The sequence below is a fragment of the Podarcis melisellensis genome (assembly GCF_964234715.1).
Source record: "Podarcis melisellensis genome assembly, chromosome: 2".
Lineage (NCBI taxonomy): Eukaryota > Metazoa > Chordata > Lepidosauria > Squamata > Lacertidae > Podarcis > Podarcis melisellensis.
In genome coordinates this window covers 50,076,558-50,188,036 of record NC_138529.1, presented here as the reverse complement: position 1 = coordinate 50,188,036, position 111,479 = coordinate 50,076,558, and the positions used below count along the sequence as shown (strand labels likewise).

Sequence of the window (111,479 nt, the reverse complement as noted above, 5' to 3'; positions counted from 1 at the left end):
CCTGTTGTTAAGGTGACTTGTTAAAAGTTGGGGTGAAAATGAGAACAAATCAAAAGATCAATGGATCCAGGCCAGCATTCAGATGACCATGCCTCATGACTTTTGCCTGTTCATGTGAGCTGTGGTTAAACCAGGAAGCCACAAATGAAACAGTTTGCCATTTTTGTCCAAACTGGAACAATATGGTTACCTGCTTTAGACCAACCCAGCATGTGGGTTGAAGCTGATTTGAGATCCTTGATGTTTTGGAGACTTCCTAGTTTAACCACAGCTTGCACAAAGGGACACACAGTAGCCTGCTAATAAACTGACTACTGGGAAATGTACACAGGGTGATAAGCAAAATGTTGGCTAGTGTTCAATATCTGAAATTTGTGAAGCAACCCATACTGCTTAGTGTCGCCAATGCAGAGTAAACCACCTTTTCACTCTACTCTCACGCACAAAGGTGTTATGTGCAAAGCCAGTATGGAAAATTAACAGGAGTTCGCCCCAAAAGGGGATCCAACATATCCTCCAAACTCTATGTTTATTTACCATGTCAACTACGAGAGCTGAAAAGACTATTCTGGTTCCACCACTGCAAAGTACACTAACAAGAGTGACTTTACCACTTGTATCACTACACTCTGCTCCTGCACAAGAGTCCTAACTCCTCTACATATGACACAGACAGTGGGGCCACAGACACTAACAATATCAGAATGCAAGACAGCTACTGTAAATGGATAGTTCAGGGGTTTCCAAGACAGCTTGCCTTTTTTTTTAAAAAAAAAAAGAGAAGCTATCAATTCAGCATCTTTCAACTCTAAAAGGAGTCATGGTCCCTTGCCTACCTGTAGCTGTCGGCAAATCCTCCCAGGCTTACGTTAAGCTAGGTTGTCACATCATTTTCCATTTCACTGTAGATAATTTGACAGATTCTAATGCTTGTGACATGGAAGGATGGCAAGAGGCCCTGGAAGGTTACAAAAAGCATACAGTAGAGACAACTCCCAAACCATTTTTGCTTGACATTCAGTCACTTCAATAACTGGGCACTAGCATATTTCTTGCAAAGAGTGAAAATACCAAGACTTAACTGTAACATCTTAGGCTAACTAATTACCTGAAGGTGCAAAAGGTTTTTAATTGATATTGCTTTTCTGTCCCTCAGTTAATAAGTAATATTTATTTATTTAATAAAATTATATACCACTTGGTTGTAATAAAACCACTAGGCAGTTTCCAAGAAATATTAAAGTTATCAATAAAAAGCATTTTAAAACAACTGAAAAGTCAGCAGACAAAAAACATGTCAACATTTAAGCAACCCTATCAGGACACGTAAACAATCAGGCCCTGAAAGCAGGATACCATCTTAGATGCTAATATCAGAGGAGATTGCTCATAAGAATGTAACACGAGTTCTGTTTACACTTTTGCTACCTTATATCCCATTAACTGAAGCATAGAATTGCTACTCACATGGTCACCTCTGCCAAAATGAATTTTCACAAATTCGCCATGCTGTCTATTATGGGGTTTATACACTTTTCAGACATTAAGATAATCATGGAAGGCTTCCATTTTAAGAGCAGTTATGTGTGGAAACAAGTGAGACGTGCGACTTGGACTTCCTGTACATATTTCAACAACTCTTGGGAGCAAATAAAAGACCAATGATGGGCAAGCAACCAGAAAAAGTGTGTCTCTGTCACAATTAATGTAATTGAGAACATGGCTTGAAAAGCACAATACTTCCATCATTTCCATCCCACTGTGCTGTTGCTCATTTAGGTGGCCCTTCCAGGTCTTAGTTTCTCAGAGAGAGAAACAAACAAACAATGGAAGTAAATAATCTAAAACCACTTCTAATGCAACCTGCTTGGTTATTTGGACACAAGCATGGCAGTTAATGCTGTCTGGAATGGAAATGGTGAATGCATTTGAATTTCAGTTTAATCATTATAACAGGTAAAAGTCTCAAGCTGCTGCCAACAACCTTCTCTTTATCAGGGCTCCAGGGAATTCTGGGTGTGGTGCAATCTGCTCCCTGTGCCTCTCCATTAGGAAGGAAGCCAGTGTTGAGACGATGGGTTTTTGGGTTATTAACACCGTAAGGTTGGCTGCCACCCACAGTGCAGCTTGGACTACGGTGAACAGAACACAATGGCTCCCCATCAGTCAATTCAAGCCCAAGATACTTCCTTGCCATGTGCTTTGCTGTCTGTCAAGCCCAAGCACAATTTAGGAACAAGGCAAAAGTGAGAGGCATTCAACCAAGTAAAATTTGCAACTGGAGTGCTAGGACAACTGAAGGTGGGGGTTGGTATGGGAAGCCATCCTGCAGTCAGTTGATAATACTAGCCCTCTGGTCTTCACCGTGACTTTCACCTCATATACTACAATAAGCCGCCTTTAGCTCCTACAATATAACATGGGTCTGGGCTGCTAAATGCCAAGTAGCACTGCCATTCCTTTGGCTCCTAACAGCACAAGGGCAGGATTGTTGAGAGCCAGGCACCCCATACGTAATTATAACCAAGCCTTAAGGCACATGCAAAACTACTCAGCTTCCTGCATTTCCATTTCTGCTACGTTGCTTCTGAGTAATTTATCAGGGACTAACTGAAGAGATCAAAGGCAGCAGCTGAAGACCAGAAATTCACTTCCACCGCTGCCTCTAGCTAACAGGTGCTACTCGACAGTTACAAGGCTTAATGCAATGGGGGAAACAAGATTTGGGTAATTGCATTAATAGCACCACATAGTGGTCATTTGAAGCTCAGAACTGCACTAAAGAAGGCTAGAAGCAGGTCATATCATAAGCACAAAAGGGGCTCCTTATCTTTCCCTCCTGGAACTCAAAACAGTTGCTCCTTTCTTACTGTTGGTAAGTCCAGAACGTTAGGTCCTGGAGTGATGTGCAAAACAAAATGATCCCCACTGAATGACTTAACTTCTCTTGGAAGACGCACAAGCTTTTGATCTGTGCACAAATTTCTAAAGTATATGAGAGACTTCATTTTTTTCCAAACAAGCATGTAATTTAATTGCTCAGCAGCAGGGGGACTACTCCATGGGATGGCAAATTTAACAAGCAATATAGCCTAGGAGGATGACTCTGAGGAGCTGGGTGAATAGGCTTAGTACTTACCCCTGAATTCATCTCCCTGTTCTTGAGGTTGGCCTGGAGCAAAGATACTGGATGCCACTGTTGCAGGAACATCTAGACTCCAGCTATAGGCCTTATGACAACCCTCCCTACTGCTTGCCTTCCTGCAAAATGATATTAAGTGGCACAACATTCTTTTTCTGTTCTATACTGCATTGTTTATTGGGCAAATAAACTGGAAAATCTATCTACATACATACACAGCTGTAAGTGAGAAATGCAGCAAAGTGTTGCAGTGTAGAGTGAAGATGCTCCATTCTCTTTTTCTCCCTGCCCATAGCAGCACATCAACACTCCATGCCCAGTTAGATGCCCCGTCTTCATTGGGTGATTCTGAGTTCTACCCCCTCCCACACACAATGGATGGGATTCGCCTAATAAGTACTGTCAGCACAAGTCTTGCATGAGGGCTTCCATTGGCACACACTGGCTCAGAAGGGACATTTGCCATAGCATGACATTGAATTCTACCCTATAGCAATCCCCTTCCCGAAAGGGGTGGGGTATTTTGGCAAACCTTCATATGATCACAGCACTGGCACAATAGATTGACTTGCCATCCCCACCTAGCTGTAGAACCATCCTTGCCCTCACTGCTGTGCTCTGAGGAAGGGGCCCAGAGTGAGACCTTGAAGCTGAGATAGCCACAGAAATGGCCTCCACCAACACTGCTTTGACCATGACAATGCCTCACGCTAAGGAAGGACCCTTGCCTCAGAATAAGGAGTGGTGCGCCCATAGTGGCGTATGGAAGGCCACTGATGCTCCAATAAACTGATGAAGCACCACCTGCTGCTTCCCTGCAGCAGCTGCACTCCATGCCTGGGTGTGGGGGAGCAGCCCAGGATAAGCTGGGAACAGCAGCAGGAGCAAGGGACCATTGCAGCTGAGCAGCAGCTGCAGACAGGCCAGCAGCTGCCCAGCCACTATACGCATGGCAGGCAGAGGTGGATGGTGCGGTTTGCTACCCCTGATGCTGTACACTGACCCCACATTCTCACTGAACTTCCCAGCAGTGTCACCACCCATGGATAATCCCATCCACGTGTACTACGAAGTTAGGAATGTTGTTGCATACTCACCCAGTTTGGACAAACACTTTTGGAGCTCTTTGCAGTCCAGTTGGGATCCTTTGACGCCATGTGACCGCTTCACAATTCCTCGCTGCAGGTAATTTATGAACAAAGAGGACCTTATGGGACACCACAGCTTACTACCTTTCATTGTGAAAACTTCTGGTGAAGGACTTTTTATTTTCGAGCAAGCTTTATAGAACGTTTAACAAACCACTTGTATCCCCATTGCTGCTTGAGCATTCAAACTACTCCAAAATGTTAAAAGGTTACTGCAACAGGTCTAGCCTTGGCAGAAGCCCCCCCCCCCCACTCTGTGTGTGTTTAATAAATTAACGCTTTAAATAATGCATTATTCCCATTTCTCTAGCAGGTATGGCAGAGAAGGAAACAGTACAACCTTGGTAAAAACTTAGCTCCGGCAAGATTACACCAAGAGCAAGCAATACTCTTGCTTCTTTTGAGAGTCAGATAGAGGCCACTTTCTAGGACTGTGAGTGGGGGGCCTTGCAGCCCCCTAAGTGAGGCATTTGTTCTGTTAAAACAGCATTTGACACGTCGGATAGACAGAAGGAAAAAAGCAAAAGTGTTGTAACAATTCTGCTTGAAACCAGTCAAGCTCATTTTTTTATTTCTTTTCCTAAAAAAAAAACCCAACAGCCACCACCCTTTAATGTTGGAAGTATACATGATATTTTACACAGGCTACATCTATCATCCTCAGAAACCCTCCCTCCCCCACCCCAAATCCCACCCACGGTAAAGTACAGATTGATACAAGTTTACATAATACGAGACATTAAAACAGGCTTCTAATGTTTGCACAGGAAGGCAAGGCCATTTAGGCAGCCTCCCTCTGCCTCCAACATCCCAGTCAGAGGGCTGCAAAGCTGGCTTTGGTAAGCAAAAGGCTGAATATCCTTTATCCCCATAGTAAAGTTAGTTACCCTGGGATGTGATTTAGTGAGCCTGGTGGAAGGAAAACACAGTATGTGACTGTGGGCAAGTTTCACCTAGGTGTCACAGGCAATAATTAGAATGATCCCCCCCCCCAATTCAGCATAGGACAGCTTTCCGCAGCCTGTGCCATTCCAGATGTTGTTGGATTACAACTCTCAACTTCCCTGACCACTGACCTTGTTTGCTGGGTCTAATGGGAATTGAAGTCCAACCACTTCCGGAGAGCACTGGTTGTGGGAGGCTGGCCTAGGACAAAGTACTGAGGGAAGGGCTAGCTCACCAATGCTTCTCATGCCCAGCAAGTTAGGTCAGTATTATTGTCTGCATCCTGTGCAATAATAAAAAATGAGGCACAGAGGTGTGTGTGTCAAGGGCTGCTTTCAGACACAGCACTATCAGTCCAGGGCCCCTTCTATGAAGGTTTTGCCAAGGATAGAGAGGTGTGTGGAAGGAGAGCACTGGGACTCGTGAGGAAGCACCTCAAGATCTAGCAAAATGGGAACAAGAAAGGCCCTTGGAACTGAGACTGGGGTGGGTGGGGGAATGAGTCAAGTTGCTTCTCTTCATAGTCATTTTTTTGGTATAAAGCAATCTATTTTGGCATCATGTTGTAGTGTTTACTACCACACACATATAATCGAACAGAGAAGAGAGAGAAAGCAAATTCTTTACCTATCTGATGACATCACTAGAGCAGTTATCATAGGTTCAGAGCTGGGAGATGCAAGCACAAAAAGTGAATAATCAAATTTCATCTCCCATATGGCACAAAGGATACCTTGCTTACTGACCATGCAAAGATGAGTGAGACCTATCTAACATAGAGATAACAAACGTGGTATCTTCCAGACGTTGTCAGACTACAACTCCCATCAACCCTGATCATTGGTTTAGCCGATTTATTAATTAATTTTGGAATATTGATAACTGCTAAATGTTACAAAATACCATAACAGTATACAACAACAACAACAAAACAACAACAACAAAAAAAGTAAAAATACAGTTTAAAAGAATAAAATACTGCAGTGAACATACAGGTACATAGAGGATAAGGTGATGTCTCAGATAGCCTGGTACCAAGTTGTTTAGGGCTTTATACTCTTAACAGTAAAATCTTAAATTTGGTCCTGTAAAGCATTTTGCCATCCAGTGCAGTTCTCTCCAGAAGGCAACCTGGCCATAAGCTGTGACTCCACATTCTGCATTCGTTGCAGCTTCCCAACCAAACACAAGCTCTACACAGAGCACACTGCAGCAATTCCATTGCAAGGGGACCACTGCATGGGCCACTGGAGCTAAGCTATCCCTGTCCGGAAACAGCCATAGCTGGCACACCAGCCAAAACTACCAAGCATTCCAAGGTACTGGAGCCCCCCGTGACAACAATGGATCAAGCAGCACTCTCAGACTACATACCTGTCCCTTCAGAGGAAGTGCAACCCCACCCACAGCAGGTAACTGACCTCTATCCTGGACAGTAGGTGCACACACACACACAGGGCCCTGAGTCTTACCAGGATTCAGCTCCAGTTTATCAACCCACCACTGAGTCCAGACACTGGCTCTGGGCTTGCGCATCATACCTGACTCAAATGCCAAAGAGAAAGAGTTGGGTGACATCAGTTTATCAATGGCAGTTAGCTCCAAATATTCTAATGGCCTCACCCAAAGGCTTCATATAGGCATTAAACAGAACTGGGGACAAGATGGGACCTCTTAACATAACTGCTGGGAAGCCAACAGGCAATCTTCCAGTGCTAGTCTTTGAAACAGGCTCTGAAGGTAGGAACGGACCACTGAAGAACATGCCCCCAGGTTCCATCTCTAAGAGCCAGTCCAAGAACACCATAGCGGATGGTATCAAAAGTCACAGAGATCAAGAAAGAGTAACATAGTCACACACTCCCCCTATCCTTCTCTAGACAATGGTAATTTATCAGGGCAACCAAGGCTGATCTGTCTCCAAACCAAGCCAGAATCCAGACTAGAATGGATCTAGATAATCTGCATCCTCAAAGGATGCTTGAAGCTGGTGATGGGAGTTGTAGCCCAACAACATTTAGGGTACCATGTTGGCTACCGCTGATCTAAGGGATGGACAGAAGAAACACTACAGCACTAAAAGGACAGTACCTGTATCTAAGCTGGGACCAAAGCAACATGTCTTTAGGGAAAATGACATGATGTGAACTTCAAGTGCTGAGTTTCAGAAAGCAAAATAAGGAGATGGACTCCTAAATCCTCCATTTTTTAAAAAATAACCATTATATAGGAAGATTTATGACAGTATGCAGATTTAATTTAAGCCAGCCTTCCTTGAACTGGTATCCTCCAGGTGTCGAGTTGCATGTTCTCACCACCCCATCTGGAAGGCACTAGATTGGGGAAGGTTGGCTTAAATTAAATCTGTATACTACCTGATTAAAGCAGGTAAGTGATGTTCAGCCCATGGGAGACCGAACTAGGCAGACTCACACCAATAATACAAACATGGGAAATCATTGACCCTCTCTTAGTCAATGCAAACATGGTTTGTTTGTTTTTACTGTTAGATCAGCAGTGAATCTATCCAGGTTTATATTTCTGAAAATAAAACCACTGATCCATTGCAGCAATGGTAAGATTGAGAGCAGGAGGCATTGCTCACTTGGCTTTTTCACACCCTGGAGATGAATACACATACACATGTATTAAATGAAAGGGGGGCAACGTATGTGAAGACATATATATTTCTAAACGCACATTTGATATTTCTTTCTCTGATACCTCATGACCACTGCTCCAAAATATACATATGTTGTATTAAGCACATTGTGCTCTGAACCCAGCCCTCCTCTCACGAGAGCCATTTCTATGGCATCACAGAAAATTGCCATGGTCCATAGTTAAAGAGGCCAGAATCAGACACATGCCTTCCCACTTAGATAAGTTAGAACAGCCCCAAGAACTATTGTTTTAGCCTCGCTGCATAACATCCACATTCTCCCCTCTCCACCCTACAAATCAACCTATGGGTGAGAAACATGCTTTTTGGAAAGGGTAAGGAATAGAAATAGGTAAGGAATAGATAAAGTGGGGAGGGGTACAGCAAAACCCCCATCCCTTGTGAAATCTAGATGCTACTTCCAGGTTGGGAAGCCTTGCAGTATAAATTATTAGCACCTACTGGAGGGCTACCATCCTGGCAGCTGTCATCTACCAGACCTGAGGAATCATGATAGGACAGCACTAGAGATCTACTTGCGTACAGGCATGAATGCAGCTGTGCAATCTGTCCCTGAAGAGGCAGCACTTTGTTCTGCTAGCAATCCTCCTGCCAGGAGGTCTTGGGAGTTATTTGAAACCTTACAGCGGAACAGTATGGATAACCTAATATAATATCTGCTTTATTTACTAAAAGGAGACTATAATACTGGGAGGGGAGCCTATACAAAGAGGTCAGCGCAACAGACATCAAAAGAGGCATTAATGTGGGACCTACAGTGGCAGAAGGATTGCTCAAATATGGGGCAAAAGATACTTATACAAGGCTAGAAAGAATCTCTTAGCAGCTACTTGGACAGGCCTTTCCACCTAGGCATATCCTAGAACATCAAATTACTTATTCAGAGGCATATTAGCATCTGAATAACAGCAAAATGTGGCACGTGGTATTTAACAAGGGAACTCAGCACAAACAGTGGCTTTTCAATTTCTCATTTCCATTCATTGGTTAGCGGGACTCACTTCCATTTCCTCACCAAGCTGAAAACAAATTATCTCCCAGGTTTTTACATTCTAACGTGTGTGCGGGCCTTTTGTTTGCTACTGTGTGTTCCAGAACTTGAGAGACAATTTTAAAGAACACTTTTTTTAATCAGCCAGCCCTGTGAGAGGCAGGTGGACCTAAACCACATGGAGGGTGGGGAAGGGATTAATTGTGTGTGTCTCTGTGAATTAACCTATTAAAAAGCATTTAGGGAATGAGCTGCCAAGAGTAGCAACAGTAGCAAAGCTACACTAATAGGAAGGCCTGTTTCCCTTGCTATTCTTTCTTGGAAACGACACAAGTTGGAATGTATGGTATCCCAGATACTTAAAAAAATAATAATAGAGCCAGCCTTATGAAAAACTATAAATAAACTAATTAAATATTTTGATACTAAAATGGGGAATGTTGAGCTGCTGCTTAATCTGAAGACAAATGGAGGGGCTTATGGCTTTTTTCTGAGATAATTGGAAGGAATCCAGCCTTCCCAACATGGCGCTCCAGCAAGGACCTTGCAGAACCACCAGCCGCTGCTGTTCTTCTCTCGGACTTCAAACAAGGTCCCTTCTTTAAAGCTGCTGGTTTCTTCATCGCCATCAAAATCTGCCACAGCCACATAGAGGGCTTCTCTGGAGACGTCTGAACTGGTGATGGGGACGGATCCTCTCTCCCTCTCCACAGGCTTGGGGATTCCTTTTGGGCCTAGGCCGCTTTTCGCTTTGGCATCATCTTGGCACGGAGCTGGCAGGAAACCTTTGGCTTTTGGTGGAACCAGCATCGGCCTGCCAGGCACAGAGGCAGCTCTCAGTTCAGGCACTTCCCTCTGTGGAGCTTTATTTTCTGGAGAGGGGGCAAACAAAGATGCAGGCGATGGTGTGGAGGCTTTCTTGGGAGGCGGCGGCCTCCTGGGTGGTACCACAGGCCGCTGAGGTGGTTCCCTGGAAGCTGGAAAGCTACCCTTGGAATCGGCCTCACTCAGCTTTGCGGAGCCAAAAGGAACTTTGGATGAAGCAGCCTCCTTGAAGACTTGGCTGTCTGGTCTGGATGGAGGCCTCATCTCCACAGCTGGCCTTTCCTGAGACCGGACAGAAGATTCCACAGGAAGTGCGTTGTTACTGAAGGCATTCTCGCCAGCCGTGGGGTCCTGATCAGAAGGCTTCTCTTGCGCTTTGGCAGGCCTGAGTTTGCTCCTCAGGTTGCAAATGTCTAGTTTGTCATCTCCCTGAGGGGGATCTGTCCTAGGGGCTGCTGCTGGCTTGGGTCTGACCTGAGGCTTTGATTTCAGGAAAGGGTTCGGGGTCCCGAGCTCAGGCTTGTCCTCCGGGGGCTCAACTTTTGGCTTGGCAGGCTTAACAGTGGGCCGAAGGTTCGGCTTCTTCACCTCTTTGGGAGACACCTTGTGCCCACACTCTAGCCCCATTTCGTTTTTCAGCTGGAACAGTTTCCCCTTCTCTGTTTTGAGCTCTGGCTTCCTGTTGTCCCTTGGAGGGACAGCCTGCTTGGGGGGAATCGCAGGCAAAATCATGCCAGGAGGCTTCGGAGGTGGCCTCTGTTCCAACCGCTGCCTTTCTATCAACTCCTCTTCGGATTTAATTATGGATTCCTTCCTCGGAGGGAGGCTCGGCTTCTCTTCGGCGTCCCGATCACAAATCTCCTCGTACCCCACGGAGAGAGATGCATCGCTGCTCTCTGGCAGGGCACCCTTGGAAACCTCCTTCGCTTTCCATTTCCCTGCACTGTCTATGTCGTTGGGTGGTGCTTCAGGCAGAGGCCTGGATGGCCCAAAGGCTTCTCCATTAGAGCTGCTCTCTGCCACACTGTCACCAAGCCGGAGCTGCGCCATTTCATTCGGCAGCGGTGCCAAGAAGTTAGGTCTAGATGCATTGCTAGTTTTCTTGTACTTGTCAATGAAAGTAGCTGGTGCCCAGCCTTCCTTCTCCTCTATCTGGATGTACCACCAACCACTCAGGTTCTTCTCAATGACCTGCGGAAGGAAAGAGAAACACCATGCCTTAGGTCTCTTGCCACACCAGTAGCTTCAACTGCTCACATCAAAGCTGAGGGGGTTACTTAAAAACAGAGGTGGCTAACCTCCAGCCCAAGGGTGAAGCCAGGCCCCAGCAATTTCTTTTCTGCCTCCCTCCCAATTCTAGGAGCAAAGGTGGTGGTGGAGATTAAGGAAGAGCTTCCACTTTCAAAACCATTTTTTAAAATTGCCATGGAGTCTCATTTCAGCCTTGAATCTTTTGGCATTTCCTCTCATAGTTAAGGAACTGCAGAAAGCTGTAGCTTCCTTATATTGCTCTTTAGACTTCTTATATTGTCCTAACCTTGGCCCTTCACTCTGCTTAACAGAATCTTCTGTTATTGAATTTATCTAACTGTCTGAAGGCGAGAATCATTTCACAAAGGACATTTCGTAGGTGTACAAGTTATTTTGTGTTTGTGCACACCTAGAAGAAGAAGAGTTTGGATTTGATATCCCGCCTTTCACTCCCTTTAAGGAGTCTCAAAGCGGCTAACATTCTCCTTTCCCTTCCTCTCCCACAACAAACACTCTGTGAGGTGAGTGGGGCTGAGAGACTTCACAGAAGTGTGACTAGCCCAGGGTCACCCAGCAGCTGCATGTGGAGGAGCGGGGAATCGAACCCGGTTCACCAGATTACGAGACTACTGTTCTTAACCACTACACCACACCTACAAATGTAATATGTGGATGCCATGCATGCATCTGTTGCAAGAGGAGTCATAGATTGGCTGCAACTCCTTGTTGCGTTAACACTCAGTAACACAACTGGGCTTGTCTCTGTGTCATGTATGAAGTGGCTGAGGCCCTTGTGCAATACAAAATATAATCATGTACTTCTAGCTAGTTTGCACTATTAAATGGGAACCACTCTCTTGTACCGGTGCATCCACCCATGCATATGTATTCAGAGCATCAAAAGTAGCAGACCACCTTTCACGTCAGCTCTCTTCTCCAAGCAAACGTGGACACACACAGCACAAGAATCCAATTGGCCAAGAAAACTACTTGGCCACTAGGTGTCAGCAATGAGCCATAGATGAGGTACCGCCAGCAGGATACTAAACTCCAAATTTTTAAAGGCTGATACAGCTAATTAACATCCCCATTTCTAAATGTGCGCGCGCGCGCTCTCTCTCTCACACACACACACAGAGTGTAGTTGTGTGTGTGTTTTTATGGAGCGAATCACTTCAAGAATCTTTTTTCTTGTTGTATCAATAAAAATATTTTTTAAAAAAGATTCTTGAATATAGTGGTCGCATATATAAAATAAATAAAAATATTTTTAAAATGCAATTTTAATTGGGGATAGGGAAAGAAAAAGTGGGAGAGAAATGCAATATATAAATAAATAGTAAGCAGTATGCAAATATTTTAAGCTGATAAGGCAAAAATCTGACGAAGGAAAAAGTGAAAGTTCAGGGTGAGCAGGCGGCTGGAGGAGATCAGTGCCTGCATTACCAGAAGTTGAAAGATGGTTGCAGTTTCAGCACATATTCCATTCATGGTGGAGAAGCAGAGAATACCTCCTTTTTATACTTCTACCTTCTCCCAGTGAAAGGGGCTGCTGTGCATGTGTGGAGGGAAGATGGAAAGGTGAGCTGTTCCACACACCTTTTAAAACGGAATACGAACATACCAGTCAGACTAGAACACAGCACACCAGGGAGGATTATCCTTCCCTACTCACCGATATAAGGACAGAAATTTGACCCTCATCCCCAGTGCTTTTTTCTGGGGCGGATGCATACCCCTAAACATTTTGTGAATCTTTGTACCTTGTCCACTTACTGTATTTATTTTCCCCGTTTTGAACTATAAAATGGTGATTTTCTTGAGTCAAAATGAGAGTACTCCTAAACTTTGTTTTTTTTTGGGGGGGGGGGAATAGCACTGCTCATCCCTGTCAATCATCAGCATAACTACAGCAAACACAAAGGATTTAGCATGCGGACCCATGGAAAGCCCCAAAGGGCATGGAGAAGAGCAGGGCAGGATGCAGCCTCACCTCCACTTTCATTCCTGCTTGGAAGCTGATGCCGTCTGGGATAGTAGTCTGGAAGTCAGCAATAGTGTAATACTCCTCTTCCACTTGCGGAGGCACAGGAGGCTTAGGCAGGTTGAGGCCACGGGGCTGTTGCAGAAACAACACACATCAGCCTACTTCTGTCCAAAGACGACAAGGGACAATATACCCCACTGCCCTCCAGGTTAGCCCACAAGGAAGGTAGCATTTGGCTGGCAGGTTCATGTGGCTTCACTGATTTTACAGTTACTGCTGACAAGCTCATCTTTCAAGAGAGGCCACACAGGATTAAAGATGCTGGAGATGTTTAGCAGGTCTGGGCCTGGAAACGAACTTCCAGACGTCATACTGCTTGCCTGGAAGGGGAGGAGAGCCTTAGAAGCTCATGAATTCTTGTGCAGCTCAGATTAAAATTCAGCTCTGCAGAGAAGTATTCCCAGCTTCAGCCCTGCTTTGAATGGCTGCTCTTGGGAAAACTATCGCTGAAGAAGCAAAACGCCCTCACTTTTCCCCAAGGGATCTTCTTACCCTAAGAGTTCCCTCTGTGGGGTTTTATTTTCAACTCTCTGTAGACTCTTTTATCAGTGAATATAGTCGCTTTCTAATACTATGTTATAAAAGGAATGACTTGGAAAATGGGCCAAGTTTGCTTTAAAAAACAATCTATTTCAGGAACATCTATACAGACATATCTCAACTGCTGACCCTGCTAGCTGTGTGTGCTCCAGGGCCTCATGGGGAAGGCAACGTTTCCTCGGTCAATCCCTGAACTTGAGGGGAAAGTTGTATGCATAGAGAAACAAATGCATAAAGCTTATAAGCAAAGCTTTCCTTAGTCCATGCTCCCATGACGGATTAAGAATATGTACTCTATATGCATGCAGTGTACAGTAGTACCTTGGGTTACATATGCTTCAGGTTACAGACTCCGTTAAGCCAGAAATATTACCTCGGGTTAAGAACTTTGCTTCAGGATGAGAACAGAAATTGTGCTCTGGTGGCACGGCAGCAAAGGGAGGCCCCATTAGCTAAAGCAGTGCTTCAGGTTAAGAACAGTTTCAGGTTAAGAACAGACCTCCGAAATGAGTTAAGTACTTAACCTGAGGTAACACTGTACATTGTCACATATGGTAGGTAAGTAGGCTTATTTCCAGAGCACCTGTGCTATGGAAACTGCCACAACTGAAGTATATTTTGTGGGTCGCTGCTGGCCATAAACACAACAGAAAAGGCCTGTGCAGCTACTTCAAAACAGAATGGTATATACTCATTCGTAAGGGAAGAGTCCCTTGACAGACAGAAGCAGATCTGGGGGGATGGGGTTAAGCCTCACTCCTGCACCAGCTATATAAGGTAGAACCACTGTACATGTGGATCACAAGGAGGAATATTAGGGAAGCTTCTCATGCAATGAATTTTGTGCATGGGTTCAGTTGCACAGGGCATGCATGTAGAAAGCACTATTTGCCCCTTTATATATTGCGGCAATGGCCTGATCCTTGCCAGAGCATTATTTTATCACTTCCATATTCATCCATTCATTAAGAAGCAGGTTACATATACGGACATGTTTGCACATGGGAATCTATGCCAAAATGCAAAATGTGGCAAGACAAGCTGTGTCCCTTTCTACCACCACTGCTCTAGCTTATTTTTGTTCTGTGTATTTAATAATGCACCAGAACTCCCCAGCTTAAAGCAACTGGGGGCAATACTTACTATTGTGAGATCTCGACGAGGAGGGGGTCTCTGTCTCATCTTTGGTGATTCTGCCAAGAAAATATTTCATTGTGATTGAAGGATATCAAAACATGCTTCAAAAAGTGATACTTAAGAAGAACTAACAAGATCCCACCAGTCTAGTCTGAAGAAAAAAAGAGCAAGAGGGAAAGAGAGACTGAGTACATATATTATAGAGATGGGGTGGGGGGTGGGTAGGTTCTTCACAAACAAACTTACACTAAAATCCTGAACAGCATTTCCCCCCTAGATGCATAACGTCCAAACAACTGCCACCAAGTCTGAGATATGCTTCATTGGAATAGCAGCAGAAGTAGATTGTAATACAAACATACACTAGAAAGGATTCCAAAATTTACCGTCAGCTTTGCTGAACTGACCTAAATAACCCCAGTTCTTCCAATTATAATTCTCAAGAAGCCACAAAACTCAAGAGCCATGAAGACCTTCCTGCACCACACCAGGCTAGCATGTCCTACAAAGAACCCAAAACTATTGTTCATTCTTCCCAACTTACTTCGCCTAAGGTCCACATTTGGCAATGGGCGACCATCAAACCTTCCATCTCTTTGGTTGTTCGGCCCATCCTTGTCTCGGCCCGCCGAGTTCTGCTGCCGGGAGATTCCATCCAGGTCTAGTGCATAGGAGTGGGCGGAAGTGGCAGATCCCAGTTTTGGAGCAAGCATGTCACCACTCCCCTTTTTCAGGTACGACGCTGGGGCCCAGCCCTCCTGACCCTGATACCTGCAGCAATATGAACAGTCAAATTATTTAGACTTCTGTCTCGTTCTTATCACGGCTACAGCCAGCCTGATTCATAGCAGTTCTTGAGAGGCACAAAAAGGGTTCTGAATCAACAGTCTGAGAAATCAGACTGATCAATCCAGATTCCCCCCCCCCCCATTTCATTCTTCCGTTATCTGAGAGATACACTCTTGATTATCTTTCAAGACCACATAGCTTCACAATTATGAATGTTTGCTTATTGTTGATTAAACTAATTTATCTCCCATTTTTCCATAGATGCCCAAGGTGGCTGTACTGTACCTCATTGGGGGGGAAAGGCTATATACTGGCAGTATGCTGTGATGTAATAACCAGTCTCCAGATGTGGAATGGATTATGGCATACAGGGACAGCAAGACTAATCTGGAACACAGGAGTCTCCAACCCATTATGGGTGCATCACTGGCACAGAGAAAGACCCTCTGATCATTTGTTACCTGAAATGCACTGGTCTACTCTAATGTAGTGAGTCCAGAATGATTTCTGCTTATTTTGAAGCAGCATGACAAATGTCACAGTCTAGTGGGCCTGACTAAGGGCCACATCGCATATTGCAAAATTGACAGGTACATGTTTGTAGACCATACGTATCAGCTGTGTCCTTCAAATGCAAGGATGAGGGAACCTGTGGTCCTCCAGGTGTTGCTAGCCTACAGTTCCCATAATCCTTGACTACTGGCCATGAAGCTGGTCAGAGATGGATGTTAAGAGCATCTGGAGGGGCCAAAGACTGCCCCACCTCTGCTATATTGTGTAGAGGCAAACTGTGTACTCTCACCATGTGGACACCTGGGGGTGGGCGGAATTTTTCAGCCTACACCCCCTTCTGGGAAACCACAGAGCAGCAAATGCGAAATTTGCTGTTTGTACACTAGATTAGTTTTTACACATTCACACATCCCTCTCCATCCAGGCACATTCTAGCCAGGCAAAAAACACACTCAAGGAGGGCGCAAAGCAGGACTGGTGAGGGCTGTGTGACCTTGGAAAAACCCTGAGGGCCTCATTTGGCCCCTGGACCTGAGGTTCCCCATCCCTAATGCATACACTGCATATACATAGAGATCTAGGGCCAATCACATTTCTCTGTGGCACATAAACACAATGTAAAAAAGAAGGTATAACAGGAAACAACACTGAGACAGGTGCATCTACTTTTCTGTCACATGCAAAGCAGTCTAACTCTTGGTGTTTCCAGTTCTTATACAAAGGTCGCCACTTTTCCAGTGTGCCGTATGTCTTCTTTTCTTACATCAAAACCATTAAAAGAAGAGAAACCCGAAACAAAACAATAGCCCTAAACCTTTACCGTGACTCAGAAACCACATCCACCAAGGACATCTGCCAGAGAGGAGGGACTGGTGCCAGCCACAGGAAAATGCCACCTTAGTGGCCAGAGGCAAAGATGCTAGGATCAGATGACGCCAGCTGCTGCGCCTTTAATAGACTCGAGATTCTTTGAAGCAAATTTCCTCAGTTTAAAATGTCAACACACATTCTTTTTTCCTGGTGTAGTGGTTGCCAATGCTGCAGGTTCATTGGAAGGTTATGGGAATCAAAGCCTGCTTTCTGCTTTACCTCGACACACACTTTGTCAGCGTCAGCCCAGTGTCAAGACTTACAACTAATGTAGCCAGAAGAGACCTCTAGTTGACCAACCAAGGGTTAGAGCATAGTCATCAAGACATTCTTTTTTTGTGCTTAGTTTGCCCATTATTTCTGCTTGAGTTCTGTTATGGCCCTGATCAATATGGCTGTAGTTGCCTTGTAAATAGGGTGTTGTATTTTTGCCCCATCTGATTAACACATACATTTTCAACCATTTTCTATTGCAAATGTGAACCATATTTTAGCTGTCCCGTTACAAGGCTGGTGGATACAGCTGATTCTCAAGTGGTGAACAAAGCTGTACTAAACACTTCAAAAATCTATAGCCAGAATCTTTTTTTATTAAAGAAAAACAAACCAAAACCAAACAGCAGCCTCTTTAGGCAACACAGATGCAAAAATCTGATAGATGGATGGCTTGTTCAACAGCAAACAGAGTGGACAATTGAGAGAGATGCTTTGATTGAGGAGCAAGAAATATACCAGGCAAAAAGAACAGAAAGATGGGAGACCTCCCCCCTTAATTTAAGGAGGCTGGAGGATTTCACTCATCAGTCTGCAGTTTCATTATGTTGGAGTCAGAAGTGTAGAAATGGGTCTCTTACGAAAAGTAGGTACTAAAATAACACACTTTTTTTGCATCTAATGAACCAACCTGTGCACAATCCAGCACTTCCAGCTGCAGTCATTGTGACAGTGCTGTGTGTGTTGGTTTGGTTTAAAGCAGAGACTGTGTGATAAACACATTTTACCACTAAAAGGAAGTAAGTGCCCTTAACTGCAAAGACAACTGCAGCAGCATGCAGTTTGAGCCAAAAAAGGAGCATGGTTCAGGGCATTCTCTACAACCTCTTCCCCCAACTCAACCATTCGAGTACCTTTTCCCCCTATGCATTACAGCATCTTTAAAGGTTTTTTTTTTTAATAGCCGAAGGACGCACCTCTTTGCACCCACCGTTTTGTGATATGAAAATGTAGCTTCAGTGGCACATCATGCCTTGTTACCTTTTGGATAGTTTCCTTCACATGTTTCCGAACCCCACAAATATGTTGGCGAGACCACCTTATATACCAGAATGTGCCAATGAGATTTTCAGGGCATCTCATTGCCATCTGTTCATAATGCAAGAAGCAATTCCTTTCAACATTAAAGTATTGCCTCTGTGTGTCCACTCCTCTTCCTCCAAGAGCTTGTGTTGTCTAGTTTTTATCTCCTAGAAACAGAGCAGAATGCCACAAAATGCATTCCTCTACATCAGTCATTGTTGGAGCTTTGTGTGTCTTAACCTGATCTTTCCTTCTGTCCCTTCCTGGATGGAAGCTACCATCTCCTAAGGGTGCTTTGCAAGAGACAGAGATAAACATCATTGGGTTTTAGTACACAAGACTGCAGTAATAAAAAAATAAAAGTAGCTTGTCCCTTATACTCGGGCATGCCTGCCTCCCATTGATTCTTCTTCATTAACCCCAAATGAAAGGTACCTGATCTTCCACCATCCTTCCAGGTTTTTCTGGATCACCTCCACAACAGCCCCTTTGTCCAGGTTCATTTCATCTTGGTCCCGAGCAGTGTAGGGGTAAATGACCATATACTTCTCCTCTGTTGGGAGCAAAATAGAAGAGAAGAAAACAAAGCTTGTCCCTGTTTTGAAAACTCTTCAAACTTTATTTAAGTCTAGCACTCTGAACTGGATTACACGGCATGGGAAGGTTGGCAATCGGGTGCATCACACACCGGGGTTGAGAGCCTATCCACCTGACACAAGCTTCCAAAAATCTAGTCACATAACTTGTAATACCCTCCTGCAAGTCTAATACACCCTATCAGCCCCTGCCTGGTGCGTGACAACCTCTCTGTTTTTCCAATTGAAGACAGGCAGCTGTAATAGGTGGTCAGTGGAAATGAGGTGGACTGCGTACGCCGGGCTTGTCAGGGGTGGGGTGTTGCACAGGCCTGTTCTAAAAAGAATCTGCTTTTCCATTAGCCCTAAGTGTCCAATACTAAACACCTTAAGCATCAGTTCCAATGTTGTTTCAGCAGCTTTATCTGGGTGCACAAGTGTTCATTTGAGTGCTCCACTCACATGAGCGCTGTAACACCAGAGACTCACAGATAGCTTCTCCTGCGCAATTAAAGAGACCATGCTCCTTCCAAGTTATAGCACTCAAGGAACCACACCACTCCAATAAGCAGCTATTTCACAGCTCCTGCAATAACTCCAGGTTAGCTGCCACTGCCTTCCATCCTCCCTAGTACCAGACTGTGGGTAAAGTTCTGGGGGAATGCGCATTATGCCAACACCAGAGCCATAAGGCTTGTAACCAATTTCCAGTGACGATCCAGAGGAAAAGGAAGTAACGGCTAGCTAAGACTAGGCGGAAGAACTTGGTATCACTAAAAACATAATCACGACAACTCTACAGAAAGAGAAGCAAGAAATCCAAGCACACACACACCACCTGCATTACTGACAAATAACAAATAATGCTTTTGTGGCCTGCTTTCCCTATGCACAGCTGCCAAAGTGATGCCAGCTAGTCTGCCTCAGCAAGACTGCCATTGGCATTCAATACTCATCTGCAGTCCCCATTTCTAGAAATGCCTCGTGCAGAGCCAGGAATCAGTTTCACAGCTAGTTTAATGATAGTTTAATGATATCTCTGGCAGGAAGAGCTGAAACAACATGCACAGTCCTTTCCACTCACAGAACTGCAGTATATGAGCTCATCCACACTTCAGTTTGAGTTGCCACATTCTCCAGGAAAAGCCACTCTTTACTGCTGATTCGGAGCAGGTTTTTCGTGGACTTATATTTCCTTCCATTCAGTGCAGGTTTTCCCGGGGAAGTGGTGGGGCAAGCAGAAAACCACTCAGGGACAAGCAAAGTGTGGACAAGCACTTGGTTAGACTAACATAACCTTGAACTGCCAACTTCACGATGAGGTACTTCAGTGGATGTATGTGTCCACCTGAAATGTTTAGCCATAAAATGTGTTCCAAGTGCCTGAGCACACAACCAACATGCTCCACGCTGTACTTCCTGACAAATCAGAAGCACATCAGCAGAGCATCAAACAGATGTCATGGCATCAGGATGCAACAGGAATTATAAGGAACACAGCCAAAGCACGAAAACTCTGAGATGTGGCCGATTACATCCAGCAGGTCTGTGCCAGTCTTTGTTTTCCTTCTAGATTTAAGATAAGCTAGAAACACTGTGCAAGAAGCAAATATCTGAGTCAACTAAGGGCAACCAGACAAGACATTAAATGTATCTTCATATTTAACATGCTAGTGTGTGCTTATTAATTGCATCAGCCGGACGTGTGTGCGTGTGTGTGTGTGTGTGTGTGTGATAATTTATAGGCTCACAGCAGTTATGGAGGGAGAATTTAAACTTTGCATGCACATATCCTTGGAGTCTTGAGGAAATTCCTCTTTTGAAAGGTGGTATTTGCTTTGGAGGAGAAATGTCTCCTAGAACAAATACTGGCTTCTGAGATTTTCCTTAAGACCATAACAGGGGAAACAAAGAGAAAAATTCTCTCACCATGCCAGCTGTAGCCCAGTAATTATCAGCCCACTCAATGCAATTTGCATTTTTTAGCACTTGCAAGTTGAATGTAAAGGAGCACTTAACATCCTCTCTAGTCTGGCACAGAAGACCAGAACTCCTAAATCATGAGGCATTGACACAGTAAGTACCAGAAGCAGGAGAAAGAGGGGTGGGTGGGGGTTTAACATATATGACCAGCAATGCACACAAGGAAATACAAAGGGTGGATTCCCAGTGAATGAGTAATATATTACATGCAACAACGCATGCAAACACCACAATGGGCAGCACATGCAGAAACGGGAAGTAGACAAATGTCCAAAGCACAAATGGAGGTCAATAAAAGCAATCTCCACGGCATCCACCTTGACCCCATCCACTGGTGTACAAGTCCCCAAGAGTCCGACGGCGGCCCACGTGCCTGGGAAGAGACCAGTATCTCCATGGGACTGGGAGGAGCATGTTGGGGAAGCAGGAGAGGGACAAAACAGGGTGTAAGGAGGCAGCTCTTCACTCCTTGGAAGTATCAGCCTTGTTTAATAGAGCAGACAATTCCACAACCAGACAATGCACCTTGATCCCTCCACAGCTCATATGAAAGACTTGGATGCTTTGCTTAACAAAGGCGTCATATTAGAAATGAGAAGTATCTGCACCTTCTAAAAAAGGAAGGAACGAAGAAATCACAACAAACTCAAGAAGTTCCTCAAAAAGCGTTGTGCACTTTTGACACTTTAGACCTGTTTTGTTGATGTCTGTCTCTGCATTTCTCATTCCATCACAAGAAGCCACCATGGGGAGGACCTAGCAAATGTCACAGGAGCACCTGCTGTTGCCGCATTGTTGAAAATAAGTGCATGTGAACTTGAGCAGAAAGGGGAAGAGAAACCACCGTGGAGTCCATGTAAACCACTTGGGACTTTCCAGTGTGGACAGCTGTATCAAATATTATTCAGGTGCAATGCAATAGGATAACAGCAGCTGTCATAAAAAAAATAAATTACCCAACAAAGCACCCATTCAGATGTCTTAATTCAGAATATGTGCTCTTCATATCAAAGGCTGGTGTGGCTTGTGGCTCAAAGATGGAGGAAAAGTTGGATACTGAAGGCTGGGAAAGGCTCAAGCAAGCTCATTAGCACCACCTTCTCTGTCAGTGATATCCAGTTCAGCCTTCATGGGAGCTTGCTAGAGAGGAGAGATGTTAGGACTTTTTAAAATGCAAACCAAACTGGAGTTTTTGCTCCCTGGACAACAGCCTGAAAAATTTAGCTGGACTAGAGCAGTTCAAATAATAAACCCAGGAATTATTGGGGAGCTTCTCTTAAGCCATTTTCTCACCTTCTTCAGGTTGCATTGAAAATTCATCCTGGGCTCCATCCTGAACTTCTAAGCATGTAGCTGGGACCCATCCTTGTTCATCTGATGTGCTCACAAACCACCAGCCTAAAGGGAAAGGGAAATAGCATTAGCTGAAAAGCCACATTAAGTTCTCACTTTGGAACTGAACCCATTCCATCCATTCCAGCTGTGGAGAAACAGCTGGGTGGGACAAGAGAAGGAGAACACTTTCTCAGTGGCTGGACCAAGATAATGTATTACCTTACACTGTGAAGTGCAATTGTCTCCCTCCTTCATGGCTTTCCACTCGTTACTGAATATCTTTTTAATCTGTCAATGTTCTATTTCACGAAGCAATGATTTTTTTTTAAAAAAAGAACTTACTATTTTGGAAATGTTTTCATAAAATTGTACTTTCATCTGTTGTAAGATCCTGGAATTCTGTGTTTACACTAAAATACATGTTCTAACCCACAAATAAATAAAACCAACCTCCAAGGAATTGGCTCTTCTTTTATTTTAGGCTATGGGAGAAAACGTTCTCAGAGTTATCACATCTCAGCTGCTCCCACACTACTACAGACACTAAATCTTTAGAAGGTCACACAATGTTTGAATATTTTTTTATTAAAATGATCACATATTTTAAAATCATTGACATAATCATAGCTATACCCTATACTGCTTCCCAATCGCAAACGTTACATCAAATTGGCAGGATGTCCTTAAACGCTAAATCACTTGGTCTATATAAAAAGAGCTCAGTTCTTCTGGAAAGTCTCCAATAAGCTTATAAAGTTTTATGTCACCTGCTAGAAAGTAGATCAGCACTGGAAGAGCCTTCAGAAAGGGGAGAAGGGATATTATTTAGCCTGTCAGGAGCAGGGGAGATTGGCATTATTTTGCCTCCTCCACAATATTGTCTTCAGGTAGTAGTTTTTGTTATATGAAAATGGAAGCCATTTCAGGGGTGAAGAGACACCAGCTAAACCTGCTGCTGATTCTGGAGAGTAAAACAGTCAACAACCCTCTCAACTAGGTCCTAGACAGCAGCCCATAATGTTCCACAGAACCCAATGGAAGCTGCAGAGAAACAAGCAAGACTGTGTTTGCATAGCTCTGCCTTAAGACTTTCTTAGTCGCACTAAGCATAACACAATGTTTGGGGAGAATGACAGAACGTTGGGAGTTGACTTTTACACATAGATAATTTTATTTCTTTATCATTCTCTTTATGTTGTTGAGCTCGGACAATAAACCCAGCTTAATTAATACAGTAATTCAATTTATTGTGCACTTGTCTTTTTATGTGAATTCAGAATTCATAAAAAAACCCTATTCTGAATGGTAACACAAGGTATTCAGGGAATAACTATGAAATGGTTTGACCTCTATATGACATCGAAGCAAATCAAGATGGTAATTTATAGAAAGCTATTCAATAAGAGAATAGTGTGAAGTTTAAAATTATCCATAAAAATTCAGCACAGTGTGCTTTGAAACAGCAACAACGTTGGTGTCACTGCTTCACAATGGATGGCTGGTGGATAGAAATTGAGCAGTAAGTAATTTGCTTCATTGTGCTGAAAAAAACAAATCGCCTACTATTATAATCCTATAGTAGAAGTTTCTCTGTTGTCAAAATGCAAGTCCAAAGCTATTTTTCAAGGCGACTTCTTATTTTACTTAAATAAGGAAGGCAAAAGTATTGTATATATTATTTCCTTGGGTGGGGAAAGAAAGACATTAATTTAATTCTAAGCATAGCTCCTTCTACAATGGGTCATGTTACTAAATAAACTAAGATAATTGTAAGAAGGTGAGCACATTACTTTCCCATCAAAAAAGCTGGACTGGCAACTAAGAATGGCATGGTCCTTTTATTAATGTAATATGTTGACTCTGAAATGGGAGCTTTGTGCCTGTGTAACTTGTTGCCAAGGACAATACCACCTAAAGCATATAGCTGAGTGATTTGTGTATCAGAGGCTGCAATAGAAGCCCTTAAACCTTGGCATTTATTGCATGTAGATGTTAGTCATCACAAGCTGATAGATGCATGACCCTCCTATATAGATAGATGCTAGCCTGCTTAAATGTCTCATCCACCTCCACAAAACAGGCACTGGGCTTCAGATCTCATTTGAAGCCTACAAGGAACAGGAGATCCCGTTTACAAGCTCTTTTCATAGAATCACAGAATTGTAGATTTGGGACCCCGAGGGTCATCTAGTTCAACCCCTTGCAAAGCAGGAATCTCAGCTAGATTGTATATGACGGGTAAAGGTAAAAGAAAGGATGCGGGTGGTGATGTGGTCTAAACCACTGAGCCTCTTGGGCTTGCTGATCAGAAGGTCAGCAGTTCAAATCTGCACGACGGGGTGAGCTTCTGTTGCTCTCTCCCAGCTTCTGCGAACTTAGCAGTTCGAAATCACACCAGTGTAAGTAGATAAATAGGTACCGCTGCAGCGGGAAGGTAAACAGCGTTTCCATGCACTCTGGCTTCCATCACGGTGTCTGTTGTGCCAGAAGTGGTTTAGTCATGCTGGCCATATGACCCGGAAAGCTGTGGACAAATGCTGGCTCCCTCGGCCTGAAAGCGGAGATGAGTGCCACACCCCATAGTCGCCTTTGACTGGTCTTAACCACCTTGGGGTCCTTTACATTTTTAGCTTTACATGACAGATGGCCATCCAACCTCTGCTTAAAAATCTCCAATGAAGGAGAGTCCTCCACCTCCCGAGGAGTCAGTGAACCAGCTACAAATCCACCTAACAATTATCTTGTCCAGTACACATTTTACCAGTTTCTCTGCAAGTCTATAAAGGGGGCTTTGTCAAAAGCCTTATTGAAATCTCAAGGCATATATCTAATTTAAAGCTTCCATTGCACTCTCCTTACCAGATTCATTCTTCTCAATTATGTCCACCACTTGGCCAGCACACAAGCTAATCTCAGAGCTCTCTTGCTTCTGGTAATCTGCCACCACCACATACTGCTCCAGGAACATGGGATCTGCAGATGCCAAATCTCCACCTGTGTCATAGGGAACAAGACAAACATTAGGTCTCCACATGTGCTACAGACTATAATGTGCTTTTCTCGTGATCATGACAACATCTTAAGAGCCCAATGTGAGCTTTAAGAGGCAAGGTGATGGAGAGATGGAAACAGGTGACAATTGAGATTGGTGCAGATAGGTCCTTCTTGATACTTACTTGATACCATTGTCGCATGCTCTGAGCTAGAGAAGCAATTACGATACCACACACCACACCCTATGAATGTCTAATAAACTTAAAATGTGATGGCGCCAGGCATGCCCTCTGGGGAAAGCATTCCATAAACAGGGAGCTGCCACTGAGAAGACTCATTCTCATGCCACCACCCTCCACATCCTCCCTCAGGGGAGAGCATAGAGATGGGTATCAGATGCCCATGTTGATTCATGTGAAAAGTGGTCCTTGCGATATTTGGGTACAAACAGCACAATACTTTATAGACCAAAACCAGCACTTTGAATTGGAAACTAATTGGTAGCCAGTGTAGTCACATCAGGGCATGCAAGGAAAGTGACTGGGTATTGTAGTCAAAATAAGATGTAGGAAGAATTACTTTCAGAGCAGAGTCCTGAGCAAAGTCTTCGGCAAAAATTCCACTAACTCAAAACTTTGCAGGATTAGGCTACAGTATACGGTTGTTGGGGCAAAAATCTGATTACGCTAATAAACTTGCAAGACCTCACTCTTAACTTGGTTGTTTAAAAATGATGAAATGTTTAAGAAGGAGGATGGTAATTCAAAAGCCTTTTTTCAAATCTATGTTGCAATTAGGATATTTCCAATTAAGCACAGCTAGCCTATCTAGAGAGCTTAATTTCAACTGGTGGTGGGGAAATCTACATTAATTGCAAGGGAGAGTAACTCTCCCCTTACATTAGGGTATTGCATGGCTTTTTGCCAAAGATGACTATCTGGAGTCATTTCCTGTGGTCATTCCATCTGGCCCAGCAAGAACTCAAGCTTTGTACTTCCGGAGGATGTGGTTTTGGGCTACAAGGACCACAGACCTCAAGAATTCAGCTGCTCTTTGCAGTTTAACACATGGCTCTTCCTTTGTATTCCAGATCATCATCCTGGCTGCTGTTTGTAGGGCAGATGCAGAGGAGATAAAGGAAAGGAAAAGAAACGAAAAAGGAAAACCTGTAAGGCCCAGAAAATGTTTTCAGCTTATCCATGCAAAGAAAGAAGCTAGGGGAAAATAAACTCTTTAAGAAATCTGTGGTTTGCTTAAAAATAAAACAAATAAATTCAGAGCCACTAAGGGGCAGCAGTGTTTACTCACAAAGATAAATGTATCCGAAACCGAATGTTAAGAGGGAGGAGAGAGAGAGAGAGAGAGAGAGAGAGAGAGAGAGAGAGAGAGAGGTGCAACAAAACATGCTCCCTTAGAGGACCATTTCTTATGGCCATCAAACCCTTCTGTTTCTGTGCAATGTCACATGCACCAAGGAGGAACTTTAATCCCATACACTCTAAGTAACAGCCCAATTTTATGCATGTTTCCTTAGAAGTAAATCCCACTGAGTTCAAGGGGACTTGCTCTCTCATAAAAGTACCCGACTGCAGTCTCAAGGGCAATGCTATTCTTGGCTGCAAATACCATAAGTCACTTTTGCTTTTAACATGTTCCTGCGCCGTTCCTTTCACCTATGAAATGTTTCTGTTCAGAAGACACGAAGTAAACTGATCACACACTGATTCTTGTTCTTATGTGTTTTATTTTACACCACATTTACTATCTGGTTAACCTACATGCACGCAAATTCTTTTTTAAGTTTGACCCCCCATCTTAACAGCAAAGGAAAGGGGGGAAACATTTAATTAGATGGTGCTTGATGGTGGGAGAGTTAGAAATCACCTTTTCTTCTAAACCTTTGATCTCTTTTCATAGTTTGGGTGCATTTCCTATATAACTTGTCCACCTCTTAACAAATAAAGTTTTGCTGGGTTAAGGGGAGCTGCAAAAGTTTCTTCCCTCCTCTATACTTTAGGCTAGTGATGGCCAAACTTGGCCCTCCAGCTGTTTGGGGACTACAACTCCCATCATCCCTAGCTAACAGGACCAGTGGTCAGGGATGGTGGGAATTGTAGTCCCAAAACAGGTGGAGGGCCAACTTTCGCCATTACTGCTCTAGGCAAAAGAAAGGTGTGATCAGTACCAGAACCAAGCTCACATGTCCTTTAACACAAAAATCCATTCCTGACCCCACCTTTTTTTAAGCGACTTAATCTAGGTGAAAGTTTCTCAGTTGTTGCTACTGTAAAGCAACTGGGAGTGTGCAACCTTGCAGTTCTACAGTAAGTCACTCAGAGACCTGCATGCAAATCCCAATCAAGCTCTGGACTTATGACCCAGAACCCTGATACTTTTCTTTGGCTTGTAGACTATCTAAAGATTTAAAGGCAACACTTAAAAGGTATCATTTAGAAAGCCAAGACTTCCATAATTAGTTCCCACTTGCACCTTCAGCACAGAGGAAATTTGAGGTGAGTATTTAAAAACCCATGTTGATTGAAGCAGAGCTTTCCCATGAAACACTATTTCTTGGTTCTCTGGGCTCCTGAAGATAGCAAAGCACTCTCATGTAATAAAAGCCAGAGAGCCCAAAGCCCTCAGAAGTTTCTGAAATGACCTAAAGGGGGCCTCAAACATTTCAAGGGTTAAAGAAAACTGAGCAACAGGGATCCTGGAGGGCAGTGAAAATAGTCAATGCTCAAATGAGGGCAACAAAGCTAGTTTTATCAAAATGGACTGGTTTGACTGGAGAAAACAGACGGGAAACTCCACAATGAAAACTGCAGCAGAGAAAGAGATGGCAGCCTTGCAGAAAGAACAGCACCGTGTGGCACAGCCAAAGGATCAAAGGATTTTGGCAAGGTTGTAGCAGCTTTTAGTTTATTGGATTCTAAGCTTGCCGAACAATTCAATTTCTAGGAAAGTCAGTTTTACATGAGACTTGAAAAAAGAACTGTAAGGAATAAAAGGAATGTCCACTGTAAGGAATAAAAGGGCATTTTCTACTATGTTAGATCCAAACCAACTTCCCTCAGCATTCCAGGTGAGCAATGCAAAGCCCTACTTACTACTAATTAAAGCTCCCAATACAGTGAAGTGTATTGGAATATGTTGCCAGGAAGAAACAAATATAACTTTGAGAAAATAATGCGCTGTAGGACTGTAGGTCCCACCTCCTGTCTGAGGCCAACTACCACACTGACTAGACCCAAGCACAGAATGACTTGACCATAATAGGAAAACAACCACAGGATGAAGAGAAAGGAACCCTTTTCCGGACCCCAACCCCCCCTATATAATTACTCATAGTGTTCTTGGGCTATTTGCAGCTTCAACAAGCAACTCTGGCACCTCCAAACTACCTATTAAAACAGCAACACAATGCAGTAAACAGCACTGAGCGGAAAAGGTGAGGATTATTTTCAGCTGATTCCCTCTCAGGACAATTATTCTCAACCACTAAGCTGTGAGGCTGAGTTAACAAGAAAAGTGGCCTTCTTTGGGACAAACATGAGCTCTTAAAAGTAGCACTGCTTTTTTTAGCCTCCTGAGAGAAGGTAACAGGAGCCAGGATTGCCGTTTGATCACAATTCACAACAGATGGGACTTTCATATCACCCAACAACCTCAGTGATGACAGATCACACTTATGGTTGGAAATCACCAAAAGATTAGATACCAAGCAATGAACATGCCTGTGTGAAGTAGACTCAACTTGACCAAGAAACAAATGGATTCTATGAACAAATATTGGACTTGAGAATGCTATATAGATCTGTGAATTGGTGACCTGTCACCAGAAGAGACATACATACAACATATTTCGCTCTGCAAGAGCCTCACGACTGAGGCATGTTTACAGTTAGAGAATGGATCTACTTAAAATTGCAAATCTAGGTTTTGACCTTCTCACATTAGTCTTGTTTGTAAGATTGCCTGCTAAGTCATGGATCCAGACCAATTTCTCATCTACTCCAAAGACAACAACAAAGTTATAGGTCACTTAAGATTCTTTAATATGCTCAGTTATTTGATCTCATGCTCTGAAGAAGGCTGACCTGTAGGCTGGGCAAAAATTTATGCCCTCTTTTGACTTCTTAAACTGGCTTTGATCCCCCCCTCACACAAACTCACACATCCTTTCATACCCAAAGAACGAGACAAGTTATGAATGATCATAGAATCCTATGAGGCTTCCACTGCAGCTCACATTTATTGATAAGCTTTGTCAGACTGTGGAGATGTACTTTAATTCCTGTTGATCAATACATAATCACCTGACACGTCCATTTAGGCCAAGTGGGCTGCCAAGAACAATTACCCAGCAGAACAAGATTTTAAAAACAGCCTTCCAATTATTTACAAAGAGCTTTAAAAATAAATTAATTAATAGCCACCCTAGTACATGCATACTAGCTAAATTAAGGACAAGTATATATGCACAATGAGCTAGATGGGTGAGTGTGGCATTGTCACTTAAAATTTAGATGCCAGCACAACCTTTCACAACTAAGCACCTAAACTTTCCCTTCAAAGTGGCAAATCTAGACAGAATTTTGCAAGATTCCAGATTCCATTAAAAAGAGGAAAAAGCGTAGGATTGACACATCTAAGTATCAGTATTTGCATCTAAATGTTGATCAATGGCAATTTGCATATATTTAAATGAACATGCAAATGTGCAAAAGCTGTTCATTTGTGTCAGATGTGGCAGTGCTCCCAATCACTCAACAATTCCAGTTTTCCCCTGCCATTAAAGCCACGGTGTAATTTATTCCCATCTATCACCCAAACCTTGAAACCACCACCAGCAAAGCAGTAGAGTTGCCATGTAACGGGCTGCAAACCATCCTAGTTGGGTTTCATTTGCTTATCCTCAGTGCTATTCAATGGAGATTTTTTAATGAACATCCCCTACCCACCCCAGCACTCCCTACCCAACGGAAAGCAGCAACCTGACAAAGCAGTGGCAAGAGAGAGGAGCCTAGACTGCCCAAGAGGAACAGCACGTGTTGCCCAGCAGGGAGGAAACGTGAAAGCAAGGCCCAAGCAACAAGCTACTGTTACTACCTCTCAGAAGGAAAGAAGCCGTTCTCTGGATAAGTCCTGATGGAGGAACAAAATGGTGGAGAAAGGCAATGAGGACACAAAAAAGAATATAAATATACAGATGCAAAGGTAATGAAAGATTAACAACCGTGTGTTGTCTCCATTTGTCAAGATGAGGCAAGATAATCATAATACTAATAATGAACTCCTACTGCAAGTGCAGATCTTCATGTGGTCAAAAGGCACCACACAGATACAGATACACACACACACACACACACAGAGAGAGAGAGAGCAATCTGGGGAGAACTCGAAGTAAAAACCAAGAACAAACTTGAGCAAGCAGTAATCCTTTGGCAGATCACAGCAACATAGAATATGTGCCCAATCTTCTTGAGCGACATGTAACTACCTGAATAGGATCCAATATCTCTACCTTCCTTTAATGTTGTGTGTGGGTGTATTTATAAACTAGAATATGCTCCATGGGATTAAGTTACTCAGGTTTGCAAAAACAAACTGACCAGTATTTCTGCACTGGGAATAAATAAACTTATTATAAAGTTCATTGTGTTTTCATGCCGGCAAAATTCAAAAGTACATAGTACTCCACTAAGGAAGCTGAAAGAAGCAGGCAGGTGTTTAGTTGCCCTGCAGGGTGGGGTTCCTGGTTTGCTGGTGTTTGGGAGTGCAATCAGCTAGCACTGAGTTTCAGAGCCAATGCAAAAGGATTTGCATGTTCAAGCACAAACTGCTACTGGGCAAGCAGGTATGTGTGTGATTGTTACGCTCCTTTGACTAAAACGGAAGGATGAATCCATTGTAGATTATTGTAGGGAATACTGCCCTTGGAGGTCCTCTGTTTGCCGCAATCAGCTCCAGGCACCAAACAGCAAGCAGAAAAGGAAATTGGTCTTCTTTGACAAATGCAATAACGAATACAAAAGAAAACAGAACGGCTCAGAACAAAGCCTCCTGCTGATGTTTACAACGATGCATGCCCAAGTTTCGGCTCAAAGCATTTTCTGAACTCAAAGGAAGAGCCCTCTAAGAACACGTTTCACACATCTTGCTTCTAAACAGGTTACTATTTTTCCCTTTCTTTCATTTCTACTGTGCAAACTCTGCAGCCTCTCCTATTATTCACTGCCTACCTCAACCATCATTCAGCATACAGGCAAACTATATGTAGTGTAAACTGCAACTAGACTAGGTGTTGCAGTGAAAGATGGCAGACATGCACAGACAGGAGTCATAATCAGCTGTGCTGGGGAACAAGGTGGGAGTGATGCAGCAGCACAGAATATAGCAGCTCCAAATGCCAAGTTAGTAAACAAGACTACTGATCACTCCTACTGACAGCTATTAGCATATAATTGTTCATCACAAGTGCACTACACTTCAAGTGCCATGTTTAACCTGCCTTCATTGACCAAAGCCAACTTCAAAAATGGACAATGACATTTTGGCTAAACTGCAATCCTAGCTATAAACAGAACAGATGGTTACTGTGCCAATCTGCTCTCATACACTGCAACCCTGTAGAACAGGGTGGGGAACCTTTTAGGCTTCCTGGACCAGATCTGTAATGGGATCACCCTCACAGAAGTAGAAACAAAAGAGAGGGTGACAGAAGGACAAAAGTCAAAGAGAAACAGCACTTCTGTGACAGATTCGTCCAATCTCTTCCACCTCATCAAAGAGAAGTAGTATAATACAGGTGGCCTGTGGAACACGTGGTTCAGTCCAGCTGTCAAGTGGTCACTGGCTGTGGTCAATTCCATTAGCTTTATAAAAGATCAAGAAGGGGGATAAAACAAGTAATTGCCTTACCAGATCTCTTCTTTCCAATTGGTTCCCTGAGAAAGAGAAAATAAACTTGATTAACAAGACAACGTAACAAGCCCTGTCTATATGGCTGCACATAAGTTGTTAGCATGAAGAAGAGTCCAAACTTTGGATAGTTCTTGGTCCAGAATCTGCAACTGTATTTATTTTTCTTTTATACCACTTTATATTTTGAGAAATCTATAAGCAGTTTACACATCTCAACAAAAATAATTATATATGATATAAATTTCACATTCAAGTTGCTGCTAATGGTTTATTTATTTTTTATAAATTGTTTCATAAAATATGCACACCACTTGTTTGTAAATAGAAACCTCAAAACAGTTCCTGCAAATACAGTGTCTGTCCCTGAATCACCCCTTTGTTCCAAGAAATGAAAGCTGTGACAAAGATACCAGCCTTTCACCCAGCCAACATGTGCTTTTAATTTGACAAACATGAAGCACTGACCCAATGCAGTGTTTGAAGGCAGACTCACAACACCAGCTAAAATGATAGCTGTCAACTAAGCTTTCCCCTCCTTTTAACATAAACTTCTCAGTAAAAGCCTAACTGCATTCACTTGATAGAGAGGCCTCATATTGATGTGGCCGATCTAACCATGACAGCTATTTCACACAAGCTGCTATGTAGTAGTTGCAATTCCTATACAAAATTCTTGGGACCACAAAAGCTGCTTTAAGAACATGTGGCACACTAAGATCAATCTTTTATTTTGTTACTATAGGGAGATTTACCTCCCGGTAAAAACCACCTGAAAACAAGCCATGTAAGATGGTTTATTATATACCCGGTATCAACAGAACTGTGTCTAATGAAAAGCTTCCTTTCATTAGACTTATTTCATAGACTAGGCACCCCCAGTCTTTGACCCTCCAGATGTTCTGGACTACAACTCCCATCACCCCTGATCACTGGTCCTGTTAGCTAGGGATCATGGGAGTTGTAGGCCAAAACATCTGGAGGGCCGCAGATTGGGGATGCCTGTCATAGACTCATAGAACTGTAGAGGTGGAAGAGACCCAACACATAATCTAGTCCAACCACATGCAATGCAGGAATCACATTTGTGTAGTGCTAAACCAGGTTTAGCATTAAATTTGAACACGGGCAATGCATCTGCACCAAATCACAGAAAACATTTTTCTTATGCAAAATTATGTTAAGAGCACTGAAAACTGTGACCGTTCACAGGATGTGCTGCAGACTGCATTCCTCTTTCCAGGGATGCCAGCAACAGACTCTGGCGAGAAACAGCTGGCGCTCTCATAGCCTTAGAAACCAGACATAGGGGCCAAAGAGCAACTCAATAAAACATATGGATTCAAGTAAATTTCCTGGGTCTGAGGATTCTCCAATACAGACAGCAGCTCAGAAAAGATGTAATAATGCTCAACCACAGCTTGATCAGCAAACATGATAGGAAAGGCAGAAGCCTAAAGGATAAATAGCCAATCATATGGAATCCACAGTATTACATACACAAGCAGGCATGAGCCTGGTTCCTAAGCATGTGAGCAAACTAAGGTTTACACAGTTTGTCATTTCGCCAGAATCTGGCCATGTACGTTTGCTGAGAACCAGAAAAGTAAGGGTGGTGGTGGTATGGGGTGTGGACGTCAGAGGCTCAGGCTTGCTTGTACACATAACACCAAATCAGTTTGACATTACATCTAAACCCCATCAGAATCTCATGAAACAGACAATCAGCAGAGGGGCAATAATAATCAAGACAGTATCAGCCTTAAGCATTTTCTTTACTTGTTGGGCACCAGGGGAGACAGAGATTCCAATGGGGACCCAACTGAGTTCTTCCTGTCTAGCATAAAACTGCAGTACCTTGAAAACTGTTGCTTTTTATTCTTGTCTGCTAAATGTATTAAGTGTAACACATCACTTTCCATCACTTTTCTGCTATCCTTTCTGTCTGGATGAGGAGGGGGAAGGGAGCCTGCACTTTTATTTTCTTGCCAGGACCTTCTCGGGTTGACCAGATACACCTCTGAGAGCAGTAACTCAAGACAAGACAGGAAACTGCAGTCAGCTTGCAGCAACCTGCAGCTTCCTCCCCTCTGCCTATCACCCCACTCTGAAACAGGAGAAAGCAATGTGGCATTGGCCCATAAAAATACCTCTTAGAATGGCTAGCAAGTGAAAGAACATGGGGGTGTTACATGTTTTAGGTCACAGTTCTGTTTTCCCAGTGGCGGAGGGGGATACTAATCAATCGGCCCTAAAATAATTACAGAACCCAGTCATTACCAAAAATGCGGACAATCTTGAAACAAAACCAGTGTTTGTCTTTGCATCTCATTCTAAGAAAAACAAGATCAACAAAGTGAATGCTCAAAACAGAAGGCAAGTCTTCATTTTTTCTCACCAAGCATGAGTACTAATGGGAGACTTTCAACACTTGCTCTGTACAGAAATCCTGGTACCATCTTTGGGCCTCTAGGAACAAACCCTAGGATGTTTAGAGAACAATTCTCAATAAAAAGTTGATGTCTTCCATAACAGGACACAAAACATCTGCAATCAAACTGAGCACTCAGAAACAATCTCTAGCACAATCTGTCTCATGAAGTTATTTTTGTGCAAAATATATACAGCCTGAGAAATAGGCTTAAATTTTTAATATAAAATATAAATTGTAGTCCATATTGTACGACTTCCAAAATGACGGAAGGTATTTGATATTGCTCGTCACCAGCTTCAAATGTAACACATTGGTCAACTTAAATTTGATGGATAAAGATAACACAGAGGGCACTTAAAAACGGGTGCTTCACATTTCTGGAGTAGTATTTAGAAGCCTCTTATCCTGTGCCAAGATGGTAGCTATGGTGCCCTGAAGAGAGGCTGCAGATACATGGGTGAGTGTGCGGTCATAATCTTTTACAGTTACACAAAGCACCGTTAAAGAGAAAAATGAGTTTTGGCAACTTTCACATCAGCACCATCACATTTAAAACTGACCCTGAGTAAAATCCTGTTAATTGCAATTGATGCAAAAAATAGAGTTTGACCAGAAAGCTCACATCAGCTGAACTCTTTTTCTGACCCATCTTTCCTCCTGGCTCCCTCGCTTTGATTTACTGGCAGTGCTGCAGGATGGCTGCAGGAAGCAATCAGTTACTACAAATACCGTTTCAGCCTTCACCTAGCTACGTGTCTCTAAGTATGCTATACAATAGCAAATTCATTCTATGAAATATGGCTCTTTTTATAGCCAAAATGACACCATTTGTGCACAAGAGGAAGGCATTAGACTCAGCAGACTTTTCTTTGGGGAAGGAGGGAGCTTACAAAAAATCTGAAGGGGGGACCCTGCAAAACAGCCACCAATAAGGACTGGGCCTGGCTCAGCAGGCAAATAAGGTCAGCTGACTCTGTGTATGTGTTTGTGTGTTTATTATTTATTTTAAAAATCTATAGTCCCACTTTTCACCATCTAGGGCTCAAAATGTCTTATAATTATAAAAATAAAGAAGCACAGATGTAAACATTGGTATTCCACAGAATCAGGGAAGGCAAGCACAAAAGCCACGCTGGAGTGGTTCAAACATACACATAGAGGCAGCCTTGAAGAAAGATGTCAGAAAGAGGATTTTAAAACTGTATTGCTGACCTTCAAGGAATAGCCCAAAGGATTAGGCTAAAAGAATCTGAGAGTTTTAGACTGCTACCTTAATCAAAGTGTGGCTACTACTACATCCAGTTTTTCTAGGGCAGAAACTAAATAAAGATTAGGTCAAGGAAGGTGGTTAAAGAACAAGCTAAGGCTTAAATCAGGTATGAAGGAGAATCACTCAATCCTCTGAAGAGAGTTCAAGAAAGATGTTGGCTTAGTGTGAAGCAGCTGTGAAAAAGGCGAATTCCATGTTGGAACACTGTGTCCCGTTCTGGTCGCCTCGCCTCAAAAAGGATATTGTACAGCTGGAGAGGTTGAGAAAGGGGCAACCAAAAATGTTCAAGGAGATGGAGCAACTCCCCTATGTGAAAACACTATAGAATTTGAGGCTTTTTAGTTTAGAGAAAAGGTGAGTAAAAGGAAACATGACAGAAGTGTACACAACTATGTACGGTGTGAAGAAAATGGATAGGGAGAAGTTTTGCTCCCTCTTTTGTAATATTAGAATGCAAGGCCATCCAACGCAGCTGAATGCTGGAAGAATCAGGACATACGAAAGAAGGCACTTCTTCACACAGTGCAGAGTTAACTATGGAATTCACTCTTCCCACGAGACTTAGTGATGGCCACCAGCTTGGATAGCTTTAACAAAGGGACGAGACAAATTAATTCACTGTGTGTCTTTTGAGTTTAAATTCTGTGGATGTTTGAAATTCTGAACATCCATTCCAGAGGTAAGGCTCTGGTGCTGTATAATCAAAGCGCAGGCTTTACACACAATCCCCAGAGGCCTCCTATTCAGTGATCCTGCAGATCTATAGATAAGGCACCAAAAATTAGATAAGCCACTAGAAATGTTTGTCAAGCACATTCCACCACAGATCTGTAGCTGCAGACAAAAACCTCGCATCTCCTTCTCCCTGCCATGGTGTAACTCACAGTGTATTATATTTATTGTGTTCCTTTTAAGAGGAATGGCTCTGCCCTCGTTAACATTACTGGGACACAGATGACAAGGATGTACACAGGTCTCTAAGACAAGTTACTGGAAAGAACAAGAAGCTAGCAAAGAGCGTAATCTGTCCTGTCTGTTGCTTCTCTCTGGTAGAGTACAGCAGATTGTTCTTAATAGCCACTTAGGAGTCTGTGCATGGAAAGCTCAAGGCTCTCAGCATGAGAACTGTTAGCAGCTAAATCCCTTGACTCAGCAATGGCTTTTTTGTCGCACACATCAGACTTTCACAGCTTCATTGCTGCGCTCCTTTATGCCACTAGTGGGGGAAAGGGGAAGGCTATTTCAACTTGAGAAATGGAAAGAATACAAAGAGGCTTTCAGTTCCTGCATGTCCTGGGACTTTCACAGATCCATCCAAGCAGCCTTACTGCATTCCTAAACCAGTAAGTTTCAACGGTGGTTACTAGATGCCCAGTCTTGCCTTCCCACTTTGTCCATGCAACCTTGGGCCCAATTAGATGAGACCAGTCCTAAGCAACATGGCTAATGGCAAAGGATGATGAGAGCTGGAGTCCATCATCATCAGGAGTCCCGTGGGTTCCCCATCCATGCTCTATCCCACAAAGGCTTACACAACTATAAATATGTTTGCCTAAAGCACTAACTGGAGCCTTCTTTTACTTTTCTTTTTTTGAACAACAGTCTTTGACTAGGTTCACAGGTTATACCAAGCCAAACCATGGTTTGGCACTAATGCACAAGCATATAAGTTCTTGGAGAGAAGAGGTCTGTTCTTGATTTACAGCTCATGGTTTGTCTAGCGGAGACAAACCATGGTTTAGCTCCAAGCAGGACAGCAGCAGCACACACAGTGCAGAACTGCAGGGCCAGCTGTGATCTTCTGTCCTGGAACATGTGCATTCCTGCTAAGCAATGGTTTTGACTTAGTGATATGTGAACACTGAGCCTGTACATGTAATCCTCTGGAACTAATGTAATTGGAAACTTTAATGAAATCAGGCTACAATCCTGAATGCATAAATGAAGCAGGAAGAATAATCTGTTAGGTGGAGGAGTTTTTAATATGAACAAACCATTATCAGAAAGATTGCTATATTTGGCTTTCAACATGATAATGTGTGCTTCACCTCACCACATATTTGCTACTTTATGATAAGGCATCTTCCTTTTACTGCAAGACCTGGCTCCAATTCAAGGTCCCAAAGAAAGTGTTTATCTCGCCCATGAGTTATGACATCCGACCAAGCCCCAGATGCAGCACTACAATTCACCTAATTGTGGGTTTCATCGTGTGATTGGTAGGTTTGCAGCATATCAAGTGGTGCAGCACTGGGAGAACTGTTCATACCAGTCCCTCCAGAGGAGAGAGTCAAGGACTTTTATTAATTAACATTTTGAATTGTAGCTAATAAATATCCATCGAGTATTCCAGCTGGGCCATGAAACACAACAGAGATGTCCTTGAGACACAACAGCAGCTTGCTGCTGGCAGCTGAGAGGAATCTATTAAGCCACTCAGAATGGCAAGTCCTTTCTTTCTTATTATCCTTCTAGCAAAAGGCCAAAGGAAACAGCAAAGGGCTCACTTCATTCAGAGAATCACTACACAAGGATGCATAAATTAAGCCTCACTCTAATGTAATTATCAGGCGCAAGAACACTAATATTGTTGTTTATTATATTTCTCCATCCTAGCTGCTCAGATGTATAAAAGATTTATCTGTGAATGTGTGACAAGGTTTCTGTGAGTACCAATTAGCTTATCTTAAATTTAAGATTATTATTACAGCAAGAGGATAAGAAGACAAAGGAGGAGGTATAATTACCTCTCCCCCCCCAAAAAAAAAATTGTGCCTAACTTTGTAATTCAGGCAACATTTTCCATTCCATCTATAAAGGTGAACACCTTTGTCCCAAATAAGCAAAAAGGACATTTTATTTTAAAAATCAACTCATTCAAACCACCACAAGCCCCCCTCCCATTTTGCAAAAGAACTATTCAATTTCAACTTCATTGTAGTTCAGCTTCCTGGTCAATTTCAGAAAAAAATCAACATAGGAGACATTGAATGGCTTTTGAAGTGTTTCAATAAGGAGGAACTATTTGGAGGGTTTTCTGTTGAAGGGAGAGGTGGTCTTGGTTTCGCCCACACAAGGACATTCCGAGTTGCAGCAGCACCTCTGAATATTGGAGTTGTAGATTTTTTGCATATTGTTAGTATTACAATGGAATGAATAAAACAGCATATAGTAAGGCAGGTCATATGGAATCAAAGAGAAGGTTAATTCACGAAGGTTCAAGGATCCAGTCCCCAAATATGAGTAGGTAGACGGATGTCAGGAAACTGTAAAGGAAGGAACAACTTGGGCTAGTGCAAGTATTTATCTGCATGTGGGATCTAAAAGAAATTCCACATACAGTAGAGAGAAATCTAGCACATACAAACTCTATGGTCAGGAGCAAGACTGCATATACTCAAGACTTGGTCTTGTTCGTGCAGTGAAAATGAGGTCTGGGCAGGCTCTGAACAAATGCCTCTTCATAATCTAACCCCTCCTGTCTACAGTACAGAGCACTGAGGTTCTATAAAGGTCTTAACAAAAGCCCCCAGCATACACCCACTTCCAGAATGATGAAGAAGCTATGCATGATGCAGGCCTGTCTTCAGCATATGTCTTTCATTGCATTAGTTGATGAATTAGCAAAGGGACACAGGGTTAATGGGCAAAAACATCTTAAATGCAGGATGGATGGAAACACAGGCTGACAGCATGTTATTAGTTAATGGGTACTAAGCCCTTGTACCAATCTAATCAACTAACTGGCAGTCATAAAAGAAACTATGACAAGCCAAGACGTCAAGAGAAATCAAAGAGGAGAAGCAATAACAATATGCGCCCAAAGGCAAATGGAAACATAAAGCCTGCCTGTATTGAAAGAGAACAACCCTTTGCGGCCAGCTTGGGTGTTGAAAGACTCCATGTTCAACACAAATAATGGCAGAACTCTCTCTTCTCATTCCTCTGAAATACACATTTTTCCATGTGAACTTGCACAATCTATATCTTTGCATAATTATGTGCTCTAGTGTCATACACAGAAAGAAATGAGATAGTGGTTGGTGTCTTATGCTCTGAATCCTCAACAAAAGAGCTTCTGGCCTCAAGCAGCTCATAGTCACAAGACCGTGTTGCGTCATGCAAGGAAAAAAGAGAGAGATTGCTGATGTTCCTTGTTTTGGGTGGAAAACAAACATGTGGTTACTGTTTGTCAGAATAAATTGCTCAAGAAACTGGCAACAGGAAAACAGATTTTGCTTGGGGTTGCTCCTAAATTTTAGAAAACCACTACAGGCTGTTAGGCAACCTCCATTGCTCTGGGTGGAGAAAGGCATCTCTGACAGCTTACTGTGCATTTCTGTAAAGTTATATGGTTGTGTGTAATTAAGTCCTATCAGGTGAAATAAGTCACATCAGCCATATGGCTCTACTCTGAGTATGACTCAGATGGATATATCCTATGATGTTTACTATCCAACTATGAAAGTTCAAAGGCCGGTGATACTGAACAGAACAGATACGGATAATCCTTTGTATGCCTGTAAAAATCAGTTTTCTTTATTCTTAGCAGCTAAAATTATCTAGTGTATGATGTATGATGTATTCTATTCTGTATTTTATTTTGTTGTAAACCAGTTGAATCTAGGATTATAGGTGATTCACAAATATTTTACATAAATACTAAATAATTAGGATGATGAAACTGACACACATGATTACGGTGAGGGAAGGTAGGCAGCAAGATAATCACTTACTGAATAAGGGAGTCTGCCCTTTATTGGGCTGTAGTACAGGACTCAATTAAATGCATTTTGGTACGGGGGAATATAGAAGGAATGCATCTTGGCTCACACAACTTTGTTAATAGTTATAACAGAATTTGGTTTCTAGCACATAGCAGTTTCACTATCATATTATGTGTCAAAAGTTTCCAGTTACACTTAGAAAATTTCTAGGCAAGCTCTTAAAAGTTCCAGCTATGCTTTAAATTGTATTTAATCATGATAGTTACAATCCATATATATTGGTTGTATGCACATAACCACATCTTATGATTTTGTATTTATGTTTCATAGTAAAAGTTCAATTTTAAAAAATGTGGGCAAGTAAATGAAGGGAGCGAAACCAGCGGGGATCAGCGGTGGGGAACTGGATCTCGCCAGCAGGTCAGATTTTTACCTCCCCCACCTCTCACAGGCCAAGTATGACAGGGGGCTGGAGCTACATGTCAATCACCTGATCTCACCATTATGCCAGGTGGCACTTTTTGCTTGCATGGATCTTGTGGATCACTTCTCAATGGGATCATACTCAATGGGCTCAGCAGGACTGGCAATCAGCTGACCATTGGGTCCTGCAAAGCCTTACGCACAGTGTTTTGCATACAGCTTTGCAAGTGACCCTGATTGGCAGATGGCCAGTACCAATAAACCCCTGCTCAGCTCAGCCAGGTCTTAACCTGCCCTATACATGACATCATATATTATGTAAGGTGTACTTCAGGTTTCCATGGCTTGGCTGAAATGGCCTGGAAGGCCAAATGGGGAGTCCTGGCAAGTCTAGGCTCACATGTTGGAGGTTCCCCACCCCTGAATTTGGTTAGAGTTGGATGCTGATGCCAAGGTTGCAAGTTTGATACCCATATGGAACAGCTGCATATTCCTGTATTGCAGGGGCTGGACTAGATGAACCTCAAGGTCCCTTCCAACTCAGTATGCAACATAGGCTGCATGTTTCTTTGACCTTCTAGTTTTCCCATTTTTTTTCACTATTAACTTATCTTCGAGCTGCTTCATTCATTCTTTAATAGTGTTTTTTTAAAATCTGATATCCGTACTATATGTTCACTGATGTCATGTGACCGCATACCTGATGTGTGAGGTTTCTGTACTCTGGAAAATATGAAACACAAATGCTGCTGTCTTTTTTTCATTGGCTGCATCTCTCTCTCTCTCTCTCTCTCTCTCTCAACATTTCTGAAATGCAGCTGTGTAAGCTACTTATAACAAACTTACTCTTTGGGGGGATTTAAGTCTTCTGGTCTTGTCTCAAAGAACTGAAGAACTTCATCGCACTGAGAGATATATGGTGGCAGCTGAATCAGAGCCTGAAAAACAAAACAAGACACGCATTTGGAAAATGAAGAGCTGGTTTGCCAATTGTTAAGTGTGTGAACATGAGACAATTTGTGCCTAGCCCAGCTAGAAAATCCAGGCACATTCTCTATCCACTGTGATACTCCATTGCAAAAGTTTTCCTGGAACTTTAATTTCCAAGTACAGATTCTGATTTTATTATTATTATTAAATAAGTAAATCAGTACAATCCCTGCTTAGAGCCATTCAACAGATGTAAAAAAAGAAAAGAAAAGAAAAGCCAGCAGCAGTGTCCTAGCACTTTTTGCAACTAAAGCACTGGATTTTATGCATAATGTTTTTAGCACAATAAATCTACGTTAATTTCTCATGCATTGCTTAGAGCCTGCACTTCTATTTCTATGGAGACACTGCATTTTCCAAGTAAAGTTCTTTGTGATCACAATTACTATTGCACATACTGTGAAGAGCCTTGTGATGTAAGTTTTATGGACCACTGCTGGATATTTTTGTGATGGGATGAAGGAGAACTGGCATAACTCTAATATTTCCCATTCCTGAACAATGAAAAATTATTTAGAGATTGCATGCTTTTTAATACCGCAACTGATACTCAGCAATTGTACGGGGCTTAAGAATGTTTAGAGCATTTTGCAGCCACGATCTTGTAGCCATCCTTACTGACCTGCTTTATGGGATTCTTGTGTTGTGTCCCTGTTTCTGAGGTGAGGGGCAGGGGGAGAGGATGGCCCACCTAAGCCCCCAGCAGAGGCGAAATTCAAACTTTCTGAGTTTGATCCAGAGCTCAGTCAATTCCTGAACTAAGCTGCTTAATTTATTTTAACACTGTTTGGAGATTGTGGCCTTTCTACCATCCCACTGTTCTCGAGTGCAAAGCCAACCAGTTAGATGGGGAACTGATCACACTGTTGTTTACCCTACCTTAAACACCACCACCTATCACTTGGCGTCTGAGGGCACGAAGAGACCTTGAGTGGTCCATAATGTTGGTTTCTGTGCTATAGCAACTGATCCGTTTCTATCAGCCTTCGCACATCTGGTGCCCTCCAGATGCTGTTGGACTGCAAGCTCCATCCTCCTTGACCACTAGCCATGCTGGTTGGGACTGATAGGAGTTGGGGGCCCCACCATTTCTGGAGGGCTACAGGTTGCAGAAGGCTGGTTTATATTATCTGCAATGCCATTAACTGCTTGCTAAAAATCAGAAGACCATTTACAGAGCATCTCTCAAACAAACAAACAAAACATCAAACAGTATATCAGTGCCTCAAAATTAATTCCAATGCTTTGGAAGGAAGCTAGTGTTTCATCTTAATGTTCTTAAATATCCCAAGGGTCCACCACCAAGCCACTGTCACATCCAACTGAAATCCGGACCTCTTCAGAACTTCCATAAACAGCATGTCAATCCTGCTAAATGACATTAGCCTCTCACTCTCTGCCATTTCCCCACTTTCCAAAAAGTAGGTCTGGTTTTCAAAACTGGATGTTAGCAGCATAGTTCCAGGGTTTATATGGTCACTTTCAACAATTCTTTTTCCTAACCAAATTTTGGAAATATAGGTAGGGGGAGTAGCTTTAATAAAACACACTATGAGAATATGATTCTTGTTAGAGACACATGCAAGTCACAGCAGAAGTGGCCCTGTTCATTTACTACTCAGGACAGCATATTGCTTCCATAACAGAAGAGGGGCTTCATATTCAGAAAAACCTTTCCCAATTTTTGTGTGGCGTAAGACACACTTTGGAAAGCCGTTGTTACCTAGATGCACCTTGTATTTTCCCCTACACTCAGAAAAGGCTCCTGCAGCCTAATGGATTCTGGAGGTGAGATTTCGGCTAACAGGCAATAACTTAATTGTCTCTGCAGGAACTTGAGGGGACAGTACTTGGAATATCAGTGTTTCTTTTGGACCAGAGCCCAGAACACTTACTTTCCCCTTCTGTCTACAGGTGTTGGATAAATCAGGGAAATGATGCAGAGCAAGATCTGCAAAATGTTTAAGTATTCAACCTAAGAGTTTGCAGACTGAAATTAGAGAACTGAAGGTTTTACTATAGACAACATGATCTCTGATTTATTTTTATTTTTGTCAAAATGAAGTCCCTCAGCATTTCACCATTCTTCATCAACAGCAGGTGACCAAATGATCCTCTGCTTATTATTCACCACAAGTTGTTATTTCTGCTTTGACACAAATTATTCCCATGTCTGGTGGTCTATCAACAAACTGATCCATTTTTTGTGCCTTGATATACTATCCTCCTCAATACTTCATCTCTCATTCCTCAATCTATGCTCCCCAAGAAAAAGTGACCTACTAAGTACCAAGGGTTCGTAAGAATCCTGACAAACAGCAACTACTTTTTATATTGTGATCATTTGGGCTGCACAGTATTTTCATATTCACATAATATTGTATTCTCTTCCTCTTAACGGCTCAAGGGAGGAGTCAGAGACTTGCCTGATATTCACATTTAAAGTGGTTCACATTTAACATGCTTACATAACCACGCTGCAAACCATTGTTAAAATTACTTTTTACAAATCCAACCTGCCTCTCTTATCAATAAATGTGATATGAAGCCGTGAGTAAGATAATTTAGAATAAAACATTTTGCTTAATCTTCACCAGGCTACACAAATACCTGTGATTTTAAAACTCTGAAATCAGTTCTTTGATCTCAAGAAATACCTGCTCTCCCAAATTTATCAACAACTCCTCATGTAAGGAGGTGTTCAGTTCATGTAAAACTTTGGGAAATATGAAATGGCTGCTCTCTTCTTGCTTTGCAAAGTTATAGAGCAAGAGTCCAATCCAAAATGGTTACCTCATAAGGAGCAGGCTAATTAAACATCTTCCCAAAGTCGTGATGTATCTAAAACTGCTGTGGCCTTTTGGGGGTGGTATACACCCCTCCTTGGGCTTCAACATTTACCACGTAAGAAATACTGATGAAACTGGGGGCAGTTTGTAAAAATATCCATAATTTATTGTTTGGGCAGAACTCCAAAACCACAGTACCTAATGTGATCAATATTATAGCAGTTTTATTTTGTCAGTTTGTAGCAGCTTCTGTTCACTGCAGAATGTAATGAACAGTTTGCATTCATATCATAGCTACTATGACTATTTGTACTCTTTTGTTAGCTTTAACCAAAAGGTTAGCATGGATCAGTACCCCTTGGTTATGGAGCTGACAACTTTAGGCAGGGCTATTATGGTGTCTATTTCCTTTTCTCCTATGAGATCATACAATATCTGGCAAAGTAAAGGAAGGGGCATACAATGCTGGGAAAGATGAAGGACAGACAGGTGTTGGGATACATATCTATTCCTCTACTAAGTTTAATGAAAGCGTTCCGAGGCATGAATTTTGTACAATGAACAGAAAAGACGGTAGACGTTCATGTTACTGATGTGGGAGTTAGGCTGCCGCTCCCTAAATTCCTCGGCACCTGCTCAGAAGATTGATGGTTTGGGAAGTGCCACAACCTTTGTGATGTGTGTGGTAAGATAGCCAAATGTTTTGTTCCTTATGAGGTAATTACCTAAGCAAAGAATCCTGGACTATGATCCTGTGGCCCAAATGGAAGAGAGTCTTTTACTTGTCTTCCTGCCCCACACTTGCCTTTTTAAGGATTTTATTGGGTTGGTGTATATCACCAACATTTTATCTGTATGCTGCTATACTGTAGTTAAAACCATGCTCCTGGCAGCTTGCAATATTAAAAGGTTTACAAAATTTATTTATTGTCATGAATAAATAAAACACATCAAAAGGTACAGAACCAAACTGAACAACTGCCACATAAATCATGAATAATAATAAGATCTAAAAATGAAGATACAAAATAACAACAACGACAATAGCAACAAAATCCCACCAGCAAAAACTGTTAACAATACAGTGGTACACCAGGTTAATAACTTAATTCGTTCTGGAGGTCCATTCTTAACCTGAAACTTTTCTTAGCCTGAGGTACCATTTTAGCTAATGGGGCCTCCCGCTGCTGCTGCCGCTCGATTTCCGTTCTCATCCTGAAGCAAATTTCTTAACCCGAGGTACTATTTCTGGGTTAGCGGAGTCTGTAACCCAAGGTACCACTGTATGCAGCTGCATTAGTTTTAGTCACCGGATTTCATTCTTACTGGGACGAATGTTGTTTGCAGTTAGCGATACTGCTAGTTCTCTTTGTTTAAAGGTAAAGGTACCCCTGCCCGTACGGGCCAGTCGTTTCAGACTCTAGGGTTGTGTGCTCATCTTGCTTAAGAGGCCGGGAGCCGGCGCTGTCCGAAGACACTTCCAGGTCACGTGGCCAGTGTGACGAAGCTGCTCTGGCGAGCCAGCACCAGCACCGCACACGGAAACGCTGTTTACCTTCCCACTAGAAAGCGGTACCTATTTATCTACTTGCAATTAGGGGTGCTTTCGAACTGCTAGGTGGGCAGCAGCTGGGACCGAACGACGGGAGCTCACCCCACCACGGGGATTCGAACCGCCGACCTTACGATCAGCAAGTCCTAGGCATTGAGGTTTTACCCACAGCGCCACCCGCGTCCCTTCTCTTTGTTTAGTGAAGTTATTTTTGTGTGTTTTATGGTTTTCAATTTAGTACTCATTATATACTGTGGATCCACATGTTAGAAGCCATCTTGAGGGGGCTGACCTTAAAACGTAGCCTACAAATATTTCAGATAGATCAATAATTGTAGCAGCTGGCCACAGAGGAGGGAAATCTTCCTCACAGCCAGCATGGAAATGCAGTGGACTAGTGTCTTAACAGGTGGGAATTGCTTTCTGTCAAATAGGCTGGTATAGCAGGAAAAGGACTGAGGAGTGAGCTTCCCTTTTTCTGCAGCCAGCATGCAAAACAAACAGGCTGGTGGAGGAGAAAGAAAGAAAGAACCATACAGTCTCAACCAGCGCACTCACACATACCTCCATAGAACTCCTGGTAACAGCTGACCTGTGTAAGAGGTGTGTGCCACCCATATATATGAGAGTGATTTTGTGCGTATTAAAAAACCAAAGCAAGTGCCCTGATCACCTGAACCCACCCATGTTTTCTCCTGCTCCGGAGGCTAGGACACAAACCAATGGATTCAAGTTACAAGAAAGGAGATTCCAACTAAACATCAGGAATAACTTTTTGACAATAAGAGTTGTTCAACTGACTCCCAAGAGAGCTGCTGAACTCTTCTCCTTTCGAGGTTTGTAAGCAGAGGTTGAATGACTATCTGTCATGTATAATCTAACTGAGATTCCTGCACTGCAGGGGCTGGACTAGATGACCCTCAGGGTCCAGCGCAACTCTACATTTCTATGATTCTGAAAGATTGTACTGGGAAATGATGCTTTCCCCTCCTTTCCCAAGCAAGCAAAGAAGAGAAGTGGAGGGATTGTTGCTTATGCAGCTTCTGAAAAGGATGTGGTCGCAATTAATTCTTGTAACGCTCAGCATTTGCTGTATATCCACAAACCACAGTCATCTCTGTGATTTATTTATCTGTGCTCAGTTGGAATACAATTTTCCTCCCCGTGGTGGTTTCCCTTACGAAAAGCATGGAAAAACAGCAGCAGATAAGTTGTACTGCTAGAGTGGTGTCCATATCATGGCAAGCCAGGCTTCCTTGTGTGAACCTACTCCACACCCTTCCTTCCCTGTTAGCAAATACAGAGTTAAATGTCAGCTGTTGGAAGGCCAAGAGTGCAGTCTTGGTTACCTGGTTATCATTAACTAAAAGAAAGAAATACTAAGGCGGTTAGATCACATCTACAACATTATAGATGATAGAAAGTCAAACGGATTTGTTAAATTTAATGTCATCAATAGCATTGTTTTGTAGGAGCCAGCGGCTGCCTCATCACCTATGGATTTCCTTCCTCTTTAAAAGCAAATGTGTGTGTACACAGGTGTGCCTATTTGGGCATATTTTAACCTATTCCGTGACAAGAGGAACAAGCATATCAGAAGCTGAATGAATGAAAATTGTATATACACATACATGTATTTCACACACATTTTACTACAGATTATAAGAGCAACCCCAACACAAAAAACAGACATATTATAAAACAAAACAAGCACACACACAATTTCAAAGAGACTTCCCCAGATTGTAGGAAGATAATGATATCGTAATTATTTAATGCATTTCTAACTTCAAAAGGTCAAAAACCTAGAGAATTCAATATAAAAAACAGTTGCAATATAATTTTGATTAGTGATATCATATAAATTGAATGACCACTGGGGTATCTTCCCCAGAAATATGGGGCAATGCACACTGTGCTTTTTTCTGGCTTAAGCATCCCTATGACCAATACCACCACTCCCCTTCTGCCGAGTCCAATGCAGACTTTTGACTTTTCCATCCCATCAGCCCCTAGTATCAAAAACAAATTGCTTTTTATACATGGCAAGTCCTACCAATTCCATCCCTGCAGAACTGTGCCATTTCTTTATGTTTTTAATTGAAAATATTTATATGTGTTCCTGCACTAGCATGCACATATGTACACCCCTGTTCCATAGGTCCTTCTTACTTCCTTCCATACTAAGCATCTCTTTTCTAATGACTAGTACACGGGTAGGCAAACTAAGGCCTGGGGGTCGGATCCGGCCCAATCGCCTTCTAAATTCAGCCCAAGGATGGTCCAGGAACCAGCGTGCTTTTACCTGAGTAGAAACTGTCCTTTTATTTAAAATGCATGTCTGGGTTATTTATGGGGCATAAGAGGGAATTCGTTCGTTCGTTCATTCTTTCCCCCCCCCCTTCAAAATACAGTCCGGCCCCCCACAAGGTCTGAGGGACAGTGGACTGGCCCCCTGCTGAAAAAAGTTTGCTGACCCCTGGACTAGTATAATGGGACTGAAGGAGGCAGTCTGAATAATATTCAAGTGAGATTCCATTTGAACTAAGCTATTTCAAAAGGGGAGTAGGATAACCTAACACACTTTGAAACCATTAAAGGCAGTTGCTTTCATCTGACCAACAAAGCCATCATCTTCAAGCTACAATGAGAGCAGTTGTCACTTGGCATGAAAAGGAATTTTTCCAAATAAGAAACAACAGCAACATTTATTATTTATCTTAGTGAGAGCTGCTTTTTTCTGATGGGACTCAATGGTACACTGGAAGGCAGGACACTGGGTGGATGTGAAGAGTAGACAGGGCAAGGTGGGGGGAGAGACTGAAGAAGTGAGAGGGGGGCACAAAGTGGGGCTTCAATTAATTGAGGGGGGACAGGAGAGAGAAAGGGGGGTCATGGTGAGTACCAGCACCTTCTTTTCCTAGACAAAAGCACTGTTATTAAGCATTTATGTAGTGCATTGTAAATGTCCAAAGTGCTTCCTTATGTCAGCAAAACTACTCTGTGGGTAAGTCTGCAGAGTAAGAAACATTCAAGGTCATCCCTGATGAGTTCTTACTCAAGTGAAAATGCATTAACACAAACTATGGTAGCATATAATAAGACAAGACAGAAAAGGTGACTTACTGTGTATCCTGGTGCCCTCCGGATGTTTGGGACTACAGCACCCCAACAGCCCCAGCCATCATGACCACGAGTATGATGGGAATTGTAGTCCAAAACACCTGGAGGTTACTAGAGCAGTGAAGGCTGCTGTACTGGAACCAGCTGCAAACAATGTATCTCAACAATCAGCACAAAACTTGGAAGAAAACGCCACTCACCTTGCAGTACTCATCAATGGGTATAAGACGCTTGATAGCAACATCGCGAATGTGGCTTCGGCGGAAGAGGATCTTGCCTATGGAAGGAGAGACAAGAACAATGCAAGTCACTGCTTGTTTGGGTAATCCTCTGGTTCATTAGAACCTCACTTCTCAAAGAACTCCTTGATTGCTATCTTTATTCAGCGGCTCAAGCACAGACATATCCCATAAGGGCATTCAGACACACGGCAAAGCAAATGTTACACCGGAAGAAGCAAATCACATTAACATAATCCCATGAAAATAATTTCATTCATGGCTGTGATTTTAGATTGCTGGCCATTCATTCCATCAGGGACTGTGGAAACTCTAAAAATATAAATTAGTTCTTTTTTCAAGTTCACAGTGTTATTTGTTGAATGCTTCTTCCCTGTTGGAACATTGCCCAGTTGATTTCAACAGAAATTAGTTATGACTAAGGATAGTGGAACAGGGTGTGTGTGTGTGCATTATCAGACAGGATAGAAATGCAAACCGATGAATTTTTATTTATTTATTTAAAAAAACCTTTTCAACTACACCTTTTTTAAAAATAATACTATTAATGTTGCTCAAAAACTAGCAATTTTTTTAAAAAACCCCCAATAAGAAATAAAACAGCAGTTAGCAGCAATCAAGATAAACAAACAAAAGAGAGAGAAGGGAAGGAAGCCTAATCTGTTGACTCATACTACAGAGCAAACCTGTTTGCAGCAGGTACACCAGAGTTATATTGGAGTTTCCTGCAGCAAACCCAAGGTGAAAACCACAGCTATGTATTCCTTAAAATACCCCTGTAGATATGTGTGGAAGCCTTGATTGTATGTGTATCAGTGATTTACAGTTTTTGCCACAGATATACCAAGATGCTCCCTGCAGCAAGTGCACCTGTCCCTTATAACAAGTGAAACTGCTTTGTCTGGAAGTTCCTGCTGGAACAAAAAGGCAATGGTGATTCCAGTCCATAAAAGCTTGCTCCATTTTCTTTTCTGCCTTTTTGGATAGGTGACCACAAAACTGTCATGCTTGTAAGGTGAGAATGTACATACTTTGAGATGGAAGTAAAATGGGAGCTGTTCCTCCAGTGTGAGTGGCATTGAACTAAGAAAGCCAACACTCCTTTTCATGTACACATGCACTGTATGTACTCCAAGAGAGAGGACCAACGGAAACATTCAAAGATGCTTACTATAGACAGGTCTGGCCCTAAGTGAGACAGCTGCCTTAGGAGGACAGCTACACTAGCCTGCTACACTAGCCTGCTGTCTTCAGCTGCAGTAGAAGAAACTGCCCTTTCATCAGTATTGGAATTCCACCAGTCCAGCTGGCTTCTGTATGTGCCTTGGGGAAGGGTGCCATATTGTCCTTCACCTCAGGCAGCAAAGTATCTTCAGCCAGCCCTGGCTGGAATAACTCAGTCCTTATCCATTTGAGCTCATGTTTATGTCAATCTCTTGACTAGTAAGAGTTTTCACAGGTGAAGGGGCAGACAGCTAGCCTAGAATCTATTTGCCCAACAAGCTAGTTTTGCAAATTCAAAGAAGAAATTAGGATAGTCAAGTGTTTTCAAATTAATGACTGTCTGTTTGCCTTCTGAAGTTGCATGGCACCATGCAGGACTGTACCCCAATTGGATTTGATGACTCCTGAATGTTTGAACCACCCCAGGGAGGGAAGAGTCTGTGTACAGAGCATGAATGACAACTGCACAGGAGTTCAGCAAAGGAGTAACTCTTCAAAAAATATGATGTAGTAGAAAAGGCGTTCACAACTTTTTCTTCCAAGTTCAACAGCCCATATGAAGTTTCCCACCATCGTAGCTGCAGTTCTGAAGCAAGGAACATGGAAATTTGAATCAATCTGTCAGCAAGTCAAGCAAGATTGTGAAGAAGTCCTTCATGGAAAAGTTTAAGATGCTGGCTCCTTTCTTATATCCACAATGGAACAAATTTCATTATCTTGGGGGTGGGGCCCTTGTTTTATTGACAAGAATTTTGGTCCAAATTCTCTGTGGCCACAAATTATAAAATGTAATGTGCCACTACATCAACTAAAATCACATGGAATTTTCATTATATTTTTCCAGTTGGTAGAAACTGGATATTCCAGTAACTAGGGTCAGCAGTGCTTCTTTCTATATTTAGAACTCAGACAGCAATTGGGTTGGCGTCTCTCCAAGATTCACTCAGTCACCAGAGTTGAAAGAAAATTTATAACTCACATTTTCTTATTGATGTGCACATAAAACATGCAAGCAATCAGAGTAAATGGCCAGTTAATCTCTCTAGCCATTTGCACAAGCAATCACAGTAATGCATGTTCATTTCTTCAACACATCCATGAACATTATGGCTTTTCTATTTGATCCAGAGATATTGCATTCTTTTAAACTTTTGTGGGGTTTTTTAAGGCAGCAGACAATAGAGTAGGAAAAGCACAAGTGCTCTATGAGGACTCACAGAAAGCAGAACACAGCTCTCACATTTTCAGCTGGTGAAAGACACACGGCTATGCTTCCTGTACCAATTAATCTGGTCTGATACAGTTTAAACAACATTAGTGCCACATTTTTATTACTGTATGTGGGGCTAATTAATGAGAATGGATCCTGACAAGACAAACGTCTTGTGGTTGAGTGGTCCCCAGGTACAGGACCTGGGCTATTTATCTGTTCTGGATGGAGTTCCACTCTCTCTGGAGAACAAGACATGCACTTTGAGTGTGCTCCTGGAACCATCTCAGCCATTAAGAGGCCCAGGTGATGATATCTGCGGCTCATAATGCCTACTACCAACTTCGGCTGGCACAACAAATATTCCCTTTCCTGTACAGTACCAGGTGCACAACCTGCGGCCCTCCAGATGTTTCTGGACTACAACTTCCATCAGCCCCAGCCAGCATAGCCAGTGATCAGGGATGGTGGGAGGTGTGGTCCAACAACATCTGGAGGGCCACAGGTTGTGCACCCCTGCTGTACAGGAATAGTTTGCCTATTCTGGCCTACGCATTGGCAACCTCGCAATTAGGCTACGGCAATGCATTATATGTGGGACGATCCTTGCACCTGCTCCAGAGGTTGCAGCACATACAAAATTCAGCACTAGAGTGCCGAATGAGGCAACTTACTGTACACATGTGTAATTTGCGTTAAAGAAAGAGAAAAGCACCAGCTGCCAGTTAGTCATTTTCAAGGTTTCGTTATTGACTTTTAAAGCCAAAACAATTTAGGACCACCTTCCCTTGTACAGACCCAGACAAACTGTACAGCCTTTAGAGAAGGCTCTGATGGCCAGACCATTATAGAGTGTCACAATGTGATAGAACAAAAGTAGGTTCAAATAGAACACTATTTGGGAAGTTTCCACTGTGGTAGGCTTTAAATGCCTACGAAAAACATGCTCATTTCTTCAGGCTTTCTGTGTCTCTATTTTCTGATCACATGGCTGGAACATTTCTTAGTAATTTTTCACGAAATATTTTACCGGGTTACTAATGCATTTTGATATTATGTATTTATTTTTTGCTCGTGATACCATACTTTATGCAAACAGTTTAGAGATTTTGTTGTATTAAGTGGCAAACAAGTCAAACAAACAAGGGATTTCCAGTAACGTCAAGATTTGTTTATAGTCTAGTTATAAGCAAGCCTTTAATATAGCCTTGCAAATATGAATATTACTAACTTCCTAGAAATATTTAAAAACATTCTAATCAATTTATGTATATAGAGAGCAGTTGTGTGTTTTAACCTGATAAATTAAATAAAGGTATATAGCTGAGTTAGTAAGAAGCCAGCTAGTCATAAATATACACAAAATTTCTCCTCTCCTTGACTGCTAGGGGACGTGACAGATACAGGAACTCTGCCAGCACCTTAAGATGTAGAAATGCTACTGCTCCTTCTCCCTCCCCTCCAAGGAGCAGACATTTTATTTATATACAATGCCCTGCCCTATTCTGAAGTCTCAGGGTTGTTACACTTTAAAAAAATCACCACAGTAGCCTTCTCCCCTTTGCAGCGGTTTCCTTTGCAAAGGCAACCATTAATGTCCCACACACAAAACCTTCCAAGAGACATAAATATTAAAGGAGCAATCTTGAAAGAGGCAGGCACCCTCCAATTATTCAGGCCACATTTTTATAACATGAACTGACCCCATACTTTTTTTAAAAAAAGAATGTATTTCTGCACAATTTAGCCATTTACTTTCAGCACAACTCTGCAAGAAAGAAAACCATGAAACAGAAACATCAGCACTGTGTTTAGGAAAGAGTTTGAAGCCAAGTCCTTTAAAAGATACTCATACAAATATGCTTCCTTATTCCTAATGACATTTGACTTGTTCTCAATTTTACATTCGACATCTGCAAGTATAATAGCTTCAGGTATAAAATGTTGTCTTTATTTCTAAAGTGGGCAATGCCAATGTGTGGAAATGTTGCTATTTAGGTTTGTGCTGTTCTGAAAATGGATTATAAGCACTTGCATTCCCACAACAGAGGATTTCCAAGGCAGCAATCCTGGTCAGTTGAAAAGAGCTGGACTAAGCATCCAAGCTTTGAACTAGGAGTGAAGGAGATCACAGCAATGGCGAGGTTTGTAAATCTACCACAAATTGCATCATATGCCATATGTGAAGAACTTCTACATTAGAACAAACAACTTTAGGTTCTAGAGACAGACAAGGCAGACTGCAATCGCAACTCCTTTAATCATTTAGCCATTTATATTCCCTTCCTTGGACAATTCCATGTATCAAAATGCCTGCTCAAGAGGCTTCTTATCTGAGCATTCAAAGGGCAGGGATAGAAAAGGTCTGTTTATTTGCTTTTTAAAACCTCTCTCTCAATCACAAAATAATGGATAGCTGTTTTAAAAGCCCCTTCCTTACAAACTCAACTATTAAATAATTTCAAGTTTGTCACCTTAAGAAACTGCAAGTTAGCCGCTTCCCAAAAGGCAATCATTTCAATTAGCTAAGTTGATTCGGTAGCCAATATGGCAAGCCCCAAATGTTGTTGAACCGGTGGCCCTCCATGCCACTGGAATACAGCTTCCATCATCCCTAATCACTGCTCATGTTGTCTAATGGGACTAATGGGAGATAGAATCAAACAATATCTGCAAGGTCCCCCATCAGTACCGTGATTTAAAGGGTAGCCGAAGTACCACCACTCACATTTTTTTTAATATTTAAAGCTCAAAGTATACACGGGTCGGAATGCAAACCATTTCCGGCGACTATAACAAAAATATCTGGGGTCATTTTAGACATTAGATAAATAGGTTGCATGCTACATAAAGGAAACCAGTAAAGCTATGTATGGGTACAATCCCCAATGAAGAGCTAAGGCTTCACATCCCAAGCGGGGAATGTCAAAGACACCAGAAAAATCTGCACATGAATATCCAATTACGTTAACTTCCTCAATCTCCTTGCTTACATCAATTCATTTGGTTATTGCTTTTTCAACATCTGAGAGTATTAGGGAAAATCCTACGTGGCAACAATATAAGGCTAAACTCTAGAAGCAGAGAAAGAAGTTCAGCTGAAAAGAGTCAAGGCAGACTTTCTGCTAGGTAATTATCGAGCTGTTTTCAAACTAAAACTAAATCAGTTCTTGTCCCATCACAAAGGAGTGAAGGCTGCTAACATACTAACATACATGAAGAGCTATGTGCATAAAATATATATTCTCCTTAGAGATAGTTGCCTGAAAAAGTTTAACTGCAACTCTGATTTTGTATTTAACAAGCATTGTACTAAGTCATATTGGGTAGCCTGAAAATTTTATTTTGCCGTATTATTAGGTTATCAAGCAATTTTATTAAACAACTCATTTTTAAGGATAAAGGGAAAACTTTCCACCCTACATCACTAGGGTTTCTGTCAGATGTTGGATGGTGAGTCCCATCCCTCTTTGTACCTGTACAGCACTCAGGGTGGGCAGTGATTCAGTTGGCTACACCTTTTTTTAGGAAGCAAGGTTATCTTTTGGCAGAAGATGCATTCTATGCAGAAAGTGCACCCGCCATACCTTTGAATGTAATTACGTACTGTGACTGTATTTCCTCACCATTCTCTTCCCATCCCACTTTTACTCTTTTGAAAGAAATACACTTTTCATCACCTCTCAAATTACACCCTGCCTGGTTTGGCCTCCAGTTCACTTTTAAACATATGGACATCATCTCTTTCCAGGAGGAAAAATTAGATGCCTGGAATAGGCAGATATGCAATGCGGCTACAGCTTCAAAGAGTGATCGCCACAAGAGTGGCACAGCAGCCTACTGTCAACATCAAATTAAATGGCCTTGTGAGCGCTGGTTACAGGGACACATCCTTCCAAGAGAATGCAATACAATTTTAAATGTATGTCAGGGGCTGCATGGTTGTGACACAGCATAAGGTGGATTGGCAAACAAAATCAAAGTTAATTGGGTCCAGACAGTCCAGGCAGCAAACGAAAGGCTGTACTAATAATCCTACTCACTATTCTATTATGCTGAGGTGATGTACTGCAGTGGCTAAGAGACAGCACTATGAACCAAGAAGTCCAAAGATTGAAACTTATCATGTCATGGACATGAGAGTTAAGTGCCTCACTCTGACAGTAATGGTTCAGATTCAACTTTTCACTGGTCTTGGGGAGGGGGGTGCATCTGAACTCTACTTGAAGCTTTGCCTAAGCAAAATAAGAACACAAGTACATGCCCCCCCCCAAGTTGCCATGATTCTACAGGGAGTGTTCAAGAAATCTGATGGGAAAAAGGCTAACAGGATCTCAAGCAGCGCAGCATGGGAGGGAGGCAGAAAGCAGATAACAATCTAACTTCAACATTTTTATCCTGTTAAATCTTCTCCTTTGGAAGTCCGCCATGGTCTTCAGCTTAAGCTTCCACAAAAGCAATTTCACAGCCAAAGTTAAAAACTTTGGCTTTGGGCAAAGTTTTGTTTCCATACAGTTCTATCCAGCCCCTTCAAGGAAACACTGGTGGGAACAGCCTCTAGATCACCATGGATATAGGGAGTTTGGAAAACTTAGTTCTGCTTATAAAAGCTGCTTCCTGAAAGATTTGGCAGACACTACACATAGCTAATCTAGAGGAGCTCATTTGTTGTTTCAGCTCTCTTTCTTTCTTGGGGTCTCCCTCTTTCAATTTCCCCGCCAACCCACCTTTCATCTGTAGAGCATTCTGCACAGTTGCTTGGACATTCAGAAGAGGGCATAGCCTCTTATTCCACCACAGCTTGTGAGCAGAGTTCTGTATTTTGCAAGTTCGTGACGTAAAAATAAACTATACATACCTACGACCATTTTAGGCTGAAGTAGGTTTGAGGTCCTGGTTAGGAAACAGATGTTAAACTACAACAGTTGTTTAATTAAACCAGGATGTAAGTACCAAGAATGGGAAGAATCACAGGGAGAGGCGAGGAGGGAGAACATGGTCTCATCACTCATCTCCAGCTACTGAACTAAGGTTCAGAAAGCCAGAAATTGAGCATCTGAATCAGGACAGACGCTATTAAAAATAAATAAATCTACAGCTTGATATAATTTGTCCTTCCTGTGTGGGCACCTTGCAAAGCCCTTTAGGAGCCACTTCACACTGCTCCTTTAAACCTCTGAAATCAGGGCATCTTAGAAAGTCTGCTCACTTTGGTTGCATGTGCCTTCCAGGGCAAGAGGAGAAATAAGCCTTTTTCAAACCCCTGAATGGAGCTTTGCAGAACACCACATAAGGGATTTTGACAAATGCGTGAGACAATCTACCTGTCAATCATGTGATGTCATGAAAGTATCATGAGACTGATGAGGTCAAACCTGATAAAGGTTCCCACCCCTGCCTTACATGATCAATATCCTATCATCATAATTTATTGGTCTGTGAAGTTTCCTGGTACTGTTAGGATGGATGTTAGCTTATTGTGTGACTTCCAGGTCTGCTGGAAATGTCAAATGATACTAAATCATCTCACCATCATTTCAAAAGGCTTGTCTACTATTTATTTGAACTTTGCTTAGCCCTAAAGCAGAGTGTAAATGGAGTGAGAATAATGATGCAAAAAGTTCAGCGTATTTTACCTTGATTCATGTTTCCATGGATTTTTCAAGTAGTTTGCAGTTTTTTATTCTGGGCATCTAAGAGCTCCAAGCAAGAAATGGCATTAGATTGGTCAAAGGCTTGAAATACTACCTTCTGCATTTCCAAACAATGCCAGAGCCATCTGGGTATTAAAAGCAAACAAACAAACAAACACCTGTGGCATTAGAAAACATAACCCTCAACTAAAACCAACACATCAGGACTCTGCAGGTCTGAGCTGTTATGCACATGAACAGTTTTCATGATTCATAGAGAGAATTTTCCAATATTCCTAAAGAACTAAATATTGTTGAATGCCAACTGCGCAAGATACAATATTTCATTCCAAGTATTTCCAACTTTCCTCTAATCAAAGGAGGCTGTCTTGGATCTACAGACTACAGAGCCACCTCTGGAAATAGCTAGAGGAAAACTCTATACAGTGGTACCTGGGTTTACAGACTTAATCCGTTCCAGAAGTCTGTTCTCAAACCGAAACCATTCTTAAACCGAGGCGCGCTTTCCCTAATGAGGTCTCCTGATGCCGGTGCCCTTCCACCGTTCGGATTCCGTTCTTAGACCGAGGTAAAGTTCACAAATCAGGACACTACTTTCGGTTTTGTGGAGTTCATAAACCAAATTGTTTGTAAACATGACTGTTCTTAAACTGAGGTACCACTGAACTCTTGCAACTTCAAGAAGATCTTGTAGCGCACATCTGAACAAGGTCAAACCCACTCTCTGATGAACTTCATTCTTATAGAAATGGTGAAACACCACACAAGAGAAGCCCCTGATTATATCAATGTTTAAGGCACAGACCCCTGCTATACGTTGCTGGCTAAATAATAGTAGTGTCCTCATTCTCATAATGGTTGCTCAGTCTTTTAAAAATGCACATCTATAACATGAGCAGTGAGGAAAGGAACAGGGAATGATTTCCATTACAGAAAGTTTTATGGTAGCATTTAGAGACCTTTTTCAAATCTGAATACCAAAGTCTTTCCTAATGGTTTCAGAGGTAATCTCACACAAAAAACTAAATATTCACTTTTTAAAAAATAGAGGGAGAGAACTGATTGGGTGTTGCTATAATAAACAAAACTAGAACCAATGGCATTTGTTCCTCACAGAAAAATATTTTGCGTGCTGAATCAAAAATGCTTCCTTGGTTCCTATCAAAGGCCTCAAGTCTGAATGTGTTATAGTTTTGTGAAGAATGCTAGAGGCAGCTGGATGGGGAGGATCACTGGAAACATTTTTTTTTCAGGCGACAGAAACCACAATGTATAATGTTACCAATCAGGGCTTCCCAGAAAGCAGCATATTTGAAACAGAAAGCAGGAGCCAAATACCCACACTGGTAATGAAATTCAAGCGCTAGTATGCTATTGTGAGTGGGATGCAGAAAAAGCAAATTATAAGGGTGTGGGCGTGTGTGTGTGTGTGTGTGTGTGTGACCATTTTAAAAAAGGCGGAACACAAATAGGACTAATTTCTCCGTAATATTAACCATTGGGCTACATGCTTAATATGCTACTCCTCTGGGCCAGATGTCTCCCACCCTGTTCCCAAGCTTCTTCTTTGGGGAGAGTTGGAAGGGCATCCAACATAAACATTTCTGCTGTTCTGTTTCTCCCTCCTCTCTTGAATTTCCAAACCATTTGGTCTTGGAAACACAGGAGGGTTGCTCCAATGGCTTGAATAAGGAGAGATTTAGAATGCTGCAGGGTCATGGCCATTGACAGGGGCCTGGATTTTGCTGCACCTCAGGGTTTGCTGCTGCCAGAGGAGCCAGGACAATCTTGGAGAGCTGTGCAGAGTCTGCAAGCCTGAGTTGGGCTTACTGATTTGGTAGGCGCAGATCGGGGAGCTTGATCTTCCCATGCCAAAGGTCCCCCGGCCCCTGGCTGACAAAGGCTGTGCTTGGCCAGGAAAGATCTGCATCCCGGTGGCGCAAAGCATTTGTGAGCCCGGAAAGCTGGTAAAACCTATCCAGCTGGGATTAAAATCCAAGCTAGAGAATGATTCAGGATCTTGTACAGCTTCCATTCCCTTTGGAACAGACTTTTAAAAGCTCCTCTGAGTTCAGCTTCAGATAACTTTGCCATCTTCCCCGCTTTCCAGTGTAAAAATATTTCATAAAAAGAAAGAAACGGAAAGGCATTTAGCAGGCAAAACACACCAGTCAGGACAACCTTTCTGGAAGCGAGCCTTCCTCTGCTTTCCAAAAATAGGTTGCAATGCTTCAGAAACAGAATGAAGCCGAATTGTAATTCCTGTTTTTCCAAGTCTCGGCTGCTGTCAGTTGGGCCTGGTACTATGCTCCCTGCCCCCCACCCCACCCCCCATCCCACTCTGCTGGCATGAAAAATTGCACAGCAAACTTTTTCTTCTTTGCATCCAAGCCAGAGTTAGGCTTGTTTTGCTGATACCACAATTTATGGAACAGCTGGAACCAGAATGCACCTCCTGGAAGAAGCCATGGTGGTTGCTAAATTGCAATTATACCCACATATACAAAAGGCACTCAGGTGCAAAATCAAATCTTTTAAAGGTCTAGTAGACATACGAGCCCAAAAGACTCCCTCCACCTTCAGCAGCAGAAAAATGGTCGAAATTTGTGGTGCTATAATGAAATCATGAAGTAGCAATTTTGGGGTTCCCATTCACTTGCTCTCTCCTAAACCTAAACACCTCACTGTGACCACCTCTTTAAAAGCTTCTGTGTTTTCAGTGCCAGATGTAGCAAAATTTCCTTTGCTGACCTTCTGCTAAATCATCTCCAGTATCAGCAAGGAAGAGGACAAGGGGAATAGGAGGATATAGGTATTGCAAAAAAGGAGTTAGGTACAAGCCTTGGGTGACACTCTAGTGGTTACACACAGATGTTAAAAGCATATGGGGGATAAGATGGTACCTCTGCAGCATCCTAAAGGCCATGAGATGAAAGTCCCACAACACCACCTTCTGAACTGGTCCCTCAAGAAAGAATCAAAGCCACCGTAACACTAAGTCTCCAAGTCTCAAGCAAGAGAGATGGACCAAAATGATATAATGGTCATGAAAGTTGCTGAAAACTCCAGGAAAACCAACAAGGGTTAACTCCCTGTCTCCTATTCCCTGATTCAAGTCACCCACCAGTATGACCAAAGTTGTTTCAACCCCAAGACCACACCAGAGACAAGACTGAAGCAGATGCAAGCAATCAGTATCATCCAAGACTTATAAAGATCTGTAAGGCACAAGCACTGCCCTGGAAAAGAGCTGTTCATCTCCAAAGGGAAAAAGCCAGAATTAGTCTCCTTCTCTCCCCCCCCCCCAGCATACATATTTAAAAAAGCTTGTCAAAGTGATTCCACTGAATGAAATACAGTGGGAAGCCTTTAGCTAAAGGAGTAGCATGGAGGAGCTATTGCTGTTTTTAAAAAATAAAAATGGTATGGACATGAGGAGTGTGTATCTCTCAGAAGTTGAGCCAGTAGCAGGCACTAGGCAAATATGTCCTTCACACACTCACAATTACATTCCAGGCTGAACTTAGAACAGTTGGCTAAATTGGCAGGGGCAGGAGAGGTAAGCAACAGCAAACTGCAATTTGGATTGAGGGGAAAGAAACAGATCCACAACAGAAGTGACATATCGATAAAATATCTGAATCCTCAGCAAAAAGTCCTAATGATACAAAAACCACTGCGTATAACCTACACACAAAATGAAACAAATAAATTGCAGGAGAGGTCCAAAGGCTATCCTTCCAACAGTAAATACCTCGGGTGATTTTAAAACTGCAGCAATCAGCTATTCTAACATATCCTCAGTTCTTTTGCCAGCAATTGGCTATAGCATTTGGCATGCCAGCTCTAGGGCTCCTCTCCGTACTTCTCCAGGCATTTTCAGAGACCACATTAGTGTTCAGATTCCAAAAAGCAGTAGAACAAGGTATTAAAGAAAAGTCCACATGTGTTCCACTATTCCTTTAAGATGATTATGGTGGTGATAATGATGATCATCATCATCATCAACCTCATCCACCCATCTGAGTGGATTGCCCCAGCCACTCTGGGCAGCTTCCAACAAAATATTAAAAACACAATAAAACACCAACCATTAAAAACTTCCCTGAACAACTGTAGGTACTGAACACATAAGTTTATGTTTGAAGTATATTGTTAGTGTCTTGAGGTGTCCTGTTATACAAAGGGGAGAAGGCAGCAAAGAAGAGGCAACATCCCAATGGATAGATCTGTATTGTTCACCTTACAAACCTGGCAGAAAGGGTATGATTCTTTGCTTAGGGTCCTTCTGTCCTCCTTCCATTGGGAATTTGTCCAGCATTTGCATCTTTAAAAAAAAGGGGAGAGAGAAAATTAAAAGAACAGCAAAAGGAACACCTAACAAATGCAAAAAAAATCCCACATTTTTAAAAAAAGAGAGTGAGAGAGAGAAATGAGGGAAAGTACACACAATATAATTTAACATTAACTGTCATTATTTGACAATGACAGCCAAGGAAGAAAGCCAAGCATGAGATTGGGGAGGGAGGAGATTCCACAAGAGGGCAGAATAATGTTGCTGTTTTGGAGTTGATAACAAGCTCCCCCATGATGTTGGTAATGTGGGTTACGTTTCTGTGATTTCACAAAGGGTTCAACAAAAACATTCCTTTGAGTAGCTATAATGACTAGTTAGGTGGCCTCTAGAGAGTAAGACTAGCCCAAGGCTTCCTCATCACAGTAACACTAGAGAGTGGGAGGGATAGTTCTCCTACCCCTGCTTTAAAGATGACCAGAGACCCGTTATTTGTTTAAGCTCTGCACTTGATGGGTGCCAGAAGAGCATCAAAGCAAACCTTCACCTGTCCTCTTCAGCTCCAAGGTGAAGAAAGAAGGCAAATAACTATTTGCCATGCCTGCTGGGTGGCAGCTGTGGGGTTCATGCTGCTCAAGAGGGGGCAGAGGCACAGCAAGGTGGGCATGCCTCTACTTCTGACTGTTTCAGCAATGCTTCAGCTTGTCTCTTGACTTCAAGAGGCAAGTGTTTAATGGGTATGACACAAGGTTTGAGACCCCACCCACTGCGTTGAGGGCATGTCCTCCTGGAGACAACACATTTCTGGCTGGCCACCAAGATTACCCAAAATTTCTCAACCCCTGATCTCACACAACGATAAATTCAAATTTGCAATATTCTTATTTGCACCTTCTGATGCTCATGCCAACGGAATCAAATCCTTCAAAACTTTTCAGAGGAGTTATACATGCCAGGAGATTCAAGTTTTCAACATGAGGGTGGGGTGGGGGGTGGGCATGGCTCAATGGCAAAGCTCATGTTCTGTGTGCAAAAGGTCCCAGGTTCAGTCCCCCAGTATTTCTGCATAGCAGGACTGGGAGAGGCAGAAATGCTGGAGCGTCTGTGTCAGTGGACCACACTTCGCTAGATGGACTGGTGATCAGATTCAATTATTAAGCAAGTTTATTTCCAAACTGTTATGAGATAGCACCACAGTGAATCATCAAGCAAACTTGTAGTACAGTCAATACATCATGTTCTGAGAGGAGTAGAAGCAGAACACTAAACAAACGTAATAAGAATACGGCTTGTCAGGAGTTCACTTTGAACCTTTGGGGGACAGCCAGACACATCCCAAGAACTCTGACCAAGACAAGACTCCTCTCATCTCAGACCCTGTCCTCCAATATTACTTGACATACTTGGCAGGGTCTATGTTTGACAGATGCCAAATTTTCAGGTCTCTGTTCAAAAGCATCATTACTGAAATGTCAACTGCCTATGTATTCATATTGCTCCACAGGATAGGTTTTTAAGCATTTCACAAAAACAACAGAACTTCAATAAAATCATGATGCATCACAGGAAAGGCAAGAATTGGGGGGAACGACACACCTCAAATTAAGAAAGTTTCCAATTTCTGCCAAATCAATGAAACAACTATCACTACTTGCTTTCTAGAGCTCATTAGGGAAGATACTAGGTCAACCTCCCAGGAAGGGAGTCCACAAGAAGTGCATCATCATTGTTCTTTAAGTCCCCGCAATTTTCAGCATAGCACCACTTCGTGAAAAATATGGTGAACATATGTGCGTGAAAAATATGGTGAACAGTAGAACATAGGTATGTTTTGTATGTAATATATGTAATGTAATATTAAGTATATATTGTTTTGTAATGTATTGATATTTATAATAAAATGATTAAAAAAAACAGGTAGCCAAGAAGCTGGATTCCAATGGCCATCAGTCCCAGCCACTATGGGCAATGGTCAGAGATGTTCCAGTTGTGGCCCAGCAATATCTTGGGGGGGGCACCATTTTTACTATCCTTGCACAAGAGCCATCGCTCAGTTGTTTGGGACTATCATACAAATCTGGTCAAGCTCCTTTCCTTCCTCCAGTGCTGGGGCGGTAAACAAATCCTTCAACGGGTTAATCCAAAAACTTTAATTCATTGCAGAACTGTAGCTTTCTTTCATCCACAGTACACTGAAGCAAGCAGTGATTACCTCATTAATATCATTCCCTTCCTGGAAATCACCCAGACTGGTGACTTAACAGATGCTTGCCTCTGTCAATGATAAAATATGAATCACTGGCTGGACACTGAGGGAACTGCTGTCACCAGAAACTGGCAGTGCCACACGTCCACCCTTGCCAGGTCAGGGGGAAAAGCCCCTATTTGCAAAATCTCCCCAAAAACACACAAACCCCCCCCACATATTCATCTAAGGTGTAAACACATTCAACAATTCTACAATTAATACCTTTTGGCAATGGTATCAGGCCAACACAGATCAAAACAAACCAGACTAAAAATGTGTAACAATTTGAAAGCATGAAATGGAGATGCAAACAGAATGGAGACAAGCAATGTCAATGGGTACAATTAATACAGAGCAGAGAAAGGATATGAACCCCAACTCCAAATATTTGCTGACCCTCCCATTCACTGTTACAACAGTATGCACACTTTACAAAAAGCAAATTCCACCAAATCAATTCCCCTTAAAGCCATTCCTACATCTGGTATTCCTCTGCTTCCCCTTCCTAAAGAAAGAAACCCTCTTTCCCAACTCTTTACACTTGGTAAACAACTCAGGCAGGTCAGCTCCTTCTGCCTCTGCCCCTTCAGCCCCCTGTTCTCATTAAAGTTGCCTCGGGATGAATCTAGAAGACTGAGGTTGGGTTTCCAGCAAAGGGAGAAGCTTTGCCTGTTTTAAACTACCATGCTAGTCAAAAGCCTAGGGCTTTTCTGATCGGCTTGCCAATCAGAAGGTCGGCAGTTCCAATCCCCATGACGGGGTGAGCTCCCGTTGTTCGGTCCCAGCTCCTGCCCACCTAGAAGTTTGAAAGCACGTCAGGTGCAAGTAGATAAATAGGTACCACTCCGGCGGGAAGGTAAACGGCGTTTCCGTGCACTGCTCTGGTTCACCAGAAGCGGCTTAGTCATGGTGGCCACATGACCTGGAAGCTGTCTGTGGACAAACGCCAGCTCCCTCGGCCTATAGAGCGAGATGAGCGCTGAAACCCCAGAGTCGTCCGCGACTGGACCTAATGGTCAGGGGTTTACCTTTACTAGTCAAAAGCCAGCTATCCAACAGCACCTCAGAAAATGAGCCAGATTCTCTCACTCATTCGTCCTCCGTGATTCAGGGCAACAGCAAAGTGTAAAGCCCATCTGGTGCTTCAGAAGGAACATGCAGGGAATAAGCCAGCATCTCATAGCCTTAAATTACAGCTGCCATCTTGAGGGCAAAAGTCCAAAAACAGAATCCATACTTATTTTTAGTATGCTTTTCCTCCTGCCCTCAAGATGGCAGTACAACGTGCCATAGAAACTGATGCATCCAACAGGTTACACTGGCCATGCCTGGATTATACTGAAGCACTGCAAAACAGCATGCATGAAATGCTGGATGAGACATTCAATTTTATGTAGAAGACATAAACAAAGACACTGATAGCATAACAAAAGTAGAAGGGCTCTAGTGCATTCTCCACAGGAATATATTTGAAAAAGACATGCAAAGTATTTGTTTGCTTGCTTTTCTGATTAAAGAAGCCACCGCCTAAACATTAAACATGCCATTTTCTAAAGACAATATACTCTCCCTGCTAGCTGTAGTTACTGCACGGGTTTTGATGCTCGTAGCAAGCCCCCGTTGCTCAATTTTCCTGTAGAATTAAAGGATTATGCAACATTATCATCTGCTCACATTAAAATCGTACTGGGCCATTTTATGGAGAAAGGATGTAAATGACTAACACACTTCCTGTATGGGAAGGCCATTAACATTTACAGCAGACATCGGGTAAGTGATGCACTATCACTCATCACCACACTGCTCCTTTGCGTAGGGCAGAAAGGAGAGACATTAACATATCTCTTGAACTGAAGGGGCGACAATGATTTTGGAACTGGAAGTTCATGATTACATAACCACCACCAAGCTTTTCACCATATATGACAATTTTCCTTCTTTCTGAACTGTGTTCCTTGCAACAGAAGATGGATAATAGGCATTGGCTGCTGTGAATGACAGACCATCAACATGTAGCAGCACAGAGCTGGCTTTCTAAATTGGTGGTCCTGACATTTGGTCCTTACAAGGGAACAGGCTAAGGAATGGACTTTGGCCATTTTGATTCATCAGCACTCAGGAATTCCAATGCAGAAGCAATCACATACTTGGTGATGGGTTGCACTGACTCTTTGCCTATGTAGACCATGACCACATGCCCATCACATGAAACAGGTAACTGTTAACAACAAGCAACAGCCATAAAAACAGTGATAAGAGAACTCAGGTTCATATATGCTGAAGAATAAGATCAGGGATCTTAAAAACTGGAGATTTCAATCCCTTTGCTGCAAAACAAAATGCCCCTACATTTCCACAAGAAGCTAAGAAATAATTTTGACTCAAGAGGCGTTTTCCAATTTCTAGTCTACTAACATCTGACCTAGTAACCGAGGGAAAAGCAAAATCCGCTCTTGCCAGCCGTTCATTTAGTTGTTTCTTTTCCCTTAACATAATTTCAAATCCTCCATTCCCGTTTCAGAGCTGCAAGACTGTGTCATCAAGGACAACCAAACAATCTGTGACCAAAAGCCTGGAAACCTCCAGACATCCAGCCTTGTTTCTTTATAACACAAAACACCTGTGGCGGCTATAGACAGCTGAGATACTGTTTTGCTTGGAGTGGATTATTAGCTTTTCTTCAGCCACAAGCTTATGTTTTAAACTGCTGAATGGGAAGAATGCTGCTCTCCCCACCCCCACCCACCTACCCGGTCCTGTGTGATGTGGCAGCCCACTGCCGGGACGCAGGCAGAGTTGACTCCATGTGGTCTGTCTGATTTACTGGCTTGCTCACTCGTTCTTCAAACAGCAGGGGGGAGGTCAGGGACCTTTTAAAGTGCTGATTATTCTTATGTCCTTGGATTACTTAATGCAAATAAGATCATTCACTAAATAGAAGCCCACAAGCTTGTTGTAATGATACCATAAGGTGTAAGGTGATGTACTTGCTATCAAAGTGGCAACGATCACTCCCAAGGTTTTGCAACACGCTGCTCCCTGATTGTGCATTCACATGGCAAAATTTGCCTGAGTTTGAGCACTGAGAGCATGTGTGGACGTAGGAAATTGAAGAAATAATTTTAAAACTAGGGCTTCAGGTGTCAGTTAGCGACAAGCTGCGATAAGCACTGAGGAAGAGTGTGCTGGGATGAGACTGAATTTTATGAAAACCTATTTTCAATGTTCCTCTTCTATCAAAACTTTAGGACAAAGAAAGCTTAGAGCCAGCACTACACAGCTTTAGAAATTTACAGTAGTTCCTTCAGCAGACCAAGTGCAACTGTGGAACCAAGTTCAAAGATAAAAGAAAGTCCTACCCACTGGTCATAACACAACAGGGAATGTGCCAGAGTCATAAATCAGAGTGATCACCATTTGAAAGGGTGCGTGGTCAGGCTTTGTAAGTAGCAGTAAAATGACAGGAAACCCTTTGTACAACAATCTATACCTTTCAGAGAATAAGAAAGCGGAAATGTGGTGTTAAGTATGAGTGTGGGATGCAAGCAAGTTTTCTTCAACCTCTTCCAAAATTTGTTGCTTAGATCCCTCAAAGAAAGAATGATAGGAGTTAGAGATCAACATCAGCTGCAGGGCAAAGTGTTCCCTGTTCCTGCTTTATAAATGCTGGTCACACGCAAACCTGTTTATTGAATTTTCATCCCTGTTTGCTTGCAGGAAGGTTATTTGACATTGAATCAACCAACTGCTAGCCCACACTTTTCTGTGCATTGCCTCATCACTTTCCTAAAAAAAATAAAAATCAAAAAATCCACAAGACTTTTTGCATAAGTCCAATTTATTTCTGGAGGCAAGTGTTGCCCCCAACAGTTCTTTACGCTAGGCGAAGACACAGTATACAAAAGGGAAAGGCACCACAAAACACCAACCCGTAAAAATTATGCAAAATTGATCACCAGCTCTTCCCATTTTGCTGGAAAGACTGTGAAAATAGGGGTAGATGCCACCCCATGTTGTGGGTTTGATCACAAATGCAAACTTTCTGGTTGCTTGTCTTTTAGGAAATACAAAACATGTACACAAGCTAGCCAGCCAGAAATGGTCCATCAGCTGGGAGTTACTGTACATATTTTCTGAAAATAAGATGGATCTGAGTATTACATGATTTATTGGCAGCTTATTAGCATCAGCTCTTTTAACAACTACAAAGTTTTGGAGGAAACGGAAAGGGGTCACAAAGGAATGACAATAGGAAGTTCTGGAGAATTACATGGGTGGATAAGTTAGTGTACAAATCAGAATCACCAGTGAACAAAAGAAGATTGGCAGAGTCTTATCAGATTGGTATGACTATTGCCTGTATTATATACTTTAATCTGGAATTCTTGATTTAAGATCGGGATGATATACAGTCGTACCTCAGCTCCTAAACGCCTTGGAAGTCAAATGTTCCGGATTCCGAACGACTGAAAACCAAAAGTGACTGTTCTAGTTTTTGAACATTCTTTTGGAAGCCAAACATCTGATGGGGCTTTCGCAGCTTCTGATTGGCTGCAGGAGCTTCCTGCAGCCAATCAGAAGTCGCACTTTGGAAGTTGAATGTTTTGAATGGACTTCCGGAACAGATTCTGTTCGACTTCCAAGGTACAACAATATAGGAAAGCCTTTGTAGATCTAAAAGGCAACATAGAGGAAAGGCATAAGAATATACTGGACAGACAATTTTGCAACTAACTACATGCTCCATGTTTTTGAAGTTACATGTCTGTTATATTCTATGTATTTATTTATTTAAGCAAAAAGTACTCAGAATTTTCCAAAACCAGAACCTGAAATCAAATGCTAGCTGCAGTCTTAAAGAATAGAAAATCAATTCACTAGTTCAAATAAAATGTAGGTTTTTTCTCTCCCCAGGTTCATTTTTATACATAAATAATACACATAAAAAGGATTGTTAAAGCCATGCACAAGGATATTGCTAATTGCTTCCGCCACCTAAAAGGCAATTGAAAACCCTATGCACTTACTTGGGAGTATAAGCACTACTTAACCAGTAGGACTTACATTTAAGTAAATATGCATAGGATTGCACTGTTAATGACTAGACTGGTAGGAGCCTATAGGAGAACACGGAGCATCTCATACATCGATGAACAGTAGGTAAGGCAAGTCAAAAATAGAAGCTATAAAGGATGGCAACAGCATGAACACCGTAAGGAATTTCCTATGAAGTCACTGGAAACCTTATACATATAGCTATAAACTGCTCTAACTAGCTTAAGCATAAGAAAAAATGTACAAAGACTGCAGCTGGAAACAGCAAAAAATAAATAGCATAAATGCTGCCCCCAGAAATGCACTGGCAACACATTAAAGCCAACTTCAACTACTATACTGCACTGACCTCAGCTCTGACACCCACCCAATTAAATCTAATGAAAAGAGAAGTAAATCAGCCTGAAGCTGTTACAGTCCACAGTGGGGGTGGATGAGCAGTTGTGGTACAGCTCGGGTGAGGCTGCCTATTCCAACGTGCAGAAAGCAAATGGCTTTGCAATGTCTCCTCTTCAGCACTCTCCTGCTCAAAAAAGGCCTTTCATCTTTTGGCACTGCTTGCCGTTGCCATGGATTCACCAACTGCACGAAGTTGGGGCTCATCTACAACTTTCCCCCGAGCTTTTTAGGCACAGGTCTGTGCTTTAAAGCACCGTGTCCAAGCACTTTTTCTTACTTACTTGCTTTCTGCCCTGGCACTTTCCCCGCAAAAATCCGCTCTTTAGCGCTGAATCGGAACAAAAGGCAATTCTGGTTTTCTGCAAGTTCCCCAACCATGCCACTAGTTGAAACCACACAAAGACAATGAAGCCTGACTGGTGAACAGTGAAGGAGTAGCCACCATTGCAGTCTCAGGAAACTAGTTTGAAAGTATATGTATATAAAATTTATATTGTAAATCCACGCTGCAAAGTTCTAATAGAAATGGAAGAAAATAAGCTGGGAAGAGAGTTTCATCCTAATGAATGAAACCTCTAGTGTGCTGAGAAAACAGTTTCGCTTTCTGTCATCTTTACTATTCTAACAGGTTCTTGGGAATTCATTTGAAACCCAGTTTATAGTCGCTTTGTGCTCTGAATGGGCTTATGATCCTTCTGCAGACTCCTGCCTGTACAATGGGGCATCTTCTCCCTGCACCGTCCCAAATTTATTCTGGGCCCTCCCCAACCCTCCATAGCAGATTGGGGGGGTCATAAGAAGAGGAAGTCCCATTGAGCCAATGGAAGTCCTTGTGCTAATGCAGTGACTTCATTGGTCATATATAGTTTTCACCACTTAGAATTACAATTAAGTGGCGTACAAATCTGTAACATAAAAGGAAAAAGTTACTAAAACTTTTAGAAGTTTTAGAATATTAATTTGTCATTTATTTATCAACAATAGCAAATGTTGGCTTATAAGTATAATTTAAATTTTATCAGTTTTTAAATCAGTGGCTTTGTCACATCAACTGAAATGTAAACTGCAAGAGGAAATTCTGTAGCCCTGTTCAGTACTAGCTTCATACCTGAAAGACTAAAGCTGAAACAGGAAAAAAGTTAGACATGCCCCATCCCCCTCAGCAAATTGAGACTTTTTTCTTTATAGCCAAGAGCAGACATGCAGTTAGCTTCTGTTTTATGGAACTGGAGAGGAGACAGACAGGGGTTTTTTTTTAAACAATTTCTTTAGCAGAATCATCAAAAATGTCTGACTCCTTCAACTATACACCAGTACAGTATATAAAAAACCTGAGATAAAAGAACAGCATTGTACAGACGGCAATTGCCAGAAGTATCCCAGACTTGCCACAAAAGGATATTAGGAACAGTTCAACTGAGGCAGGATGCCATTATTAGCAGACTGAAGTCTTGTAAGAAGGCAGGAATACCTCAAGTTATTTCTCAATGGGGACCCAAACTGCCAGATGCACACAAAGAATCATTGCAACCATTTTTTTGTTGACCAACTAAACTCAAAACATGGATGGGCCAACAAAAAAATGGCAATAACTATTCTTTACAACAAAATGAAAGCTCCCATACCTTTTAGGCAAACATTACATAGCTGATAATGAGCTTTGCCTTTCCCTGTAGCTGGACAATAAGAGACTCAGCTGGGAACCAATTTAATGTAAGTAATAATTATATCTGAAAACACAAAATAACATGCTACTTGTTTCTAATTGGTACCCACCCCAATATAGTACTCTACTTCCTGAACAAAAAAAGCCCCTGAATCCAGGGAGAGAGCACATGGACTGTGTTAGGGTCCAAGCAAATGAAATAAAAAGCCATGTACCTCCAATTATAACTCTTGGTACTCACATCTTATTCTACCTGTTGCAGTTCATAACTCACTCATGTTATCCAACTCTAAGGGCAGGCTCATGAAAAGCAGCTAAAACCGCCAGAAAACACTTCTGCGCAGTTCCTTCTTGTGGAGCTATCTAACATGGTTAGAAGAATTCGTATGTTGGTGCAGTGATCATGGAAGTGACCAGCAAGGTAAGAAGAGCCCTGCTGGATCAGGTCAAAGCCCAGCAGTGACCAGCCAGATGCCTCTGGAAAGCCCACAAGTAGGACATGAAAGCAGATCCAAGGTGGATCTTGTTCCCAGATTGGTCTGCTGACTAGAATAGACCTATGTACCTGAAGCTACCATTCCACAAATACCATTCATTCTACAAATACCCAACTGGCAACTGATGTCATCCAGACAGTATGCATGACAAAGTTTGAAGGGAGTTTAAAGGATATGATGCCATACTAATAATGCCTAAATCAATGATCCCCAAACCTTCCCCCTTCCCACTGGCCACTTGAAGAATGCTAAGGCTAAGGTATTGGTGAATACTTAATGATTTATTTATTTTTTGCAATTGTAATGCACTGTGCTGTGATGTTTTTAAATTGTATTTTTACAGACGTGCCACAGACCACCTGTGAACATGAGTGAACATGGAAAGCCCTTAAAACAACATGTTAAACCAAAAGGAATGTGTATGTAAATATATATTTGTGGCTTTGTCCCAGTATCTCAAGTTGTTACAATTTTTTCTCCAGAAAGAAACATGAATTTCAATTAAAACAAGTGTGAGGATTGGTGGACAAACAAGATCCATGAGGACAGGTCAACACTAAGAGCCTGGATATAGAGCAGGGGTCGGCAAGGTTTACCTCGCCAGGGCTGGTTCACTCCAGCGGAGATCCCTCTGTGGGCCAGAGCGTGTGCGCCCACGATTTCTACATTTGCGCAGACACGATTTCCAGCATCTGCACAGATGCGATTTTCGGAACCGCAGAAGCGAGTCCCCACGCCACGCTGCGCCGGTTAGCGCAGTGCGCAGTGACTCGCCGAGTGAGCGACTCAGTTCCAGGGCGGCTCGTGGGCCGGTTAAACGACCCCCGTGGGCTGCTTGTGGCCCATGGGCCTTAGGTTGCCGACCCCTGATACAGAGATCTGATTTCAGCTGTGCACGACATGTCCCCTTCTATACCTGCAAAAAGTGAAGCTCTTCTATACCTGCAAAAAGTGAAGCTCTTCTAATCAACATGCAGTGTCTGGAACACCTTTCAGCTGCAAATGAGCATGCGAGTTGAACTGTATAGAATGGGTAACAAATGCAAAAACAAATTGGGGCAGTTACCAGGCATTAAAAACATCATACACAGGAAAAATAATCAATATGCCCTTCATAATTAATCAAAGCAGACTACCATGGGTAAATTACTCTCTCTGGAAGAAAAAAATAGTGACAGAACGACAATGAAACAAAGAAGATAAATAGTCTTCCAGTCTCACATGCTTTCCTTTCCGCAATCCTACTATAATCAATGAACCTTTTCTCACAAGGCTGAGCCCTATAGTCACGAATACCTAAACTATAAAATTCTGCACCTCTTCAACTGTGTCCCTGTTCAGTTGAGCAGAACCCAAACGAATGAGATTTCCAGAACTAGTCAACTTCTTAGGCATGTAGACTGTTTTTATCCTGGAAGTTTCTTCCTCAACACTAGTTGCTCCCAATAAATTTTTTTTTGGGGGGGCCGCTTCACACATGCATGTTATATTATGTGATTGTTCAATAACATATGACTCACAGCTGAATTTGTAAACAGACCCCAATATAAAACACTGTGTGACTACTGTGGTATTTGATCTGTGATGTATCTGTGAATGAGCCAAGTTCTCATTGCAGTCCTCAAAGTGATAAAATGTGCATGAGTGAACCAACTTTATATTGTCTCACCACTCCACCTCTGTCAAATTACCATTCCTTCTTCAATTTCTAATTATTACACTGGTTCTTAGAGGCTCAATTACAACAGGGATGGAGGACCTCTGGTCTTCAGATGTTTGACTTCCAACTCCCATCCTCCCCAGCTAGCAATGCCAATTGTCAGAGATTAGGCTAATCTGTTACATCTAGGATTTCCTAATTATCTTATATTACAGTATCTCACTAAATATTCTTTAAATTTCTTCCAGTCTTCTTGTGTTTCCTCCTCTTTCTGGTCGTGAATTCTTCCAGTCAGGTCAGCCAGCTCTGAAAAGTCAATCATCTTCATCTGCCATTCTTCTATTGTCGGTATTTCTTGCAATTTCCATTTTTTGGCTAATAAAAGTCTTGCTGCTGTAGTGGCATACAAAAACAGTCTAACGTCCTTCTTGGGCAATTCCGGTCCTGTTATTCCAAGTAGAAAGGCTTCTGGTTTCTTAATAAATGTATTTTTCAACATTTTTAAAAATTCATTATAATTTTTTCCCCAGAAGTCTTTCACCACATATGAAAAAAGTGCCTTCTTTCTCTTTACATTTCCAACATAAGTTATGATTAGTGTGGTAGATTTTTGCTAGTTTCACTGGGGTTAGGTACCATCTATACACCATTTTCATAATATTTCCTTTTAATACAGTACATGCTGTGAACTTAACCCCTTTCTTCCATAATCTCTCCCAATCTTCCATCATTATATTGTGACCCACATCTCTTGCCCAATCAACCATAACAGATTTAATTTGTTCATCCTTTGTATGCCATTCCAACAATAAATAATACATTTTAGAGAGATTTTTAACATTTGTATCTATCAATTCCGTTTCCAATTTGGATTTTTCAGTTGCAAAACTATTTTTCTTATCAAGTTTATACAATTCATTAATCTGATGATATTGTAGCCATTCCCCCCAGTTTATCTGTAATTTGATCAAATGGTCTCAGTTTTAATCTATCCTCATTTTCCAACAGTAAATTCCCCCATTCTTGGACTGATCAAAACCATCAGGAAGAATCTTGGGTGCCGCTTATTTTCAATATTTTGCTCAATGGGTATTTGAGCTTTGATAGTTAAATTAGTCTTCCAGGAAGAGACAGAAAACATAATCTCTAGAGCAAATTGTTACTTCCCACTCCCCCCCCCCAGCAAAAGATAATAAGTAACACCTTTTTCATCAGTCTAGCACCCACCTGGGTGGGTGGTTAGAACTGTCACAATCTGAACTTTGTTTTGCCGAAAAGGTGGGTTAAGAAAAAAGGAAAGGAAAAAGTGCCTAGCTAAGCAGGCCAACAGTTCAGCCATTCTCTCAGCTTAAACCCCAAAACTCAGCTCTGTCACACATCTTTGGTTCCTCATGGAGGCTCTCTGCCAAAATGCTTAACTAGCCAAGCAGGCAGATGCTGGATTGAAGACTACTCCATGCAGCAGCAAATCTTTTGAACATGCAAGGGTCATGGGAAACAAATCACGGTATGAATCCAAAAATTGTAGGAAAGCTAAAATAAAAGGGATAGTTGAAAAACAGTAAGCTGTCTGTTCTTCCTAACTGATAATGGCCATGGATTCAGCTAACACACTTAATCATGTATTTTTTAAATTTATATCCCGTTCTACCATTTACATGCTCAAGGTGTCCAACAAAATTACACTTATACCACGAAAAGTTATTCTATCATATGAAAAACAAAAACGGATCACATCTTGACATGCGATGTTAACCCAACGTAAAAACTGATCATGGATGTTTGGCTAAGGCCAAAAGTACCATAGCTTTGCCCCTCACGTCCTAGCCCCCATCTTGCAAGCTTTATTTTATCGTCAGGAAACTTAACAACTTTTGAATACAACAGCAAGAAGAATAAGATAAACGTGCTGAAGTTTAGGAACAAACAGGGCAGTCAGTGTCTATATTGTAGTCAGTAGCATCCTTTACATTCATCAGTGCTACCCTCTCATTTCATGGAGCCTAGTGTCCTAAGCAACCTCCACATTTTACCCAGGAATTGGGGTCAGAAGTGGAATTAGATGCTGAACCTGGGCCCTTTAAACCAGTGCTGCCACTGCTTCACTTCAACTAACTCCTGAAGGAGCAGAAGGCACCTGGCAACCCAGTGTTTACTCTGGGACAAAAGAGGACCATTTCTCCCTTTGGCAACTATCTCTCACCATTCCTCTTTAATTATCTTCATTCTACAGTAGTTTAAATAAAGTGGAATGGCAACTACAGGATCAGCAACGTATTTGAAAATGATCCAGAGCAGATACCTATGAAAACATTTCAAAGTGTGTAATAAGCCACAGGAATTCAAACTGAGCCTGTGGAGAGGAACAAAGCTCTGTGTTTTCTCTAATTTCTTTCCCCTTGATCTATGGCCTCAGTAAAAGACAGTTATTACCTTTGGCATCACCAGGTAGCACAAAAAGTATCATGCTCTGTTACTAACGGTAGAATACAAACACTATTAGTTGTCAAATAAGCATCCCATATATCACAGTATTACAGCCACTGCCACTAACTGCTAGTGATGAAAAGGATTTCCAAGTTACAGACTTTTAAAAACGCTGTGCGCATATAAATCTTCTAATTCAAGCCTAGTAAATTAGCAGCATTTAACTTGTACATATTTCAAGCAATTCCAATATGCAGATTATTAATATGCTCTCATGCATCTTCCTAAGAACCACAGCATTCTTGTGCCTGAGAATTAAATTTGTACACTTAAGCAATACTGTAAAAGACTTGATGCAGTTCTAGAAATGGGAAGGGCAGATTGCTGGAACCAATTTGATGGAAACTCATCATGTTTTCCTTTCCCCAACATGTTTATTTAGCTGCCCCCATACTACCAAGTCACTGGAACGCATGAATCAGAAGCATCATGTACAATACGGTGTCCCCATATTTCTTAAAAGATTCTCAGTCAATGCAAGGCTGTATCTCAGAGGCCAAACTTGAATAAACCAAAGAAAAGCAGGCAAGCCCGCAAGGAAGAGATATGATTAAGCATGTGCACGAACCAGATTCTGCAACCTAAGGCTCATCAGTGGTAAGCTCATGAGAAGGATGCAAAAGGAAGGCTACTGGAATAATACACAACTCCCCAGATAAGACAAAATGGGATCTAGTTTCCAGTTTTAAATGGACTGGGTTTCCCTGGAATCAAGGTGAAGACCGAATATTAAAAGTGCTGTTTTAGATTTAGCACAGGCTTAGAAAGCACTGTGCATTACAGTATTGCATGCTACTTGGAAAATGGTGATACAACTATGCATGTGTGTGTTTGTTCATCACATCAAACTTGAAGTACAATTTCAGGTTTGCTGTTCTGCCACAGGATAGAGTGAGAGTGAGAGTGAGTGTGAGTGTGTGTGTGTGTGTGAGAGAGAGAGAGAGAGAGGGGGGGTGTTTCCCCTCTGCATCCCCTTCATGAGCTTAGTGGAGATCAATCTACAACATTATAGGAGCTTGTTAGCAAAAGGTATTCTCTGTTACAGTCTATTTCTTTTAGATTATCCGCTTTGTAAAGGAACTGTATTCAGAAAAAAACCACCTTTCTGTGTAAGGTCTCACAACATCCCCTGGCTCTCAGGCCATAGCAGCTACTCACACTTCACAGAGAAAAGACAGGAGCTTTGTTTTGTTACCCTAGCATTCAGTCAACCACAGGTTCTTTTCACTTGCAAACGTCAGAGTGTACACATGCATGCATGTGCACGAACAAACCCCTTCACAGGGAAGTCTTAGTTTGATTTTACACCTCCAATGGTCTGCCATGCTAAGAAAAAATACAGGGAGAATATTGCTCATCTCAAATATTTTGTAATATTTGTGTAAATATAATAGTATTATCTTCCACTGTGCACATTTCACACATTTCTAGTGATCTTCACGCATTCAGAGTAATTCCCTTAGGTGCACCAAACAGACAACTTTAAACTTTTACCCAAAAAAAGGCCCATTAATTGGTTAAAGATTCCCGTTTGGATATGGTATAACGGATTTCACTAACAGTAAGTCCTTGGCTAACAAAAGCTGTATGTCTTTTTCCTTCTTTCAAGTTCTTGGCACAGCGCTGTACCCACACGACACACCACACAAAACTTCAGTTCTGGCATCAGTGCACAGAATAAATGGGTTGCTAGGATCAGCAAAAAATGAGCACTGCAGAGTGCATAAGGCAATTAATAATTTCCCTGAAAGCCTCACATTTTTCACTCCATATAGATCCAGTCATCAGACATGTCATGGGAGCTACAGAGAGATATTTATACTCCTTTTATTTAGACACTGAATCATAGAATTGTAGAGTTGGAAGGGACCCTGCGGGTCATCTAGTCTAACCCCCTGCAATGTAGTAATCTCAACTACCGTACATTGTACATGACAGATGGCCATCCAACCTCTGCTTAAAAACCTCCAAAAAAGAGGGTTGTTTTTTTTATGAAGCCACACTGATTCTTTAGAGTCCTCCCATACTCTTTCCTGTTGGAACAGTCTGCATTTCGCCTTCAATATGTCACCTTTAAAAAACCTCCCATCTACCTTGGATTCCCTTCTCTTTGAATATTTCTGACCATGTGATCTCACCCAGCACCTCCTTAAGCTTTTTGAAATCAGCCTTCTTAAAGTCCAGAGTGCGTGTCCAACTACACTCAGATTCCCCTTGCCTCTGAATCATTAAACCAAGAAGGACATGATCACTTCCTTCCAAGGTTCCCATGCTTAGTATACCCACTGGGATCATTAAAAAAAGTTTTTTATTGCACATTCCCTTGAAACAACTGTAATAAGTATCTCTGTGCTATTTACTCTCACAGAACAGGTGAGCTAAGAAAATGAAATGCAGCAGCTACTTCTATTGTCCTTCCATCACTGTGCACACAAAGGAATTGAGCTTGCTACAAAAATAGGTGCTGTAGAATAACTCCTATGCGATTTTATTACTTAGATTTAAAGGTACTTGTTTCAACAGGTCACAATTCACACATGTGCACAGGGCCAAAAACAAATCAAACTTTTCATCTGACAGCTGATAAAGATAAGGAATAAAAGAAGAAGAAATTAATTCCCATTAATGTTAATGTTTAATGTAACTCACTGTGTTTTGGAACTGAACAAATTTGACAAATATAAAAGACCATTATATCAAACAAAACAATAAACATGGCTTGTGCTACATTTTTAAAAAGGGTGTGAATAACTTGGCACCTTTTAAAAACTTAAGCAAATCTTTTTAGCTTGCCATTGCTATTTCTGTAATTTGTGTTTAAGATTATTGACCATTTTCTTCTTTGACACGTTATTCTGAAAATATTTGCTTAAGAGAATGCAAAGTTACATATAACAAAAAGTAGTTTCAGTTGTGTGTACTGTTTTGTTTATGTGCTCTGTTATGTTTGATAAGTAGTTTATCTTCCTTGCATTTTGTTTTTGTTTCAGTACCTCTAGCCTGTTTTGTTTACTCTGCTTAGTTTTTGAGAAGGATTGATCTGATTAGTCAATAAAGTCAGCAAAGAATCTCAGATTTATTTTTAAAACCATAGTCCCTTTTGCAAGTGGCATTTAGAATACAACCAGGTAGCCACCCTCAAGCACAAATTGTAGCATAACAGCTTATGGTTCAGCCACAGGTTTTGAACCAGACTGTGGTGAGAAGAGACAGACTCTTTGGAAATTAAGTCAAATAAACCAAGCTACACCTCCAGACCTAGCCAATCCCTGCCCATGGTTAATGGACCTCCAGTAGGTAAGGGGTGATGTGATATTGGTGTCTCTTATCGTGGTCTGAGACAGCAACTATAGAACATGAGACAGGTTTTTGCTGCCAGACGCCACTAGCAGTAGACTAGTTGGACTTCTTTCCGGTAGCTTTTAATTAAGTGGCAGTGGGGTTTTAGAACATTAGCTCACACTTCAGGCTTCTTCAACTTAGAACCAGGGAGGGACAATTAAATATTACTATAGCAGTGTAGATCTGAAGGGCTTCTATATGCAAATATATCATACATCACTCCCCCAGAGAGTGAAGGAGGAGAGGGAATACTATCTCACTCTTGGAAGCCAAAAGCGTTTTTAAAAAGTTGCCCTATCTTCAGGTTCACAGCACGTGTTTCAAAATAAGTATTTTTCCCAGTGTGCACCCACCTTAGATGATGGTGAGCTTCCACCGCATCACTCTCAGAATTGGGAAACAAACAAACAGACAGACACCGCCTTCTCTTGGATATGTTCACAAAAGACTACTTCGTCAATGAAGTCACACAGAGAGAGAGACATTATGCTGCATTTTCTTTTAAAGGACAATTGGGAACCAAAACTACATATTCAGAATTTTCATGAATATGGGCTTCCTGGCACTTGGAAATTGCACCTTTTGACTTCTGTACACATAAAAAAAAAATCTACATACAAAAACAAGGGAGGATCCTTCTAACCTAGACTTCTCCCTGACATGTTAGCATTAAAAAGATGCAGAGACTTGCTTTTGTGTGGGTTTGTCCAAATAGGCAGTCCACACAAGCATTTGGAAGATGCTGCTGCAGATGTTAGGGCTCTGGAGTCCTGCCCACATGTTAAGTATTTTGCTACTGATTTATCTCCAACCAAGGCAATAAACTTGTTCATTTTGAGCCTACCTCTCCAAATGGTTTGGGTTCAAGGTTTGGGAACCCCTAGGGTTCAACTGTCTTTTGCACAAATAATACACACCCATGCCCACTGAACTGCTCTCCCTCTTCCAAACGCTTGCCCTACAAATGCTGGTGCAATTATACAACGACGTGTTCCCGTTTTTTGAATGTACTTTCACACGTAAAAGGTTTTGAAACTTATGTTGTTATGAATGCAAAAAAGGTACCAGTGACTAAGGCTACGGGCTGTAGACATTCAGTGAGCCTACTCTGAGTAAGACTTGGTTGGCAACAACTCTATATTCCCCCCCCCACACACACAAACCATCATGTCCACCACCAGTGCTTTTTTCTGGGAAAATAGGTGCCAGTGCTCACCATTAAATTGATACAGAAGTGTGGCACTTGCTTTAACAACAACAACAAAGAGGTGCCAGTACTGTATACCCTTGAGTACCCCCTGGGGGAAAAAGCACTGCCCACCACACATTTTACGCAAACACACACAATCCATGCCCAGTAATGTGTTGAAAGCTGGATCTCTGCTTCTTTTCAATCTTCAGTTTAGGTAGTAGTAAATTGAGTAGTAGTAATGGAGCTGTTATGATCTTGGATTTAAAAAGAAGTTCCCCAAAGCTATGTACTTTTGATGTGTTTCTCTTATGTGCAAATTGCTTAGTGCTGCTTTAGCAGCCTGGCGCAGTTTTTTTATGGAGGTATTTCTCAAGTAAATTTCCAAAAGTAAGAATCAGATGGGATTCCATTCGCAGCAGATAGTTAGTGTGTCTGTCTGTTTAAGCCAATTCCAAACCTGGCTGGCCTACTTTGGCACCAGAGCATTTGGTAGAATGAGCTCTCTGCTAGCTGCCAATGCAGGAAAGCTATTAATGGATCAAAACCAAGGAGCCAGCTTTCAACTAGAGTGTAATACATCATTATTATTGTCAGGGTTTCTGGGAGAGAGGAGGAGATGACAGAGGAGACGGAGAGCGAGTGGGAGGAGGGGCAGAAGGATGAGGAAGAAGATGATGGAATTCTGAGGGAATCCACGAGTCTGAGCAGCGAGTCAGAGGATTCTCAAAAGGGGGTTACCTTAATCAAGCAAAGGGGAGGAGAAGGGAGAAGCGGAGAGGAGCCCAGTGGAAGACAGAGGAAGCAAGAGACGTCTCAGCCGGAACGGAGTAAAGGGGGTGGAGTCGTCAGTCTCTCGGAGGGAGCAGGATTAGGAGAGAACAGAGAGAGGGGGTTGGAGCAGGGTGTTCAGCCGGAAAGGGTGGAGAGCAGAGCAGGGGGTGGTGTAGCGGTCGAAAGAAAGGTCAGCAGCAACGTACGCGCGCCAAGTTCAAACGTAGAGGCGCGCGGAAGTGGAGAGAGCTCAGGGGAGGAGCCCGGCCCTAAAGCCAGAAAGAGGGGGGAAGAGGCGGCAGAGGATTCAGCCTCAGGCGAGTCACGGAGAGAGGGAACCCAGGGGGGCAGGAAGACCCTGCGGAAAAGAAAGGAGAGGAAGAGGTGGTCTAGAGCCAGGCTATTAAGTTGGTGCGGAAGAGGGGAGGAGTCAGAGGGGACTTCAGCGGTCTAACGTGGCAGACGTACGGCCACAATGCTGAACTGTATGAGAAGCAGAAATCTTCAATAAACTTTTCCTGTAAATAAGCTGCAACGGAGTGAGGTCTCTTGTGAGCTGGGACCAGTCCTGAGTGGCCGTGACAGTAAGTCCCCTCTCAGAAAGCAAAATTTTTTTTTTGCGAAGCTCACGAACGGGAGCAGCCATGAGCGCTGAGGAGCAGCTGGTTGCATTGCGGAATCAGGTTACCGCTCTCACATCGGCAGTCATTGCTTCGCAGAAGAAGAATGACGACTTGGAGAAGACGTGCCAGGATTTGCAGGCAAGGTGGGAGCGCGCGGACAAGGCGGGGGCCCCAGGATCCAGAGCGGAGGGCATTGCGCTTGGACGGAGGGGGGGTGCCCTAGTTCCGCATTTTAATGGCAACTTGCAAGACTATCCCAATTTCAGAGCGGACGTTGTATATGCACTGCACTTACTCCGTCACGATTTTAAAGATGAGGAGGAGAGAGTGGGGTTCATTGTTTCGCACCTGCATGGGGAGGCCAGGGCTTGGCTACGCAATTTGTGGCGCGAAGATGGACCGGCCCGTCGCGATTCAACTGCGTTCATCAAAGCGATGGATTCTTGTTTTCAATCCTCTGTGGATGTGGACATTGCGCGCCGTCAAATGCACGGGCTGAGGCAGGGGAAAGCGACTGTGCGCCAATACCACTCTAAATTTTTTGCATTGCTCACCGCCTTAGATTGGCCAAAGGACAGTAAACCGGTCAGAGATCTTTTTTGGGAGGGATTGAGCCCCCCCATCAAGGATGAGATCGCTAGGGGGGACAGACCCCAGACCCTAGAAGACGTGGTGCAGCGGGCTTTAGCTCTTGGAATTCGACATGAGGGGCGTCCGTGGCACGAGGAGGACGGGCCCCAAGCGCGTGCGCAAGCAAGGACTCTCCCTTTTGTGCACAGGGACTTCAGCCGTGCGCACCCCTCGCCAATGGGGAAGGACAGAGAGGAGCCAATGGAGATTGGTGGTGCTAGGGCTCAGAAGCCATCCCAGAGCCCTGTCCCTGGTGCAGCCAAAGCGAAGCCTCCTAGAGGAACCAGGAAGTGTTACATCTGTGACAGTGCGCACCATATGGCGAAAGAGTGCCCCCAGAGGCTCCAGAAGCACACTGCAGCGCTGGCAACTGTAACAGCAGAGGTGCAACCAGGGGAGCAGCTTCAGGGAAACGACAGTGCCTGGCTGGAAGCAGAGCTACTGGGGCTCAGCCAGGCGGATCTGTAGACAAGCCCCCAGCATCACTGCAGAGCGTGGACCCTTTGCCTCCCAAACCGGCAGTTCTGCTCACAGCAACACTCCAGTTGCCTGATGGGAGACTCCTCGAGGTTCCAATAACGATCGATTCGGGAAGCAACGCCGACTTCATGGGACTGCAGTTCGTTAAGCAGCACAACATGGCGCTCCTGCCTGCAACGACGCCTCTGAACGTGGTCACGGTGGACGGCAGGAAGTTGCTGGGGGGGCAAGTGGTGCAGCAAACCCCTCCCATGATGATGCAGATTGGCAACCATCGAGAGCTTATTAGTTTCAATGTCACCCACTTATCGGACACACCCATCGTGTTAGGCATGAGTTGGCTGGAGAGGCACAGTCCCGCGGTTGCGTGGTACCAGAGGCAGATCAACTTTTGTTCATCGTATTGTGCTCAGCATTGCTTTCAGACCGATCAGGGAGGAGAAGCTGAGCAGCCATTGCATCTGGGTATGGTGCAAACAGTGCCTCACAAGTACCAGGAATTCTTGGAGGTTTTCTGTGAGAAGGAAGCTGACAAGTTGCCGCCTCATAGACCTTACGACTGCGCGATTGATTTAGTGCCAGGGGCGCAATTGCCTGCTGCCAAGCTGTACTCCATGTCGGAGGACGAAATGCAAGAGCTTCGGGAGTTCATAGACCATAACCTCAAGCGAGGTTTCATCCAGGAATCTAAAGCAGCGGGAGGCAGCCCTGTTTTCTTTGTGAAGAAGAAGGACACGCCCCAAAAAAGGCTTATAGTGGATTACAGGTTCATCAACAGCTTGACTAAGCCCAAAGCTTTCCCCATGCCCAAGATTGACGACCTTTTAGCGACCGTCAGGAGGGGCAAGATTTTCACCAAGCTGGACCTACGTGGAGCTTACAATCTCATCCGCATCCGGAAAGGAGATGAGTGGAAGACCGCCATGTTCACCCCTCTGGGCACATACGAATACAGAGTCATGCCTTTCGGCCTCCAAAATGGCAGCCACGTTTTTCAAGCATTTATGCACCACGTGCTAGCAGGTCTCCTCTACAAAAAGTGTGTCTGCTTTCTCGACGATATCCTGATTTTCTCGGAATCGCCGGAGGATCACGATAAGGACGTGAGGGAGGTCCTGCAGAGGCTGAAGGAACACAGGCTGTACGCCAAGTTGGAAAAGTGCCAGTTTGATGTCAGAGAGGTTGATTTCCTTGGCTACAAGTTGTCCGACGAGGGACTGGCCATGGACAGGGCTAAGGTTCAAGCGCTGTTGGACTGGAAAAGCCCTCGAAATCGGAAAGAGGTCCAGAGGTTCATCGGCTTTGCCAATTTTTACCGCAAGTTTATTAAAGGTTTTGCGAACGCGACGGCGGCGATCACTGACACCCTCAGTTCCAAGAAGAAGAAGTTCGTCTGGACCGAACAAGCGGAGCGGTCCTTCCGGACGCTTAAAGGTCTTTTCGCCTCCGAAGAGCAGCTGCTCCACGTGAATCCCGGCAGACCCATGCGGGTAGAGACCGATGCGTCAGATAGAGCGGTTGGGGCCGTTCTTTTGCAAGAGGATTCACAAGGCAACTGGCGACCGGGTGCGTTCTACTCCCGGAAGCTCAGCAAGGCGGAGCGCAATTATACCATATGGGACAGGGAGTTGTTGGCCATTCATGCAGCTTTCAAAGCGTGGCGACACTTCTTAATAGGAGCCAAGCACACGGTGCAGGTCCGCACGGATCACAAGAACTTAGAGTATTGGCGGACGGCTAAGTTGCAGACCCAGCGACACATGCGCTGGGCGGAGTTCTTTGCGGACTTCGACTTCAAAATAGAATACATCCCAGGAGACTCCAATGTTATTGCAGACGCGCTGTCCCGAAAGCCGCAATACTTGGAGGAAGCAGCTCCAATCGCAGCAAAGCACATTTTCGCACCGCAGGCGTGGACGTGCGCTACCATCGCAGTCGACCTGGACGCGGTGCGACGCGCGTTGCAAAGGGATCAGTTTGCACAGTCTAAGATGGAGGAGCTACGCGGAGGGTCGCGACACAACGATGAGTTTCAATTACAAGATGGACTTTTGACTCGTAAGGGTGCCCTTTACGTGCCCACCGACGATCTTCGAGCCAAGGTTCTGCAACAGTTGCATGACGCCCCTAGTGCAGGCCATTTCGGCAAAGAGAAGACGATGGAGTTGGTGGCTAGAGACTTTTGGTGGCCCCAGATGAGAGGAGAGGTGGCGGACTACGTCGCCAGGTGTGATATCTGCCAGAGGTCCAAACCAGTGCACCAGAAGCAGGCGGGATTGCTAGAACCGCTGGAGACACCGCAGCAACCATGGGAGAGGGTAGCGTTGGACTTTGTTACAGACCTGCCCAGCTCCAGAGGTAAGACGGCGGTGTTAGTGGTGGTGGACTTGTTCACCAAGATGGCGCACTTCATCCCTTGTGCCAAGGTGGCGACGGCAGAACAGACCGCAAAGCTCTTCATCGATCACGTCTTCAGAGTGCATGGACTTCCGCAGTCCGTCTTGTCCGACAGGGGGCGCCAGTTTGTTTCCACTTTCTGGCGAAAGCTTCTGGGCATCTTGCACGTCAAAATCAACCTGACATCGGCGAGGCATCCACAAACCAACGGTCAAGCGGAGAGGGTCAACGCGATCATGCAGCAGTACCTGCGGTGCTACGCCAACCAGCGACCTGCGGCGTGGGTGGACTATCTGCCGATGGCTGAATTCGCCTACAACAACACGAAACACGCTTCCACCGGGGTGACGCCTTTCTTCGCGAACAATGGCCGTCATCCCAGAACCTTCCCGAGATTTGCGGCACCAGGAGGGGGGGGGCCTCAAGATGCCGACCAGTTTGCAGCGGAGTTGCAAGAGGTGCACGAGGAGCTGCGGAGACATTTGGAGCTGGCAAAACAGGCGTATAAGGTGCAGGCCGATAAGCACAGGAGGGCGGGAGAGGACATCCAGGTTGGGGACTGGGTGTGGTTAGCAGCCCACGCGATGCCGGCCAGGTCATTGGCCAAGAAGAAGTTAGGACACAGGCAGCTAGGGCCATATCAAGTTGAGGCTAAGATCAATCCGGTGGCTTTTCGTCTAGCCCTTCCGGAAGGTTCCAGGGTGCACCCGGTCTTTCATAGGTCGGTGCTCACTCCCTACAAAACCCCACACAGGTTTCAAGAGTCAGGAGCACCCCCAGAGCCACGTAGGAGGGCGCCTGAGAGGGGGGAATCGCCAAGACCAGGACCTCTTAACGAGGTCACAGAGATACTGGACTCGAGATGGGGGGAGGAGGGAGTTGAATATTTTCTCGCCAGGGAGGGCACACCAGCCGCTGCTAATAGTTGGGTGCCAGGCTACGAGTTAGACGAACCCCTTTTGAAAGAAGAGTTCCATGCACTTTTCCCACATAGACCCATGCCAGCTGAGTACTTTGATGACTGGCTTTTCACACCCACATTGTCAGATAGCACGTTCAGGGGTTTCTCTTCCCCCGAGGACAGAACACCAGAATCAAGCCCGCCCAGGGGATCGTGCTCGGGGGTGGACACGGAAACCCCTTATTGGTGGGAGGAGCAGCCAGAGGAGGAATGGCGTAAGAGGTGGCTGATAGGTCCTTGGCGGGCAGCACCGGAGGAAGTAGCGATGGAAGCAGAGACTGAGAAGCATTTGGGGGAAGAACCCGACTTCGAATACACTTACACAGAACTGCCAGCAGAGAACATTGACGTAGACGACCTGTATCCTGAGCCTACCCCCGAAGAGCCGCAGTTTCCACAACCGGTCCCCGGCGAGCGGGAGGGGGGAAGGGGGGGCTTCGAGGGGGGGATGGATGTCAGGGTTTCTGGGAGAGAGGAGGAGATGACAGAGGAGACGGAGAGCGAGTGGGAGGAGGGGCAGAAGGATGAGGAAGAAGATGATGGAATTCTGAGGGAATCCACGAGTCTGAGCAGCGAGTCAGAGGATTCTCAAAAGGGGGTTACCTTAATCAAGCAAAGGGGAGGAGAAGGGAGAAGCGGAGAGGAGCCCAGTGGAAGACAGAGGAAGCAAGAGACGTCTCAGCCGGAACGGAGTAAAGGGGGTGGAGTCGTCAGTCTCTCGGAGGGAGCAGGATTAGGAGAGAACAGAGAGAGGGGGTTGGAGCAGGGTGTTCAGCCGGAAAGGGTGGAGAGCAGAGCAGGGGGTGGTGTAGCGGTCGAAAGAAAGGTCAGCAGCAACGTACGCGCGCCAAGTTCAAACGTAGAGGCGCGCGGAAGTGGAGAGAGCTCAGGGGAGGAGCCCGGCCCTAAAGCCAGAAAGAGGGGGGAAGAGGCGGCAGAGGATTCAGCCTCAGGCGAGTCACGGAGAGAGGGAACCCAGGGGGGCAGGAAGACCCTGCGGAAAAGAAAGGAGAGGAAGAGGTGGTCTAGAGCCAGGCTATTAAGTTGGTGCGGAAGAGGGGAGGAGTCAGAGGGGACTTCAGCGGTCTAACGTGGCAGACGTACGGCCACAATGCTGAACTGTATGAGAAGCAGAAATCTTCAATAAACTTTTCCTGTAAATAAGCTGCAACGGAGTGAGGTCTCTTGTGAGCTGGGACCAGTCCTGAGTGGCCGTGACAATTATGTATTAGGGAGAATTCGGGGGAAAGATTTCTAAGATACTGCAGCTCCAAAGTGACTGAAATAAGCATATTTATGACTATTCCTCCTGCCCCTTTAAGATTTCTTATTTAAAAGATTACCTGCTTTATAGACCTTGCATTGCTACCATACTGGGAAGTAAATTACTAATATTGGGGTTTACCTACTTCACTACTGCCTTTAAGCATTATGCATCCTCTGAAAATCTGAATAAATAAGTAACAAAACAGCGTTTATAAATGAGGCACGGGTACTGCTAGCAGTACCACAAGATAATATCCCTGCTGCAAAGGGATTTTTTTGTAATGACTTCTTAAATAATTAGTATTACAGACTATCAAGCATTTGAGCTACTGTATCAAAAGGATAACAGTAAACTCTAAGGCTAGAATAGCAAGTGTCGAGTCTACAAGAGATCCAGTGTGAAAGGTTTTTTATTGTTTTGTCGGGAGTGTGTGCTATATGATTTTGTTTATATGCTGAAAACAATGAGGTCACAGAGGCCTCATAGCCAAACTATGGTTACCATAAACAAGCAAGAATGCTGGCTCCCAGAAAGACATTCGTGGCTGTTTTACTGCTCCCCTAGTCCCTCTACTGCTGTGTTGGGAGGTAAGCTTAATGTTTTGACCCCCACATCTGCTCTGGAGGGTTCACCCAACTCTCCAGAGCAGGTTTTTGGTATGTGAGGGCACTGTGGGGGCTGCTGAGAGGATAAAAAGGGGACAGTGTGGGGTAAATCTGTTCCACAAGCAGGCAGACACTGCTGGAAATCATCCCTGACATTTATACTGAGGGGCAGTATAAACAGATGAGAAAAGGGTGAGTTGTGCTCATAAACCTTCCCAATGGGTGGAGGCAGACTTGAGAGTATCCTCCAACCAGAGTCAAATGGGAATTTATACTGAGCAGTGCAGTGTGAAGTAAGAGAGATAAGGATAGGGAGAGACATCTCACTGCATCCCACCCCAGTGTCAATACTATGGTCATTGGAAGGGACGCATGCCTACAGTCAAAGAGAGAAGGATCAATTATGGGGCCTTCCTCTAGTTATTTCAGGTGGTCTACCAACTGCAATGACTGTAGTCAATATTATACAAGTAACATTAAGCTGTTAGAGCATGTCTATACAGTCTCACAAAATATGAATTACTTGTCAGGATGTAACTCAAGGTATGGACAAGAAGGTAAGAGTACGAAACAATCCCACCACCCTAATTCATACAAGTAAGGAAAAGAAAACCCACTATGAATCAGATCAATGTTCCCCACCTTCACTCCCAAATTTAGTAGCAGTTATGGTAGATAGGACATACAGCTGGCAGCTCTAAATGGGGGGCAACTGAGCTCTCTAATCAATTTTTAGCTGCAGGTGAAGAAGAGGGAATTAAATTAAATTTTATACTCTAGACCTACGTCCATTAAGGTTTTCCTTTTCCAAAAAAATTAAAATAAAAACCCCACCCACAACAAAGCAGTGAACTAATTCAACTTGTGGGTGCATGACCAAAGGAAATCTTCAGCATAATGGGAGGCAGCCTCTTGGTGCACATTACAATTTATTCTCATGCCATGTATAAAGTTTCCACCATATCTGCCAAATGGATCAGTGGCCAAAATAACTTTGGCACATTGCATGCCCAACCCCATTTTGATGGCAAAAGCACTTTGCTTCCAGGGTGGTGACACGTACATCGTATCGCCTGGCACAGCACAACATGAGCTAATAGAAAAAAGGTCTGTTCTATGAGAACCATTCCTCCATCTGAAACAACCTAGGAGAGAATAGGAAGTCCAGGATTTACAACACGTTGATCCAGATTTTTTTTCTAAAACAAGAAATTATGGCTCACTAGTATAAGGCAGTATGAAATGGGGGGGGGGGTATGAAGAGGAGAAAGAGGCCAGAAACCAAAAGAGCAAATACAGAGCAAACAGGATTCATGAAAGTACAAGTATCATTAAAAAATGATTATGATTTCCATTGGAATTGGAGTACAATTCAGCAAGTTTGTTCCATTCAGGCCACTGATTACAATCTCAGCTACTTATCAAGTCTTCAGTGACCTCAAAGCAGCATTCATTGCCCCACCCCATTTTGTTTCAACAAGAACAACCATGTGAGGTAAGTTAGGCTGAGAGATAGTGACTAAATCAAAGTCTCTCAGTGAGCATGATAACTGAGATCAGGAATCACAAGACAGAGAAACCAGTAGGAGAACACTTCAGTCTCCCAGGACTTTCTATACAAGATATCAAAGTAGCTGTTTTATTACGAAAGAAGTTCAGAAATTGACTGGAAAGAGAAGTTGCTGAATTGCAACTTACTACCAAACTTAAAACCATGGAGAGACCTGGTCTGAATAGAGACATTGGATTCTTATCTCATTATACATGATAAAGCTATTTTTAGCCATCTCACCCCTTGCTTTTTCCTGTAAGACAATTGCAGTCCTTCACAGTCGTCAACAAGTTTACCACACCTATCAGCCAATCACCCATTCCCATCACCCTTCTGAGTAATACCCCTCCCCACCCTCTCAATATATATAAGGGTCTGGTGACTTCTGTTTCAGTGTATCTGAAGAAGTGTGTATGCACACGAAAGCTCATACCAATAACAAACTTAGTTGGTCTCTAAGATGCTACTGGAAGGAATTTTTTTTGTTTTGTTTTGACTACGGCAGACCAACATGTAACCTACCTGTAACATGATAATTGAGGATTTGAACGTGGTCTCCTGACGCCTAGTCTAACACACTAGCCACTATACCTCTCTAATGCCCATGAGTCAAGTCCTTTGAAACTTAATTGTGTTTAAGTGATCTGAAAGTGCTCTCTGTGATGTAATTGCTGGTGGTCCATTCATATTACAGTACAGCAAACATAATGAAGAAACCACCGATAACAATTGCAGCACTTATCTGTTCTATTATATAAAAGGTACCCCTGCCCGTACGGGCCAGTCGTGTCCGACTCTAGGGTTGTGCACCCATCTCACATAAGAGGCTGGGGGCCAGTGCTGTCCGGAGACACTTCCGGGTCACATGGCCAGCATGACAAAGCTGCATCTGGAGAGCCAGCGCAGCGCACGGAAACGCCGTTTACCTTCCCGCCAGTAAGCGGTCCTTATTTATCTACTTGCACCCGGGGGTGCTTTCGAACTGCTAGGTTGGCAGGCGCTGGGACCAAGCAACGGGAGCGCACCCCACCGCGGGGATTCGAACCGCCAACCTTTTGATCGGCAAGTCCTAGGCACTGAGGCCTTTACCCACAGCACCACCTGCGTCCCTTTGTTCTATTATATAGGTAAACAAAAATAAATGTCTGATGAAGAACCTTCCCAAGCTGAGATCTTGCAAGTACACCTTCTCTCCTTCACCCAGTCTCAAAGGATCTTGAGTCATTCAATAGATTTTTAGCCTCTGAACAGTAGTATTACATCAATTTTGTAAACCACCTTTGCAGACTCCAGGTGAAAAAAAAAGTTGTTGCAAGGCACTTGATCAAGAAACCAGTCCCTAGGTTTGGAACTTGCTATAATGCCAAGATTCAGATCATGAGGCTACGGAAGCAATTGTAACAGGTGCTCACTTTCTGAATTTTCCTCTCGTCTATACAGCCGAGTTTGTGTTCTTGCTCATAAAGCACAGCTAGTGCCCTTGGCTCATCTCCCTTTGGAAAACACACTCTTCATCTGATGTCCAGAACTAGATAGGAATATTCTGTATGGCTTTTGCCACCAACTTTCAGATCAAATCAGACCTTCCATGAGGCCTAGGCGATATATCAATAGATCGTCCAGGACCAGTATGAGGAGCAGACCGCGATGTTGGCTTCACTCAGAGGTATATCACTGGTGAAATCACCACAGCTCCTGAGTCCCTCTGCTAGTGACTTCCCCCAGCAAGCGTTACTAGCAGAGCGACTCAGGAGCAGTGGCGGTTTCACAAGCGATATATCGCTAAGTGAAGCCACCATCCCACTCTGCCCTCATACTGCACAGAGGGACAAAAAAGCTGCATCGGCGAGGCACCAATACAGCTTGTTCCTCCCTCTGCATCTTTAAACTGCTCAGCGGTTGCCATTTCCCTCAGCTGAGCAGTTAAAGGATCCTCCAGCCTGGCACTGGCTCCCACGCAAGCAGGGGGAACACCGGGAATGGCTCAGCTAAGGATCGGGAGCCCTCCCATGCCCCAGCTGAGCCATACAAACAAGCTGTGTTGTCCCAGCCTGCTAGGCACTGGGGTGAAACCGCCTCAGCTCCCGCGGTGAGACCTGTGGCAATTTCACCTGGTGCCTTGCAGGCTGAGGCCAATGCAGCTTGGTTTTTCAACATTGTGGTATATCGCCAGACTGTTGGGCTGGTGATATACCACAATGCTGATATCGGCCAGCCCTACCCTCCATTGTGGTTTTGTCTACCCTTAGCAGCATCCGAACCACCCTCCTCGAAAATTAACTTACTACATATGATAATAACAAAACCACTGGGCAAAAGTAGGAGCAAGAGAGAAAGTTATGCATTAAAATTGGAACTGGGTATCATATTTGTGCTGCAGAAAAACAAGAAAACTCTGTAATATAATGTATTCTCTTTCCAGAAACCTGCAATGCATTATGCTGCCAATAATGCTGTGCAATGAATTAATTCTCTTTCTACATTCCATGGTGTGCATTACTGGCAAAATAATTCATTAAGGTCATTGTTCACGGAGAAACTGGAGAAAGGAGCTGAATGAAGGGGCTTGTATCAAAATAGGAATCCTAACCACTGGATACTAAACCCACCAGACTCACAAAAACTTTGTGACCACCAGTTTACCAGAAACGGATTCCATTCACAATGAGCAGGAGCTAAATGAAATGTCACTTAAAAAGATGGCCCCAAACACACACTCCGCATGTTCCAAGTAACCACATCAGACTACGGCCTGAAACATTTGGTAGTAACAAACACCCTAATTCAGCATGCTAGACATTTAGACACTATTAAGCTAATTTCCAAACTCTGAAGCACCAGAAATAAAGCATCACCAATTCAACACAATTTTGGAAAAAATTAATTCCTCATTCTACAATCATTCAAGGCAGCAAAGCAACATCTGAAGCAGTAGTGGGTATGAAAACTAACACTTTCCAAACAACTGGCTCCCCCCCTTTTTTTTTTTACTGAAAGCTACTTCAAGGCATGTAGGAAAAAGACAAAGGTGCAAAATTCACATATACATTATGAAGACATGAGCATCTTGCAACTTTTAGAAATGTGATTTAAACCGGAGCTTGAAGACAAATGGGGCGAACTTTCAGGTCAAAATCTAACACGCAAGGGATTAAAATAAGATAATTCCTGATAAAATAAACAAGTGAGCCTTTGCCCAACTGTACAGATCCACCACACCTTCACAGCAAATGGTTTGTGTTACTTGCATGACAAGTGGGACAAAGTCTACTAGCCACCTTCTTTGTTTATCAAACACAGCTCCATCCCTGTCTTAACTGTTAGACACAAGTGACTCCACTGGACACAGAAGGCCCATGGAACGCATGAAGGAAAGACTGAGGGAATCCAGACTACATCTAGGTTTCCTTAAGAGCAGGCCAAAATGCATCAGTTGTGACCTTGCACGTGAATCTTATACCCAACCCATGTAACTCAAGTCGAGAAGCACTTGGGCTTAACTTAGGGTTTATATGAAGCTTCAGAGAAAGCAAGTTCTCCTCCACAACGAAGCAGTTGCAGTTTTAAAGGCCACATTCACATGCTGAGCATGGAAGACCCAGAGCAACTCTGGCAAAGTTGTGAAGTAGCTTCTTTGCTGCTGCTTCTCTCATTTATTTCCTACACCTCTAATCTCCTTTTTGGCCAAACTGACTTTCAAAGCAGCTGGCAACATTAAAATCAATCCATAATACCAAGTAAAACCTCCAATAAAGGCAGCAGTCAAAAATAAAACTCAAACACACAAAAAGGAAACAGGAGCAATAAAACATAACCCGGTTCCAGTAAAACTTTGAAGTCAAATATCTGCAGTGAACATCAAACCATGTCTTTAAAAAGCATTTCTGAAGAGGAAGATCTTAACTTTAGTTAACTGGCAGCCTCCTTGCATTTGGGAACACGCCCCTCAACCCCCAAGCTCGCCCTCTTCTGTACAGTGGTACCTCGGGTTAAGTACTTAATTCGTTCCGGAGGTCCGTACTTAACCTGAAGCTGTTCTTAACCTGAAGCACCACTTTAGCTAATGGGGCCTCTTGCCACACCGAGCACAATTTCTGTTCTCATCCTGAAACAAAGTTACCTTAACCTGAAACACTATTTCAGGGTTAGCAGAGTCTGTAACCTGAAGAGTATGTAACCTGAAGCGTATGTAACCCAAAGTACCACTGTACTCGGGAGGTTGTAGACTCTCTTTCCTTGTAGGTTTTTCAGCAGAGGTTGAATAGCCATAATGGATGCTTTAACTGAAATTCCTGAATTGCAGCGGGTTGGACTTGATGACCCTTGGAGTCAACTCTACAATTCTATGATACTATCCTGCCCCAGAATGTCTGGAACCAAGAGGGTGGTTCTCAGAAAGAAGGAAAGGTGTGACACGGATCAACATTAATGCTGGCACTTCCAATAAGCATGCAAAACCATAGGAGACGAACCAGCCGCAGGACTTCACAATCCATTCAAGGCAGCTGTCGTGTAAAAGTGTAAAACTGTCACCTGACCAAAATACTCTGCACCATCCCAAACACAGGTCAGATAATAGATTATAGCCCTCCAGATCAGGAACCCCAGAATACGGCAAAAACACAGCTATAATCTTACCTGCAGGTCAAAGAACTTGCTGTACCGTCGGTAAATTGCTTCAGTCGCGCCATTGGACCAGGTGACTTTAATAATGTATACCTGTGGGGAAGAAGAAAGACACTTTAGGGAACTCGGATCACATCAAAATGCTGTTACGATGCTTCCATAGTCCATTAAAGAGATACTTTAATTAATCCTTAGAAGATGATCATTGTCTGGGCAGCTATTCAGAAAGGGCAGTAGCTGGGGGTGGTTTCTTTGCATCATTTATATGCAAACTTTTTTTGTATTGAAAGGGTCCGTTTTAATGAAAGCCCTTTTTACTCACCTTTCTTGCCCTTTTTAAAGATTTATCTGTAATCCTCATAACTGTGATTTTCAAAATTAACCCATAAGAAGCCCAAGTGAGGTCAGAAAGCATTAACTGTCATTCACGCATTCCTCATATGTAGAGCTGCTGTGTTTTAACTGAGGACCAGGACCACACTTTTAACCCTGCTTCCTAAAACAACCATGCGTTGTCTACAATAGTCTGTAAGTGAAAACTCAATGCATGAGCTGCTTCACGCATGAAGCTGCTCTGCACAATCAGGCCACCCAGCTGTGCAGGTGTCCCAGCTGCATGGAGCCCCTCTAAAAGCAAGCAGAACCTTGCAGCTTTCTTGTTTCTTTCCAGGCAACCGCACACAATGCAATTTTGTTCCAGGAAAACAGATGTGCTCTCAGGGACACAGCTAAAAGGCACAGCCCCACTTTACAGTCAATGCACAGTTGGCGCACAATTGTGTGAACAGGGCTTCCAGTTTGACTGCATAATGATGCAACAGAACAAATAAGAGCCAGCTATGTGATAACATCTGTAACAGCTAGGGGAACACTTCCTGGCTTCACTGTGGACTGAGTTTTTAAAAAATTGGTGCTCAGCAGCAACTGCAGGGAGTAATGTACAATCACTGCTATAGGGTGTGGTGGGGCGAACGCTTCATCCACGCTCCCCTGGAACCTTCAGGGTTGTGCTGCTGGGAAACATTTTGGTTTGAGCTTTCTAATGGATGCTCAAGGTAAATGAAGCCCCACAATGAAGAACCCTCACGCAGGCAAAATTAATGTATCTGACGTTGTTTCACAACTGTTTGTTTGCCTGTTTAACACATTTCTATATAGCTTAATCATTCCCATTTCTAAGTAGTTGCTTTCATCGATATCTATGACTAGCAGTTTGTAATATCTTTCATATACATTGTCTGTAGCCACAAATTTGAGTCTTTGGAAAGGGACAAGAGCACACCTTGCTTCATTATCATCTAAATTTGGCTTCCGGCCCCTGCACACAGACTTAAGTAAATTTATCACCAACACTACAATCCCAAAGGCCCAAGTGCAATGGTGGCACAGAGCGGACAGGGATTAAAAGCATCAGGAATACGCTCCCTGTGAATGTTCTTCAGAGTTAGCTAATTCCCACCCACTTGCAGAATTTACTGCCCTGGGAAAACTGGTAAATATTTAGAGATCGCAGGCTGTTAGTCTTGGCTGTTGGCCATGCCAAACAACAGCCATATCTTCTCCTGGGGTTCTGCTGCTGTCACTGCATTCCTCTGTTTGCTCACCTCTTGGGAAAAAGAGCATGTTGCATCCAATATTTGTTGTGTCTAAGAATCTGAAACCACTTTACTCAGCCTTGCTAGCTATTTAGGGGTGGACTGACTTGGGGCAACAAAGTTTTCCCCACAGTACCATGAATTCACATCCCTGAGAAATAAAAAGTTCCAGTGCCACAAGGCTTGGTTTCCCAGGCATGAGAGCGCCTTAAAACAAACACTATAAAAGGCACCTTATTTTATATAGAGAAGCAGAATATAAGTTGAGAGTAAGCAAGGGCCTCAGCAATACAGATTCATAAGACAGTAATGGGCGGCCTCAAACCCTCCAGATGCTATTGCACTAAAACTCCCATAAGCCCTAATCATTGGCCATGTTGGCTAGGACTGATTTGAACTGTAGTCTAATCTTTAGGGCCACAGGTTCCCCAGCCCTGGTCTAAAGAGAAACATGGACAACCCATCCTCAAAGCTATCCCCACTTTCTGCTAGCTCCTGCCAGAAACTTTCCTCTCTCCACCTCTTCCAAACCACAAACAGCAGCTTCTCCTCCTCTCCAAACACACACACAGCTGTCATCCACTCCCTTCAGTTAACAAGAAATCACCCTCTCCAAGCCCTGATGGTCACAGGGAAGTTCCTGATGATCAGGAAGCCATCTCCTAATTATTAGCCTCCATGGCAACAAAGAAACATCAACAGTTCATCCTGGACTATTAACCAGCATTCTGACCAACAGAAGCATATACCACTATGTTTCTCTCTGATAAAGCTTCTCTGTATATTTTGTGAAAATACATATTAAATGTTAACTTTATTCCGTCTCAAAGCTTTTGTTACTGGTTGAGCTTACCTATGCAGGTCACTCCCACCTCAGACAGGGTCACAAAAATGGAACCTCTACTGGGAGCCTCCAGCATATTTCATTCTTTCCTTTTGCTCTCCTCCCCCTGAAGCTGCAATAACAATTCTGGAGTGACTCCCATGTGCAGAAGGACCACCATCTGCTTGGAAGTGGGACCTATAAACTGCACTTGATTACATACTTCTCTATGGCTGGTATTCCAGTACAGTTACAAGAACAGCTCAACCACTTTTGCTACCTTCTCCACAAATCCCTGAAACATCTCCCCCTGCCCCAATGTACACACAACCTTCTGTTTCTGGAGAGCATCCATTCTATTTCCCAGGCTACCCCCATCTCCTCCACTCCTTTCTCTGTTGCACCTACACATTTAACATTAGTCCTGTTGTAATCAAGTCCCTCTCTATAACTTTTTCTTCTCCTGCTCTCCATTCTTTGCCTTCAATGGCCAAAATCACATACAAAGCTCCCCTTAGCAACAGGTATCAGATGCTCCATGCTGTATATTGCTGAATTCCATGTCTCTGTGTGCGCAACACACACACACACACACACACACACACACACGTATATAAAGAGACTAGGGATGCATCAATTCCCATTTGAAGGAAAAGAGCACCCCTGAAGAACTGGTCCAGCTTAGCCCCAATCCTTTACAACCCTAGCAAAGATACCATTTCGAAAACCCCAAATAGGAAGTCAAAATTATCGCTTTTGTAAGATGGATGTGTATTTCCCTCTCACACACACACTTTTCTCTCCCCCACCCTCCAGTATTGTATTGCAATCTCTTACTTTCCCAGGTTTTGTTTAACTACTCTGAGCTTTAAATAAAATCAGTCCCCTGTAAGTAGTTTCCACAAATCTGATTAAAGTCTCATGAGAATAGGCTTGAAATACAGGCAGCATAAAGAAGGGAAAGCAACAAAGATATACAGGCTTTTCCAGCCCCAGTAGAAGGCTCTCTCCCTCTCTCTCTCTCTAGGCAGGCTGCCAAAAGTGATCCATTACTGAAATGCTATAGAATGCTTAGCGAGCCAGAACTTCTGGGGGCCAAAGACCTAAATGATGTCATGCTGGCTGCTTTGCGGCAAGCCCTTTTGGTGAACCAAGTGCATCTTGGGAGTCCTCTAGAGGAAATGGAACACTTTATTAGCCAGAGATTGCCTCTGCATGCTTGATCATACTGCAGAAGGGGACTGTGTGCCTGATTTGCACATCCCAGGAAGACGTTAAGAAAGAAGGGGAACTTTCCCAGCAACCTTTTAACTAATCATTCCATGATCAGTATGACTCATGCACACTGAAATCGTGGATTGGCCCACACACTCACCATTTTGATAATTTCATATGCATAGTGGGACACTGGAGCTGAATGAGGTAACTAGCCACCTGCTGAAAGCAGAATCCAATGCACGACAGGAACACACATACTTCACACCACAAATTTCACCATACTCATGTCCTGCTTATGGGCTTCCCATAAGCATTTCATTGGTTTCTGTGGAAATAGAAGGCTGAACTAGACAGGCCTTTGTCTGATCCAGCCGGGCTCTTCTTACATCTAAAGGAAGGCTCCCCTGTTGAAAACCCAATGTCCTAACTTCAGATCACCATACCAGCTATGACTTCTAGGCAGAAGGAAAAATCAACTGGCTAATTTATCAGTAAGAATTGGAAATTTGGTAAAAACTATTCCCCCCCCCCCCGCTTTTTGGGTCAAGTATCCACTATAGAGATGAGTATTCTCGTCACAAAACATTCTCCTTTCTACCCACACCCATTTATATGGATGGGAAAATGCTGAGGAAGTGACCATAGCAAAAGGTCAAAATAGAACAAAGGTACTCCATAAAGTTTTCTTCAAATGGACAACTTAAGTCTGAGCTGTACCAAATATTGACCTGTGATCCAAAGAACTGGGCAACAAGTTCTACAGGCCTAAGGGAGCTTCAGGGCCCCATTTCCTTAGGGGCAGTATCCTGTCCCATGCTGCATGGCAGTTGGCTTCTTTAAATGGAGGGGAGCAATAAGGCATGGATTAAACAAATGCATTTTACTGGGTACAGGTGATCCCTGGGAGACACATCTGAAGTAGCCCTTCAGATCACAGTCACCATCTATTCTTAAACGGTTTTATATAGAGCTTGGGTTGGTGTAGTAATAATAATTTATTTCATACACTATGGACAAATGTTTCTGACTCCCAAATGTTGACCAATGCTAAGAACAAAATAATTTACCACCACCAATTATGATGCTGAAAAAATTGGAGAGGAAATAAACACGGCTGGATTTTGTGCATGGAAGTTTTAGTCTTCAAAAGAAAGTCCTGGGCTCATCATTCTTTATCTCTTGAACCTAGTAAAAAGCAAAGTAAGGTAAAGGTAAAGGTACCCCTGTCCGTACGGGCCAGTCGTGTCCGACTCTAGGGTTGCGTGCTCATCTCGCTTAAGAGGCTGGGAGCCAGCGCTGTCCGAAGACACTTCCGGGTCACGTGGCCAGCGTGACGAAGCTGCAGCTGGTGAGCCAGCACCAGCACAGCACATGGAAACGCCGTTTACCTTCCCGCTATAAACGCCGTTTACCTTCCCGCTATAAAGCGGTACCTATTTATCTACTTGCACTTAAGAGTGCTTTTGAACTGCTAGGTGGGCAGGAGCTGGGACTGAACGACGGGAGTTCACCCCGCTGCGGGGATTCGAACCACCGACCATACGATCAGCAAGTCCTAGGCACTGAGGTTTTACCCACAGTGCCACCCGCGTCCCTAAAAAAAAAAAAAATCTGAACTCTACCCACCTGTGCCCTAAATGGCTTGGGACCACATTACCTCAGAAACTGCTCCCATAAGAATCTGTCTGGCACTTGGAGGCACTGCTCTTACACTGGTGCCTTATGTGAATAATATGAAAATTAAAATGTGGTACATTCTCCATGTATATTTCAAGGGGGGGGATCACTTTCAACAACATAAAATGTTACTAGGATTGATCTCCAACATAGATGGGAGGTGCTGTCTCTTGCTAATTATGTGTTTAATTTGTGGTTTTATATATAAAATATGCCTGTGCGTTATATTACAAACATTTAAAACATGATGGGCATTTAACCAACTTGGGTTTTAAGAAGTCTTTGTATCGTCAAGCTTAACCCCTGACTAATTAAAACCTTGCTGCATATGGAGAAGGAAAATATTCTTCTGGGTGACAAGTCCTGGCTCAAAAGAATATTGTTCCTCACAGATACCTCCTTGTATGATCTCATCTATATAATACAATTCCCTCCCAATCTTCCATGTCCCTTCACTAGCTGTAGCAACCACATATTGAAGGAAACGGGACTGGAAAAAAAATAGCCAAAAGGAAAACTGCCAAGAGTGACAAGCTGCTAGAGAAATGCAAATGGTATCTGTCCAACTGTAACAGTGCTGTCAGAGAGGGGGGGGGACCCTCAAAGCAACTGAATAGGGAGAAACAAAACCCAGCGAGTCACAACCCCCATCTCCACTCTTGAAGCCACCTGATTCTTTCAATATGAACTTGCACCAGAAGTCAGGGGGAATTTACCAAGTTCATCAGATGTGGCATCACTTAGCATTATCAACAGGGGAACCAAGTGCCAGAACCTTCTAGCAAGAGCAGAGCTGGTGGTCTTGAGACAAACCAGGCGGTAGGAGGAAGACACACCACAGGAGTCCAACAGGACTAGAGTCTAACCAAAGTTTACATTGAGGGGGTATTGTTTTCTTCTTCAAATACTTTCAGTTTATTGGCAACCACATCCTGCAAAACAAGTACATTTTAAGTGTGCACAAGTGGGTTTAGAAAATAAAATTTGACTTTATCAGTGACTGGGGGATAAATAAATGCAGGGCAAGCCATGGAAATCATGGATCAGGGATCCCATGTTTCATTTGGAAGACAACCCCTCCATTTTCTGCCTATTTAGAGATAGGAAAGCCAGAAGAGTAATGCTCCATCTGTACTCTCATTTCTGAATTTTCACGGTAGCAGCTTTGCGGCATGTTTCAGGACCAGATGTAAGTTTACACAATGCCAGTATTGTTAGATAAGGCACCAGGCCACATCTCATACCTTCCTATACTACCAAATGATAATCCGATGCCTGGCATGCCTCAGCATTGAACAACTGCCTAAATCACCCAAAGTCAACATTACAAAGCACCTATTGGGGGGTGTCTTCAACTCACCTTACAGTCATTGACCTAAACAAAAGAGGATATCATGTAAGCAATTTCTGCACATGCACCAATTCATGGGCCAATATGCCTTCAGATGAGTGCTAACACACAAGTCCAGCCACTTGTAATTCATAGAGTGCAGTGGTTTGGTTGTACGTTGCAGGAAATACCAATCTATTTCAATGTAATAGAATCAGCAATGTTGTGCTGACCAGTCACTGCCCCCAACTAAAAAGCTGCAGCTTGGAGCAGTGCATGCATAATCTTACAAAAGGAGTGCTTTATCTGTCCTCATATTTTAAAAATAAAGATTTCAATCACTTACTTTTCTCATCCATCATTCATTACTGGTCTGGCCTCACTAGCAAACTCCATTACTAAGACATCCATCAAGAGCTTATTTCCAATGCATTCATCTACTTGCTAGCATTATTAGAAGAAAAACTGTTAACAGCTACAAAAAGATGTAACCCTTTGTCAGCTGTAGAAGAGAAAAATGTTCTTAACAATTCCCAATAACACTGGAAGTCTAGCATTGCCAATCTTCTAGTTCAACCACACCAACATATGTCACTTCGCACTGGCTTCTAGCTCATCTCTAAATTCAGAGCCAGATTAGCACCTCCATTTTGTAAATTGTGGAGCAGTATGTTGTGGTATCTATACTTATTTTAACTGTATTCCTGAACCCTGGCCCCATGTAAGGGTTCCTATAGAAAAGGAACCAGCTTACTGATATTTTTGTAAAGAAGAAAGTGTCTTGTGCTTTATTTACTGTGTTTGAGAGGATTAAGGGCACAGACATAGGATAACAGGCCTTGTACACACCCTTTCCCTTCAAGTCTCAGCAGTTGCATGCACACTGCAAACAAGTGCAATAGTCCTCTTTTTGAGGTTGCCACTGAGAAATCCAGGGATTAATCTAGATCTGTTGGAGCCATGGTACTAATTCAGGAGTGAGGAACCTTTGGTTCTCCAGATGTTTCTAAACTACAACTGCCATCAGCGCTGGCAAGCACGGCCAATGGCCAGGGATTATAAGAGTTGTCATTTGGCAACATCTAGAGGACCAAAGGTTTCCCACACCTGTACTAAATAGTTCACTTTTGCCTTCCTCCTCCACACTTACACTCCTCCCAGACTCAATCAATATCTGTCTTCAGACTGTCAGTGGCGTAGCGTGGGGGGTGCAGGGGGGGCCGGCCGGACTGGGCGCAACATCTGGGGGTTAGGGTTAGGGGGCGCAAATCCACGGGTTAGGGGGCGCAAATTAATTGCCTTGCCCCGGGTGCTGACAACCCACGCTACGCCACTGCAGACTGTTAGGCAACCCAAGGCAAAAGTTCAGATCCCTAAACACAAAGCTGACCCATTGCCCAAACAGGTGTTGACCCATTCATCAACCATGAGATGAGAGAAAAAGGTTAAGTTCATTATGAAACACAGATTTGATATCATAACTCCACTAACTAGATGCAACAAGCTCATTTGAAGCAGGTTTCTCCAAAGCTGAGGGGATGTGGGGAGGAGGAAGAAACAAAAGTTACATGCAACTCTGCACTCTGTTACAGCCGCCACAGAGATAAATGAGGACAGAAGCAGATTCTCAAACATCAGATCTTCCGAGCACTCAATAAATGAGTAGCAGAAGTTACTCAAGGCCAAACTTTCCTCAGCCTTTTCTCAGAGAACCAGTCTCCCCATTAGTGCCCCACAGCTGAAAATACAACTTTCCATAGAATTAAGTTAAGTGCAATTGTCTGTCTGTCTAGGGGCGGGGTGGGGGGAATGCACAGGTCATTTCTAGGTCAGACTATGACACTCTGAAAGTAGGGAGTTTTCCAAACTCATGAATAGTAAGAAACTGCCTTCAGGGAAGAGAAAGACAGGTCTGTGCTCAAAGTAGTTGAGGAGGCCTAACAGGCCTATTTACGGTTGGCTCCAACCTCACAGAAAGAGCCTTGTAGGTAGCCAACAGCAAGATGACTCAGCTTCTCCACTTATTGTGTAAAAATAGGTTTGGAGTGTATATAATTAACTGTCTTTGGGAATATGTCTTGTTCTTATGTACAGATTCAGGGGCAAACACTGTTCTCTTTCACTTCAACGTTAATCTAGTTCACAGGGTTTCAGAAAAAGAGACATGATTTTCTTTAAAATGTGTTTATTTCTCCAACGAATTGAAGGCAGCAGCTTACAACGTTTGTCCTTCTTCCGCTTTTTAGCCAAGCAACTCCCCAGTGTGGTAGTTTTGGCTGAGAGACAGTGTGCCTGGCAATGGCCACACAGTGAGCTTCATGGCCGAAAGGTTAGTGCAACTACATTGTCCAACTGGGCACAGAGATGGTTACAGGCTGCCTGTGTGTCCAAACTGGTCTATCATCCTCCATGTGGTCACCGTATGCATGTACAACTGTCCATGATCAAGGGGGGGGGGGGAGAGAGAGAGAGAGAGAGAGAGAATGGCCTTGAGATTCTTTCCCATTCCAAGCTCTCTCTGAACAATTCTAATTATTGTGCTCTGGAATTGTGCTCTGGAATCACTGGAATGTCACCAGTGAATAAACAGTGCATGTACCAAAGTAGGAAGATCTCATTGCAGGTGACCTCTTAATTCACAGACAAAGCCTCTTAGATAAGAATATGTTTGGAGATGTCTTCTATCTGTAGGTAGATGGTATAACCACATCAATTTAAATGTGTGTGGGGTGGGTGTGAAGGTTTCAAAGTCTCAGAAACAAAACACCATAGGATTCCAGAGACAAAAGGAGACTGCTAAAATTGCCCTTTATTTTCACACCTGCCCTTCAAAAGATGGAAATACATGGCAAGCTGAAAAACTACGGATTCCAAAGGAAATCTCATCCTGTATTTTCATCCACTGGGACGAGTGGAAAGCATATGTGAACATTTAAAAATAGGGTGAAAGACTCCTAGCTCAGGTAGAAGATAAAGAACAAAGGTCTAGTCTTGGTGTGTAAAGGTCAGCAGCAGCCAATTTCAAATCAACCACAACACAATATATTCCTGCAAAGGTTGTCAGAGCTGAATTACAGAATCATAAGTTCATTCTCTTTTCAAGGGCTGAAAACTTTTAACTGTTAAAGAATCATCTAAGGAATCAAATGAGAGCAAACATATTTGTGGTGGATATTTTCCATTGCTGGAAGAAGAGGAAGGCTCACAGTTGCCAAGAGGGAAGGCAGCCTTTAATCCTTCACTTAGAGCAGTACTGTAATTTGAAGAGGAATTATGACATCACCAACCATTTTCATGCTACTCCAAAAGGGAGAAGTCAGTATTTTTTCCATCATAAATAACTGGAGGAAGGGCAAGACAGAAAAAAGGATCTGTGTAAATAACAATGAGCCTCAGGCCAAGTTCACACAATATATTCTTGCTCCGTGCAAACAGTCCCAGGTATGCAGCCAAAGAGCTGAACTTGTCTGAAGGAACTCATTGGATATATATGGCCAGCAGAAATCTTTGGACAGATCTACATGCTATAAAATATACAGTGGTGCCTCGCTAGACGAAAAGAATTCGTTCCGCGATTCTCTTCGTCTAGCGGTTTTTTCGTCTTGCGAAGCAAGCCCATTGACAGGTTAGCGGATTAGCGCTACAGCTGTCAAGCGGCTTCCAGCGATCAGCTGTTAAGCGGCTTATCAGCGGAACAGCTGATAAGCGGCTTAAGAAAAGGGCGGAAAAAGCGGAAAAACCCGCGGGGGATGCAAGATTTTTTTCGTCTTGCGAAGCAACCCCATAGGGAAATTTGTTTTGCGAAGCACCTCCAAAACGGAAAACCCTTTCGTTTAGCGGGTTTTTCGTCTTGCGAGGCGTTCGTCTTGCGGGACACCACTGTAGGCTCTAAAGCTACCATATCATTATTATCCTTATTTGCCTTGTAATACTAATTGGGGGGGGGGTTATTTGCAGGTGAGAACCAGCACAGAAATATGCTTAACCCTTTCAGTGTTCATCAGTTCTCCTCTGCAAATGGTTCTCTCTCTCTCTCTCTCTCTCTCTCTCTCTCTCTCTCTCTCTCTCCACACACACACACACACACACACACACACTTTTAGTACATTGCCCCCCCCAGCAGTGCTGCCCAATTGGAATCAACACTGATTAAGATTTTTTTTATAATTAAAAAAAAAGTGAGGAAGAAATTGACAGGGCAGAATTCCTATTCCCACCCCAATTTTCCCATCGCAAGTGCTGTTTGAGAACACACATTGGCTAGCATGAAGTGTATTTCCCATCTTAATATTTGCTTCTAAAATCCAAAATCACAATTAACCACGCTGAGGCATCTGGTGAGCAGATGGAAACCAAATGCTTGACTAGATAGATATTTTGGTCTGATCCAAGAGGGCAGTTTGTGTGCAAGCTGATTTTTCGTAACACACAATCTCAAGTATGCAGGTTACACACAGCAAATGCACTCAGTGGAGACCCACAAATTTGGTTTGGGCCTTGGTAGTCAAGCAAAGATTGGTTGTCAAGACCTTCCCCTTAAGAACAATCCGGTGCATTTTCGCACAGGAGTCCCATTGTGTTCACTGATGCTTACTCCCATAGGGGATTGCAACACAAGTTCCAGACCTCACACTGCATCTTACTGGGAGTTTAGGTACAAGCTCCTTTTCCTCCTCCACCTCCAAAACTTTCAGAGCTGGGAAAGGGGACCAAGGAATTAATCTACTCAAAGGAAGGAGGGAGTGCAAATTACAGAGCTGGTTTCTGCAGTAGCAACCATGGCATTTGAATTGACCAAGATACAAACAACTGCCCAACCCTACAGTCAGCTAGAAAGCAGGACTGCCTCATTTAAACAACAACAGGTCGTTAGGGTATGACAGCGTTTTTCAACCAGTGTGCTGTGGCACCCTGGGGTGCCTTGAATGATGATCAGGGGTGCCGTGGGCCACACTGGCCTCCTCTTTCCTTCCCTCCCTGCTATGATGCCCTCTCTTGTCTCTACCTCCCAAAGGCTTGCACAGCTGTTTGTTGCAGCAGCCCTGGCTATAAGCTCCGTAGGTGAATGGTGCCTCTGGGAGACACCTCTCTTTGGGGCGGGGAGCCAGCTCAGAGACATGGGACGGCTGCCCCGAGGACTCCCAAGGAAAGGGGAGAGAACACTCCACAAGGGAGGGTGTTAAAAAAAGGGTGAGAGGCTGTCAGCTCTGCAGGCAAGGGGTGACATAACTGGGCTCCTGAGCCCCACAGGGGTGCCACAGAAAGAATGTAATTGGTTAAGGGAGCCGTGGACTCAAAAAGGTTGAAAACTTCTGGGGTATGATAATCAAATCTTATGTCTATCTGAACTGAAGAGCTATACCAAACTGATTCACTTCGCCGATCCTTCATTACAGGCAACAATTTCTCGTTGATTTTCCTTCTGATTTAAAGGATTATCTTTTCCCAAATGACTCACTTTTTCTCTTATGTGTAAGAGCCTACCATCTTTCCCCCCTTTGATTATGCATTGTCTCCATACTATGATGTCCCAGACAGAACTAGAACACAGCTAAGAGCGTCTCTATCTGTAGTCACTAGCAGATCCTTCCAAAGATTAAAAAAACCTATTCCAGTCAACTCAGGAATGTATTTCAAAGGATGAATGTGGCCAGCACTATAGCATCATTTGGTGCAAAGGCAGCATTCAGTTTTAAGAAACAAAAGAAATTATCCTAACTCTGCCCCAGACTAATAAGATACATAAGGTAATGTCATGTTATAAGCAAGGTATTTTAAAGAGCATTATAAAAAGCAGCAGCAATCTAGTAGAAGAGGCTTTTAAATGTGTTTGTGGAAGGGGGTATTACTTTGTTGTATTTGTTTTAATTATTTCCTGGTGTTTATACCTTATATTTTTTTCCTGTGAACCACCTTGAGATCTTGTGAGGAAGGGTGGTATACAAATCTAATTAATTAATTAATAATAAAATTAATTAATAATAATCATCAATAGGGACGCGGGTGGCGCTGTGTGTAAAACCTCAGTGCCTAGGACTTGCCGATCGCATAGTCGGCGGTTCAAATCCCTGCGGCGGGGTGCGCTCCCATCGTTCCGTCCCAGCGCCTGCCAACCTTCGAAAGCACCCCCGGGTGCAAGTAGATAAATAGGGACCTCTTACCAGCAGGAAGGTAAACGGTGTTCCATGTGCTGCGCTGGCTCGCCAGATGCAGCTTGTCACGCTGGCCACGTGACCCGGAAGTGTCTGCGGACAGCGCTGGCTCCCGGCCTCTAGAGTGAGATGAGCGCACAACCCAAGAGTCTGGCAAGACTGGCCCGAACGGGCAGGGGTACCTTTACCTTTACCTTTAATCATCAATATTTTTAAGTAAGTAGAATCTCATCTCCAACTAGAGTTCTAAAGCACATGTCTGCAACTGCATTTTGGCTGAAATCCTAAACATATTTAACAAGGAGTAAAATCTACTGGACACAATAGAGTTTATTGGCATAGGATTGTACTGTAGATCATCCCCACTACTTGTTTCCTTTGTTTATCTTCCTCTCCCCACCCGCTTCCCTGTGTTGCCTTCTCCACTATCAAAATTTGGCAGATTGTCGCTGTGATGCAGTGGTTAGAGCAGCCCTCCCCAACCTGGTGCCCTCCAAAAGTTTTTGGACTGTAAATCCCCATCACTCTCTACTACTGGCTGTGCTGGCTAGCACTAATGGGAGTTGGGAGTCAAACAACATCTGAAGAGAACAAAGTTGGAGCTCAGAGACCAGGTTCAAATTCTTTCTCAGTAGCTGATTGAGTGGCCTCTGCCAAGTCCATCTCTCTCTCTCTGCCTGCCTAGCCTAACTCACAGTTACATTGTGGTGATTAAAATGGGGAACCCTGTACACCACCTTAAGCTCCTTTGGAGAAAAGTGGGATATAAATGCAATAAAATAAAAGGTCAGATTGTTATGACATTCTAAAGCAAAGCATATACTAGTGACAATTGTTGCTGAGAACAGTATAAATACAGTAAATGAAAACGATCACAGTATCATAGTTTTTTTATCTCAAAATGGCAGGGGAGGGATCATTACATCATTAGAGGTAAGTATAGTTAAAGATTGCTGCACCAATTTGTACAGTATAAGAGGATATGGAATTAAAAGACCTGCATTTTCTACTCATGTTTCATCCTATGCTACCATTCACTCCTTGTTCTCCTCTGCATCCTCCTGGCTGCCTCCTACTTAACTCCCTTTTTCATTATTCTCAGAAACAATCAGGTTCCCATATGTGAAGCACAACCTTCCATCTCTGCTGCCTCTATTTGCACAGTCTCACCCCTCCGGCTCCTAATATGTTTATGTGTATGTGTGTGTGTGTTGTGAATGAATTAAACATTGCCATAGATTCTTTAACAGAGTTGCCAGTCAACTCTTTGGGTAGAGACTGTGTTCCTTCGCAATCTATAATGCACGGAATATTTGTGTTAAGGATTCAGCACAGAACAGGCAGGATATTAAAAGTGGGAGAACAGACCCTGCAAGAAGGGGAGGTGTTTGCTATTCAGCAGGCATACCCCAGTTTAGTGGAAATGACAAGCTGCAGCACCCAAGCTGCCAGTCACCAGCCCCAAGGGATACACACTCCAAACAGAATCTGACAGTTCTGACACATTGCAGCCAGGTTCCCACAGCCTTACAATGCCTGTTAAAGCATAGCGGGCACAAAAGCAGGGAGTACCAGAGGTCTTCTCGCCTGGGGTAGATCGAAATCTGAGCAAACTTCTCACACACCCTACAGATGCACTTCTAGGCTGCTGAACACAAATCTGGCAGGAAAGCCACTACTTTCCTTTCTGAGAAAGAAGAAACCCATGTAGATTTCTCTGCCAGGAGAGCAGCTGCTCTCCAGATCCCCTCCAGCAGTTTAAATTTCCAAGCAAACCATTAAAAGCAAACGCCAAGGGAGACTTATGCTTGCCCATCCCACGATGGGACCCGTCCAGAGCACTGGCCAGAGATTTAAAGTGACGGGCTGGTCAACATGCACAATCCTGCCTTTGTAATGTCAACGCTGGTGAAAGAAAAGAAAGAGCCAGGCGGCAAGAACTTCCTGCCTGGCTTGCTAGGAAGTTGCAGTGTGTGTGCACAGACAGACTATTCCAGCTACAACATGCACTCACAGTGGATCCAGGAGGGAATGGAAGAGACCGCACAGAAGCGGCTGCGGGGAGGCGACCCCATCGCCTCTCTGCTAGCTAGGGAGCTGCAGCCAACGCCCCCCACCCCACCCCCCAAAAAAAAACACACGCAGGGGGGAGATGCCCGTGCGAAATCCCAGCAAAGCAGCTGTATCAAGGGCAGCAGATCTGTCCCAGCACGTGAGGAAAATGAACGGCTGTAGTCCCACAACATCTGGGGACCCAAGGTTGAGAAACACTGGGCTAGAGGGTTTCAAGGCGCTCTCAGCAATTCTCCCCACCCGACCGCGGGTTACACTTACACACAAACACACATGCCGCGCTCACTCACATAGTGTTTGTTGGGAATTCGCCGCTTCTGCACGTCCAGCACCTTCACCTCCAAGATACTCTTCCGGGGCATAGCGCTGGTCCTCTGCAACCCGAACCCCAGAAGCAAGTAACAAAATAAAGCGGGAGGGGGCAGGGAAGGAGTGTAAATCTCGGAGACGGGTAGAGGGGAAGATAAGACGAAAGAAACCCCTCCTCCGGGAGGGTCGGCGCAGCCAACGCTCCTGGACCCAAAGCGCAGAAACTTTTAAACGCAGCGGTTGCAGAGATTGCGCTGCTAAGGGATAGGCGAGCCTGAGCCCCACAGCACCCTCGGCGCCTGCCTGTGTCCCCCCCTTCCCCTTTCTTGCTTCTGCTTCCTCTTCCTCCTCCTCCTCCCCCCCAGCTCTACCCCCTTCGCTCTTTCCCTGGCCAGAGTTTGCAGATGCAGGAGGGCTCCTCCCAGCCCATCCCTGCCAAAGCAGCCTATCCCACTCAGGCGCAGGCGGTGTGGTTATGGCGCTCTCTGATCCAACCCCGCTCCCCGGGCTTCTTAAAGGGCCACGACCACCGTGCGGCTCGCCAGCGCTTTCAGGCCAAGCGCGCAGAAGCGCCTCTCCGCGCCATGCCTTTCGCTTGTGCCGCTGAGAATGGGGGGGGGTGCTTTGGGGGGCAGAGGCGCAACTTTTCAGCTGTGGCCGGAAGACCGGTGGGAAGTTGGAGCTGGGCGGCAAATCCACACGCTCCTGCCCACTGCCAGTAACACAACCAACCCGCGCACGCTCCTTGCCTTTCTTTCACGTCACCCATAACCAAGAACAGCAAGGGGGAAATAGAGGGACTAGATTAATATGAGGAGCGAGTCTTTTCCACACAATCCCAAGGACCATTTTAACCTCCATTTGACCCCCCAACTCGCCCGCCTCTCTCTCTCTCTCTTTGTGAAGGAAGAGAGCTCGAAAGCAGCCGAGGTCAAACGCAGGCGTCGCCTTTTTCTCAGAAGAGGAAAAGGCACCAATTAATCCTCGTCTGAATCTGGAATTGCCACACTTTGAAACGCTCCTTGTCGCGACAGGAGGCGGCGCAATTGGTTTCCGAGGGAGGCCGAAGGTTGCCTTTCGAGCCGTCGTTGCATAAAGCACTTTGAGCTCCTTTTCCACAACTCTCCCTCAGTCCCTCCTATGGAGTAAATATCCCCTTGCAAAACTTCGCCCCCTCTCCTGTCCCCCCCCCCGCTTCAACTTTACACGCTTGTCCCGCCCCCATAAAGGGGGCGCGTGAGTCTTGAGGGGTGTATTCAGCAATCCCACCCGCCATTGTGCACTCACCTAGGGGATCGTGTTGGGATCTGTAGGGAGAGGGTGCGTGAGGCCTTGGGAGATTAAAAAGCATGGCCCCGAAACATAAGCCAGCACCCTCAGCTGCTGTGCAATACAAGAGGACAACGACTGGTTCCAACGCTGGATCTAGACGCATCAAAAGAAGCGTTTCAGTTTAAAGCGGCATAAATTTAAACGGGGAAAACAGGTAGAGAAAAAACGGAGCTCCGCGTCGCCATCTGGTGGCACAATGTTATATCGCACATACAACGCATATAAATCGCTTTTTCTTTACCAGTCTAGCTGAGTCTTGGCTGTGCTGAACCGCTTGAGAGGTGGCATGTCTGTCTGCACCTTGGCAGGCAATTTAGGCTGCAGTGAATCTAGCAGCTATGCCATCAAGGTTGTTGGGGGGGGGGTCTGTGAGGCTGTGGCAACAAGTGCTCAAATAACTGAAGGTAATGAGCCAGGAGCCTGATAAGATTTTGGTGAAGACTGAGAAGGCGATAAACTTCCTGCTTGAAGATATGAACTGTAAATGCATACTGTACCTATTGATGGCTTCACTTTGTGACAGAAGGCTCTCAGCCTCTAGGTACTCTCCCAGCCTTTTGCTGAGGATGGGCAGCCTGGGAAGGTGTTCAAAGCC

General features: G+C 43.5%; 1 protein-coding gene across 4 annotated transcripts; it reads right to left on the bottom strand.

Annotated features, from left to right (window-relative positions):
• Positions 1-7,724: 7,724 nt before the first annotated feature.
• On the bottom strand, positions 7,725-110,858 carry SH3PXD2B (SH3 and PX domains 2B). Of its 4 annotated transcripts, none has more exons than XM_081900036.1 (14): positions 110,840-110,858; positions 94,388-94,468; positions 61,875-61,950; positions 49,497-49,573; positions 41,689-41,780; positions 31,989-32,014; positions 30,177-30,212; positions 24,930-25,064; positions 22,029-22,133; positions 18,613-18,730; positions 15,254-15,480; positions 14,716-14,765; positions 12,979-13,104; positions 7,725-10,925 (listed from the first exon to the last, which is right to left on the bottom strand). In XM_081900036.1, the coding sequence occupies exons 3-14, from the start codon at positions 61,948-61,950 to the stop codon at positions 9,387-9,389; spliced, it is 2,607 nt and encodes an 868-aa protein (XP_081756162.1). In that variant the 5' UTR covers positions 94,388-94,468; positions 110,840-110,858; the 3' UTR covers positions 7,725-9,386. The 4 variants fall into 4 exon arrangements, with proteins under 4 accessions (XP_081756162.1, XP_081756160.1, XP_081756161.1 ...); XM_081900034.1 differs by lacking the exon at positions 110,840-110,858 and adding an exon at positions 109,534-110,127; XM_081900035.1 differs by lacking the exons at positions 30,177-30,212; positions 110,840-110,858 and adding an exon at positions 109,534-110,125.
• Positions 110,859-111,479: the final 621 nt, after the last annotated feature.

Bases quoted from the DNA above. Each gene is read 5' to 3' on its own strand.
- SH3PXD2B (XM_081900034.1), bottom strand. From the start codon at position 109,605: ATGCCCCGGAAGAGTATCTTGGAGGTGAAGGTGCTGGACGTGCAGAAG. The intron at 61,951-94,387 runs GTAAGATTATAG...TTTTTTTTAAAG, and splicing joins GCAAGTTCTTTGACCTGCAG to ATGCAAATGCTGGACAAATT. The intron at 25,065-30,176 runs GTAGTAACAGTA...CCTATGACACAG, and splicing joins GGCTTCTTTCCTTCTGAGAG to GTGGAGATTTGGCATCTGCA.